This window comes from Urtica dioica, chromosome 4, assembly GCF_054948205.1.
Source record: "Urtica dioica subsp. dioica isolate 48M chromosome 4, U.dioica_male_clone48M_v1_H2, whole genome shotgun sequence".
Lineage (NCBI taxonomy): Eukaryota > Viridiplantae > Streptophyta > Magnoliopsida > Rosales > Urticaceae > Urtica > Urtica dioica.
This window is the reverse complement of record NC_142759.1, coordinates 1,711,256-1,849,455: the sequence shown is the minus strand read 5'-3', so window position 1 is coordinate 1,849,455 and position 138,200 is coordinate 1,711,256. Positions and strand designations below refer to the sequence as shown.

At 34.9% G+C, this 138,200-nt stretch overlaps 19 protein-coding genes, 4 long non-coding RNA genes and 1 other non-coding gene across 28 annotated transcripts; 12 read left to right on the top strand and 12 right to left on the bottom strand.

The window, feature by feature from the left end:
* Nucleotides 1-313: 313 nt before the first annotated feature.
* LOC149399141 (uncharacterized) lies at nucleotides 314-1,199 on the bottom strand. The gene is made up of 3 exons (XR_016296702.1): nucleotides 961-1,199; nucleotides 609-793; nucleotides 314-516 (listed from the first exon to the last, which is right to left on the bottom strand). It is a non-coding gene; the product is annotated as an uncharacterized LOC149399141 (long non-coding RNA).
* A 3,381-nt stretch (nucleotides 1,200-4,580) lies between these two features.
* On the bottom strand, nucleotides 4,581-5,891 carry LOC149399140 (uncharacterized). The gene is made up of 5 exons (XM_089613204.1): nucleotides 5,654-5,891; nucleotides 5,307-5,491; nucleotides 4,939-5,214; nucleotides 4,793-4,851; nucleotides 4,581-4,718 (listed from the first exon to the last, which is right to left on the bottom strand). Exons 1-5 carry the CDS (start codon nucleotides 5,861-5,863, stop codon nucleotides 4,699-4,701), a joined length of 750 nt encoding a protein of 249 aa, XP_089469330.1. The 5' UTR covers nucleotides 5,864-5,891; the 3' UTR covers nucleotides 4,581-4,698.
* Nucleotides 5,892-11,501: 5,610 nt separating this feature from the next.
* Nucleotides 11,502-14,082, top strand: ARLA1D (ADP-ribosylation factor-like A1D). Its single transcript, XM_089611416.1, has 6 exons — nucleotides 11,502-11,640; nucleotides 12,035-12,116; nucleotides 12,225-12,257; nucleotides 12,357-12,478; nucleotides 12,799-12,960; nucleotides 13,759-14,082. Exons 1-6 carry the CDS (start codon nucleotides 11,603-11,605, stop codon nucleotides 13,874-13,876), a joined length of 555 nt encoding a protein of 184 aa, XP_089467542.1. The 5' UTR covers nucleotides 11,502-11,602; the 3' UTR covers nucleotides 13,877-14,082.
* A 1,572-nt stretch (nucleotides 14,083-15,654) lies between these two features.
* On the top strand, nucleotides 15,655-19,898 carry DG1 (Tetratricopeptide repeat (TPR)-like superfamily protein). The gene is made up of 9 exons (XM_089611414.1): nucleotides 15,655-16,251; nucleotides 16,326-16,520; nucleotides 16,930-17,011; nucleotides 17,107-17,298; nucleotides 17,389-17,502; nucleotides 17,604-17,697; nucleotides 17,805-17,962; nucleotides 18,488-18,910; nucleotides 19,130-19,898. Exons 1-9 carry the CDS (start codon nucleotides 15,794-15,796, stop codon nucleotides 19,778-19,780), a joined length of 2,367 nt encoding a protein of 788 aa, XP_089467540.1. The 5' UTR covers nucleotides 15,655-15,793; the 3' UTR covers nucleotides 19,781-19,898.
* Nucleotides 19,899-21,904: 2,006 nt separating this feature from the next.
* Nucleotides 21,905-26,054, bottom strand: TRB2 (Homeodomain-like/winged-helix DNA-binding family protein). Of its 2 annotated transcripts, XM_089613428.1 has the most exons (8): nucleotides 25,871-26,054; nucleotides 24,922-25,089; nucleotides 24,266-24,504; nucleotides 23,904-23,988; nucleotides 23,664-23,699; nucleotides 23,458-23,541; nucleotides 23,050-23,381; nucleotides 21,905-22,246 (listed from the first exon to the last, which is right to left on the bottom strand). In XM_089613428.1, coding segments are annotated over exons 2-8 (927 nt in total). In that variant the 5' UTR covers nucleotides 25,072-25,089; nucleotides 25,871-26,054; the 3' UTR covers nucleotides 21,905-22,245. The 2 variants fall into 2 exon arrangements, with proteins under 2 accessions (XP_089469554.1, XP_089469553.1); XM_089613427.1 differs by lacking the exons at nucleotides 21,905-22,246; nucleotides 23,664-23,699 and having other exon boundaries at nucleotides 23,046-23,381.
* A 1,178-nt stretch (nucleotides 26,055-27,232) lies between these two features.
* FRO1 (NADH-ubiquinone oxidoreductase-like protein) lies at nucleotides 27,233-29,126 on the top strand. The gene is made up of 5 exons (XM_089611542.1): nucleotides 27,233-27,456; nucleotides 27,571-27,659; nucleotides 27,980-28,109; nucleotides 28,286-28,315; nucleotides 28,849-29,126. The coding sequence occupies exons 1-5, from the start codon at nucleotides 27,295-27,297 to the stop codon at nucleotides 28,906-28,908; spliced, it is 471 nt and encodes a 156-aa protein (XP_089467668.1). The 5' UTR covers nucleotides 27,233-27,294; the 3' UTR covers nucleotides 28,909-29,126.
* Nucleotides 29,127-29,299: 173 nt separating this feature from the next.
* LOC149399135 (putative amino-acid acetyltransferase NAGS2, chloroplastic) lies at nucleotides 29,300-36,030 on the bottom strand. 2 transcript variants are annotated; one of them, XM_089611541.1, is made up of 10 exons: nucleotides 35,586-36,030; nucleotides 33,663-33,750; nucleotides 33,321-33,529; nucleotides 32,482-32,633; nucleotides 31,588-31,990; nucleotides 30,834-30,931; nucleotides 30,468-30,579; nucleotides 30,218-30,377; nucleotides 29,688-29,760; nucleotides 29,300-29,600 (listed from the first exon to the last, which is right to left on the bottom strand). In XM_089611541.1, exons 1-10 carry the CDS (start codon nucleotides 35,919-35,921, stop codon nucleotides 29,453-29,455), a joined length of 1,779 nt encoding a protein of 592 aa, XP_089467667.1. In that variant the 5' UTR covers nucleotides 35,922-36,030; the 3' UTR covers nucleotides 29,300-29,452. The 2 variants fall into 2 exon arrangements, with proteins under 2 accessions (XP_089467667.1, XP_089467666.1); XM_089611540.1 differs by lacking the exon at nucleotides 35,586-36,030 and adding an exon at nucleotides 33,922-34,476.
* A 3,410-nt stretch (nucleotides 36,031-39,440) lies between these two features.
* On the bottom strand, nucleotides 39,441-41,222 carry WIH1 (cysteine-rich TM module stress tolerance protein). The gene is made up of 3 exons (XM_089613337.1): nucleotides 40,918-41,222; nucleotides 40,639-40,828; nucleotides 39,441-39,708 (listed from the first exon to the last, which is right to left on the bottom strand). The coding sequence occupies exons 1-3, from the start codon at nucleotides 40,970-40,972 to the stop codon at nucleotides 39,663-39,665; spliced, it is 291 nt and encodes a 96-aa protein (XP_089469463.1). The 5' UTR covers nucleotides 40,973-41,222; the 3' UTR covers nucleotides 39,441-39,662.
* Nucleotides 41,223-47,132: 5,910 nt separating this feature from the next.
* LOC149399133 (DUF4228 domain protein) lies at nucleotides 47,133-49,508 on the bottom strand. Its single transcript, XM_089612771.1, has 3 exons — nucleotides 49,030-49,508; nucleotides 48,590-48,726; nucleotides 47,133-47,578 (listed from the first exon to the last, which is right to left on the bottom strand). The coding sequence occupies exons 1-3, from the start codon at nucleotides 49,274-49,276 to the stop codon at nucleotides 47,450-47,452; spliced, it is 513 nt and encodes a 170-aa protein (XP_089468897.1). The 5' UTR covers nucleotides 49,277-49,508; the 3' UTR covers nucleotides 47,133-47,449.
* Nucleotides 49,509-53,337: 3,829 nt separating this feature from the next.
* On the top strand, nucleotides 53,338-57,323 carry LOC149399132 (heptahelical transmembrane protein 4-like). Of its 2 annotated transcripts, none has more exons than XM_089613535.1 (5): nucleotides 53,338-53,520; nucleotides 53,668-53,733; nucleotides 53,931-54,201; nucleotides 55,112-55,358; nucleotides 56,462-57,323. In XM_089613535.1, the coding sequence occupies exons 3-5, from the start codon at nucleotides 53,939-53,941 to the stop codon at nucleotides 57,122-57,124; spliced, it is 1,173 nt and encodes a 390-aa protein (XP_089469661.1). In that variant the 5' UTR covers nucleotides 53,338-53,520; nucleotides 53,668-53,733; nucleotides 53,931-53,938; the 3' UTR covers nucleotides 57,125-57,323. The 2 variants fall into 2 exon arrangements, with proteins under 2 accessions (XP_089469661.1, XP_089469660.1); XM_089613534.1 differs by having other exon boundaries at nucleotides 53,934-54,201; nucleotides 56,462-57,322.
* Nucleotides 57,324-57,727: 404 nt separating this feature from the next.
* On the bottom strand, nucleotides 57,728-57,801 carry TRNAT-AGU (transfer RNA threonine (anticodon AGU)). Its single transcript has one exon. It is a non-coding gene; the product is annotated as a tRNA-Thr (tRNA).
* Nucleotides 57,802-59,630: 1,829 nt separating this feature from the next.
* On the top strand, nucleotides 59,631-62,123 carry LOC149399130 (putative glycosyltransferase 7). Its single transcript, XM_089613510.1, has 2 exons — nucleotides 59,631-60,150; nucleotides 61,029-62,123. Exons 1-2 carry the CDS (start codon nucleotides 59,722-59,724, stop codon nucleotides 61,803-61,805), a joined length of 1,206 nt encoding a protein of 401 aa, XP_089469636.1. The 5' UTR covers nucleotides 59,631-59,721; the 3' UTR covers nucleotides 61,806-62,123.
* A 2,839-nt stretch (nucleotides 62,124-64,962) lies between these two features.
* On the bottom strand, nucleotides 64,963-67,800 carry LOC149399129 (P-loop containing nucleoside triphosphate hydrolases superfamily protein). The gene is made up of 2 exons (XM_089612890.1): nucleotides 66,992-67,800; nucleotides 64,963-65,978 (listed from the first exon to the last, which is right to left on the bottom strand). Exons 1-2 carry the CDS (start codon nucleotides 67,738-67,740, stop codon nucleotides 65,318-65,320), a joined length of 1,410 nt encoding a protein of 469 aa, XP_089469016.1. The 5' UTR covers nucleotides 67,741-67,800; the 3' UTR covers nucleotides 64,963-65,317.
* Nucleotides 67,801-72,853: 5,053 nt separating this feature from the next.
* Nucleotides 72,854-74,905, top strand: LOC149399128 (uncharacterized). Its single transcript, XR_016296406.1, has 4 exons — nucleotides 72,854-73,046; nucleotides 73,138-73,203; nucleotides 73,316-74,235; nucleotides 74,327-74,905. It is a non-coding gene; the product is annotated as an uncharacterized LOC149399128 (long non-coding RNA).
* Nucleotides 74,906-75,101: 196 nt separating this feature from the next.
* LOC149399127 (uncharacterized) lies at nucleotides 75,102-75,997 on the bottom strand. Its single transcript, XM_089613253.1, has 3 exons — nucleotides 75,891-75,997; nucleotides 75,586-75,820; nucleotides 75,102-75,494 (listed from the first exon to the last, which is right to left on the bottom strand). Exons 1-3 carry the CDS (start codon nucleotides 75,969-75,971, stop codon nucleotides 75,397-75,399), a joined length of 414 nt encoding a protein of 137 aa, XP_089469379.1. The 5' UTR covers nucleotides 75,972-75,997; the 3' UTR covers nucleotides 75,102-75,396.
* A 3,296-nt stretch (nucleotides 75,998-79,293) lies between these two features.
* On the bottom strand, nucleotides 79,294-80,048 carry LOC149399126 (uncharacterized). The gene has a single exon (XM_089611166.1). It carries the CDS (start codon nucleotides 79,893-79,895, stop codon nucleotides 79,464-79,466), a length of 432 nt encoding a protein of 143 aa, XP_089467292.1. The 5' UTR covers nucleotides 79,896-80,048; the 3' UTR covers nucleotides 79,294-79,463.
* A 3,894-nt stretch (nucleotides 80,049-83,942) lies between these two features.
* On the top strand, nucleotides 83,943-91,663 carry LOC149399124 (uncharacterized; the record flags this gene model as incomplete). The annotated part of the gene is made up of 4 exons (XM_089612994.1): nucleotides 83,943-84,176; nucleotides 84,223-86,485; nucleotides 86,584-86,776; nucleotides 89,425-91,663. Coding segments are annotated over exons 1-4 (4,929 nt in total), but the record flags the coding sequence as incomplete, so codon positions are not given.
* LOC149399125 (uncharacterized) lies at nucleotides 86,790-87,272 on the top strand. The gene is made up of 3 exons (XR_016296526.1): nucleotides 86,790-86,810; nucleotides 87,071-87,156; nucleotides 87,243-87,272. It is a non-coding gene; the product is annotated as an uncharacterized LOC149399125 (long non-coding RNA).
* A 1,493-nt stretch (nucleotides 91,664-93,156) lies between the features above and the next one.
* On the top strand, nucleotides 93,157-94,169 carry LOC149399123 (uncharacterized). The gene is made up of 5 exons (XR_016296411.1): nucleotides 93,157-93,235; nucleotides 93,302-93,361; nucleotides 93,457-93,546; nucleotides 93,630-93,836; nucleotides 93,949-94,169. It is a non-coding gene; the product is annotated as an uncharacterized LOC149399123 (long non-coding RNA).
* An 8,568-nt stretch (nucleotides 94,170-102,737) lies between these two features.
* LOC149399122 (uncharacterized) lies at nucleotides 102,738-103,522 on the top strand. The gene has a single exon (XM_089613141.1). The coding sequence runs from the start codon at nucleotides 102,861-102,863 to the stop codon at nucleotides 103,314-103,316; it is 456 nt and encodes a 151-aa protein (XP_089469267.1). The 5' UTR covers nucleotides 102,738-102,860; the 3' UTR covers nucleotides 103,317-103,522.
* A 3,445-nt stretch (nucleotides 103,523-106,967) lies between these two features.
* On the top strand, nucleotides 106,968-109,391 carry LOC149399121 (BSD domain-containing protein). The gene is made up of 3 exons (XM_089612040.1): nucleotides 106,968-107,566; nucleotides 107,966-108,153; nucleotides 108,511-109,391. Exons 1-3 carry the CDS (start codon nucleotides 107,032-107,034, stop codon nucleotides 109,078-109,080), a joined length of 1,293 nt encoding a protein of 430 aa, XP_089468166.1. The 5' UTR covers nucleotides 106,968-107,031; the 3' UTR covers nucleotides 109,081-109,391.
* ACR1 (ACT domain repeat 1) lies at nucleotides 109,119-113,803 on the bottom strand. Of its 2 annotated transcripts, none has more exons than XM_089612038.1 (8): nucleotides 113,715-113,803; nucleotides 112,977-113,109; nucleotides 112,815-112,860; nucleotides 111,369-111,483; nucleotides 111,095-111,162; nucleotides 110,355-111,008; nucleotides 110,092-110,196; nucleotides 109,119-110,021 (listed from the first exon to the last, which is right to left on the bottom strand). In XM_089612038.1, exons 2-8 carry the CDS (start codon nucleotides 113,045-113,047, stop codon nucleotides 109,641-109,643), a joined length of 1,440 nt encoding a protein of 479 aa, XP_089468164.1. In that variant the 5' UTR covers nucleotides 113,048-113,109; nucleotides 113,715-113,803; the 3' UTR covers nucleotides 109,119-109,640. The 2 variants fall into 2 exon arrangements, with proteins under 2 accessions (XP_089468164.1, XP_089468165.1); XM_089612039.1 differs by lacking the exon at nucleotides 113,715-113,803 and adding an exon at nucleotides 113,223-113,265.
* Nucleotides 113,804-121,285: 7,482 nt separating this feature from the next.
* Nucleotides 121,286-123,002, top strand: LOC149399119 (protein PHLOEM PROTEIN 2-LIKE A10-like). The gene is made up of 2 exons (XM_089612470.1): nucleotides 121,286-121,528; nucleotides 121,606-123,002. The coding sequence occupies exon 2, from the start codon at nucleotides 121,635-121,637 to the stop codon at nucleotides 122,757-122,759; it is 1,125 nt and encodes a 374-aa protein (XP_089468596.1). The 5' UTR covers nucleotides 121,286-121,528; nucleotides 121,606-121,634; the 3' UTR covers nucleotides 122,760-123,002.
* Nucleotides 123,003-128,873: 5,871 nt separating this feature from the next.
* LOC149399118 (phytosulfokines-like) lies at nucleotides 128,874-129,575 on the bottom strand. Its single transcript, XM_089613022.1, has 2 exons — nucleotides 129,339-129,575; nucleotides 128,874-129,252 (listed from the first exon to the last, which is right to left on the bottom strand). The coding sequence occupies exons 1-2, from the start codon at nucleotides 129,462-129,464 to the stop codon at nucleotides 129,124-129,126; spliced, it is 255 nt and encodes an 84-aa protein (XP_089469148.1). The 5' UTR covers nucleotides 129,465-129,575; the 3' UTR covers nucleotides 128,874-129,123.
* Nucleotides 129,576-138,200: the final 8,625 nt, after the last annotated feature.

Below are 138,200 nucleotides of genomic sequence, written 5' to 3'. Positions count from 1 at the left end.
CACAACGTGTGCAATGAACCTACAACGCAAACAAAAATTGTCGCATAATTTTCATAATAAGAAAATTGTTAGAATAAAAAGAACTATACTCACCAACCGCCGCCATAATCAACACTAAATTTGTAGCAACAATCACAGCGTGTGCAATGAACCTACAACGCAAACAAAAATTGTCGCATAATTTTCATAATAAGAAAATTGTTAGATTAAAAAAAAAAATCATACGAAAACAAACTCACGAGGCTTGAATTACACGATTGATGGAGCGATTATTTTTTTTTGACAAAGCGTTGGACACTCCGCGATTCGTTCTCTAGACGATGAGTGGTTCTGCCCAAGATTGAAGCCGTTGTGGAATCATAAGGCACCAATAGTTGTTGCATTTGTGTCGTTGCCTTTGCAACTCTTTCGATGCTTCTCTGGGTGTCTGCTCCGACGTTGAATATCGTTTCCTTCAAATCCTTCATTTCTGTCGCGCTACTTTGGTTTGCCAAGAGGGCAACACTTGATGCAATTCTTAAAATAAAAAAATAAAAAAAATAAAAAAAATGATCTCTATTGTTTGTCCCATACACCAAAAACAAATCGAAAAAAAAATGGAAACTTACACTGCAAGAAATGTAAAGAGAAGGATTATCATTAACACTAGGAAGCCATTTTGGTTGCAAAAGTCTTTACTTGGCAAATTGCTTATTCTCTGGTTATTCATGATCATGAAAACCCCCAAACCAATCCCACGAAACAGCCAAATTCCTGCAATGGCATATCCATGGACTCCTCTAAATGCTGTGGACTGAAAAATGTGAGAATAATTATCAATATTATTTTCCAATTAGCTTGTAAGCAATTTTCTCATAATATATTTCCATGCTTTTATCTTCAACCAAAAAAAAAGAAAGAATATATTTGAACTATGTTTTTCTACCCCAAAAAAAAAAAAATATCGAAAAACGGACGTACAGCCCAATAATGTTTATCTGTAACATTATAAACTCCATCGTAGTACTCAAAATGTCGTAAGGGATCCGGTCTTTTGAAGCTCTTCGTTTGATCCGACGAAGCGAATACTTTTCCGTTTTGCAAAATTAAAGACGCGGATAGCAAGAAGAAGAAGAAGAGAAGATGATGAAGTGTGATAGCTCTATTATTGGTGTTACTAGTCATAGGCATTGCAGTATATAATTATCTACCCTTTTTCATAAGTGTTGCAATACGAAAACCGTTATGGATGTAAAATCTGAGTAGCATGTGTTTTGATTTGATCTTACTCTTGGAAGAAGGGTGTTTGAAATTCTTGGTGTTTGAGACCAAGTAAAGTATAGAATAGCTCATTAGCTTGTAACTTTTGTTCTGGTATTGTGTTTGAGGAACACAACACACATGTCACATATTTATTGGATAGGCCACTTTTTTTCATTTTAGGCTCTTTTATTTAATTTTTTGGTTGTCTTTATAGCTAAGACTCTTTTTCGATCTCTATAAATCAAGTGTTCTTTTATTTTATGAAGGTTGAACTAAAGCTCATTTGATTTATCATGGAAAGTTTGTGAGACTCTTGGACCAATTTTTTTACTTTCTGTGGAAAACTGAAACTAAGCTGGTAATATTATATATATATACAGTAGTTTGTGCTCCGCACGATTGATTTTGAGATTGAATTTTGTGTTAATAATAGTATTTATTATATAATTATATAATATATATATAAGAACTGCATGAAAAATATAAGAAGATTTATTTACTGTTTTTAATTTAGACATAAAAATGCTTTATATATAAAAGATTAAGATTGTGGCGAATGATTTTTATTCTGTGAAAATTAAAGGCTAAAATAAAGTATATAGATTAAAGAGGAGGAAAGAGAACAATATGTGCTGTGAATTTGCAAATTAGTTTATTTTAACTAATATTTATATGTATTATATAATAGAAGAAATGACGACGAAAAATACTTATTGTTTTTTATTGGATACACTAAAATATCTAATTTTTTTTTCGATGGCTAAAATACTAATTGTTTATCTTCATGTGCACGTTATTAACTAAGTCGTTATCTTTTCACATAATGTCACTTGTAAGGCTCATATTTAAAAATGATTTAATAATTTTTTCTTAAAATTAATTAAAACAAAGAGTATATTATTTTTTATTAAAAGTAATTTAAAGCCCTTAAAAAATAAACAATAATAATTTAAAGCAACAACATCAACGACGATTCGAGAAGACTATTGGAAAAACAACACACCAAACGATAACATCAACATCAACAATGGTGTGAAGAGCAAGAGCTTGAAGAGATTCGCCGAGGAGCCCTTCTGGCTTGCGGAATAGTGTGCAAATTCATTTAGAATAAAAGTCTTGTATACTCATAACGCAAATCAACAATACGTACAAAGCTGTGTAGCGTTGAATGGAATGACAAAAATACTCATAGAGAAAAATAACTAAATAAGATTTCTATGGAATGGAAATCAAATTTATCTCTATGACAAAAGTCTTTTTCTGATTATGGAAATCGAACTTATTTCTTAATCAATTCACAACTCTCAGTATTGAGATCTAGCCTTTTATAGAGGGGCTGATACGTATTATGATTTCAATTCACAACTCTCAGTATTGAGATCTAGCCTTTTATAGAGGGGCTTATACGTATTATGATTTCAATTCACAACTCTCAGTATTGGGATCTAGCCTTTTATAGATGGGCTTATACGTATATATATATATATATATATATATATATATATATATATATACATATATATTATTACTAGTGGATTTTATAAACTATAAAATATATCTCATATAGTTACCAATTACCATAAGACAATAGGAGAACTATACTTGATGGCACTATACGTGAACTTTTATAATAATAATAATAATAATAATAATAATAATAATAAGAAATAAAAACAACAATTGAGCGTGTAAGAATGAAAGAAGGCAAAAAAAAAAAAAAAAAAGTCCCACATTGAAAGTGAAAGAGAATAATTGAAAGAGTCAGATCTTATATAATTAAAGTCATAGAAAATATCAACAAAGCTTTCATGGTTGCTCAAAGAGATAAATCGCGAGAAAGAGAGTGAGCAGAAGAGAGAGAGAGCTGATTATAACAGATTTCTATTTCAAATGGGAATGGCTTTGGCGCGCGTTTCATTTTTTTTTGCCCAAAATTTTTAACTAATATGATGAGCGTAGAAGTTAATTTTTGTAAATGTAACTTAAAAAAAAAAAAAAAAACTTCGCCCTAATATTGGGCCATGGATCTAAAATTAAAAATTGAACTACGCAGCTCCAGAAAAGCGCACATCGATGGAGGGAGGAGCGGGATAATGGAAAATGGCCCATTACGGTGGTGGTTAGAGAAAGAGAAAGGGAGAAGAGAAGAACGGCTGAACATAGATGGGACATTGGTTTTACGTCTTAGCTTCAGAAGAGATTCAGCGATGAAGATGAATTTGGGGAAAAGAAAGAATGATTAATTTAATCAGTATTTAACAGATACCGGTCTGTGACAAAAAGACCTAACTATCCTCACTAGTACAATAGATATGAGGACAAAAAGGTAAAATAATAAAACATAAAAACAAAATCGGCTAACAACTATATTAGCATTATTTAAGCAACAAGTAATGCTCAAGCCTAACTTATAACCAAGCTCTAACGCCGAAACCTGAAAATTATTACTTCTAGTCTCGTTACTCTCCCTCAAGGTGGACGAAAAATGTCCTTGAGGAACATCTTTGACATAATAGAATTCAAGTCGTCTGCTATTTGGTGATGAGTCATGACTGGGAACAATTTCAAATCACCGCACTCTCGGAAAAAATAGAGATCAATCTCTATATGTTTAGTCTGCTCATGAAATGAGGGATTTGAGGCAATATGAAAAGCTGTTTGGTTGTCATCAAATTTCCCCACTCAGCTAGAAAATTCTGTTTGGCCTTTTCCTTATTCACTTTATAGTTTTTTTTTTTTTTTTTTCTAGATAAAGTATAAACCGACGTTCGACGGTGATTCTATACATACTTAGTATTGCTAAGCCTGGGAAACACAGTCACATGGTGAATACGTTTTTATGCCAATAAATTTTTTAAGCCGTGACATTATTAAAATGAGCAATGAAATTCTCCAACGAATCTATAGCGTGGGATATTTGGGTGCTCATTTGTGTTAATGTTGATACACTAAAAATTACATTAATTTAGAAACAAACTTGAAATAGGGCATATAAGTCAATGAGATAATCCAGTCCATTCCCCATTTTGTAACCTATGTTTTGCTATTATATATTTATCATGTTTTTTTATAGGCCAATCAAGCAAATTAACCATTTTAAGATTTTTTAAACAAAAAATTGAGTAACTAACCAACTAAAACGTATGAGATTGCTATGCAACTAACGAAATCGTGAATCCTAGATAAATAATCATAAAGATGACGACGTGGAATTATCAAGGTATTTGATGTATTCCGTTCCAAACTTATTCAGTTCTTTTTGTCGCAGTTGTGACTTTAACTCACAACTTTTCATTAGTCAATTTATTTTCAGCTTAATTGATTAATTTGTTTGAAAGTTCGTTTGATTTTTTTTATGATCATTCTATAGAATAATAATCAGCGTAAAGAACAACAAGTAAGAAATAATATACTCACCAACCGCCGCCATAATCAACACTAAATTTGTAGCAACAATCACAACGTGTGCAATGAACCTACAACGCAAACAAAAATTGTCGCATAATTTTCATAATAAGAAAATTGTTAGAATAAAAAGAACTATACTCACCAACCGCCGCCATAATCAACACTAAATTTGTAGCAACAATCACAGCGTGTGCAATGAACCTACAACGCAAACAAAAATTGTCGCATAATTTTCATAATAAGAAAATTGTTAGATTAAAAAAAAATATCATACGAAAACAAACTCACGAGGCTTGAATTACACGATTGATGGAGCGATTATTTTTTTTGACAAAGCGTTGGACACTCCGCGATTCGTTCTCTAGACGATGAGTGGTTCTGCCCAAGATTGAAGCCGTTGTGGAATCATAAGGCACCAATAGTTGTTGCATTTGTGTCGTTGCCTTTGCAACTCTTTCGATGCTTCTCTGGGTGTCTGCTCCGACGTTGAATATCGTTTCCTTCAAATCCTTCATTTCTGTCGCGCTACTTTGGTTTGCCAAGAGGGCAACACTTGATGCAATTCTTAAAATAAAAAAATAAAAAAAATAAAAAAAATGATCTCTATTGTTTGTCCCATACACCAAAAACAAATCGAAAAAAAAATGGAAACTTACACTGCAAGAAATGTAAAGAGAAGGATTATCATTAACACTAGGAAGCCATTTTGGTTGCAAAAGTCTTTACTTGGCAAATTGCTTATTCTCTGGTTATTCATGATCATGAAAACCCCCAAACCAATCCCACGAAACAGCCAAATTCCTGCAATGGCATATCCATGGACTCCTCTAAATGCTGTGGACTGAAAAATGTGAGAATAATTATCAATATTATTTTCCAATTAGCTTGTAAGCAATTTTCTCATAATATATTTCCATGCTTTTATCTTCAACCAAAAAAAAAAAGAATATATTTGAACTATGCGTTTTTCTACCCAAAAAAAAAAATCGAAAAACGGACGTACAGCCCAATAATGTTTATCTGTAACATTATAAACTCCATCGTAGTACTCAAAATGTCGTAAGGGATCCGGTCTTTTGAAGCTCTTCGTTTGATCCGACGAAGCGAATACTTTTCCGTTTTGCAAAATTAAAGACGCGGATAGCAAGAGGAAGAAGAAGAGAAGATGACGAAGAGTGATAGCTCTATTATTGGTGTTACTAGTCATAGGCATTGCAATATATAATTATGTACCCTTTTTCATAAGTGTTGCAATACGAAAACCGTTATGGATGTAAAATCTGAGTAGCATGTGTTTTGATTTGATCTTACCCTTGGAAGAAGGGTGTTTGAAATTCTTGGTGTTTGAGACCAAGTAAAGTATAGAATAGCTCATTAGCTTGTAACTTTTGTTCTGGTATTGTGTTTGAGGAACACAACACACATGTCACATATTTATTGGATAGGCCACTAATTTTTTCATTTTAGGCTCTTTTATTTAATTTTTTGGTTGCCTTTATAGCTAAGACTCTTTTTCGATCTCCATAAATCGAGTGTTCTTTTATTTTATGAAGGTTGAACTAAAGCTCATTTGATTTATCATGGAAAGTTTGTGAGACTCTTGGACCAATTTTTTTACTTTCTGTGGAAAACTGAAACTAAGCTGGTAATATGATACATATATATATATATATACACACACAGTAGTTTGTGCTCCGCACGATTGATTTTGAGATTGAATTTTGTGTTAATAATAGTATTTATTATTAAAATTTAATAACTAACATAATTATATAATATATATATAAAACAAAAAATTAGAAAAATAGCCAACTTAAACGTTTGATATTGCTAAATAGCCAAGGTTTGGTAAATATTAAGTAAATAGCCATATATGATGACGTGGCTTAATATGGCAGTGGCTATTTACTTGATATTTACGTTTGTAAATATATAAAAATGACTATTTACCTACTATTTATCAAACCTTGGCTATTTAGCAATTCTCAACGTTTAAGTTGGTTATTTTGCTATATTACCCTATATAAAAACTGCATGAAAAATATAAGAAGATTTACTTACTGTTTTTAATTTAGACATAAAAATGCTTTATATATAAAAGATTAAGATTGTGGCGTATGATTTTTATTCTGTGAAAATTAAAGGCTAAAATAAAGTATATAGATTTAAAGAGGAGGAAAGAGAACAATATGTCCTGTGAATTTGCAAATTATATTATTTTAACTAATATTTATAAGTATTACATAATAGAGGAAATGACGACAAAAATACTTATTATTTTTTTATTGGATACACTAAAATATCTAATTTTTTTAGATGGCTAAAATACTTATTGTTTATCTTCATTTCCACGTTATTACCTAAGTCGTTATCCTTTCAGAGAATGTCACTTCTAAGGCTCATATTTAAAAATGATTTAATAATTTTTTCTTAAAATTAATTAAAACAAAGAGTATATTATTTTGTATTAAAAGTAATTTAAAGCCTTTAAAAAATAAACAGTAATAATTTAAAGCAACAACATCAACGACGATTCGAGAAGACTATTGGAAAAACAGCACACCAAACAAACGATAACATCAACATCAAGAGCTTGAAGAGATTCACCGAGGAGCCCTTCTGGCTTGCGGAATAGTGTGCAAATTCATTTAGAAGAAAAAGTCTTGTATACTCATAACACAAATCAACAATACGTACAAAGTTGTGTAGCGTTGAATGGGATGGCAAAAATTCTCATAGAGAAAAATAACTAAATGAGCTTTCTATGGAATGGAAATCAAATTGATCTCTATGACAAAAGTCCTTTTTTTATTATTATGGAAATCGAACTTATTTCTTAATCAATTCACAACTCTCAGTATTGAGATCTAGCCTTTTAAAAGAGGGGCTTATACGTATTATGATTTCAATTCACGACTCTCAGTATTGAGATCTAGCCTTTTATAGAGGGGCTTATACGTATATATATTATTACTAGTGGATTTTATAAACTATAAAATATATTTCATATAGTTACCAATTACCATAAGACAATAGGAGAATTATACTTGATGGCACTATACGTGAACTTTTATAATAATAATAATAATAATAATAATAGTAATAATAAATAAAAACAACAATTGAGCGTGTAAGAATGAAAGAAGGCAAAAAAAAAAAAAAAAAGTCCCACATTGAAAGTGAAAGAGAATAATTGAAAGAATCAGACCTTATATAAAGTCATAGAAAACATCAACTCCGAATCAGCAAACTCCAAATTAGCTGAGATGAGAGACTATTATTATTTTGTGGTTCGTGCCGCAGAATGAACAAGTAGAGATAGGGACATTTCCGCCTTCGGGCCCACCACCACCGCCCCGCGCGGCGCTGCTCCTCCGCCACGGCCAGCCCCGCCAGCGCCGTCTGGTCCACCGACACGGCCAGCAGCTCTGCCACCTACAGAGAAGAGAAACAACGATTAATGACTGACCTTGGTGAATGGAAACTACCAAAAAATCATTATGAATTTACCTTTATTGAAAACGTAGACAACTACACTTAAGAGTTAAGACTACTGATATAGCTCCAACAATGGCAGCTATTTCATATGGATCAATCGCCTCGTGTTGGTGCGTTTTCATGGCAACTGAATTGCTCGCATAAAACCATTTCCCTCAATCCTATTTGCAAACAAGAAGCCAGAACAAGGAAAAGGAAAACAATAAACAGAGCCATTGTCGCTCAGAGAGCGAAATCGAGAAAGAGAGTGAGTAGAGAGAGAATGAGTGAGCAGAGACGAATTATAACAAAAAGTTTCAAATGGGAATGGCTTTGGCGCGCGTTTTATTTTTTTCCCAATATGTTTTTAAATTGATAATTGGAAATTAATTTTTTTGTAAATGTAACTTTAAAAAAAAAAAAAAAAAAAAAACACTTCGCCTTCAGCGAAGAAGATGAATTTGGGGAAAAGAAAATGAAATAATTTATTTAATCGGTGTGACAAAAAGACCTAACTATCCTCACTAATACAATAGATATGAGGACAAAAAAGGTAAAACAATAAAACATAAAAACAAAATCGGCAATTAGCTATATAAGCATTATTTAAACAGCAAGTAATGCTCAAGCCTAACTTATAATCAAGCTCTAACCCTAAAACATGAAAATCTAACTTCTAGTCTCAATACTCCCCCTCAAGGTGGACAAAAAATGTCTTTGAGGAACATCTTTGACATAATAGAATTCAAGATGCAGGCTTTAGTAAAAACGTCTGCCAATTAGTGATGAGTCCTGACTGGGAACAACTTCAAATCACCGCGCTGCAAATGCTCTCGGAAAAAATAGAGATCAATCTCTATATGTTTACTCCGCTCATGGAATGAGGGATTTGAGGCAATATGAGAAGCTGCTCGGTTGTCACAAAACAACACAGTCGGACTTATCGACACAACCTTCAGATCTTATAAAAGTTGTTTGAGCCAGAGGAGTTCACTTGTGGTAGTAGCAAGAGCTCTATACTCTGACTCTGCCTCTGCTGAAGATCTGAAAACTGTAGTTTGCTTCTTTGACTTCCACGAGATAATTGCATCCCCTAAGAACACACAATATCATGTCACCAATCTCTTTATGTCGCTGCATGTAGCCCAATCTGTGTCTGAGAATCCTCGAACCTGTGTGGAAGAATATCCTAAATAGAACAAACCCAATTCTGGAGTCTTTTTAATATACCCGAGTAGATGGTGAACTGCTTGTAAATGTAGGTCACATCGAGTCTGTAAGAATTGGCTTAATACATTTACAAAACAAATAATATCCGGACTAGATATTGTCAAGTAAAGCAATCTTCCAATGAGACTTCTATAATGTGTAGGATCAGGCAAAAGAACACGATCGGTAGAATTGAGTTTATGTCTTGGATTCATAGGAGTAAAAGCAGGTTTTGAATCTAAGAAACTATAATCCTAAAAAAGTTGTAAAGCATACTGCATATGATTAAGGATAATACCTTTTGTGGAACGAGCAATCTCAATACCAAGAAAATATTTTAAAGGACTTAAGTCTTTCAGTTTGAATTGAGATTGCAAAAAAACTTTTGACATTAGAAATCAGAAGAGCTGTTAGGATTAGCCAGGATAATGTCATCAACATTAAAAATTGGCATCATAAATCACGAATATACGAGAAAAAACACGAAAAGACTCATCCAAACACATACTCATTCTCATATTTCAACAAAATAGGAGTTAAAACTTAAGTTTTAACCTAAATCATTCAATAAGATAATATCCCGAACTACATATCAAGCCAATTTATATGATTTCAAGCACAACAATCCAAAATCATTCTAAACCCATAAACTTTAAATTAAATCCATAAAATTTGAAATTTAAGCCAAATACACACACATACTTTATAGACGATGAGAGTGAAATTGAAGAGCGAGTGTTGTTCCAGGCATCGTCGCCGTCGTACATTCGAGTATCATCACCGTCGTTTTTCCGAGCGAGATTCCGTTAGGATGCGAGAGAGTGAGAACAAGATGAGACGGAAAGAAAGAGAGAGTAAATATCCTAAATTTTAAAAAGAGAAATTTCATTTTCTAGACCCAAAAGTTATGGAAATATCTCAATTAGACCCGCTAGTTAAAAAATATCTAAAATTGGACTTTTGTACCAATTTTGGACGAAAATACCCTTAATTCAAAATTCTTCTCTCATTTTCAAATCATCTTCATCACAATTCTTGTCACTTTCGAATTGGTTGCGCTAGGATTAGAACTCTCGGTGGTCGATTTTGAGGAATTTTGGTATATGTTTAGCTTCGATTTTGAGGGTTTCGCATCGTTTTTGAAAAAAATTCCATAGTTTTTGAGGGTTTCGGAAACTCGTCAGAACGTGTCGGAATCCATCGGAACTCGTCGGAACGTGTCGGAATCCATCTTTGGAGGTGAATTTTTTTTTTTTTTAAAAACTGGGAATTTCCGATGAAGATCATCGGAATCCGCCGAATCCGATGGATTCCGATGGTCTTCGTCGGAATCCATCGGAAATTTCCGATGAAGACCATCGGAATCCATCGGATTCGGTCGGAATCCGATGGATTCCGATGATCTTCATCGGAAATTCCCAGTTTTAAAAAAAAAAAAAAAAAATTCACCTCTAAATTTCATTCAAATCAACCTTAAAAAAAAAAAAAAAAACCTCCAATTCGGTCGAATTTGGTGTGGTGGGCGTTGGAACTCGTCGGATTTGGTGTGGTTGGGCGTCGGAATGGGGCTCACGTCGGATTTGGTGTTCTTTGGTGTGGAGAGAAAATGAGAGTGAGAATGAAAGAGATGGAAAGAGATGGAGAGATGGTTTATTTTTGAATTAAGGGTATTTTCGTCCAAAATTGGTACAAAAGTCCAATTTTGGATATTTTTTAACTAACGGATCTAATTGAAATATTTCCATAAATATGTGACGGGGCAATTTTGTAAAATTGCACGTACTTTCCAAATTTTCCGCAATTAGCCCAAACAAATATCCCAGACTGCAATACACACAGGTTCTCAAATTTCCTTTTGTAATCTTACTGTCAAAAATCACGCGCAAAACATAATTCAGGAACTTACGCGCCGCAAAAATTCAAAGTCGACAGGTAAGTGTAATACACTCGCTTTTCCCGAGAAACCAAGTTATTGAAACTAACTACAACTCCGAACTTCTCGGCCTCTCCAATTGGACTCTCTGTATTGCCACGCGACTGAATCCAAACCGTTGAAGCTACCCCCACCCGTGGATGATCTAGCTGTACGGTCAGGATCTAACGGAATCAGCCCAATGATGTCGTTTCTCTTTGCGAGTAGAAATGAAGTGAACTTTGTTAATTTTTTATTAGCTCCAGCGGATTGCTTTCCTTTTTGCTTTGGAAAAAAAATAATCTTATACTTTGATAAAACTCTCTCTTTCTCTTTCTCTCTCTCTGATCGTCAATGGGTTTATGGGAAGCTTTTCTCAATTGGCTACGAAGGTTAATTAATTACACACTACATTTTTAATTCATCAAGTGTAGTAGTGTTTATATTCGATTTTATATCGCGTTTTTTTTTTCCCTTCTTGTGAGCAATATCATCTTGATTGATCGTGTAAACTTAAAACTGCTCGTTCTTCTTCGTTTATATATAATCCATTACTTGCATTAAGCTTTTGTTTAACCTCGTTTCGATTCCCTAGAGCTCTTTGTCTAGTTTCTCTGTTTAATTTTACTGTATAAGCTCTTGCTTCCGTATGTCAGCTAGAGAATTACTACGCAGATTGAATTTTTCTCGCCTGTGAAACTAATATCCCCTTTGGTTTCTTCTCTGGTTTAATTTTGGTCTGAAACTCTTACAAAATTTGCTAATATATATGCAATATTCTCTCAGCCTTTTCTTCAAGCAGGAAATGGAGCTTTCTTTGATAGGTCTCCAAAACGCCGGCAAAACCTCTCTCGTCAATGTCGTCGCGGTTAGTACTGAATCAATCACACACCAGTGATTATATATATGTGTGTATGTATGTAATATTGATTTATGTATCCTAATTATCTGTGCTGATCTAAATTATGTTCATTAGACCGGCGGGTACAGCGAAGACATGATTCCCACGGTACATGACATTACCACGCTCGATTTTAGTTTCTGATTTGGCACATTTTTTTTTTGTAATTTTGGAGCTAATTTGTGAATTTTGTGCAATATTTCAAAGGTTGGGTTCAATATGAGGAAGGTAACAAAAGGGAATGTGACGATAAAGCTGTGGGATCTCGGAGGCCAGCCCAGATTCCGCAGCATGTGGGAGCGGTATTGCCGTTCCGTCTCTGCTATTGTGTAAGAATATCGTAGTTCTTGCACATAAGTATAACAAATACTATGATTTGCATTTTGAACTCTTATGAATATAGCAATAATTCGGATAGCTTACATTTTTGAAATTTTTTCTTCACTATTTGTGTTTGGGGTGATAATTCAATGATGTCCATCATATCTATATGAGCCAGAGTTTGATCAAAGTCAAATAATTTTGGGATAAATATGGGGGAAAAAGTGTAATTGAGCTAAAGAATAAGAAACTTTCAAAAGCTCGGGGGTAAAAAAGTGTACGGTAGATTTAGTCCTTTGGTGATTGTTTTCCCTTTGGCTTCATGCAGTTATGTTGTGGACGCTGCTGATCCAGAAAACTTGACGACGTCGAAGAGCGAACTTCATGATTTGCTGAGCAAGGCCTCGCTGAACGGAATTCCCTTGCTGGTTCTGGGGAACAAGATCGACAAGCCCGGTGCTCTCTCCAAACCGGCTTTGACTGACGAAATGTAAGATTGACTTTACAAATCTTTTTGAGTGATAGCTTAACTAGTCTTATTAGGGATAGTCCCACATCGACTGGGTATTACGATCCTGAGCTCTTTATAAGGTTTGTGGGTTACTTCTCTAATTGCCAAGTTTGGTTTTAGATGGAACCCCACACTTTTAAGATGGTATCAGAGCCTAGGATCGTAATACCCAGTCAATGTGGGACTATCCTTGATACACCCCCTCACGCGCACAGACACAAGCACACATTGGCACAGGCACTGGAAGCGTGAAGTATAAGCCCGATCAGGTAGCCCACAACCGAGAATGGGCCCCGCTCTGATACCATGGGTTCCATTCTAAAACCAAGCTTGGTAATTAGAGGAGTAACTCACAAACCTTATACAGAGCCCAGGATCGTAATACCCAGTCGATGTGGAACTACCCTTGATAAGTCTTGTTAAGATAGTGGGTCTTCTGCTTCACTTGTCTTTACCTTTATGAGCTTTGCGGGTTCAGATATCACGTTGAGTACCATGGAAATACGTCTAAGAACCAATTGGCCATAAAAATAAAAAAAAAAATAAAAAAAATAAAAAAAAAAACTCATAACTTTATAAGCATTGTTAAAGTATTTTTTTGAGCCCAACTTTGCATCAAATCCCGGAAACTCATGATATTGAGATTATAGGTTACGTCTCTTGTTTCCAATTATTCTTTAGATGGGCGATCCATCGAAGTTTATATTATTTGAGAACTTGTTGAAAGTTTGTTTTTGTGTCCTTGTCATGATTTTGTGTTGGGGTCGTTTGGTGCAGGGGACTGAAATCCATAACGGACAGAGAAGTCTGTTGCTACATGATCTCTTGCAAGAACTCGACCAACATTGATTCCGTTATCGATTGGCTAATAAAGCATTCGAAGTCGACGACCTGAGCTTTGCGAGATTGTGATCAACTCTTCTTCTATTCTTGTTCACCCATGTGTCGTATAGTTTTCTTGAGGAAGTTCGTTTGCTCTTTAACTCTAATTGCTTATTTGTTTGTTTGTCTCTCTTGGCTTTTTCTTTATTCATCCTCAGCTGTTGTAACATATGAGTTCATTGAGTTGTTAGTACTGGGTACATATTTGATTCTCTCTCACTCTTTCTTTATCTTTTCTATCATCCATATTTTATCTATTTTATGTTCAGACCAGTGTGAATATGAAAACCTCTACAATAGCTAGTTTTATGGTCAGGTATGCAGTTGGGATAAACGACACCAAGATCAAACGAAATTTAAAAATAGAGAAACACCAATTAGTGCTAGTGAGGAGCTAGGACAAATTGTCAAAGGGGTTTTTCAAGCCCAATGCAGGCCCGGACCCAGGGCACAACAGAGACTTTTTTACTGGGATCGAGCCTCGGAGTAAAACTTAGAGATTATTCCTAAATTATGACCTCCACACTAGTTTATGACCAAAATTTAATATGTCTAATTTATTCCAAAACTATGACTACCTTGCATTTTTTGGTACAAAAATACCCTCAATAAAACATCTTTTCTTGTTATTTTCGTTTTATTTACTCTCTCTCTCTCTCTCTCTCTCTCTCTAATTGTGCTTAGCTAAGAAGACATTTTTCAGTGACTTCATGCTCAAGAACGATTCTTAGAATTCTAAAAAAGTTTGTAAACAATTTATGAAAAACTGGAAAATCGTTGAAGATTTATTGACATCGATGTCAATAAAAGATAAAAATATCAATAAATCTTTAAATGAATTCGCAGATTTTTTTTTTCAGATTTAAAAAAAAAAAACTTCCTGGTGAGCTTTTTCTTCGTCGCTTAGGGTTAGGTAATCCTAAGGTTTATGATAACGTGGGTTAGTTTTTTTTTAAGAGAAATAAGAGAAAAAATGATAAATAGTAAAAATATAATTGCACAAAAAGTCTGGTCATATAGTTTTGGATTAAATTAGATATATTAGATTTTAGTCATAAGCTAGTATTGAGGTCATAGTTTAGGAATAATCCCTAAAACTAACTAAAGCCAAACTAAAACTTTCCTTTTTCCTTTCAAATATGCACTTTTAATTTAACGTAATTATATTTTTTAATTTAGACTTCATATAATTAATAATAGTTTTTAATTTAAATATAGAAAGATATTTTCACAAAAAAAACCTTGACATAAAGAGTGTATTTGTATTTAAAATAAATATATATTTGATCCTTAAATAAGAAGGTTTAAGATTTTTTGAGGGTCTGGTCCAAAGTCGAAGACCTATATCTTTTACAGAACCTTAACCTTTCAATAGACTCGGTTTGGTCCATGGACTAATCCTATTTCGAAGCAGGTCGGAATAAATAAATAGGGTCGTGTGGGTTGGATGATTGGTGGACGACGGCCTTAAAATAGGCAGATTTTTATAAAGAACTTTGGGTTTATTCTCAAAATAATGTTCAAATATAGTGCTTATATTTCTCCTAATTATTTTTTTTAAAATTTAATTCAAAATAGTAAATATTTTATCACCAAATTAGGTTGGTTGACATTAGTATTAGGTGAGAATGTGGATTCAAATTCTACTAGTATAATCATTCTTTCATATGGGAAACTTTGTGATATTTGTGTTCCAATATTTTTGATCGTGTATGCATGTAACATACTTAAAAAGGAAAATGAAAACATCAGAAAAGAATAAATAAACCCCTCATAAAACCTGTAAAAAAAAAAAAAAAAAAAAAAAAAAAGAAAAAGAAAAAGAGGGAAGATAATCATAATATACAGTTATACACTGATATGAACGAAGATATGAGTCCTCTAAAACCTTAGCCGTAAACCCGCTTCTTCCTTTTCTTCAACTTCCGCCATGGACGCTCTCACCGGACCACCGCGAATCCCTCCTCCGCCGCCCAAATTCGAACCGAACTCCGACAAAATCACTCGCCGCCTCCTCAAACACGGCGTCGATCCGACTCCGAAGATCATCCACACTCTCCGCAAGAAAGAGCTCCAGAAGCACAACCGCCTCGCCGCGAAATCTCCGTCGCCTCCGCTCTCCGCCGCCCAAACCCGAGCCCTAGCCGAAGAGTCCGCATTCCAGACCATGAAGCTCGAGTACCGAGCTCTCTCCGACGGGAGAGAGGAACTCGACGATCTCAGAAAGATGTTCGAGATTCGTCGGAGAGACGAACTCCGGTGGGTTCTCGACGACGACGTGGAGGTCGAGAAAGAGTGGCTTGACCACGGCGGCGGAGAGCTCCGGCGAGAACCGCCGCGGCGGAGGAAGCGGAATGAAACCGAGGTCCTTAGGTTTCTCGTCGAAAGGTTTGAATTCATTTCGCAACAAAAAAAAAAATTAATTGATGATTTTCGTAATTGGAATTGTTTGTGTGGATTAGGATTAGTGCTACGAGGATGGTCCGGGGAGATTGGAAGCTTCCGAGGATGATGAAGCAGTCTGGCTTGGAGTTCACTGAAGCTCATCTTCTTCGGATCGTCGGCGAGCTTGGCTCCAAGAAGGACTGTTGGGAACGAGCTTTGTCTGTTGTTGAGTGGGCTTATAGCGACAAAGACAAGAAGAGAAACAAGAGCAGGTTTTTAATAATTTCATCTTCTCGCTTTCCTTTTTCCATTGTTTTGATTTTCTATATACATATATACAGATATGCTAATTGGTATGCACGTTTGGGCAAATGAAAATGTGAGCAAAAAATAAAGTTGTGGGAGAAAAATTATTTACATAGAAAACTTGCATTTTGGTAAAAAAATTTGCAGTACTTTGCCTTTTGCCCCCATGAATAATTAGTTTCCTTCAATGCTCCTTCTCAACTAAACTTCTGGCTCCTCCAGTGAAATCTAAATTTCAGTTGTTACTTAACCTAAGATTCTCTTTCACCAGAAGTTTCCTCAAATCAAACAACACAAGATAAATTCAATGGATACTTAATTTTTTGTTCAGGTTCCAAACATACTATAAGGGTTTGTGATTATGTAATTATGTAGGTTTGTTTACACAAAGCTGTTGTCGGTTCTGGGGAAAGCAAGGAGGTTCAATGAAGCTCTCAGAGTCTTTGAAACCATGCTTGTAATCCCATATATCATTTTGTTTTTTTGAATTTTTGTTCTGAATTAAAGAATGATAATTGATTACTAGACTATAATAACACATAATTTATCCAGGGAGATTATCATATATATCCCGACATGGCTGCATATCACAGCATCGCTGTCACGCTTGGCCAAGCGGGTCGCCTGAGGGACTTGATCAAAGTCACGGAAAGAATGAGAGAGACGCCTTCTAAAAAGGTTAAACATATGCGCAACAAGAATTGGGACCCGACTCTGGAACCCGATATCGTTGTATACAATGCCGTAAGCGTGTCTCGATTTGTTTTGTTTATTTATTTATCTTTATTTGTTTTATTGTGATTTCGCTTATGTAGCTGATTGATTGCCGAACAGGTACTAAATGCTTGTGTGTCCTCTCGTCAATGGAAAGGGGTTTCGTGGGTTTTCAAGCAGATAAGAGCGAGTGGCTTAAAGCCCAATGGAGCAACTTATGGTCTTGCCATGGAGGTAAAACTATATTCAACTTGCTTCTGAATATTTTTTGTTACACTAAGAAGAAGAAAAAAAAAAAAAGCACAGTTTTAAACTATTGTTGGGCTTGGTGAAAGGTAATGCTAGAATCTGCAAAGTATGACCTCGTCTACGAGTACTTTCAAAAAATGAACAGAAGTGGTGAAACTCTTAAAGCTCTCACTTATAAAGGTAGGTTCTTTTTCTCTCTTTTTTACCGTATATTTGCTTCATGGTGTTTAGGGTATAAAACATCTGTTGGACTACATTGTATTTGCTCTTACATTGCTCTTTTCTAGTTCTCGTCAAAGCTTATTCGAGTGAAGGGAAAGTGAAGGAGGCTGTTGAAGCAGTCCGTGAAATGGAACAAAGGGGCGTCGTCGGAGCAAGCAGCGTATACTATGTCTTGGCTTGTTGCCTTTGTAGCAATGGAATGTGGAAGGATGCCATGTTAGAGGTAATTGTTTTTAAAAAATATTTTTTTTCTTTTTTGTGAAATAATCTTGATGTAGAATTGGAATAAGATCGCTTTGACTTCCATGTGTGATAACTGTGGATGTTATTTACCTGAATGTTTTTTCTTTGTTTTTTGTGGTGGAAAACCCATAATGAAGATTTCGAAGGTGATTGAAAGACTCGTTTTTTGAACTCATTGTTTCGATATATAAACCATGCAAAAGATTGGAGAATTATGATTAAGGCTGTGTTTTCTCTCTTCTATTTTTGGTTAGCTACGTGAAATCAGCTCTCCATCATATGTGTTTGGGCTGTTTTTTTTTTTTTTTTTTTTTTTTTTAAATTACTTGTTAGAAGATCAAGTCCAAGGCTTTGATGCCAATTTGAAGTAAAAATAAATTTGGTCCCCGGGTCAAAAGAATCAAGGTCCTTTGACTCTTATCGTGATTCACACCTCTCGTTGTTGTCATTTATTTTAGGGTATTTTAAGTGAGTTTCTTTCTTCCTATTATGAACATCACTTCAGGTCGAGAAGATGAGTAGGCTATCGGATTCTAGACCCTTAGAAGTCACCTTCACTGGCATGATAACGTCCTCCATGCACGCTGGACACATCGACGATTGCATGTCTATCTTTGAACACATGAAAAGTCACTGCTCTCCCAACGTCGGGACTGTAAATATCATGCTAAAAGTCTACGGGCGTAATGACATGTTCTCTAAAGCCAAGGCGTTGTTTGAAGAGACGAAGAGAACTAATATCGATCCCTCGGAAGACCTTAATGTCGTGCGAGACGAGTTCACGTACGGCTCGATGCTTGAGTCGTGTGCCATGGCTCTCCAATGGGAATATTTCGAGTACGTGTACAAGGAAATGGTTCTATCTGGGTATCAACTTGATCAGACTAGACATTCTTGGCTTCTTTTGCAAGCATCCAAAGCCGGGAAGGTAATGGTCTTTTTGTTTTTTTATGCACACAAATAGACCTTAAACTGATTTCTGCACTAATTTTTTGAGCAACAATTGGTTTTGTAGTATTTTTAGTCATTTTCATAAATAAACCAATAAATAAAAATATTTTTCATTAAGAGATATATATAAACTTAAATAAGTTATTTGTATTAAATCCTACTCTAACAATAAAAAAATTATGAAAATTTTGCGCAGTCGCATTTGTTGGAGCACGCCTTCGACGCGATCTTAAAAGCCGGAGAAATTCCCAATCCGCACTACTTCACGGAAATGTTGCTCCACGCCACGGCTCGGGACGATTACGACAGGTGTGTCACCCTCATCGACACGATGTCCCTCGCTCCGTTCCAATTCACCGAAGCGCAGTGGAAAGAGATCTTCGAGAGGAACACTGACCGGGTTACCCGGGCCCACTTGGAGAAACTCTCGGATTCCCTCGAGAACTGCGAAGTGAAATCGGAAGCCACGGTCGTGAACTTGTCCAAAGCTTTACGGAGAAGTCTATGCGAAGACAAGCTCTCTATTTCCGGACGGCCTAATTCGGAAGAAGAAATCATTGCCGCCCCTGAAAAAACAACGGGCGTCACAGAGTGTTCCGAGGAGGAAGAGATCATCGGCGATGATGAGAGTGACTCCGACGAAGAACTCGCTCACAGCCTCGGCGTTTCGTTGCGTGAAATATCTGTGGCTCATGGTCATACAGGATTCGAGGAGCTCTTTTTTAACGGGGTCGATGATGAGTCCGATAAATCCGGTTTGCCTTCGGCAATGGAAGTGCTTGAAGGTTGGAAAGAAAGCAGGAAAAAAGATGGGAAATTCTCTTCTGGTTTTGGTGTAGGTTTTTAAATGTCAGCCAGAAACTAGTGTCATTTATGTATGGGATTCTGTAAGTTTTGTACAAAAATTCCTGAAACTGGTTATGTTAAAAAAAAAAGAGGAGATAGAATCAAAAGTACTGTGAAAATGCATGTTTGTAACTTTGTATTAGTAATTAAAAAAACATTTTATATAGTCATTAAAATAGTGGATAATTAAATATTTTCTCAAAATTTTGCTGGCTTGGTCATAATTTCTTTATAACTTTTATGAATACCAAACATACTCTTGAAAATCGAAACTAAACTTTTATCGTATTATCCGTCGCGGCAAATTATTTTGTTTTATTTAATAATAATAAAAAAAAAAAAAAATTCCCTTCGGTGGTACTGATTTTGATCTTCAAGGTATAGAAGGGAATTTACAAGAACTTTTATGCTCAAGCCCAGGAATTAGATGACATGTCGTTTTGATCCATTTCCTAAATTACCCTTTCCGTCTCACGGCTCTGTCGTCTACCCCTAAAACCCTCTACTACGAAAACAACACAAATCAACTGTTTCCTCTGCGATTTCAAGTTTCTTCGCAGAAAACCACCATGTCCATAGCCACGAAGCTCTCCTTCAAGGCCCTATCTCGTCGTCTCTTCTCCGGCAATCTACTCTCCAACGCCGCCGTATTCTCCACCGCCGCAGCCTCCTCCGGCGGCAAGCTTGACCGCATCGCCGACGAGCTGTTGTCCCTCACCAAGCTCGAGAGGCAAGATTACTCGATCCTCTTCCGCTATAAGACCGGCCTTAACCGGTACGGACCTGCGATCTCCGCTGGAGCTCCGGTCGACGCCGGATCCGGAGCGGCGGCGGCGCCGGAGGCGGTGGAGAAGACGGCGTTCGACATAAAGCTGGAGAAGTTCGACGCGGCGGCGAAAATCAAGATCATCAAGGAGGTTAGGGCTTTCACGGAATTAGGGCTCAAGGAGGCCAAGGATTTGGTGGAGAAAGCTCCTACGGTCTTGAAAAGGGGCGTCACCAAGGAACAAGCTGCTCCGATTCTTGAGAAGCTCAAGGAATTAGGTGCGACTGTGCTTTTGGAATAATACCGATATTCATAATCATAATGACAACAATATCAAAATTATTTTGATACAATCAATTTTTTTTTTCTTTGGCGTAGAATAATAATTTGTTGAGGTTAGTTATGTATTGACGAGTTTTGTTTGGGCAGCATTTCTATTTTTTCGTGATATACAATTTTGGTGCTCGTGTTTATCGCTTCACTGCAAGCCTGCAATTAAGAAATATCAAAGATCTCTCGTTGTTTCTGCACTTTTCCTCTTTCTACGTTTTACCAAATCCCAATCGATTTGGTTTTATGTTTGTTCTTTTGCTATAACGAACACATCTAAGATTATTGTGGGTTTCACTTTCTGAGAGACCGAGTGTTGATCTGAGGATTCTTCTTATCCTGCAATAGAAGAGTTAGAAATGGTTGCGCATTTAGTTGCAGAACCTATAGTGTTACTTGAAAATCATTAACGAATATATGACTGTTTTACTGAAGAAATACGTCTCGTTAAAGACAAGATGAATTAGAATTTGAAGTTGCGAGCTATGAGGCTGTTGGAATATCGGAATTATCATCCATAACCGCTCAAGATTTGGAGCGCAAGTCACTTTGATAAATAGAAATGTTTGGTTGATTGAGGGACGTTCAGATAATACAAAGTCAAAACGTGGTGAAGGAGAAGTGAAGTTTTCTTCTTTTGTTGGTGGTGATATGAGTCAAAAATAACTTAACCGATCCAGAGAATGAGAAAAGAGCATGACTTTTCTCCTGAATCTAAAATCCGACAAGCGTGAAGTCTTCTTCGAGCAACCTCTGCCATGCAGATGAAAAAACGGTCCGATACTTCGAGTTTTTGTCGGTCGACAAAGTTGGGTTTGAAAATGGCAGTGGTTCCAAAGCTCTTTCCCACAAAACCAGAAAGGAAAAAAAAATTGAAATCAAAGAATTGGGTATCATTTGTTGCGTTTCGTTGTTATAGCTGTAGGAATGGTAATTCATATTATCAATTTTTTTTCTATATTACATGCATAAAGAAAATTATAACGTCTCTTATTTGGTTAGTGTGTAAAATTGTTTGCTGGAAAAATGCTATAAAGAAGGTTTTGCTGATTCAATCAATCGAAAAATTAAAAGCCAGACTCGCAGTTAGGAGGAAAATTAATTTTAACAATTCATATAAATAAGTGAAAAAACCGACACCATCCCACGGACCAAAAACCGCCTCTAGATTTCAAGGACGAGCTTCTTTTTCAAGAGAAAGCTCTGTGGTGTGGAGTACACAGAAAGTATACATTAACGGTCACAAAATTTACAAGCCTAAAATTATGTACAACAACAGCAAAAGACACATGAAGAGATACTACATCGGTATGAAAACCGCTACACTGTAGAGCTACCGCTTGCAAGCCCTGGATGCCAAGTCATCAAAATCTGAGAGAGAAAAATCTGAAATTAGGACTGATTTTGGGTCAGCGCATTGGATTCGTGTCCATTTAAGGCAACTAAATTTGAGAATAAAATCTTAAAATGACCTAAATATTTTATTTAAAAATTCTCAAGCGGATCCTAGCCCAGACGGTGCGAGATATGTTCTTTCATGGGTTAATCCTAACATAGCTCTAACACAACCGACTGACGCGCGAAATAGTTAAAGCCAATAATAACTTTTGTTATTTAGGACTTCATAAACTAAATAGTGAATAATCAAATATCCAGCAATTCTTGAAAAAACCATGATCTTAGAAAAATATAGTAAAAAATAATCGAATTTCTTTAAATATTTAATCAAATGCACCCAATCACGGGTAAAATATGATTATATATTTGACTTGGATTTAAAATTTTAATCACGTTTATTTTTTTTTATAACCGTGGTGTCCGGGTTAAACCCGACTAATATCCACGAGGCCCTGGCATTATCGACCGGGAGACTAACCCAGTGGCCCCAATTGTTGCGTCCAAGGGGGATCGAACCGGGGATGTGCAATTTTAATCATTTTATTATATTATAATCTGTCATACATTTCAATTTCGAGTTTACCGAAATTTGACCTAAACCTGATATTTCATAATGGTTCGAATTGGGGTCGGCAGGATTTTAACCATCACCTAATTTTTGTAACCAAAACCCACTATTTTTCGAGATGATTTTGTGTTGGACATAATCAGCCCCATCTGAAACCGTAAAATCTCATGAACAAGAGAGAAAAGTAAGTACTTGATAGAAAAATTACCAAATACGCAGTCCTGATTTAAAAGCCTTCATTGCCGCTCTGGCAAAGATTTGTGCGGCTTCAGCTTCGGCCTCGGCTGCTTCGGCCTCCCTTTCGGCCTCCTCCGCGGCTGCCATGGCGGCTTCCGCCTCGGCCACAGCCTGTGCAGCAGCCGCGGCCGCCTCGTGGGCGGTCATGCTCCCCATCTTCGTGAGATCTTTGTTGACCCGGGATTCGGTCAACACGTTGACCTCGCTCCCCTTTTGAGCCCCGTTGTTCAAGGGCAACATGGAAATGTTTCTTCTCTTTTCCGGGCCTTTTGAACCAGGCGGAATCTTGTATCTGTGCTTTAGCTGTTGAGATTTTTTCTTTTAATTAAAAAAATATCGTGTATCACAGAATCGGAATACCCAGAAAGAGAGTATTTACCTTAAGCAATTTTCCGTTTGCCGCCATGTACTTCAGTTTAGAAGACAACAGTCTTTTGAGGTCTGGTGGTGTCCAGTATTGCTCCTGTATAAAATTGAGCTTGTTACTATAATTAAATAAATGAGCACGAGTCAAGGCACACATAATCCCCCAATTTTTTTTAATATTAAAATAACTTTAGTAATCTGAGATATGTATCATCATACATGACCATTGCCATTCGCTAAGGGATTAAATTTGCCCTAAAAAAGAAAAAAAACTAAATCAGTTTGGGAATTATTAAAAAAAAATTAGAAGATAAAGTTGAGCGTTATTTCTCAGGAAAGATGATAAACTTCAGTTTTTTTTTAAAATAAGAATCTGATTCCTAAAATATTATGATTACAAGACTTTGTTTTTATAGAGAGTGACTTATAACATGCATAACCGATGTGATAGAGTCGCACCTCTATGTATGAAGAAATGGCTGCCTTGTCGGAACCCCTCGGATCCCTCAAATTTGCAATAGCCTGTAAGATAAGCTTGTCTAACCTACAAACAACAACAAAAAAAGAGGCCTTAAACAGAGCTGCCAAGCAAAAAGTGAACCATAACCGAGACAACATTCTTCAATACGATACAATATGTCAATAGGGACAGTTCTCAACTTATCAAAGGTATTCGCTCGGCTAAATCAATATTCCAAACGACATAACTGAAGGATTTTGATGCCGGTAAAGAAAGGATACTTTACACCACACATTGGCCTGTTTAATTGCAAATGAGTATTGCATATGAAGGCAGATGAAATAAGAACTAACTCGCCTACCTTACATTTGATTCTTTAGGATTGATATTTCTCTTTGTTTCATCAGTAGTATGATCAACAGGCTTAGGATCATTAACAGGCTTAGCACCATCGACAATCTCTTCGTCGTTCTGAACTAAGGTGCTCACTGGCAACTGATCACTTTCGGGATTAGGATTCGGTTTATAATTCCAAAGCGCGAGCTTAGCCTTTTGCCTAGACCCCCATATCGCAGTTACATTTATATTCCTCCATTTATCCTGTCCCAGACTCAAAAATCATTTTAGAGAAAATAAACGAAGAGAGAAAAAAAAACCTTGATAAACACATATTTTCATATATTATTTAAACCAAACACTAGTAATCTTTACATTGTTATTACCATTCTGCCACTCTTTGATCACTCTGTAAATTCGTAGTTAACATCTTGTCTATTCAAATTGAATGATATTTGTTAGATGATCTTAAAATGTTATTTTTTTAGTACTCACTTTATTTGTTTTTTCCTTACCCTTTTTAAGCTTATGTAGTGAGTTTTATGTTCCCCAAGCAACGTCCTTTCTAACATGATATTGATTTTCGGATGATTTATTTGCTAGCATCAGTCTTGTAGCACAAATCAAGATACAAAAGAAAAAACACTAGCGAGCCGATGTAAAATGCTTCTAGTCTTATACCTTGAGATCGACATTTGAACGCAAACACAAGACAGAACTGAACTCGGCGTCCGTGAGAATCGTACGCCATTTTCCGGCGCCGTGTTTTACGACTCCGGCTTTTAGGGCTGCTTCTTCTTCCGCCGTCCATTTTTGTTTCGGAGCACCCATCAACAGACTTCCAGAGTCCTATCACACACAAAAAACACATTCCAAAGAGTCAAACACTACTTTTCCTAAAATCAGATATAATTGACCACATTTCACACAAAGGCGTGATCTCAGTAGATTCAGTGATCAGCCTAACCCAAACACACGAAATATGAGAACAGACATAGCAGTGGACTCAACAGTCTCTTCTTTCTACGATTGAGGCCATGGAAATTTCGATTTAAATTCTCCGAAGATAGAAATTAGGATTTAACAGTGGACTGGCAATCTCATCCTTCTGCGATTTAGCCCATGGAGATTTCGATTTAAATCATCGTGAAGAAAGAAATTAGGATTTTAAAAAACCTTGAACATGAAAACCACGTCATGCACATGTATATTTGCGACTCAAATCAGCTCAGAGTTTGGAAATCCCATCGACGTAGCTGGATTCTGATTTCTCGACCGTTTCGGATCCAAACACAAAAGAGAGAAGAGCGAAAATACACACACAATATTCAGCGTTGATACGAAACCAAAGAAAAAGGGACAATCATTTCACATCGTTCGTTCGTATCAGAAACAACGCCAAATTCCGAGCCGAAAATAATCACCGCTAAGAAAGAAAGAAAAAAAAAAAGCGACAAAAAGAGGATTCGATTTTCGCGATCACTATCAGCAATGGCGCGAAAATTGTTCGCATTGTGTTAAAGTGGTCGAATTACCTCCGGAGTTTTTGCTGCTGAGCAAAATTTACGAGGGAAACAAAACAACAAAGAGAAGAGTTTTATGAAAACAACCATGAATGAGTATTATGTACCTGATTGAAGAAAATTACTGAGAAAACGAGAAGATTCGGAGTTCCAGTGATTTTCACATTCAGGTATTTAGAATCATCCAAGTTTTTCTTTTTCTTTATAATGCTTCTGAGCAAAAGGGAAAACGAAGGAGAGAGAGAGAGATTATTTTTTTCTATTTTTCTATTCCAAGAGAAAGAGAGTTTGGAAATTATTTCTGCCACTCTTTTTTCTTCTTTTACTGCTCCTATATTTTAAAAATTATAGAAAAACCCTCAAACTCTGTTGATTTTATGTCTTCACAGATTGGCCCCTCAACAGTCTATGAACTACAAAATCACCATCACCACCACCATTTTGTCTAGACACTAGATGACAAAATAAAGTGAATATATTTTACATCAAAAGTATTTTGTCTCTTCCAATTATTAAAGTTCGTCATGAGTAGAGACATATCTCGTACTAACGGTGATATATAATATTACAGTAAAAAAAAAAAAAAAGTTTATATGTAATTAGGGAGCTGAGCTAACTTATGTAAAGCATTATAATTTTAAAAAAATAAATAAATTTGTTTATAGTCGTAATATACGACAATTCAGAATTTCTTAAAATAAGTTGCGAAGAAAAGCAAATTCAACAAAGATCAGGCACTTTCTTTAAAAAAAAAAAGAGAAGGAAATAGACCATAAAATAAAGAGAAATTTTATGTTTGGGTCTCAAAAGTAGAGAAATACCAAAGCTAGACCTCATAGTTGCAAAATATCTAAAATTGAGTTTTTGACCCAAAAATCGGACAAAAATGTTATTTAAGGTAAGCCTATTTTTTCCAATTTCACTTTCTCCCTCATGTCCACTTAAAATGATTTTTTTTTCGGATTTAGGATTCCGATGCTCAACATGACAAAAAGGGTAAGATTTTCTTCTGTTATTACGTGTTTGAATTGTTATAGGATAGTTTTAATATTGATTAGAGTATTTATTAGATGATTTGGATCGGTTTTGAAAAAGTTAAGAAATTGAATTTGATATATTTTTTCTTATGATTTGAAATAAAATCTGATGAAATTCATAGCTTTTTTGCGATTAAATATGATGATTTACGATGAAGTTCAAAGATTTAAGATGATTTAAGATTATTTCGGATGAAATTCAAAATTTAAGATGATTTTCGATGATTTCAGATGATTTCCGATGAAATTTAAATATTTAAAAGAGAGAAATGAACCGAAAGGACATTTTTGTTTGATTTTGGGTCAAAAATCTATATTTAATTATTTTGTAACTATAGGGTTTTACTCTTGATATTTCTCCAATTTTGAAGCCCATAAAATAAAATCTCTCTAAAATAAACGACATGCCGTTTTTGGGATGTTCCGCGGAATAAAACAAAACAATTAACTCGAACTCAGATCGATTGATTTGGGTTACACACGTACGACAGACGATGGCTTCCTCTTCTCTCCGACGCGTCTGCAGCAACGGCGTTTCTCTCCGATCGGCGTCGTTTATTGGGTCCAGACTCTTCTCCGCCGACGCTTTGGAGGTCATCAAGCCCGGCGAGATCGGAATCGTCTCCGGAATCCCACAAGAACACCTCCGTCGCCAGGTGAAAAGAAAAAAAAATCAATTCCCCTAATTTTCGCGACGAAAAATATGACTTCGAATTTTAGATTTTTAAATATGCAGAGATATTTTGTTTTGATTTAATTGGTAATCTCAGGTTGTGATTTACTCACCTGCGAGGACTGCGAGTCAACAAGGATCGGGGAAGGTTGGGCGATGGAAAATCAATTTCATGTCTACTCAAAAGTATGTTTTTATTTGCATATTCTTAAAACTTTTTTTTTTTTTTTTTTATGTTTCCTTTTTTTGCATTGGCGCTGAATTTGAGTGTTAAAAATCATTTGATTTTCTAGATAACACATTATTCAATCAAGCTTTGATTTTACTTTATTTAGCAATACCATACCAAATTTCTGTATGATAATCTGCTCCATCCATAAGGAAGAAATTCGTTTTCACTTAGAAATTTACTAGTCTCGTCTTTTTTTTTGGATTTCTTAATTCTCAACCCTAGCTTTTGTGACCATGATCAATAGCAGCTGATTTCGGACTCTGGGGTTTTACAGGTGGGAGAATCCATTGATGGGTTGGACCTCAACTGGTGATCCGTACGCCAACGTTGGCGATGCTGCGCTTAGTTTCGATTGCGAAGAATCCGCTAAGGATTTCGCAAAAAGACATGGTTGGGACTATGTGGTATGTTTGTCTTGCTATAAAAAAATTATTCATTCATGCTTTCTAATCTGTGAGCTATTTTTTTTTTCAAATTAGAAGTGAAACTCATCGTGTTCTATCTCTGTGTTTATTTGTAAGCCTTGACTTTGTGAAGTGATTTTTGGGATATTACTGAAACATCCTGAACTCTTTTGCAGGTTAAGAAGCACCACACTCCACTATTGAAGGTTAGATATGTTATTCCATCTACGTTTTTATGTGGCTTTTGTTTTCCTGATTTATATCTCTTAAGTAATCGCCTTAATAAGGAACGGGACAAAGAGGTTGATCCAACAACTTTAGGGCATTCTAAGTCTAAACCTCCATCAAATTTTTAGTTTATGACTGTCTATGTTTCTAAAATACGCTTAGTCTTCTCATTAATCTTTGGCTATTCTTGGGTACCGGTGGTCATTTTTTCTTCGAATTTATGTCCTTGAAGAATTATTTTAGTACTTGAAGAGAGAAGAGAAAAATTGGTCTAAGAGTATGGATTTTCTTGTCCCTCGTAGCAGTGGGATTAAATACTTTTGAATTTGAACTTCTAGTATGATTATTTTGAAGGACCTTGAGAACTAGAGTGACAATATGAATTTATCAATGATCTGTATAAACTTTTCCAGTATTTAGTTTTAGGATTCTGTACTGTAGTGTGTGATATATATATATATATATATATATATATGTCTAAGCTGTTTATGACCTTTACTGTTTCTCTCAGGTGAAGGCATATGCAGACAACTTTAAGTGGAAGGGCCATCCACCGGCGGCTGAAGCTTAAGTTCTAATTATTTTTTTTTTATTTGCTGGTTTTGTTTTTGGGTTTGTGTTATTGCTCAACAACCTTGTTATCTTCTTTGTAGCACACATTTTATCTTGGTTCCGAAATCAACAATGTCAAATGAAACTGTTCTCTCTCTCAGTATAATAAATCAACCTGTTCTTGAAGGGCATACTTTTGGCATCGTTATCAATGAATCAAATCGGGTTGAGTCGCGACTTCTTTAGTATTTGTAAATGTGTACTCGGTGAATGAATAAACCAACACTCGCTTGATATCTGGTTTTCTATTTTGCTATTTTTACCAATAATCACTTTTGTGGCTGGATTTCACAAGATGCATGGGCAAAAGACAGTCCTTGGTAGAAGATCCGGATATGGAAGAAAAAATATTTAAATTAAACAATCCACTCTATGCAATAGGCTTGTTGTGTTGTGCCCAAAATAGATGTATATCTGCATGATAAGCAGTAGTAAACTAAATTAAGAGAAAAATAACATTAAGGCACCTCCAAAATTTTAAAACTATTCTACACAAGACCCCCTCAAAAATTCCTATTACTAGTGATTCCGCTGGTATCGGGTATTAGCTTCTTTATGTAGTACTTGGATCTCCGGGACAGATTGATTTTATGTCTCCGTTCCACCGGTATTGACTCGATCGAACATTCCGAGAACCCTCGTTTCACAAACCTGTTGTGACACAAAAAGGAACACTTTAAGTTTCAACAACAACAAAAATTAGAATAATCATAAGTAATGAGAATGTCAAGGGCATACCAATCTGCCGTTCGTGTGGTGAGCAAGAACAGGTTTTCCAAACCAAGAGATGAGGCCTTCTTTTCAATGAAATCTGCAGAAAAATGAATCTTTAGCGCCGAATTGTCCATGAACTATTTTGTGTGTAATGTTTGGTCCGTAAAATAATGGTCCTCAAACTATTGAATTAGTAGCATTTAGTCATTTTCATTCAAAAAGAAAGACAAACTCTACAATGTAGTGTTGAATAAACCTGAACCGAAGTGTTTAATTATTTTTTACCAAATAGTAACAAATAAAAATAGACATGGATAGTGGAAATAATCTAATGTAGTCAAGCATGGCTAAGCCCTTTTGTTATAAAAACCAAAAATAAATTGGGATACGCCATTTTGTAATCAACGTTTCAAATCATATAAATTGATATTGTACCAGCCTATTAGGAGCCTGCAAGATTGTAGAAACAGCCACAAAAAAATAACAATAATAATAAATAAATAAAAAGTGTGTTCTGCTATCTTTAAACTAGATGCTTGAAAGAAAGGACTAACCGAGTAATTTATCGCCCTGCCCTTTCGCTTGACATTCAGGGTCAACGGCAATGGCAGCGATCTCTCCACATTTATCCTCCACAAAAGGAAAGAGTGCGGCGCAAGCAATAATCTGACCTTCTCTTTCCACCACAACAAAGGAATCCAAAGATTCAAGTAGCTGATAAAACAGAACAAGATACAATTCCTAAAAATTATTCGCAGGTTCAGTTTTTCCATTTTTTGTTTTCTCAAGTGAAGAACAACAAACCTGTTCATCGGTTCTGCGAACCAACACTCCAGATGCTTCCAGAGGTTGTAAAATCTTTCTTAGTCCAGCGAGATCGGTCACCTCAGCCATCCGCGTTCCTTCATAAAGGTCACTGCACCGGACCAGACATTTTACGATACCGACGCTAAATTAATTAAATTGTCGTCCAAATTTTTATCTCCCCCCAGATTTTCTATTCAAAGCACAAGCTAAATTGCATACTGACAACAAATTTAACTATTGAAAACGTAGTTCAGAATTCGAGAGGTCAACGAATTCTCCGATTACACTACTATACAACTAAAGAAAATACACATAACTAAATTAAAATAATTACTAATTTACCCTTCTGGGTCTAACACGTACCTTGCCACCATTGTCCCCATTCCATCTCGTGTGAACAACTCCAACAACAATACGCCGTCTATTGTGCCATCTAACAAATGAACTCTCTGAACACCACCCTGGAATGAAAACAAAGTACCAATTCGCAAAATGATTGATGCTCAATGATAATAATCATAATATTAATAATAACAGCAGTTAAATCCTACTATCATCATGTCATTGTAAACTGGTTTCCCAACACCCGAGAATAGAATTCAATAAGAATGCCACGCTAGGCATATGATAATCATCATGGCATTCTACCTTCTAATATTGCAAACCTATACCAAGTGGCATCCAAATTCAGAGCTAAAGTCCACATATCTAGTTACAGTCACAGTATAGCGATATGAATGGAAGCTACGGAAGTTTCCATTTTCTGGACAGAAAAAAAACAGTTTTAAGCGCTATTGTGCTTTTATTCGAAAGTTCCGTTCAAATTTGTAAAGATTGCTACCTTAACATTACGACCCAACATTTCTATTTTTCAAGAAATTTGCTGGAGCATACCAACAAACAAACACTGTAATTTGTTGATATACAAGCACTTTTGTCCAACTTATAGTTATAACATGGCTACCAAAATAACCAACTCAGTTTCTTATACTAGGGATGAAAGAGATTTGTGGTTAATGACTAAAAAAACGTGTCAAGAATAAGTAAGAACATTTAAAAAAAAAAAAAAAAAAAAAAAAAGGATATGAAGAATACATCATAATAGTAAAAGGCTCACCCGGCAAACAAAAGCCGCAGCAGCCAGTTCTGAAAGATAACCATTCTGTCGGCTTAGCCGCTCTTGACCTCCAATAGCAAAACCTTGTTCCCCGGAGGAAATTCCATTCCCATTTCCGAAACCAACACCATTTTGAAACATCGCATTGTACTGCCTTCCATTTTGTCGAGAAGCAACAGGAGGATAGTGTCCAACGTGAGAATGATCTTCTTGGTCAACAACTTTCACATAGCTCGCAGCTATCTCACTTTGCTTAGCTCGATTGCGAATCAAGTTATCCGCTTCTTCAAGAGTTAAGAAGCGAATGAGCCGTTCATTTTCATCCAGAATTGGACCGTCCATGATGCAAATAAGCTTGTCTGCTTCAACAGCTAATGCACAAGCTGTGGCAACTTCGTATGTGCTGCGATTTATTTAAAAAAAAAAAAAAAAAAAAGAAGAAGAAGTGCATCATCAAATAGTTGACACGAAACATTTAAATAAACTTCAAACGTATTATGCCTGGCTTTATAGAACTGGAAAAAGGTTAAAACAACAAATAATCCCAACTTGTATTCATGTCATGGAGAACAAAAACCATTTACTTCAAGTATAACCTAAATATAGTCCGACACTATTAATTATTAAACAACTTCTCATCTAAAAGTGAAAATTAGGGAGATTTTGCAAGTCAAAAAGGAATATTTTGCAGCTGCAAACCACTTATATGTGTGTGTGTGTGTGTGTGTGTGTGTGCGCGCGTGTGTGTGTGTGTGTGTGTGTGTGTGTGTGCGTGCGGGGGCGTCTGAATTTAAATAGTCCACATAAGAAGCATAATTTCACGAAATACCAACCAATTCAGGAAAAAGGACCAAAAAACTGATAATTGTCAAAGTTATAAGGTTCTAAGCCTACTTGCAATTCAAGACTTCTCCAGAGCTAGAATAGCCAAGGTTCTTTAATAAAACTATAGAACCGCCATTAAGCCTCTCACGTATTCGAGTCACATCCACTTTCTTAACTTCACCGGTTGCCCCATAATCAACACCTTCAACAACACCTTTTCTCTGCCCAGATAAGATATCAAAAGAAAAAAAAACATCAGGTATAAAACTATAAGAATTATAAAAAGACATTTAGAAGACATATTTATAGGAAAAAATACAATATAAAATCCCTCCTGTGTTTTACAACTCTCATACAAAAACCTCGAGTTTTGACTTATTGACACAATCATATCATGTGTTTTACACTCTATTGTAAAACAATTCCTTAGTTTTTGCGTTTGTAATTTAAAAACCCTTACGTTTACAATTTATTCTAAAAAGCAACCCTTAACCCTGAATTTGGTTGACTTCTATGCATAAATATATTTTAAACAAATAATTAGCAAACTAGCTAACTAAAACTAGAGAAATTTCTACTTAGCCAACGTTTTGTAAGTTTTAAGTAAATAGCCAACGTTCTGTAAAGTTTAGGTAAATAGCCAACATTTTGATAGGATTTTTCAGTCAATTTACGCGTATAAATACTTGGTCATGGCTATTTACCAAAAATTTACTAAAGATTGGCTAAATGGCAAACCAAAACTCTAAATAAGGTGTTTGCTTATTCTTTTGTGATTATCATGACGATGAGTATGACACGTGTTTGTCTATGTCTAATGTATAAGGTCTAAGATCGCTCTCAAAACTTTCAATATTGGTATTTCTTTTTCCTAGAGTTCGAAAAAAAAAAAAAAAAAAAAACCTTGCCTTGGCTGCAAGAAAGTTCCCGGTTGCAGCGCTGACACCGACGTCGTGTAAGCGACTGCTGTCTCCGTGGCGGCGGACATTACAAATGGCGGGTCCCGGTGAGAGCTTTGCCTCCAACTTCACGCAAATCCCACCGGCTGCGTCAATCGCGGCCTCTAGAGAATCCGGGTCTGTAATTCTGTATCGACCCTCGTACATTGGTCTACAACCTATAACAAGCTAAAACATATGATTTCATTACCCAAAAAAAAAGAAATTTTTTACGATTAGTTACAGAACCAAATTCACTAATTCAAGTAAAGGAATTTTGAGAATCAATTCCATGAATTCAAATTCCCTTACCTCTCTCAGCAAGAAGCTTGTCGATTTGCACATGCGTTCCAGGAACAAGAATGAACTTGATTCCCAGGTCATAAAGGAAAGCAATATCCTGAATTGAAATAAAATTCATCAACTTTGAACTTATTAAACAAACCACGACATAAAAAATAAAAATAAAAAAACGCTGAAAAGCTGTTTTATTTTTTACTAGTTGCAATGAATTTTCCCAGCAATCCAAACCAAAATTAGTCGAGAGAAAAACAAAATCATAGATCGTTGCCTTGAGAATGAAATCCAAGTGCTGGCTCGCAATGACCTCCGCAGAGATAATCACGACGAACGTGCTTCCCATGTGGGTCTTGAAGTACGGCTGGGCCTCTCGGAGCGACCGCACGAACAGCTTGTTCTCCGCCGAGTTGTAGCTCTCCTCGCCGGAGTCCAGCTCGGCGCCGCCGAACGCCTCGCGCCTCGCTGGAACCACCACTCCCCTCCCGGATTCTGCTACTGTAGCCGCCGATTCCCGGCGGCGGGGAAATCGATCGGAAAATTGGAAACAGTATCGACGTCGGAGGTCCGTCGGAGTGTTGAAATTTCGGTGGCGGACTCGTACAGGAAAGCGAGAGGTCGGAATTGAAGACGCCATTGCAAAACCGAGACTGTAAACCCTAGAATGCTACGTCTAGAAGCTCGAAGAAGAAGAAGAAAATGATGTGTGATAAATCTCTAACTCAATTATTTTAGAGACCTCGGAGAGAGAAAGAGAGAGAGATTTTAGGGCTCTCTGTCCGCGGCGGCGGAAGAGGATTGTGGGACCCACGGGAGCGCTTTACTCCGTTGATTACTAAATTGTTTAATCACATTAACAGTATCGTGAGTAAGACATATAGTTATTTTAATAATATATTTATTGTCAAATTGACAGTCTCAAATAGGGGTTGCGCAACTTTAGGATTTTTTTAGAAGTTAAATTTCCATATTTGCATAAAAAAAATAAGGATTTAAAAAAAAAAAAAAAACTCAAATGACTAATTTTAATGAATAATTTATGTGAAGATAGTGTATTGAAAAATAAATAAAGTGTATTTTGGTATATCGAAATTATATTTTATTTTTCTTTCAACTTGGGAGAATAATTTGTTGTGTATTTGACTATTTATTTCGTAAGGAGAGAGACAACATTAAATTTGATTATTTATATGGGAGGTGACATCTGCGAAAACTGAATCTCTCTCTCGTTTTCCAGGCGCCACATATTACTTTAGGAGGCAGTTTGTCAAGGGATGGTTATTTTATTAAGAGTTTTATTAATAACATTTGGGATTGAATCACACATGACATCACTCTAGTCCGGTCTCTTGTTTGGTTGTACGAAGAAAGAATGCCCGATTCAATAATTGTCACATAAAGAAGAAGAAGAAGAAGAAAAAATCAAATTCACTTATTGTTTCTTGTTCTTCAGAAAAGAAACCGTCGGCATAAATAATAATAATAATTGCCTATAGTATAGTATAGAGAAAAAGGTAAATAAATTGTCCATAAATTGCAATATTGACTCGTATTTCTACGAAGCAGTTGCCCAATACCAATTTTTCGAGATTAATTACACAAATTTTAAACTCATAAACGAGTGATTGTCTACATTTATTGTTCACATTTTTTTTTCTGATGTTTACACTTTCATTTATTTTATTTTTATCGTTTATAACTTAATTTAGAACAAGAGTTGTTTACATTTTTAACTTAAAAAAATGGTATTTTTTTTTAAGTTTTTCAAACTTTAAAGTACTTATTCTGTGAATGAGCATAATCAATTATTGTACCCGGAATATCCCCTTTTTTCTCCTTCTTTCACTTTAATTTGGTTATTAGCATTTTGTTCAAAAGCACATTCTTAATTATGGCTCGATCTATTATTAATAAATAGGGTTTAATTCGTTGTAGTACCTTGAGAATGGAATCCAAGCAAAGGCTGGCAATAATCTCGGCAGACAAAACGACAACAAAAGTTTGGCCGGTGAAGGCAAATCTGTACGGCTGAGCTTCTCTTAGAGCCTTAACAAAGCTCCTCTGATCACGCTCATCTTCCTCCAAAACGACACTGCGTTCCGACTCTTTCTCATCAACCACACACCAGCTTTTCCTTCCCTTTGACCAGCGTTGACCAGCTTCATAACCGATCTTCTTGTTTTCAACTTCTGAGTATCGCTTGTTCTGTATGGTAAAATGCTTTGAAGAAACCCCAGTATTTCCCAAGAATAATCTTAATCTTGAGCTACCCATATGAAAACAAAAGAAAAAGATATCCAAAAATAAATAAAATACTTTTTTGTGAAAAAAAAAAAAAAAAAGGAGAAGGGGAAAATCAACAATGGGCTATAGTGGGCGCTTTTGAAACACAGAATGTTGGCTCTCACTATACATGTTGAGAATAATTGATGTACAGTGATCGACTGTATGTGCGAGTGAAAACGACGTCAATCTATGTGTCGTTTACACCACAGCCACGCTACGGAACCAAAGGGCATTATTAAGGAGACGAAGAGAAAGGTGATGATGAGATAATTTTTTGTTTTGTTGTTTGTTTTGTAAGAAATAAGATAAATGACGTACGACTCGTTGAATAATTGTTGAACTAGAAATGAAGTGAGAAGTGAGTAATTAATATATATATATATATATATATATATATATATATATATATATATATATATATGTGTGTGACCAGGGTCGGCCCTGCTAAGGCGGGCAAGGCTTGTGCCTTGGACTCCCAATTGGGCTGGGCCCAAAAAAAATTATTTTATACTTTTTACCTATTTTTAAGAAAATTTACATTTTTTGCCCATTTTCTAAAAATTTATATTTTTTATCGTGAAAATTTAAATTTTATTAGTATTATAGTGCACCAAAATATTGAATCGCCCCGATGAGTTTGGACCGGCCCTGGTGTGTGTGTGTATATAATATAGATTGTGATCACATATTCACATGTATTTCGAATCTCTGGGTCCACGGAATTATGCTTCGTTGATTTATATTGAGTTTTATCTACATGAGCTAAACGTTTCACGTTCAATCCAAAATTAATTTTGAAATTTAAAATATCAGACGCTTTTGTTTGTCCACATTCTTCTCATAAGTCACATTCCACGACTAAACGCGATAGTAACGGTGTAATCCTTCAAGTGTTTCTCCCCAACTGAATAAGAACTACGGACTGAAAAAATGGTAACATATTTTAATTGGTTTTTATTGTTTTAGCTAATATATCACATAGAAGTTTGATATTTCAACAGCCATACAACACCGGCAAGGTTTCTGCTCCTTCCGAAATTTTGGTAGTTTCGTGAAGAGGTTGGGGAAACGTCGGTAAAAAAAATCGATAACGAGAATAATTTTATAGAAATGGTAGATGTCTTTTCTAAAATTTCATTTAAATGAAAGTTTATGTAGTAATACTTATGTTGCATATAGATATTGTTTGATCGGAGTCAAAGACGAATCATTCAATTCACCTATGCGGTTAAAAATGTGAAGGTATCGGGTCGTCTTGGGCAGATTGTTTGACAGTTGGGAAGGAGTTTTTTTTTAAGCGTGAGCGATACCACGGGAATTTTTTAATAGGTCTCACTTGTGGCGGAGAAAAACAGTGGTTACAACCATTAGAACATGAAAATAATAAGAATAAATTAAAGAAAACACCAATCTAAAAATTAGAAAAGAAAAGAAGAAAGCAAGAAAGAAAGATTACACAAAAAATTTGTATCTAGTTCCTTTGCTATCTTTTACAGTAAGATTTTGAAGAATAGGAAAATTGCCAAAAGTAGGACTAAATTAAGGCAAAATTTCATTTTCCTATTTTTTTCAAAAATTTACCAAGCTAGGACCGGTCAAACAAAAGTCAAATGAGAGATACACAAAAATCTTCCTATTATACCATCATACTAATTACCAACCTACAATCTTTCCCAATGAAATCTCTTATTTTTTCTAACTCTTTCTATTTTCCCGCTCATCCCATCGAAAAAACGATTTTTTTTTTTTTATTAGTCCTAGTTTGGTAAATTTTTGAAAAAAATAGGAAAATGGAAATGTCCCTTAATTTAGTCCTAGTTAAGGAAATGTCCCTTTTGAATATTATAAGGCAAATTTGAAAAACTTACAAAAGAATAATGAATGAAAGAAAGACCTATTTTACAGAAACTCTGCGACTATATTTTGCTCAATATGCGCATGTTTAAACTCTATAGTATTCACCGCTTCCAAAATAAAATTACATCTGCAACCAATTCCATCTCCATATTCTTTCGGTGGTCAATTTTTGTCTTTGCTGAATTTTGAAAACTATGGTAGTTTATAATGGGGATTTTGATCACTTGAATAAATTATGCAGTAACAAGCATAACAGTTCATAATCTTGTAAATATAAATGTTTAGCTATGATATAATGACCAACATTAAAACCATATAAATTTAGAGCGGTGATTATTATTTTGATAATTGTTTACTTGAAGATACAATGTTTATTGTTGCGTTTGGTGTTTTGATATTGACTGGCCATCTAGAGAAAAAAAAAAACAAAAAAAACAAAACAAAAAAACAAAACAAAACAAAAAAAAACAAAACAAAAAAAACAAAACAAAAAATAAAGTAAAAATCATTTTTTAATGAGATCTTAAAGACAATTTTTTTAGTGTTGCGTTTCATCAACCTTTTTGTGTCCATAATTAGTTTTTAGGAACTTACATTTAAGAAAAACTATCATTTCAAGTTTTCAACATAGACTTTAAACTACAAGTTTAGTTGTCTCTCTAGAAAAACCTCCTTAAGGTTTCGTTTTTTGTGTGGTCGCCGCTTGTCTTAGCAATCTCTAGTCATCGACTAACATTGCAACAATAGTGGCCGGTTTCAAATAGCAACTACCATTTCTCTGTGCGTTAAGGGCAGCACAGGCCTCGCAGTGGTCATGTGGGCTAAATAGGGGTGAAATCTATCAATTTGTTGTCATTACCTCATCTCATGTGAAAGTGGTTTCTGACTCATCGCCGCCTGAAAAATTGATTAAAAGTGAAATAAGAGGGCACACATGGATTTCCTTCGACGCACGCTTTGACGTTCAATGTTAATTAATTTGTTACATGTGAGGTGGGGGGGTCTCATCTTGATCTCGTCTCTAAAGATAGAGAGCTAAAGATAGATTTAATGAGAGAAAGTGTAGTGAGAAAGGCAGAGTTTCCCCGAGCTGAGAGAACTCGTTTGAACCTTTTGAGTTTAGAAGGTATGTAAAGATGAGCCTGGAGATTAAGAGGACTTCATCAATCCAATCTTTTGTCATGATCCGTGAGACCTTTGTGATCGTTTTCTATCACAAGGGGGTTTTTTTTCTATGAAGGAAAAACGATGACAAAAGAATCTATGATCCACTTTTTAACTTCTTTTTAAGAAATTCATATATCTTCTGAAGACTTGGTTGATATTTTTTTTTTCCTTTATTTTTGGCCTAATCCGAAATGAACTCCTCGATTTTTTTAAAGAGCCAACCCAACAACCAAGTAAATGTTTGACTAACATTCTTGCGTCACCCATATTTGGGACAACTAACCCAACTGTTCTAACTTCGATTATACAGCATTATTCTGTCCGACTAGAACTTCCACAATTAAATGGCAGAAAATTTCAGGTTTTATTCTCCACATATATCCTTAGGTGATCTTTCACGTTATTTCACCTCAAAGCAATTATCTACTTGGATTCAAAATCAGAACAAAACAAAGCTCAACCAATCACACAAAAGACTTCAGATAGTCGAAATATGAGATCCTTCAATGTCAGCGAATCAACCAAGTAACGATCATATGCTTCTTCATATACAAAGGCAGAGGCTAGCATTTTAAATGTAGAGAATAAGAAGAAAACGACATAGTAGCAAAGTTAATGGCAAAACAGATGATAAGAATTGAATAACCAAAGATAAGTTCGTTCATGGAATCATGGCGTGAGATGATGAAATGTCGTTTTGTGTCCTCAAAAGCAAGCGTCCAAAAGGCAACAGCAACATAGAGCAGCCAAACTGCAAAACAGAGAAAATAAGCCAATGTGATAATGTTATAAGTAAAGCAAACCTATCTTGACAAATTGGTTTAGAATAATATTTATAAGAGTATAATGTTGCCTTTGACGTTAAGGCACTTCTATTCAGAATTCTAGAAGCAAGTTATTATGCCTCGGGAATATGTTTTCCAGGTTTCAATAAATTAATTCAATGAAAACAATAACTGAGTAATGGTAATTCCGCAGCAAAGTTGCCTTTAAAAAAAAAATAAAAATAAAAAAAAAACTGAGTAACCCAGGAAATGCCCCTTTTTTTTAAAGAAAAATTTATACCAAATAGTTATTCGAAAAAAATTGATTAGCAAAATATTTCAAATTTTTAGTACATTAGTCAAAATTATGTTATCAAATTTTTTGAAACCCTATTATTATATATTTTGATTATTTCACTAATTTTAAACAAATGTTGATTATTTTGCAAATCCATTACTTAAATAGGCTTTTAGCAAAATCATCATTTTTTAAAGGATCTACATAGTTCGGCTATTAAATAGAGCCTATTTTGCATCGATGTTCGGCTCTCAAAGACATACGAGTCCATATAAGATAAATTCCTAAATTCAAACCTAAAATTCGACTTGTCACAAAATTTGTCATCAGAATTTCGCAGCACATCGCAATCAACAAATCTTGATAATGCTAACAATATAAGCACCGCTAAAAAAAAAAAATGAGACGAATCATCAATTCGGCACTGCAAAAAATACTTCTAAAATGCATCTAAAAACATTAAGAAATAATCGACAAAAGAAAAACCCTAAATCGCAGTAAAAATGCGAAACAGAACAAGGTGTTTGCAAATCAAATCAAACCAAAACCTAACATTGGAATCAAATTCACACACGCATATACATATTCACAGACGGAGAAGGAAGAGATTTGGTTTTACCATCCTTGAAGACAACCAGAGTCGTTGTCTCTCCTGGGAGGCGGTGGTTGGGCGTACTGCGGAGCGTAACCCTGCGGCGGATAACCTCCCTGAGGCGGATAAGATCCCGGCGGCGGATATCCCTGCTGAGGATATCCATCAGCCGGAGCAGGATATCCCGGCGGAGGATAAGCGTCCTTTGGCGGATAACCTGCCAAACACCACCCAAAATTAACATTTAACGACAAACAAAAACTCTAAAAAAGAGAAAAAAAATATATAAATTCCATTTCGTTTCACCTTGCTGAGGAGGAACGCCAACGGGAGGTTGTTGATTTTGATTGTAGTAACTCATGATTAGATTCCTCTTTTTTTTTCTTTTTTAGTTCTGAAGAAAACAGAAATCGTAACGCACGATTGATATTATCGACAAGTTCTATACAAGAGCATGAGAAATGTATATTTATAGAGGCGGTTGTGAAAGAGAGAGAGAGATTGAAAGGAAGTTTCTAGGAATTCAGATAGATAGAGGAAAGAGATGACCAGAAAGTTAAGAAGAAGCCGAGTAATTAGGAGGATTCGACTCACTGAGTCGCACACGCTCACAACGCGTTTTGGGAAAGATAAAATAAATAAAGTATAGGAAAGCCCACCCATTAAGAAAAGAGAGAAGGGATGGAATATTCGGCAACGTGGCACTTTAACTTCTCCAAAATATCTTCTTCCCATTTATTGCTTTTTTTTATTACTTAATAATAAAAAATAAAAATAAAAAAGCCCGGCATAGATATTGGGATATATATAGATATTGATAGAAATTATATCCCTTTTATTAAGTTAAATAGTTTTAAGGCATGATTCACGAATCACGATTCTGCCTGTGTGTGTATACACAAACACAACCAAATAAAATCTATCGATTTAATAATTGGAACTTCGAAAGCAATAATTCTATAATTCTTGTATGGATCATGCCTTTTTTTTCCTCTTTGATTACTGTTAATCGCGTTTTTTGATTAGTACTAAGAATCGTCCGTGTCTTGATCTATGGTCGGACTCAATGATCGTACGTAGGTTAAGTTTTGTGAAATTCTTCTCTTCTTGTTGTTTATGTCTCGTCAATGAATTTCCTTCGTGTTACTCGCGTTCATCGGGCTCTTGAGTATTTGTTTCTTTGAGTCTTCAACCCTTTGAATCTCTCTCTAAAGCCTTGCTTTCAACCCGTAATCTCTCTTGACTTTGCCTTCAACCCTTTGATCTCTTTCCTCGAGTCTTCACGTCATTGTGTTCTTCACGTTGCTCATTGTTCTTGGATCTTCAAATCCTTAGAGTTCCTTGCTGGGTCTTTGAATCCTCGTACCTTCACCTAAGCACAAGAAAACATGAATCTAGAAGGACGCGGAGGGTTTTCCCTCGGCGCATGCTCCGACGCTCAACATTAGTCATGTTGTATTGTGCTCTTGGTGAATGATTTATACTCGTCTCTATGTTTTTAGAGAGAGAAAGTCGTGGTGTGATTTTTGTAGAGCTTTTCCAAGTTGAGAGAAACTTACCTTGGAATGAGAGTGTTTTTGAGGTACATAAGGAACTTGGTTTGAGCCTTGGAGACTTATGGGTCATGTGGAAGTTGGCGACAACCCGAGTTGGCGTCAAGGTGGAAGTTGGCGACAACCCGACTTGGAGGCACTTTAGGTTGACGTCAAGGGGGAGGTTGGCGACAACCCGACTTGGAGGCACTGTGGGTAGGCGTCAAGGTGAAGGTTGACGACAACCCAAGTTGGCGTCAAGGTGAGGGTTGGCGACAACCCGACTTGGAGGCACTTTAGGTTGGCGTCAGGGGAGAGTTGGTGTTAAAGACTTGGCAGCTAGAAGGGTTGGCGGCCACATGGGGGTTGGTGACAAGGAAATGGGTTTAATTGAGATTTTGTGGCTTATTCGGGGTTTTTTGGGCTCTTGTTTGTGAGCTCATTTTAAGTGACTTTGACATGAATATTTTATCAATAAGATGAGCTTGAACTTCTTTCGAGAGTTTGATTTGAGGTTTGACTTCAAGAGCTCTGTTCGTGGGCTTGGACCCCATGAATTGACTTGGCGTGTCGTTTTTTATTTTTGAGGTGTCGTTTTTACCTCGCAAAAATGACGACATAACAATTAACTCTTAAATTCCTCTCTGAAGTTATATATTGTTGTATTTTCCCAACATATTTCCTTTACAACATTTGTTTGTTCTAACCTACGATACAAATGACTTTCTATTGACCTTCTTCCCATTACCCATTCAACCAAAAAGTTGAAAATTCAAACAACAATACAAGAGAGAGACACTCAAAATTCTAAAAAACATCTAGAAAGAAAAAAAAAAAATCACAAAACTATCTTCTCCAAAATATCTTCTTAATAAAGAATAAATATTGGAAATATATTTATTCATAGAATTTTTTTAAGGTATTTATTCATATAATTATATCCCTAATATTAAGGTTTTTTTTTAAGAAATAGAATATATATATATATATATATATATATATATATATTAACTCTCTCTCTCTCTCTCTCTCTCTCTCTCTCTCTCTCTCTCTCTCTCTCTCTCTCTCTCTCTCTCTCTCTCTCGTGAGCACGTTTGATTTAACTAACCAACCCCCCTTCTCTTTTAGAAATTTATGGTCAGTCCGACTTTTTGATAAAAGTGAAAGCCCGAACCAGGCCTATTGAATAGGTTGTGGTATAGGTCGCAAGCCCGGCTCGAACCGAGCCTTCAAAAATGTCTAACATGAGTCCAGGCCAGGCCCTAAAGGTTCGATTAGGGCTCACCCCTTTTTAAATTAAAAAAAAATTACTTTTTTTTCAAAATTTATGTAACTATTTATAAAAAGTTTTTTTGACACAAGACATTAAATTTTAATATTTATGACATAATTTTTTAAATTAACATTTTTGTTATTTTTCAAGCCGAGCTCGACATTCTGTCCCGAAAGTCGAGGGCTTATTCTCGGATTGAGTCTAAAGTTTTACTCCTTATGTCTGGTCCGACCGACCTCCAATAAAAGAGTTTGGAGCTTACCCAAAACTCTAATAGGTTTTAAAAGGTTGACTGGATCCGACCTTTTTTTTACATCTTTTCCTTTAGTACAATATATATTAAAAACAAACTCGTATATTATCTTTGCGATTAATGAAATATATTCAAGGTCTTGAATTAATATTGGGACTTGAAATTAAGAGCAGAATATTTACGTATTAGATAATATAATGCGGCTATATATATCTTTGTCAGGCGACTCAGGCCTGAATATTTCATGTGACTTTTTTATTTATTCATTATATGAACTATTGCACTCGTAATAATCCACCGAAATGCACAAATATATACATGGTAGTTAGCATTTGTTCCACAAATTATATCATTTTGTCAAAAGAAAGACGTCCATCCAATTACTGATGACGTTTTGAACATGTGACCATTGATTTTGTGATATAACCTAAATACCTTTATTAAAGTCAGAGAATCTTTAACACTTGTAATTAATATAGTATAGTTTAATAGCATCATTTTAAGAAGATGCAACTATATTCATTTAAGTAAAAGGAATTGTTGAGATTAGTCAAGAGAATCAATTCCATGAATTCAAATTCTGTAACCTCTCTTAACAAGAAACTTGTCAATTTGTTACGAGCGTCCCAAGATCAAGAATGAACTGAATTTCCAAGTGATGAAGTAAAGCAATGTCCTGAATTGAAAAAAGATTCATCAACTTTGAACTTATTAAACCTATAAGACTATCAACAAAAACAAAACAAAAAAAGCTAAAGTTTTCCTTTTCACTAGTTCCATTGAATTTTCCTAGCAATCCAAACGGAAATTAGTTGCCTTGAGAATCAAATCCGAGTGCGGGCTCGCAACGACCTCCATAGAGATAATCATGAAGAACATGCTTCCCCTTGTGGGCCAGAGGTATAGCCAAGCCTCACGTGACCACCACGGGAACAACTCGTCCTCCGCCGAGTTGTAACTCTACTCGCCGGAACCACTACTCCCCTCTTGGATTATGCGGCGAAAGTGGGGACTATAGCCGTCGATTCTAGCGGTGGAGCAATCAATTATAAAATCAGAAGTTATGTCGAGGTCAAAAGTTGGTCGTAGTGTTGAAATTTTGGTGGCGGATTCGCGGATGAAAGTGATAGGTCGAGATTGTAGATACCATTGAAAAATGGGAAAATATCAAGACTATCCCTCATGTTTAATCGAAATGCGAGATTTATCCCATCTATTTATAGAAATATCATACATATCCCTTCAGTTTAATATAAATGACATATACCTCCCCTAACAAAATGTTATATTACAAATATCACCCTTTTCGTTTATTTTTTACAAAAAAATAATTTGAACTCCCCAAAATACCCTTAATAGAATAAATATTTATTTACTATTTTATTAAAAAAAAATCAAAATCTCTCTTTATAAAAAAAATCATTAACTTTTTATAAAGAAATTTTTTAATTTAATTTTTTTGTATGTAGAATAGAAAATAAAAAATTATTTCATTAAGGGTATTTTGGGGAGTTTAAATTATTTTTTTGTAAAAAATAAACGAAATGGGTGATATTTGTAATATAATATTTTTTTAGGGGATAAATATGTCATTTATATTAAACTGAAGGGATATGTCTGATATTTCTAGAAATAGAGGGGATAAATCTCGCATTTTGATTAAACACGAGGGATACTCTTGATATTTTCCCTTGAAAAATTGAAACTAAAAATTAAGTGTTCAAATGAGCAAACAAAAAAAAAAAAAAAAAAAAAAAAAAACCTAGATGGACATCAATAAATTTTGACAAAAGGACAATTTTTGCAACAAACGCTAAATATCATGGCACATTTGTACGTTTTAATGTTTTTGGGGTTGGATTGAATAGTTCAAGGAGAATTCATATAATTAATCTTGTTTTTAGTATCCAAACATGTGTTATTAACATTTGTGCTTTAAAAAAATGGAACTAGCAATATTGTTTCTTAATGTTTAGGGAAAACGTTGAACCTTATCCTCTCACATTGTACATCACAACACTCATTTGTTGTGATCAGTTCTCATATTTCATGTGCACCAATAAAATAAATAGTCTTGAAATTTCGTCCAAACTAAAATGCAACATTCCGTTCCGGTTAATTTCAACACTATCCGCCAAACAAAAAAACATAAAAATTGAACTTGTACTACATGTGGTGTGAACCGTATCCATACCCTTCTATATTATTGCATTTTAAATTTAATTATATATATGGAAATTAAAAGTTACCTTTTGGATACTATATCTTAATTTTAGTAATTCTCAAATATTTTATTTTGTAATAAATTTAAAATTAATTACTCTTATTTTTAGTTTTTATTTTTTTTATTTTTTATAGTAACAAAATTACAAATTTAACTTATCTTAAAATTAAACTACCACCATTTATAGATTTATCTTTGAGTTTTGCCCTAAAAATATTATTCTTATAATAAAATCACCCCTAATGAGTTTGGTTGACGACTCCGCCGTGTATATAATGTACAACATTTTCTGAAAATATATTTTAACATGGTTGTGATTCTTGCTATTTTTATTTATTTTTGCAGAAGTGATTATTTCTAAATAAAATCACCCGATTGAGTTTTGCATAAAAAATCAGAATTCACAATGCATGATGACTCATTAAACGTGTTGGAAGAGTAAATTGCTACATTGATTGATAAATAAGCATACGAAGAAGGCTAGCGTTTTTTTAAAAGGCCTTTCTTGTGTGTGAATGTGACACATCACCTTATTGATTATTATGGTTGTATAATGATGTGAGCTACGTCAGTTTCATTTAAATTGAACAGAGAATGACTAGTGCCAGAATAATTAACCTTGCATTAACAACGATGAAGGAAATCTCATTATTTCTTCATTGTTTTTTGGTGTATATATTTAAGGCTCTCAATTGTCAAGACAAGAAGTTCATGAAATAAGATGGCTGTTAAATTGTAATATATATATATATATATATATATATATATATATATATATATATATTGGTGCAAATATTATTCCTGAATTTTTATGGTTATGTTATTTTATTTCATATTCTTATTAGACCATTTTAGTTTCTAATCTATTGGTTTGGTAGTTCTATTGGTCATTTTCAAATTTTATTTATTTATAAAACTCAACACCTAAATTATATATTGAAACATTAAAAAATAAATAAAAGTTTAGGAATTTTATATTTTTAGAGCATTATTTTATCTAAATAATACCTTTTAAAATTATAAACAAGTTGTTCTAGCTTATACTTGTGTTAAATCGTTTAGATGTTAAATTTTTTTTAGTTTTTTATAACCAAAAAGACCAAAAGAGCTTCTATAAATCGAAAGGTTAGATATAAACACTATAAAAAAAATCACAGAATGTAAAAGTAAAAGTTCATGAGTTATTGGTGCGAAAAAACCCAAAATAATTAAAATAAGAATACAAAAAGTGGTTGTCACTTTTAATTTTCTCTCTTAATTTTACTTTCCATCTTAGTTTCCCTCCATCCAAACAATAGCAAAAAAAATAAGAGGGATTCCATATTCTTTTCCCTTCTTTTTCCGTGTTTCAAATGGACCCAAAGTAAAAGTTTGTAGTAATATGTGCTAATTATGATCAATCTACTAAATCCTTCGCTATATCAATATAATTACTAGTCTAGAAGTACGTTCACACCAGGAGTAGGAAATGAGACGAGTCCACGTTGAAAAGAAACGTAGAGCTCAGAAAAAGAAAAAAGAAAGAGGAAAACGACAAAGAAAAAGATGTCGTAATTTCATGCCACGATGTCGTTTCCAACCTCAGCAATGCTCTGCAAAGCTGGTTTCCATTGACCAGCTGAAGTCCCAAAGTGCCTATTTGGATTGATGTTGTTTCCAATTCCATGGCAAACCTCACTCTCTATCTGAATTTAAATATTAAAAATATATATATAGAGAAAATAAATGTCTTTTAATCACATCCTGATCAGATTATTTTACACGCTTTCGCTGATTACGACGACTCAAAAATTATTATCACCCACACGATGACCTATTAAAATTACTGTTTGGTTTAATAATTAGATAAACATAAAATTTAAACGTAAAAAATTGAAAATTGAAATCTCCTTTAAACTCGAGAAGTACAAACTTGTCTTTTAGCAATAATTGAACATAGATTGCAATGAGGGGTTTTGGATTTACAGTTTCTATTTGCTTTCCTTTCTTATCCTCTGGTTTTTCCTTTTTCGTCCTCTCATGTTCATTTTTCCCAGTCCTATATATATGAAAGTCTATGCCTCGAGATTCGTTGTTCAGACTTCAGAACAAAAGTTAAGATTCTTAAACCAATAATGAAACTAATTATAAAACTATTAAATAAATAAAATGATGTCTATTTTTACTTTTTTTTTTACCTTATGGCTAATTTAAATATTTTGAAATCTCTTTTTATAAACCAAAATTAGCTGAAAATAAATGTGTAACACTTGTAAATTTTTAGGTATATAAAAAACAAAAACTACTCCAATAACGTCCACCATATATTTTTATAACATGAGAGGTTAATTGGAGTTAATATCATTTTCCTACCTCTAAATTATGATCTGTTGTTCGCAATACTATCAACTAATACTTCTATAAAATAAAACCACGACTGTGGGTCGAATTTTGTATATATAATATAAAAACTTTCTAATAGATTGATTCTCATGCCTTGGCTGCATTTTAGTTTTGTTTGTTTGTGTTTTTTTTTTTTTTTTGGGGTGCAAAAGAACTACTGCTTTTACTTTAGCTAGATCCTATATATTTGGTGGGTTTACCGTTTACGTTTACATATGCTTTTATGTCAATTTTGCTGAAAAAAAAAACCCTTTTTTATCGGATAAAAAAAAACTACAATTTTCGATGATATATATGTACACATTCATTCATACCTTGTTGTCGGAGTTATTAGAACCATCGGATTTGACGTTCGTCGGACGGTCGGAAAACCTCCTCCCAGGCCCTGATCTCTCCTTCAACAACTTCCCCAGTTTCACGCACTTCTTCGCCGCAAACTCTTTCAACACATCTTCAAACACAACCCCAATAACAAAAATTTATCTCAAATATAACCCCAAAACAAAACTTCATCATAAATATAACCCCCAACCTTTTAAGCTAAATATATAATCAAATTTAGAGCGGCCCAAATGACAAAAACATATTTTATAAGAGTAAAAGTAAAAATATAATATTTTTAAGAGAGGCTAAAAATCAAACATAAGAGGAGTTTAGAATAACTTTTTTTTTTTTTTTTTTTTATTAAATCCTCCATAATTCATAGAAAGAATAAAATAAAAAGGAAAGAAGAGAATATATATGTGAATGTGACCTTCATATGAAACGAGGCGATAGACACGGCCGATGAGGAGAGTGTCGTCGGGACGGAGGAGCTTGAGATGCTTCGTCGGCGTTCCGACGGCGGAATCGGCGACGGCGACGACGAGTGCCACGTAATGGCCGGGATTTCTTCTCATAACCTCGCTGGCAGTGATGGACCAGTATACCCTCTCCACCGTCGCCGACGCCGGCTTCTCTATCACCACCGTCGCTGTCTCCGCCGCCTGACAGTTCCCCATAACTATATCTATATGTGTATGTATCTCTCTCTTTGTTAGTTTATAGTTTGTATGAGAGAACTGTAGTTAATGATAATTGATAAGTGCTTAGTGTACATTAGTTTCTGATCTACGTACGCTAGTTATAAATATAATCTGACTTTTTTATATGTTAATTACTTTCTCTATGGCTTTTTAGCGATCACCGACGCGAGAGAAAGAGAGAGAATGTCGATTTAACTATACTGATTATAAGTACAGAGGCAAGAAGGATATATATATATATATATATAACTTTAATTACAGCCGGTCCAAGTTATTAAGAGGCCTGAAGTAAAAGTAAAAAAATTATTTATTTTTAAATTAAGAAGAGAAATTGCTCCATTTGCGATCAATTTTATAATTTTTTCTCATTTTTCACCAAAAAACTAATTTTTTCCAAAATACCACCGAGATGTCAACAATGTTGACGTCTCATAGTGAAGCCGCAAAAATAGATGTCAACATTGTTGACATAGATAGTGGCATTTTGGGAAAAATTAATCTTTTGGTGGAAAGTGAGAAAAAAATTATAAACTTGATGGTAAATGAGGCAATTTCTCAATTAAGAATTTGTTGCAATTAACTAATTTTTAGTTTTTTTTAATTTTAGTTAAAATTTCATTTTATTAAAAAAATAGTCCACCAAACCAAAGTAAATTAAATTAACTAGAGCAGTTAATTAAATTTACTAAAACATAAATTGAATTTATTTTGATCTAATGAGTTATTTTCTTAATAAAATAAAATTTTAACTATTTTTTAAAAAGATTGTTAACTATTGAATTGATGACCTAATTGTCTAAAACATATATTAAAAAATTAGGTATAATATTTTATTTTTTCAAAATTTGAGCTACTTTCTTTAAAATTTGGGATTTTTTTTTAAAAAAAATTTGGTGCTTTAAGTCATTATCTAAGTGGTTTAAGCTAATCTACGTTAGGCGTATTAGACCATGCAATGCATTTAAAATGGCCTTTGTGGGACCCATTGTAGATTTCTGTGGTCAGTGGTTATTGCGATATTTATTCGGGTCCTTCAAATAGGTTGGTTAGTGGTTGACTAATTATATCACTAGTTTTAGTACTAATTAATTAACAGTATTTAATTAGTAGACGAAGTTGATTATTTTCTATTAATCATGACCGCAACTGGTACCCATATTCTTTAGAGAAATTGCCTAATTTATTACAAATTTCATAATATATTTTCCCACTTTTCACCAAAATATTAGTTTTTCTCAAAATGTCACCATCTATGTCAACACTATTAGGATACAAACTGAAATGTTATGAAATTGGTGATAAATTAGGCAATTTCTCTATTCTTTAATTCATCAACTTTTTGTTTAATTGGAAAAATAGGACACCAACTGAAATGCATGAATTTCCACGGTCCACACCTATACTTAGGCATGGATTTGGCTATTCTCTTCACCAAAATTCATATATGATTTCCTAATTTTCAGTTTCCTCTTTTGGGTTTTGGTGAAAATACTCTATTTTATTATATTTTCCGTAATCTGGGTAGATTGATACTTCATTTAAAGATTGTATCATTATTCTTGCTTACGTTGCAATTTGATCAAATGTTTGACAAACACGTATGTGAGTGTACCTATTTATTTATCTGAGTTGGTCCAGATTGATTGATTATCTATTAGATACACTACTCCTAAGAGTGGATTAATAACAAAACGCGCTATTTTACAATCCTAATGCAGTGCAATAATAAATAAAAAAAACCCTAGAAAAATCGTAGTGAAAGTTTTCACAAGCTTGCAGGAAGGTAAAAGACTTGAAGTGCAGGATAATCATTGATCTTGACTGTTGGCGAGCCCTGTTTTGTAATAATATATATCCTATTATAATAATATCATTTAATATCGGGTCAGTTGTATATATGTAAACCCATAAACTGAAACCCCACGACTACAAGAAATCATTTAGTTTACCTGTACCTTTGTAATACCAAAGTTCGAATTGCCGTTTTCGACGCCATTTCAAATCTCATTATTTACGAAAAAATAAACATCTCGATGAAAAATCGAACGAAAAAAAGTGAAAAATGGAAACTAATATACCGTTTTCCATAAAAAAATCGATATGCCAATAGAAAATTGAACGAAAATAATGTTACATAATATATTTTAAATATATGTATATGTATCTTTCAATTTTTAAACATATTGTATATGTTAAATATGTAGTATGTCTCTTACGTTTTATAATTTTCGATACCTAATTGTATTTGCACCAATATAATATTTAATACATATAATTCGTTAATTCCAATCCCACATATACTTAAATTAAATATCTTAGACAACAACTCTACTCTACGGTAAGAGCTTCCTAAATTATATATCAAATTACATATCTTATATTAAATATGTATAAATTATACAAAGTTTGCAACTTATCCAGTGGTCCGCACTTGAGCTCCCAAGACAGTACATCCCGTGTTCGCACAAAATTTTATTTAAATTATAATGACACTCGGCGAAAACGACAAAAAAAAAACGAAAAAACAACGACAAAAAAAAAATAACCTACTCGCCGGTCGCTAAGGCTACGGTAGCGGTGTCGCTGCAGAACTCTGGCAAAAATCGCCGGAATTTAGATACTTGTGTAATACTCAAGTTGTTCTTTTTTTAAGAGAAAATTGTCTTGCATTCTATTAGGTAATTAAATAGCCACATTTACAGTTTGAAATTGCTAAATAGCCAACATTTCGTAAATCTTAGGTAAATAACCATTTTTTATATATTTACAGACGTAAATGTTAGATAAATAGTCACTTCCATTTAAGGTGAACAAAAATTAAAGGAAAAAATATATGGAAAAAGACAACTGATTTGTTGATTTTCAAATATTGTTTTCCATGAACAACCGACATGGCGATGAGAAATCGAACGTAAATAACGCTGCATAATATGTTATACACACACACACACACACATATATATATATATATATATATATATATATATATATATATATCTTTTAATTCTTAAAACAACTAATTTGTTGTTTTTCAAATATTGTTTTCCATGAACAACCGACATGGCAATGAGAAATCGAACGTAAATAACGCTGCATAATATGTTATACACATATATATCTTTTCATTTTTAAAATGATAAAATATACAATATTTATGTTACAATAATATAAATACACAGTACGAATTCCTTATATGTTTATCCTTATTTTATTTATTACAAATTCTATATATGCAGTAATATAATTTAAAAAAAACATCCATTTGATATGTACTAAAATAGGTAGTAAATATTAAAATATAAAGTTTCAATTTTATTTATAATATCGATTTTCTATAAATATATGTTTTTTATTATTTGCTTTTTCATTTTATATAGTGATTTTTACAGCATAATTAAATAAATTATTGAAAAATGCAGAATTATTATTAGTTAATTTTTCTTTACATGCATTTATTATATCGGTTCAGCATTTGTCTAAAATCATGTAATAAGTATAAAATAAATAAACTAGTGGATAAAATGATTTATAATGTCTCGAACAAATATTAAATCATTACTTAGCTTAGTGTTTTGGTGAGTGTGTAATGTGTTTTGGTCCCCTGTTCGAGTCTTGTATAGTGCAGCATTTTGCTTCGAATATTAAGAAAAACGACATCACAGGAAAGACGGCAATAAAGAAAACGACATCACAACAAAACGACAAACATAAAAACGACATAAAAGAAAAGAACGACATCACAGAAAACGACAAATTAGTAAAACGACAAAACAATATAAACGACATCATTAAATAAACGACGAATTTAGTAAAACGACAAAAAAAGATATCACAAGAAAACAACAAACATAAAAACGACATAAAAGAAAAAAACGACAAAAAAGTAAACTGGGCTCCAGTTTCGAATGGGGTCCACAAAAATAGAGAATGAAATGGACAATAAAGTCGAGACTCGAGACTTAAAATTTGTAAAGTTGGGCAACAACTTTTTTATTTTTTATTTTTTATTTTATTTTTATAAATAGCACGTAACATGGAAAAAATATCTATCTTTGGTATCTCCGAATCATCCGAATATCTCGATTCTTTCTCTACATCGAGCTCGTGCACATAGCCTCAAATTATTGGACCAAAGAATTGACAAGAATTAAAAAAAAATCTTCCAGAAATCTCTTGTGAGGGTTTTCTTTCCCAAGATTGTCGGCGATATTTTTTAGTCGGTAGAGTTTTGTTGATACATAATTTATTTCGATTTCAAGTCCTTTCAACGTGTTCTTAATTCCTCCGTCAATTCTGTATTCAATTATCTCTTCGTTTTCTTTTCGTTTTTTCTATCTTTTTCCTTGCGATTTGTTCTTTTGTTGCAGACAGAGAAAGGAACTTCATTCATTGCGCGAACTCAATCGTCTCAGCTCAAATATCTTCGAATTCAGGTACTTTTCTTTTGCTACTCTGATTTCAATTTTCTGCTCTATTATATTATCTGGATGAATTAGGAACTAGATGAAAAAAGAAAGAATTTTTCTTTTTTTGGTTGAAAAATGTTTATACATACGGCAAATGAATCAAAATCATCAATGCATTGTGTTTACTACCTATCATCATTTTGGCATAGGTATTTTTGAACAAGAAGAAAAGATGGGAAAGAGGAACAATAACAATGTCGAACCCGAGCACGAACCAGACGAGAGGTCGAGAGCCTCGTCTCCTCGGGAGGGTTGTGCGGAGAAGAACGAGAGCAAAGGAAAGAGGCTGTGGAACCAGCTAGTGGACTACCACTCTTTGCCCGGCTATTTGAGGGACAACGAGTTCATCGTCGGCCATTACCGCTGCGAATGGCCTCTCAAGCAGGTCTTGCTCAGCATCTTTAGCATCCACAACGAAACGCTCAACGTTTGGACGTAAGTCTTTAACATTGCTTCATTTCGTAACTTGATGAATTGCATAACATAGTGATGATCTAAAATTCATGATATAATGCCGTATTTGTGTCTTTCTTGATTTGGTTCCGCGGCTTGATTTTCTCGGCTTATATCGGAATGTCTAGTAATCGTTTCAGAGTAAATTTGACTTTTTTACATTATAAAGAATCTGGATCCCCTAATTAAATTACTTCATGTCATAACCTTTAAACAGAATAATAAAATACACATATGAGTGATGGTGATTGAATTGGAGGGACATAAAGAAAGAAACAAAAAAAAAAAAAAAACAGATGATCCCAAAGTCATAACACAATGCCTGTTTAGTGTCTTGATTTTCTCGGCTTTTATCCGAATGTCTAGTATTTTTTTTTTCAATGTAAATTTGTCGTATTTTTAATCAGATGAACATAGGGAGACACAAAAATGGGAGAGAGGATTCCGATTTTTAATATACTGCTCTCTCAGTGCCCTGCTTAATTTATATCCGCAGCTTTTAGTTTTCTCGGCTTGTATATGAATGCAGAGAATAATTGTCATTTTATTACATAATTTGAAAGTGAGTGCGAAATTTTAATTGGAGGAACATAGAGAAAAAAAATGGGGTAGAGGATTCAGATTCTTGACGATGGTCGATCTCCCTGGGATCACTAGGGAGACACAAATTCTGATTTTCTCGCCTTGAAAATAAATGTCTAGTAATTTTTTCAGAGAAATTTGTCCCTTTTTTTACATGATATAAAGTGATGGAGTAATTTCAGTCGGAGGAGCATAGGGAGACACAAAAAAGGGGGTAGAAAATTCAGATTCTTTATATTTTGCCCTCTTAGTCCCTTGCTTAATTTGATTTTCTCGGCTCATATTTAATAAAAAAAAAAAATATGTGCAGGCATTTAATAGGATTCTTTCTTTTCCTTTCGCTGACGGTGTACACGGCTACGAAGGTTCCGAGCGTGGTCGATCTTCACAACCTACAACACCACGTGCCGGAGATGCTGAAGAAGGCCGATCTCCACAGGCTGCAAGAATGCCTGCCTTCGTGGCCCTCGATCGACAGCTGGCACGTCACGGAGCTTCTCTACAACTGTTTGCCCGAGCGCTTCTCCCACAAGAACTCCACCGACATTTGCGTCTTGGTTGGTACTCATTCCCTCCTTTCTTTATGACCCTCGAATAAGTTTCAAACTTTATAAGTTACGTTTACGTGCCTTTTCATTTATCTCCTCTAGACTAGGATTCACGAGTTAAGAAAAAAAAAATTGAAAATCGGTTGAGTTTTCTCTTCTCTTGTTTTGGATAAGAGAAAAATCGGAGAAAAAAAATAATATGGCCAAGAATGTATAACATGTTTGTATTTTTTTCTTTGAAATTTTCGAAGCACATTCAAACAAGAGATTTAGAATTCTCTCTCACAAATTCTCATATATTTCAAAACAAAAAAGAAAAGAGAAAGAATAATTGTTTTTCAAATGCCAATTTTCCGCTCACCATTCGAAAAGATGCATGTTTGTATTTTTTTTCCCCTCCCCAATGCCATTATTTCTTCATTTTTTTTAACGGTGAACCGTGTTTATTATGCCTTAGAGAGGAATTAGCATAAAAATGGGTATGGAAAATAGTCTCTGAACCATTATGTTTTTGGGTAATAGTCCGTTTATTAACGGTGAACCGTGTTTATTACGTCAGTATAAAAAAAAATATAACAGATACATAATAGTTTATGAATTATATCCGCACTAAAAAAAATCTATTTTCCGAAGAAGTGGAATTTATTCAGTTAAACGAAAATTTAGGCTCAAAAAACGACCTCTCTCGTTTTTTTTTCTTAAAACACTTTTGTCTCATGAGGAGCCTAACACTCTAGTTTTCAGTTTCACGCCTGATGTGCAGCATAGCCAGAGGCACACTATCAGCTCTAAAATGCATATTTGTAGAATCCAAAACTACACAGGAAATGAAAATTTATTTTCAGTTAATTTTGGTTCTAAAACGATGCTGTTAATTCTTTTTTTTTAAATAATGATTATTGAAACTTTTTTTTCTCTACAAATGAATGAAATGAAACTATAGTGTTCTATTTCACGACCGACTCCGAGTGACACTGTCTTTAGTAAAAAAAAAAGAAAAAAGAAAGAAAAAAAAAAAGCATCCATCTAAAATAGCGACGGATCGGTTTTACCGAAACTTTCGTCTCTCTACAAACGAGCTCTCTCTAACACTCGTGTTACCGATTTTGCAGCGTAGCCTTAGGGACGAGATCGTGAACCGGATACTCCCGATAGCGACGGCCGAGCCGATCACGCGGTGGCCGTTCTTCGCGTTCATGGGCGGCGCGATGTTCTGCTTGCTTGCGAGCAGCACGTGCCACCTCTTGTCGTGCCACTCGGAGCGCGTCTCTTACGTTATGCTTCGGCTCGACTACGCCGGAATCGCCGCCCTCATCGCCACCTCGTTCTACCCTCCGGTCTACTACTCCTTTTTATGCTTCCCTTTCCTCCGCGGCCTCTATCTCTCTTCCATAACCCTCCTCGGCCTCGCCACCGTCGTGTTCTCTCTCCTCCCCGTTTTCCAAAACCCCGAGTTTCGCACCGTTCGGGCCTCGCTCTTCTTCGGGATGGGATTCTCTGGTGCGGTCCCGATTCTGCACAAGTTGTACCTCTTCTGGGGTCGGCCCGAGGCGTTGCAGACCACGGGTTACGAGGTCTTGATGGGATTTTTTTATGGGCTCGGAGCGCTCGTGTATGCCACGAGGGTCCCCGAGCGGTGGAGGCCCGGGAAGTTTGATATCGCGGGACACAGTCACCAGCTTTTTCATGTGTTGGTCATCGCCGGGGCTTTTACGCATTATCTCGCGGGATTGGTGTATCTACGGTGGAGAGACTTTGAAGGTTGTGCAGCATGATGATATTTGTTTTGTAGGAGGTTTTACTGGAATGGAAAGACTGCCCACTTTTATTTTATTTTATTTTGATAATATTGTAAGTACTAGTAATTCATGCCCAGATGGGTTAATATTTGTGATGGGAATATATACATATTAGTATTACGAACATTATATTTCATGTTGTCTTCTTGGCAGTGTTGGCACATGCAATAAATACCCGGATAGTCTTCTGCATTAAAAAAGAAAGAAATATGTTCTTTTGTTTACCTTAGATTCGATCCCTGAATTATTATTATTAATTTTTTTTTTGGGCAAACTAGTTACCTTTTTGCCAACGAAATTGTCACGTGTTTGAGGGCTTAAAAAAATTCATTTCTTCTCCTCACTCTAAAAATTCTTGGTTTTGGAAATTCTATATGAGAATAAAGTTCGCCGGAGTGGTGTGTCTCCGCCGGAGAGACCCTGAAGGGTGTTAAGGAAATGGGACCACATCTAATTCTTGACTACATATGGTGTAACATATAGTAATATCCATGTGCTTTTTTATTTTCCATGTTGTCTTTGTGATGTGCATTTAATTTCCGTATATATCAGAACTATCTTGAAAAAAGAAGTACTAATTGCTTTCATTGAGAGTTGAACTCAAGACCTCCCGCTTACTAAACGGGTGCTCTAACCAACTGAGCTATGAAAGCTTGGTTGTTACATTTCTAGATATTTTGTTACAACTATACACACATATTAGCGATAAAAAGGTTCATAAAATCCCAAGGATATTTATCATATTTGAGATACTAAAAAAAGTGATCACTCATATTAAAGTTGACGCTTTTATCTAGCTTTCTCAAATAAAAATAAATACTTTCTTACTTGCTAATTACCCCTTTGTCCATTTTGGGGCATGAACTTGTGCATAATTGAAGGATAGAATCATTCATCAATTAATATATATATATCATTATTAATTACTTTGCGATTGCTTAGGCTACCTTGCTTTTATAATGGCTAATAAAAGATAATTTAAAACTTGCTCTTGTCCACACTTTACTACACTATAATCATACCAATTGATTTAGACAATCAAAAGTCTATGCTACGTCCGAAATATTTTTACAGCCGCGTTTGAACCGTCTGTATTTCAATTCAAATAATGATAATAAGAGAATGAACAAAGTATTTCAAACAAAATTTATAATAAATGTAATAACATGCATGTCATGACTATGAAAAAAAAGGATCACTAAAAAAATTAGGGCAACCATTATAATATAATTTTTGTCTCGCATTTAATAAGCAAATACAAGTAGCAATAAATAAATATTTATATATAGCAAAAAATAACTTTCCCCACACCAATCCATCCATTACTGTATCCATATCCACCCAAACATTTTCTAAAATAAAAACCACGTAAATGAAACAATGCAATAATTGCTCAACAAACACTATACAAGTGTGGATCAATAATAGCCGTTCAAGCATGCAAAGTTATTATTACTTAATGAGGTCGCTACTCTCAGATCATAAAATCGGTAAATATTTCCTAAATATTGATATTTGAAAAACCATATACAAATATAATATTGAATACATATATATAATCAATATTTTGATCGTACGTTTGGCTAGCCCTGAGTGAGACTTAACGTTGGACCACCAACCGGCACCGGCAAAACTTGCATGCAAATCTTCACATACATGACCTACTTTCAATACGTACGTAATAATAATAAATAAAATAAAAATAATAATACAGCGTTGCATTTACTATCTTCCATGAGCTTCCATCTGCTATTGTCTCTTCTAAAATACCATAATGCCCTTGTCATTTCTGATTTTTTTTTTTTTCGTGGCTTGCTATTTTCCCTTCAATTTTCCGGCTAAAACACACCACCGACATTGGGACGTAAAAAAAAGCAGCGATTGACTGTATTGAAGTACAAGAAACCCAAATGTGAAATGATTTTTGATTTTGCTGGAACCAAATGTAACATAATAATTATTTATTCTTTTAGTGTCCTCATTCTCCACACCAGTTTAGCGGAAAATAAGGGTAAGAGTCGCGAATTTGTCAGTAAAATTATTCTCTCTCAGTCTCATGCTATAATTAATGTTTAATTTTGATTTTATTCCATTAAATCCTGTAAGCGAAGATTCTATTCGTGTCAACGTCGTTTAATTGTTTATGATTTTTTGTATTGAAACTATATTCGAAAGAAGGAAAAAAAAAATACTATGGTGGCGTAATTGTCGTAATTTTACTATTAAACTAAATTAATGCACACAAGACACAACACAACTGTATATGGCATATATATATTTGCAATTACTATTGCATATATGAAAATAAAAATGTAAAAAATGACGTTGAGGAACCACATTTTCAGCGCTTGAAAAATCCTTAATCCCTGATTGCTATGTCGTTTTGCATCCACGTGTCGATCTCAGAAGAAAAAAATGTAAACTCTGGGTCCCACTAATAGCAGTACTTCTTTATGGCGCCACAAAGCATAAATGTGCCATTCAGAGAGAGAGAGAGAGAATCCGTACAGAAACTGCACCGAATCAAAATAGTCTCTCTACTCATAAAACGATTTAATCTTCTTCTCTCTAAAATGGTCTCGCCGGAAGATCTCACTCCGATGGCGAAGAAGCCAAGACCACTCTCTTCTTCCTCTTCCTCTCAACGATTCTCCGACGGATTTCTCTTCCTCGTCGGTTCTCTCATCGCAGTCATTCTCGTCTGGTCTCTCTGGTCAATCTCCGCCCCGAAACCCCGGCAGATTGCCGATCTCCGGGAAAAAACTCCGATCACCGACGACTCGGCGGAGAAGAGGAGCCTCCAAGATCCTCCGGCGGGGAGGAGCTTCTACGTCGGAGCGCCGGTAAAAGGATGGGACGAGAAACGGAGAGAGTGGCTGAAGAGAAACCCTAACTTCGCCGGAAATAAGAAAGAGAGGATTCTGATGTTGACTGGTTCTCAGCCTCACGCTTGTAAGAATCCTATCGGCGATCACCTCTTGCTCCGATTCTTCAAGAACAAGGTTTGGCCACCCAAACAATTTTTTTTTCTTTCTTTTTAGTCCTTTTTTTTTCTCTTACTTATTTTGACAGTATGTAGTAACTATACTCTAAATTTCTTATAATTAAAATTTAACCCTCCTAACTTATTTTATATGATTTCTTTTTAGCTTCGTTGTTGGACCAGTGCACAATCCACGGTCACAATAATAAGATTGATGGCTTTTACATTTCTCTATAATTATAAATTTTAGTATGACTTCTTCGAAAGAATTATGTTACAATTTTGCTAAATGAAATTTAACTTTCCATCATAGATTCAAGAAAAAATGGTATGAAGTAGCCAATTCAAACTATGATTTTTGCAAAATAGCCATAGTTTCATTAGGTATAGCAAAATAGCCAATTGAGAGTACTGCGATTTTTAATCCTGACTCGATTAATTTTAATCTAGCCTTCATAAAACTTACATTCTGTCTTTATAGTTCATTGAGATTAAATTTAATCCAGCCTAGATTAATTTTACTTTGGCTAGTTTACTTATAGTTGACAAACTATGGCTATTTTGCAAAAGTTTAAGTTCTATTTGGCTATATAGCCGCTTGACCCTAGATTCAAAATAATTATATTTAACAAATTTCTAAGTAATTAAACCACAAAAAAGTTTGTGAATTGTTAAATGGCCAGCATTTCGTTAATTTTTTATAAATAAATAGTTATATGATGTCATCAATCAATCAATCATGTATATAACATTTTGTATATTACGTAAATTTGATCATATTAATAAAAAATACATAACTATTTACTTATAATTAAGAAAAAAAAAATTGACTATATATCAATTTTATTATATTAATTTTTGACATTTGACTCCCTTTCGATTTCCGGCTTCACGAAGGTGGACTATTGCAGAATCCACGGGCACGAGATCTTCTACAACGACGCGCTTCTCAACCCTTTAATGGGGTCTTATTGGGCCAAGCTTCCCGTGGTGCGGGCCGCCATGCTGGCCCACCCGGAAGCCGACTGGATCTGGTGGGTAGACTCCGACGCCGCCTTCACCGACATGGCCTTCTCTCCGCCGTTGGATCGCTACAAAGCCCACGATCTCGTGGTCCACGGCTGGACCCACTTGGTCCACGAGAAGCGGAGCTGGACCGGGCTCAACGCCGGAGTGTTCCTCATCCGAAACTCCCAATGGGCCATGGACTTCATCGAGGATTGGGCCCAAATGGGCCCACAAACCCCAAACTACAAGAAATGGGGAGAGAGGCTGAAGAGGGCTTTTCCGGATAAGGCCTACCCGGAGTCCGACGACCAGACCGGGCTCGCGTATCTGATCGTCGATCCCAAGAGGAAGTGGACGGACAGGATTTACTTGGAGAGCGAGTACTACTTCGAGGGCTACTGGGATGAGATAGTCAACGAGAAGAGGCTGATTCGTTCCGGTCGTGGTGGTTATAATGCCACGTCAGCCAGGCCGTTTGTGACGCACTTCACGGGGTGCCAGCCGTGCAGTGGGGCCCACAACGAGATGTACTCGGGCGAGTCGTGTTGGGATGGGATGAGGAAAGCGTTGAATTACGCTGATAATCAGGTCTTGAGAGCTTATGGTTTCGTACACCCGACCTTACTGGATTCCTCCGTTGAGAAAATACGATACGATCAAAATTAATATATAATAATATATATATGGTCGGTCATGAGTCATGACTCATGAGTCATTGACATGTTTTTAGTGAGCCTATACCTATTTCGTATTTCTGGTGCGATGTATCGTTGCTATTAATACGTGTGAACTGTGAACCTTCAAAATGATAAAGCTTGAGGGGTTTTTTTTTTTTTTTTTTAATTTCTAAGAGAATATATTAGTTGTGTATATTATTTTTCTTCCAAATAGTTGTGTAGTAGTAATTGAGAGCCTCGCCTTTTCAGTGCCCACAATTAGTGCATGATTGAAGGATGAAAATAATATGGAGCTAATTTCACTTTTTTTTTTTCTTTTGACTATTTAGTAATACAGCCTAACTTTTATTTAATTTTGACCAAATTATCGCCTCTTTTTTAGGCACGTTTCCGAAGGGACAGAAAAATCAAGTTCCTCTAAAGTTGAATCAAAGGCATTGAGTTGACTGATTATTTGGGAGTGTAGTTTTCCTGATCAAGAAATATGATATTCCTATCAGAATTTTCACCTCATAATCAGTTAAACAATTTTTTTTAATCTTTTATTTTGCAATTTTTTAGTAAATTATATTGATATAGTTTATAATATTAGGAATAATGCTATATAAGCTTATTCTGTTTTATTCTAAAGCAAGTGTGGTTTTCCAAAAGTTATACTGAAAATGGCCAAATTATAAGGATACAGAATCTGACACAGTAAAAAAAAATAGGAGTTTAGATGTTGAGAGTGGATATGTATAGATAAATATTTAAACTGGCTCATTACTTGTGTGTAAATATTTAAACGGTCATCTCATAATAAATAAATAAATTCCGGGTAAGAGTATATCTGACATTTAAATTCCGGTCTTGTTTTATAAACTTGTGTTGGGACCCCGAAGATTATGCCAACAGAATCTTTGTTTTATTTCCTTTATTTTAATATGGTGCTTGTTTAGATTGAGACATAGATTTTATGCTTTAATTATTTTAATTAGCACTTGTACACATGATTTGAGAGTGTGAAGAGTCGACACCCTTGTCCGTCCAGTCTTCAAGTAGATATGACAAATTATGTCAAATTAATGTCTTTTTCATTAGAAGCACTTACAATTGCCTTTTATTATTATTATTGTTATTATTATTATTATTATTACTTCGGTGGTTAGCAGACTTTATATTGTACATAATATATACTCTATATTTTAAAAATTCCAAAAACTAATTCTACAAGCAGCTAAATTAAATGTGAATGCTCTAAAAGTTCATCTGAAAGCGGCCAGACTATAGGGACAATGATTTTAATACAGCAAACTAAAATTTTAATTTAAGCTTTACATATACTGATTTTGGTTTTTTGAATAGCCCAAAATCTGGGAAACTTCTATTCATGAACCAGGTCATTATTGCCCAAAGCTTCATCAGTGTTAAATCTGATTGAAAATAATGTTTTTTCAAACCGTAAATAGTTATCTGATATATTTTTTTCTATATAAATGAAACTGTAAATTACAAATAAAATTAAGACTATAAAATAAACGATTATTTACCACTTGAATAAAGACAATGTATACTGATTAAACTGGTCCTATTACGTGTGTGTAAATATTTAAAGACTATTTTCTTTAAATTGGTAATAGCATAATACAGATTAAAAAAAATACACATATCCCGTCTAGAAATTTATTGTCACATATACATATGGATAAATGTGACACAACCCACGCTTGTTATTTTGTTGTTGTAACAGCTAACAATATCACGGACTAGAAATTTATTGTCACATGATAAGTCTGTTCAGATCTGACACCACATTTGCTGTGAAGCAAATATAGATCGCGCTACAATACTCAAAAATCAAAACCTCTTGGCTAAAAAAAAAAAAAATGTACACCACATCAATATACTGTATTAGAATGATTAAACAATTTACTTGAGAGAGACCGACTAAATAGATCAGTTTATTTTTCGTACGCATATAACCATATTAGGAGATCTGCATCTATGTAAGAAAAGCTTGATATATGTTTTTATTTTCTTCCCTAAATAGAGCTCTCTGATGTTTGCGACAAGTGTTTAAAAAAATGTAGAAAAAGCCTTGCAAAAACTGGATAATAATATGTTTTCTGTTTGTGCGTATTTCTGTCTAGACTCTAGACTTCAACAAATAAGATAATAAAAGTCTGGTAATGATCTCGTAAGAAAATTACGTATGATTGTTGAGAGAATTAGATTAGATATTAGAAAGGGAAAATATCAATAGATTCCCTTGTGTTTAATCGAAATGCAAGATTTATCCCCTTTATTTCTAGAAATATCAGACATATCCCTCCAGTTTAATATAAATGACATATACATCCCCTAAAAAAATGTTATATTACAAATATCACCATTTTTCGTTTATTTTTTACAAAAAAATAATTTGAAATCCCCTAAATACCCTTAATGAAATAATTTTTTATCTTCTATTCTATATACAAAAAAATTAAATTAAAAAATTTCTTTATAAAAAGTTAAGGTTTTTTTTTATAAAGAGAGATTTTGATTTATTTTTTAATAAAATGGTAAATAAATATTTATTCTGTTAAGGGTATTTTGAGGAGTTCAAATTATTTTTTTGTAAAAAATAAACGAAAAGGGTGATATTTGTAATATAACATTTTTTTAGGGAAGGTATATGTCATTTATATTAAACTGAAGGGATATGTCTGATATTTCTAGAAATAGAGGGGATAAATCTCGCATTTCGATTAAACATGAGGGATACTCTAGATATTTTCCCTATTAGAAATCTTGTAAATGAAGGTTTTTAATGTTGTGCTTGTACCAGAGATTAGTATAAATAGACAAATCAGGCGAGAATTATGTCGTTTATTTGCATTATTGCCTCCTTACAATTGGGCTTTACTAATTATCGAATCTGATCCAAATGACAACGTTAACGCTGACGTGCGATTTTTCAATTATTCAGTCTCTAGAATTTCTGATTCGGAACGTTAGAAGACAATATAATTCTGGTTCAACAAACCATATTTACTGGTTTTTTTCCATTGCATTAATCAGCCCCAAGACTGATCCTATAGCCTATGTTTGAACACATGCTTAGCAAATAAATAAATGGAAAATAGAAGGTTATTACTCTGAACTCTGAAGAACTACAGTGCTAATTGTTAAGTCTCTGAAATGGCAGCTCAATAACGAGCTATATTCTGTATTCACGGTTGTTACAAAACATACTGAGTGAAATTGATTTGGGGAGTGAATTTCGGAGAACAGTCAAAACTCCAAGGTGATGAATTAACAAGTAAGACGGAACCGGAATCAGGAATCTTAGTTACAAGAACCCCCAAATTCAAAAGATTCCAAAATGCCACTCATCACCCAAAGCTTTCTAACAACAAATAAGCTTCACATGCATAAAATATCAAACTACAAAGCTATATAAGTGACCCTAACTCTCAAAACCCATAAAATAAAAAGAAAAGCACAAACACACACGCACCGATTTTCAAGAGAGCTTTTTCAAGACTGCATTGCCGCCGCGGCAGAAACCTCTTCTTCTTCTTCTTCACCGCCAGTTTCGCTGAACATGTACTGACTCTGATACTCCATCAAATACTGGGTCGACCGTTTGAGATCCAAAAATAGATGGTAAACCCGGTTAATATCCTCCATCTCCACGACCCTCCCTTTCCTCTTCAGGCACGCCAACGCCGCGGAGGTGATGAGATTAATGGCGTATCTGAGCGAAGTGTCGACCCCGATCTTGGTGAGCAAAATCCGGGCATCCTCGGCCATCTCGACCTCCTCTTCCTGGCACCGGATCTCGATGATCTGGCGGATCTCGGGCTCGGTGTAGGGCTGGGTCGTGATGATCAGGAGGCGGTCGAGGAGGTCGATGGGGATCCCGTGTGGCGACCGATAATTGGTCCCTCGGATGGTTGTGATCCCCCGGTTCGTGGCTACCACGAGGATCGGAGCCATCTCGTGCTCGAGGGCCCGGTTGAGGAACGAGAAGCACTCGATGTCGAGCATGTGGACCTCGTCGATGAAGAGGACTCCGGGGACGATCTCGGCTTTTCCTTCCTCCCTCCACTCCGCCACCTTCGTGTCGATCTGTTCCCTCACCTCCGCTCGTATCTCTCCCGTGTCCCCCGTGAATAGAGCCAGAAATCCCTGCGTTCTGATAATCGTTGATATAGTTTGATGGTCAGATACTTTTACCCATATTGAAAGACTGAAACTTTATAACATTTCATTTGTGCAGCCAAGCACACAAAATTTGTAGTTTTTTTTTTCAAATCAAAACACTTCAGTTGTCTTTTTAGTAAGTTCTCTCTTCCTTGAACACGTATGGAAATGCTGAGACTTTGTAAGAAAATATTATATTTCAAGCGTCCTGTGATACGCATATACGCAGGCACACCAAATTTATTGTTGTCTTTTTATTTTTGGTTAAGTAGTTATACACTCAACTTAACAAGCTCTCTTCTTAAACGCTATCAAAAGACTGAAAACATTCTCAGAAGAATTACAAGTACAACTGAGCACACCGAATTCATAGTTGTTTTTAAAAAAAATAAAAAAAATTACTCCAGTCACACTACAAAAGCTCTCCTCCCTGAACATATATTAATAGACTGAAAGTTTATGAGAAAATCATTACAATCCGTTTGCCCTTGGACCCTGTCTATAAGTTAGCTCACCAATTTATTAAGTCCTTGTCATAGAATTAGAACTCTTTCTTAATACATCAAAAGACTGGAATATTCTACGGAACCCAGATTTCATTTTTTCTGTGATCTGTTCTATAAACCACACCAAAAATAATATTTCTACATTATATTAAGACTTCAGTACACTTTCAGACAGTCACAATTCATACGTTCCCTTCCTTTAAACACGCATCAAAAGATTGTAACACTCTAAAAAAAAATTACATCTCGTTTTACAGTCACACTTCATGAATTCTCCTTAAAACACAACATCTCAAAAGACTCAGAAGAAATTACATTTCATCTTTCCCGTGACCTGTCTATAAGCACATAGCAAAGAATCTCTCTAGAATTTCAAATAGTTGAGACTTTCAAACTGAACACTTCAATCACACTTCACATAGTTGAGACATGTGATACTAATAATAAGCATATGAAACACCAAAACTTTATCAGAACTCATTAGGGTTAGCAAACGAACCTGCTATTGATGACATCAATCTCATGGAGCGTGACGCAATGAACAACCTCCTTCCTCTTCTGAAGCTCTCCGTCGGGGCACTGAACAAACTTTGTCGCCGGACCGACAGCGTCGTACTCGCGCGACCTTGAGAAGGACCGGCCAAGCTTGCTGATCTTCCCCGAAGCCTTGTCAATGGCGACCACGTCACCACTCTGAACCTTCTCCTTCGCCAGAGCCTCGATCATCTTCGCGCCTAGGTCGTAAACAGTCTCCATCTCCGTCGTCTTCAGAGTCAGCTTCCCGGACTTCGACGCCGCTCCGGCGACAGCCGGACGGTCGATCTGAAGCTCCACGACCTCACCTTCAATGGCCTCGGTCTCCTCCTTAATCCTGACTCCAATCGCTCGCCGGAAGGCCTGGGTTAGGGCTTCGGTTTTGGACATCTCGAGGGAGAAGAGCTCGCTTCCGGCGACCATGGCGAAGGGGGTTTCGAGGCCCAGGGATTTGGCCATTCCCATGGCGATGGCGGTTTTCCCGGTCCCTGGCTGGCCGGCGATGAGGACTCCTCGGCCGGCGATTTTACCGTCTTTGATCATGTGGAGGATTACTCCGGCGGCTTTTCGGGCGACGGTTTGGCCGACCATGCCCTCCGACGAAGCGCGGGGCTCGAGGGCGGAGTCGAGACCGAGGCCGCGGATGTGGGAGTGAGCTCCGATGCGCTCTATTCGGGTTAGGTCTCGGCTCTCTGATAGCTTTAGCTCTGCCATGGCTGAGAGAGGAGAAGAAGAAGAGTGTTTGGGGGCTTTGATTTAGGGTTCAGGGTTTCTATATACATTACTAATTTAAACTTTAAAAAGAAAAAAAATTTGTGACGTTTAGATTTATGAATAGTCATTTAAAAACGACAAGTTAATCCAAATGAATAGATAAACGGGAAGAACAAATACAAATGAAAAAATAAACAACATATGTTTATTAAAGAAACGACAAGAACAACAAATGAATAAATAAGCGACATATTTATTACAAAAATGACAAATAAATACTATTGAATAAATAAACGACATATTTATAAAATAAACGACAAGAACAAATACAGAAGAATTAATAAACTACATATTCGTAAAGAAAGAACAAGTACAAATATATAATTACAATTTGCAAATTTAAGAAAAATAAAACAATATAACAAAAACTTAAATAGTACAAACAAATAGACAGAATTATATATATAATAATAAAAAGTGCAAACTTGAAACAAGATATAGAACAATTTATTGATGCTCATTTGACAGTTTTTTCAAAGATTATATTTCTCTCATAAATTATGGAATTAGTGAACAAAAGTCTCTCATAATACGACGACAAATGAGAATAAATTGTACCACTCTGTTACACTCAGACGACTAAAACATGTACCACAACTAAAAAGTAAAAAGAAAAATAAAGAAGATTCGAGAATGCGTTTGAATGAAGATAATATATATCTTTTATAGACTCAATTCAAAACCGTTCAACCATTCAGGTAAACTTTTGAATAAGAATATAGCAAAAAGTTGTTGGGTTAAAATCTTGCTTTTATTACTCATTCGTCTTGCCTCTTTTTTTTTTTTTTTTTTTTTAATAAACATTCAAACAACTTGTAGCATTCAAGCATCAATTTTTTGTTCATCCTAACTTTGATTTTGACAACTTAAACTGAACTTTTTGCAATTCCATACCTCTCACAATTTGATGAATAGGAACATGATTAAATCCTTATGTTTCGATATGAGGGGCTCACTCAAATAATTGTTATAAAATGAACTATTAACATAAAATACTCTTTAATTTTTTTTTCAATACTCCATTGATCTAGACCATAAATCAATTAGAGTAAAGCTAATACAAACCTTTTTTTTTTTAGAGATAGTGGCCTGAGAGTTGCCGATGTGTGGGTTTCTCTCTTTCTTTTTGTACATTCGTTGATGAAGATATAATAATTATTTTAATAAAGCATAAACATAGACAAATTATGTGTGTGTGTGTGTCTGTGGATTCTAAGATATACATTATATTTTTAAGGCACCTCTTAACTTTTCAGTCTATAGTTTTGGAGATCGGGTAATTTGGTTAATGTGGGTTGATTTTTTTCTAATTAATGAGTTTGAGATATGAGGTTGGAATCCAATTGAATTGTGATTCCGATGAGTAAAATAACCAGATGATTATTATTTCACTTTGAATGAATATGTAAAAGAATATGAAGGTTGAGAGAGAATAGAGAAATCAAGAAAGTATTTGGGTTGTAAACGATCATGTATCTCGTTCTCTCATTCATATACACCATGTGTTTATTACAAATTATGTTACATAAGTTAGTTACAGAGTAGAGTCTAGTGTACTAATCCTTTACACACGTGTCTATTCTATTATCCCCCTCAAGCGAATCGGTGGGACAAACGGTGAGCTTGGACCGGAGAGAAATGAATCGCGGGACTGATATGGATTTGGTGAACACGTCAGTTAGTTAACTGTGGTTTAGCGTGGTTAAGTCAGTTAGTTAATGAGGAAACCACGCACAAATAGAATGATGACACGTGTATTCAACGCATTGCGTGATATAAATTTAATTTCTCGGTGACTGGAATAACCAGCTCTCTCATAAATCCAAAAATCCGAAAATGGATCTAGAACAATGTACTTTGACTGTCCGATCGAAGGCCGAGTCCCGATTTACGTTCTGACATGCCAATACTTGACCTGGAAGCATATCATCTCTCAGACGCCGTGTGAGGAACAGGTCGAACGAACTCACCGTGCAGCTGTGGGAAAGCAGGTTCGAGCTAATCCAGTAGAACGAAGTCGTCGAAAACCTCCAGGTGGACCTCATTTTTCAGGTTGAGAGCCGAGTGTGCTGGGATTTTACATCCACTTTGCCGCTGCAAAATCATTATTAAATCCACAGATTGGGCATTCTAGTACAAGTACGACACATTAGATGGCAATTGCGTAATTAAACTCCGTAAAGAAGATCTTTGTTTCTCGCAATCGTAGATGAAGTGAAGCAGCAGTGTTTTTATTTTACACAGAGAGAGAGAGGCTCGCAATCGTAGATGCGCTCTTTTCGGGTTAGGTCTCGGCTCTCTGATAGCTTTAGCTCTGCCACGGCTGAGAGAGGATAAGAAGAAGAGAGTGTTTGGGGGGTTTGATTTAGGGTTCAGGGTTTCTATATATTACTAAATTAAACTTTAAAAAGAAAAATAAAAAATATAGTAATTTAAAAACGACAAGTTAATACAATGAATAGATAAACGACATATTTATCAAAGAGATGACAAGTAAACACAAATTATCCATCCATATAACTAATTTGGGGTGCGTTAACTCTCTTCTCCAACTATCAAAAGCCACGTTTCTCTTCTCTATCACAAGTCACATTGCGCAGCGTTTCATCTCTCAATGTTTAAACTTTAAAGTTTAAACTTCAAATAATGGAGCTATGCGTGGCCGACTACTCTAAAATCAATGCAAAATATGGCGTTTGCGTGCTACAGACAAAATAAAAATAAGTAAAACAAATTCATCTAACAAAAAATAAACAAGGAGAGAAAGAAAAGCACCTTCTTGAGAAAAGAAAAAAAAAATATACAAAAAGGAAAAAAATGGTAATTTCAGAGGGACCCACGTCTACTATTGTACTCGTGCTAATTTTTGTTTTGCTGGTTTTTGTTTACCTAAGAGCTAATAAACTAAGCCCAAAAATACAAAATAAAAAGAGGCACCCATGTATATAATGCTTTAAAAAGGAACAAATAGTTTTATTTAATATTTTGGTTCTTTTATATTATTAAAAAAATTAAGACCGTAGTTAAACATTCATCTTGGCTCTTTAGCGTGGTTAAGTCACTTAGCTAGTGAGGAAACCACGCACAAATAGAATGGTGACACGACGCATTGCGTGATATATATTTGATTTCCCGGTGACTGAATAGGCAGCTCTCTCCATAAATCCAAAGAATTGGAAAATGGATCTACAAACCATGTATTTCTACTCTCCGATTGAAGGCACGGTTCCTATTTACGTCCTGATGGGCCAACACTTGAGTTGGAGGCACATTATCCGAGAGAGACGCCGTGTGAGGAACCGAACGAACGAGCTCGCCGTGCAGCTGTGGGAGAGCAGGTTCGAGCTAATCCAGTAGAACGAAGTCGTCGAAAACCTCCAGGTGGACCTCATTTTTCAGGTTGAGAGCCGAGTGTGCTGGGATTTTACTTTGTCGCTGCAAAATCATTATAAACCCAAATTGGGGAAGCATTTACAATATATATTTAGCTTAAAGTGTTTCTTGCTATAGACCCATATTTATACACTTTTGGAGTTCACAAAGTTGTTTTCATTTTCCCATGTGGGACTTTTTTCACTCCTAGTACTTTAGGCTCCACACCTCTAACAATCTCCCACTTTGAGGCTAATCTCATCACGTGTCTCCATTTTGCAGCGGCGACTTAACTCATCAGGCAAGGAGTCCAACTGAAATCGAACACAACTTCAGTTTGTTATATGACACTAACTTCGTCAACATGTCTGTTGGATTCTGAATGCCTTCGATCTTCTCGAGTGCTAACACCCCGTCTTCCAATGCCAATATGATGAAGTGGTACCGCAGCTGTATATGCTTCATCCGAGCATGGTACACCGGGTTCTTTGCCAACTAAATAGCACTCTGAATATCGTTGTATAGCACATTCCCGCCGTGGTCTTGATGCAGCTCGCGCAAAAACGTCTAGCTCACGGTTAGATGTGGTCAGGATTTTTTAGGGCGATCTAGCTCAAATGTGGATCTAATCAATGTTTGGTAAATTTTGTAAATTAGCAATTTACATTAAAAAAACGGATATAAAATATCGAAGATATCATTTTATAACGTAAATCATAAAAATCAATCGCTAATTACCGTTTCAACTGACCAAAATATAAAGTCTACTAAAAATCCTAAAGTCAACTCTTAAAATTTAAATTTGAAAAATTTAAAAGGCAATTAAACGGATAGAAAATATCGAAAAATATTATTTTGTATCGTAAATCATATAAATCAATCACTACCCAAAGTTTCAACTAGCCAAAATTTAAAGTCAACTAAATCACTTAAAAATTACAAAGTCCACACTTGAGATTTGAATTTGAAAAATTTAAATGGCAGTTCATTATGAAATATAATATAGGAAATAAATTAAATATTGATTATAATCAGTAAAAAAAAATTGTCCTTTTTATATTTTAAGTTTTTTGCTCTGTCACCAGTCGTGCGTGCAATATTTATTTATTTATTTTACTTGCATGTGTTGTGTGTGGATTGGGCGGTGAGACACAAAGAAAGAGAGGGAAAAACGAATACAAAGAGAGCATGAGAGTTAATAAAATTTGAAAACGGTTGCGTGGAGCGTATTTTTGGTAAATTACACATATTATCAAATCTTTAACATTTACTCTTTAATTTTAAAATTTATTACAAAAACTTTTAGAAATTACTCTTATGTAATTACTTCTAAGGGTCGCATTAAAAAAAAAAAATTTACTCCCAAAGAAGTTGTTTTTAAACTTTTTACAAACCGCGTTAGAGCTGAATGCTGATATTATACTAGTCTTATTTTTATTTTTATTTTTTTTATCATTAAAACGAGGGGTTATTGTGGTACCTAGGATAGCCTAGTGGTAATTCCACACCACTTCCTGTGTGGAAGTCGTAGGTTCAATCCACATTACAGCAAAACTGCCTTATAAAAAAAAAAAAAAAAAACGAGGGGTTATTTATGTCAATTCAAATCAAGGTCAGTAGGAAAACAAAAATCCAACAATAAAAAAGAAAATCGGAGCGGTACTTTGAGTGGTACTGGGTTTTGGGTTGGAGCTTGGAGGGTCTAAGCTTGATAGTCTCGTCGCTTTTAAGTACATGTTTCATTCACATAAACAGAACATCACAACTACTCTCTGCTCGCTCTCGGCTTGCATATGGTGTCTTCAAAGAGGAAATGTTTTGGGAGATTTCCAATAATAAGGTCTTCGGGAACGAGACTGACATCTTTATTGCAGGTTAGTATAACATATCATCACTACCTAATTTTTTTATTTTTTTGTTTACATTCGTCTCATCTACTTTGCTTCATTCTGTTATTATTATTAGATCGCCAACTTTGGCCCAAAGTTGCAGTTTCCGAAGAGAACTCGGAGAGCTCTTGTGGCTACAAAGGTGAACTATATTCTATCGCTCCCTATGTATCTTTCAGATAACTTATAATTAGTTCTAATCTTTAATCTGGCACACATTGTGACATGTTGTACTTTTTTTTTTGGGGGTTAAGAATGTCGCTGAAAACATTGAGGATTTCCTCACTAGATTGCCAGACGATCTTCTATGTCATATTATATCGCGGTTGAATTCAAAAGATGCGATAAGAACCGGCGTTTTGTCGAGAAGGTGGAAAAATTTGTGGAGGGAAGCGAGTTTGAAAAACCTCTATTTTGAGGCTCGGTGTATGCCAAAACGCAAGGTGCGAAAGTTGGTCGAACAATTCAATACTTTTTTAGCAAGTCGAAGTGGTACCGAGATTGAATCCATGACGATAAGCTGTTTCTTACCGGGGGCTTTCTGTCACATAACTCTTGATCCTTGGATTCTATTTGCGATCAAGAATAAAGTTCAGAGGCTGATGTGAACGTGTCTCGGGAAATTCCCGAGAGAGTACATACAATCGATGCGGGGCCGTGGTTAAGTGGATATGAACCTTTCATAAAACACTTGTCTTTAAGCTGTGGTATAATTTGCTTCCGTTCTAGTGCTCAGGCTCGTTTCAAGTCACTGTTGTCATTGACTTTGAAACATGCTTTTATTACCGAATATAAGTTGCGCACTCTCTTATTGAACTGTATATCACTTGAATGCCTAAGCATTGAAGAGTGCTATGGTTTCGAATGCTTTAATTATTCGAACGACGTCGTCTATGTTTATAACCATGTTCCGTTCGTCGAACCCCTTCGATTGAAGCACTTGAGCATCTCTAATTGCGTGGACGTGAAAAAGGTGGATATTAGTGAAGCGAAATGTCTCGTGTCGTTGAACTACGTGGGAGACGTTTTAGACGAGCTTCTTTGTGGAAGCGATGGAGTGACTGTGAAGAGAGTTTCGTTACATGTTTCAAAGTATGATCCAAAGCACCTTGACGGACTCGCAAACGCCTTCCCTCACCTCGAAACCTTGTCTCTGCAACTTCCGTTCACTCATGTAAGTTTCGTTATTTATCTCCCCTTTTTTTATTATCTATCTAATTATATGTTGTTTTGTTCATTGATTCTCTTTTGCTTGTGAAAACTAGGGGAGTGAAAGCTTACCAACATTCTCCAGCGTAAAGAGTTTCGAGCTCGTGTTAGTACATCACCAACACCCGGCGATCTTATGGCCACAAATCTCGAATATTTTAAAGGCATCTCCGATCCTGGACAAACTTGAGCTACACGTAAGCAAATATTTGTCGTCTCTTTTATGTTATTCTACGATGTTGCATCCGCTGATATGACTATTTGATCTCTCTCTGTCTCTCGTATTATGTGTTTCTAGTTTCCGACGCAGCATGAGAAGATTCACCGGATAAAGGAGATAAGCTCTTCAGAAAATCACCATCCACACGTGAATCTCAAGGAAGTGATGGTCTATAATTTTGACGAACATGCAAGGGAAGTACTTGAGCTTCTTCTAAAGCAAGTCGTCAATTGTGCTAATTCTATTGAGAAGATAGATATTCATCATCAGCAGCCACAGCAACATAAATATTCATTCAATAAGCTAGCACAAACACTCCCGCCCAGTATAAAACTACGGCTCTTTTGACTTTTTAAATTAGTAGAGTTTCTCTAAGATGCTGAATTAGCCATTAATTATTTATTTGGAGTGATTTTTTATTTTTAAAAAAAAATTTCTAATGAATTGCACTCTTTCTCACTAAGCTGCGTTTATAATCAAATATCATGGACAATAAATATACAACCATATACCATCATATATTGGTAATAAACACGAAAAAAAAAAAAAAAACAGATAGTTATAAATTCCGTGCCTCCTTGTATGCTTTTATGCTTGAAATTGCATTGGTCGAATTTATGCCAATGGTCCCGGTTGCGATGGCCCATGATAAACATATTGCATAATTCAATATACAAACATCTTCTTATTATTTACGAGTCAAGAAATACTCAAAAAACATGTCAACAAGAGGTTTGAAACTGAAAATATACATCTTTGATTTAAAATTATGCTATTTGACATGTTTTATGCGTAAGAAAAATTAAATAAAAATCATGGCACTAACTTAATTTGAACTTGTTGCTAGTTGATATGCTGTGACAGAAAAGATATATGCCTGTGGTAAGAAAACAACATCTCTTTCTTCTATCCGTGTCTCCCCAACTTCTTCGCTTTCCGTCTCCGCTTTACTCTGCTCTTGTCCGCACCGGAACACGGCTCGACCAAACCCCGCGCAGGATCGTCTAATGTGAATGCAACAACAAAACCGAAAATTGAACGAAAAGAGGATAACGGAAAAAGTAAAACTGTGTTTATCTCAATTTAATATCCAACCTTTCTCTTGGGCATTTTGTCGAACATTTGGAGGCAAAAGTGGACCGATGATTTGGCTTCGCCGAGAAGATTCAATCTTCACATTCTTTCTCCGAAGCCTCTTTCGCTGCGCCCTCGTAAGCTTTTCAGGCCCGCTTTCATCGGCTTCGCTCGAATCGGAAGAGCTACGATCTTCAAAATCTGGTTGTGTTTCTTCTTCGTTGTGAAGTTCATCGTCCAAGTCCTCGTTTATCGCCTGTACACAGTTGTGCTTGTATGATTATATCACATCACACCTATATCTATATGTATAATATATATGAAACCTGAGGTGTATAAGATGAAGGTGGATAAAGCATGTTAATGATGGCCTCATCGAATTTGCGTCGCTTCTCGTCTCGCGACATTGTAGTTTCAAGTTTCAAGTTTCAACTAGTTTTTTTTGCCACTGAAAAGCTTCTTTGCTTTTATACATTTATTCTTATTTATTAATTTAAGAGTTTACCATCTTTGCACTTGGATTTCCGAGGATAAATTTCGTAAAGTAGACTAAATCTGGAAAATAAATTCAATATTGTCACAGTTAGGATGTAGTCAGGATTTTTTTAGGGTGATCTAGCTCAAATGTGATTTTAAGGATCTAATGTATTTGGTAAATTTTGTAAATTAACCATCTACTTAAATAAATAGATATAAAATATCGAAAATATCATTTTGTATCGCAAATCATAGAAATCAATCACTAATCACCATTTTAACTAACCAAAATTTAAAGTCAACTACAAATCCCAAAATCAACGCTTGAGATTTAAATTTGAAAATTTTAAAAGGTAATTAAACGGATAGAAAATATCGAAAATACCATTTTGTAGCATAAATCATATAAACCAATTACCACCCAAAGTTTCAACCAGCCAAGATTTAAAGTCAATTAAGTCAATTAAAAATTACAAAATCCACGTTTGAGATTTGAATTTGAAAATTTTAAAAGGCAATTCATTATGAAATATAATATAAGAAATAAATTAAATATTGATTATAATCGGTAAAGAAATTTGACATACGTGTAAAAGTTTTTAACACCATTTTTTAAATAAACGAATTCATTTGTTCCCCTCTCACCGAATTAATAAAAATAAACCGATATGTGCTACAACTTATTTTAAATATACCAAAGTTAACTATAGCCGATTTTCCTAAGTTAAAAAAAAAAAAAACATAACTACACCCTAATTAAGAGGATTTGACCAGAGACACCATATCAACGTGTAAATTAAAATAGAAAGTAAATGAAAAGCAAATCCACGTAAATGAAAAGCAAATCCACGTTTTATAGCAATTAATTGGACTATAAATTAGGAAAGAAAATATTATAGAATAAATTAGTATAACGTGTATTAAAGTCTTGACTATTTTGTTGCGCCCAAACGTTGGCTACATGTCATCTTTTGTCGATTTTTAAAGAAAAGATAATAATATAATTTGCTACATGATTAATAGAATCACTCATCAATTGTGACTTCATTTGAAACTTAGTTGAAACGTTGGTTATATTATAATTCCCACATTTTAAGTGTCTTAATCCGTGTAAATATATATATATATATATATATTATATATATATATATATTATCTTTTATTTCACGGTTGACCATTTCAAACGCATTATCTTTGTACGAGGAAGATAAATTTTTGCAATGCTAGCATCCTGGTAATTTACCTAACCAGATCGATCGGATTAAATTTTATTTGCTCTGGAATATCATATTTATATGCAACGATATTAGTCCATCTAGGCTTATTATTGAGGATCTTAACGAGCTTGATAAGTCATTAATTATAGGTCCTATATCATCTGCAGACGATTAGAAGAATATCATATCTAAGAACATAAAACAATAGTGTGCGGATATAAATAATAAATTGTTGGAAATATTTCTATTAATACTGTATTAGTTGTAGTCATTGTTTGAACATATTCATACCATATATATATTTTTTTTTGTTTAAAATTTTATGGTTAGTAGAACAAATAATAATCAAACAAAAACTTTAACTATGATGTATTTATTATTAAATGTAATCAGATGTTTTTTTTATTAAAATTTTAAAATAACACATATTTCTTAATTTTTGGGAATGTAATTAATATTATCGCGAACCATACACACACCAAATATTTTATATACTTACTGTTGTTGATACAGAAAAGAAATATATAAAAAATATTTTAAAGTAGTGACATAAAATCTTGATTTGTTATTACGGTAGGTAGGTGGGGACGAATTATTTTTTCAAATATAATCTAAGGAAATGATTGTTGGACCGTGATCATCAGATCTCTATCTGTTTATTAAAAAAGTAGGATCTCTAATTGATCATAATTGACTTCAAATGGGTTTGTTATTTAATCTATTGGAACAATGTGGTTCCACACTTGCACGTTATTTTCTTAGATCTTTGCTTTATTAATGCCTCATAGTGATAAAATGACTATGAAATGAAAATGACGTCTGGCAATATTGCCCTACTATTTAGCACACATTAAAAAATTGAAAAATAAAATAAAAATTCAAGCAATTTATTTAATCAACTAACCAATCTACATAGTCGTAAATATTTTAATATAATACCCAATACTTTAACACAGGCTTACAACTAACTTACAACTTTCTGTGTTTAATTAGTTAATATATAATGTGAATAATTATATATACTTGATGGTGTAAAAAAAGGATTTTTTTCTTAATTTTTTTTTTAAAACAAAAAGAACCTCGAAGACTCAATTATAATGCATCTTCAAACAAGGCGTTATAGAGCCGTTAAACGATCGTAAATTGGACATATTTGTTTGATGAAGTCTCATCCGATATGGAATTCGTCTTAATCGGTTTGATAACATCATAGATCGGAAGTATGAGAATATGATTGATAATTATTTTTATTCTCTGTCTTCGTTCGATACTACTGTTTGAGTTCCTATTGACAAGTCTGCAGCTGCACTCATTAAATTGATAAATTTTTGCACTACCTTCAAAATAAACAATATAAGAGGATCTATATTTATAAATAAAAACCACTACTATCACGATGGATTCAAATTTAACTTTTTGTAAACCAACTACATTGCAATATTTAACAATCACTTCACTGAGTGTTGAAATAACAAGGATTAAAAGTTCACATTTTTTCTTCCTTTCAATGTTAAAAACATAATCATAAAATTGTTAGATTGATAGACAATCATGCTCTTAATCCATTTTCTTCAAATTTGCGGCACGGAATAAGATATCCCTTTCTAAACCACAATAATTAATTTTTTGAATTAATTATTATTATTATTATCATTATTATTGTTATTATAATTATTATTATTATTGTTGTTGTTGTCGTTGTTGTTGTTGTTGTTGCAGTTAGTATCACTATATTAAAAGTTTATCCTTTAAAATGGGAATTTTTCCTTAAATTTTTGGTAAAATATTATTAGATTAAGGCCTTTATTTCAAGGCCATTTCTTTTCCTTCTTTACCTGTAACAATTAAATTTTTTAATTCATCAAATCAATGCCACCCCCAAAACAAGTATTTATTTATACAATGTCATAGGTCATACAGATAATATATATATATATATATATATATATATATATATATATATATATATGTCTGTGTGTGCGCGCGCGTGTGTAATGAAATGATCAACGCATAAAATTAAACAAAAAAACAAATCTTAACAACAATATATACCACAATATATTTTCAAGCAACCAAACATTAATAAAAAATAAAGCCGAAACAAAATATGTATTTAATAGTAATACTAACTGCAACAATAATAATTTTACCCATATTGATATAGTTAACCAGATTATAAAATAAATAATCAGACCATCATTATTATTATTTCCTTGTAAGAGCGTAGCTTTTGCTCCTGGGACACACGTCAACCACACCAAAATCGCACGGCTCATCCTCATCGATCCTCGCAAACCCTACGCTTCGACTCTTCGGAAGCCTCTCCGTCGCCGGCGCCGGAGAGCACCGCCCAGGGCTCGCCGGCGACTTCTTGACGCGAGCCGAGGCAGCTCTGCGGAGCTTTCTGCGGTCATCGGAATCGCCGACGCTGAAGCTCCTGGGAACGACGGTCATGGCCGCCGGAGAGCATCCCATGGCCATTCCGGCGGCGGCGACCTCGAAGTGTCCGCCGGAGCAGTCTGCCATGGATTCCACGTAGAGCTCTTTGAGTTTCGCCAGAGCTCTCAGAGGCGTCTTCATGAACTTGCTTAGCTTGCCTTCTTTCAAGCCTTTGCTCTTGTTATTATTATGGGACATTGTTGTTAGAATGAATGAGAGAAGAGTGATGATGTGTGAAAATGATTAGTTGATTACTAATAGTACTTTTATGGTTTTTGTAGGATTTTTTTTTTAGTATAGGGTACGAGTTTGAAAGCAATGGGTTTGTGGGGTTTATTGTTTTTATTAATTAAGCATATTATGGAATAAAATACAAAGTATAATGTGTCAAACTTATTAATAATAGTGGATTTTAGTAGATGTATAATATTTTTGGGTACCTCTTAAATTTCTGACGAGTGTAATTTGGAAGTGCATAGTTTTGCAGATCGGTGTGATTGACTGGGTCAATATTGATGGATTTTGTTTTAAATAATCAGTTTGAGATATTAAGGTGGAATCTAATAATTAAAATCTGATTCTGAATTTCTGATGACTAAAATTAGATTATTATTATTCCACTTTGAATGGATTTGGCCTAATCCAGATAATTCATAAAAATAATAAACATAAACGGAAGAAAAGTAGAATTTGTCAAATTGAAATCAGGATTATAAAGCAACTTTGTGTCTAGAGATATAAACATATAAAAAAATATTTATCTGTGTGTGTGTGATTATTATAAGATGTGGATTCTAGGAGATATCTAATATTTATGGCACCTTTTAAATTTATGACGAGTGTAATCAGTCAGTCTATTGTTTGCAGATCAATGTAATTCGGTCAATATGGGTTGATTTTATCCTAATTAATTAGTTTTATATATGAAGGTGGAATCTAATTGAAAATTCTGATTTTGAAGAGTAAAATAGCGAGATTTTATTCCACTTTAAATGGATTTGGCAGAATCCATATAATACATAAAATGCCATTTAGAAAAGTAGTAGTGCGAATTATTACCTAATTATTTGTCTTGATTTTGCAGATTTACTGCCAAATATATTATAAAAAATTTAGCGATATAAGTCACATAAACATAAGTGTTTGTGTTTTAGCCAACGTTTTGTAAATAACCAAAAACTGTTGGAAATATATCGTAAATAACCATATTTACTAGAAATATACTCTGCATTTTTTGTTATTTTTATAGCGTAAATAGATTTATGCGGCTATTTACAAAAAATTAACGAAAAGTTGACTATTTCAAAATTCTAACATTTCATGTGGCTAAATAGCCAATGGACCCATATATTATATCGTTCCAGTTGGTTTATGGGTCCACGTCCATTCCTTGTTTACAATTTGTTCGTTATCGATAAGTTCTCCAAAGTCCACATCTTCTACCAATTTTGTTTGACATCCTGTCATTTTTAGGCAAAAAAAATTAATGCAACTGGGTTACGTGGTTAATATTTCGAGTTTTAACTTTCCAGCAATTAAATACTCTAAGACCGTTTTCTTATAGGTCATCTCCATCATCTTCTTTAATGCTCCAAGTAGTTATCAGCCTAAAAATCATAGCCTACAACAACAACAACAACAGAACCAGTGTCCATAAGAAACTCTCTCCAAATGGAAGAATGTTTGCTTCAGGGTAACTAATTTTAACCTTGTTCGTTTGCCCAACCGCATGAGGATTCCAATCACTTGACAAGAGCACGGAAAAAAACGAGTTCGAAAGCATAAATGAATTGATGACCTAAAAAAGAGGTTCAACGTTAGTCAAACAATTTTTGTCCAGTGATAATTCTATACCATCTCCAAAGTGAATGTCGTGGGTTCAATCCACACTGGCACATGTCGTTTTTAGTTAGTACAAACAATGCGTATTTTTCTCTTAATGAGAGAAATTACGTTTCGTTTCTTGTGGCTAAATAACATGCCGATTCAGTAATCTATGTAAAAGACATGTCGTTTGATTATACAGGATGTTGTTGAAGTAGTCATGTTGTTAAACATGTTGTTTATGTTTATGAATTGAATACAAAGGATGTCGCGTTTTTTTTTCCCGAAGAAATTACATTTCGTGTCCCTATTTTGAGAATGTGAGACTTTTATATCCCTTTCAATATTTTTCTCTTAATGCATCACATTTGTATAAAATTTTATATGAAAAAAACATAGATTTGGAAACAAATGTAGAGCAGGGTATATAGATGCAAGGGGCATTGCAGGCCATTTCCCCATTTATGCATACAAACGACACGTCGTTTTTTGTCGTTGACTTTAAACAACATGTCGTTTTAGGGTGGTCCCCGACTTTTTTCATTTTACAGCATTAGCTTCGTGTAGTTATTGGTTAAATTGCCCTTTCGGGATAAGCTTCACACGAAGAACGACCGCCATGGCGGAGCCTCCGTTTGGTTCCGACCACCGTCGCGTGCTGAGCTCAGCCCGAGTTTTCCGCTCTCTTTTTTACTTTCTTCAACGTCGCGACCCACGCTTGAGGTACGTCGCGTAGCTTTGTCTGGCTTGCCCCAATTTGTTTTATTGAAGACTCACCATGGTCGATAGTTTAGAATTGCTGACAAATTGTCGGATTAGAACAACAAGAAGAGAAAGACTATATTAGGTGTGTCTATGGCTTGGACTAATTAATCATGTTGTTGCTTGAAATACTGGCTTGCTGACACTTGAATTACCTTGCTTGCTTAGTACTGTTTGATTCTACAGTCTTGAGTACATATTCGTTTGAAATCTGAATAAGAGCAGTGAGCTATTGAGGTTTGATGTTGTTTTCCTGAATTTGTTGTGTGGTTGCGCAAATGGACACTCACTGTTCAGATTAGGTGATTGATCGTTGTATCCGAAATTATGTGTTTTCTTGTGCTCGATTTCTGATATGTGAGTAAACACAAGTTTGATTAGTTGTGCTCAGATTATGGGCATTTCAGTGTTTTGTGTTGCTATTTGTATTGAGAATGTGAAACTGAGCATGTCCAATAAATTATTCTTGGGCTGTTAAACATTGTGCTTCATAGATGAGTTTAAAATTTAAAAGCTTTGCATATGAATGTGATTTGTTTGACTTGGAAATCTGATGGTGTGGTTTCTTTAAATTTGGATTCTTGAAAAAAAGGGAATGAAGCAATTGCTTAGTGTAAATATGAAGGGAGGCAAATATTGACCGAAAATCAGCAGATAAGCATGTATCTTTCTCCAGTTTAGTACTTCATTAGAATCAGCAGATGCTATGTGCTAAAGAAAAGAAAAATGCTTTTCAAAATAAATAAAAATCAATCATAGTAATGGAAATCAGATTTATTTGTTCATTAGAATCAGCAGATGCCATGTGCTAAAGCAAATTTGTTCTTCAGATTAAAATATAATATTTGTTCATCACTTCTAAAAGGAAGAAAAAGAATTGTATTCGTACAAAGTAGAGATAAAGAGAGTTTACTGCATTTTTATGTTTTATTTTTTTGTTGCATTAATTATAATCTCAAGCTCAGCAGATACGTGATATAATAATAATAAATAAATAAATTATAAAATTCTGCTGTTCGAAAAAAAATATTGATAGTAATGAAAATCAGATTTATTTGTGACTAGTAATAATATTCCGTCCTTAAAAGCGAATATGTGTGAGGAATGAAACTGTTGACTAGAATTAATTTTTTACGCCGTTGTTCACGAATTTGTTTGTGACTAGTAATAATATCGACCATTTTGGTGACCAAGAAGCTGCTCTGCGTCAGCTACAACTTGACAACGTTTTCGTGAACTCTCTTCAACCCATTTATTTGTATCGGTCTCGATTTAAAAATAAAGAATTGATTAAGCCATTATTGTACCCCTAACTGTCTCTTAATTGTTCTCAAGTCCCTACTTAAAGTCAACTCTAATGTGAAAGATGGTTCCACAATATTTTTTATTTTTTATTTTTTAATTTTATTTTATAATAATGTTCCACCATTATTATGTATGGTCTGACCTCCTTATCACATGGATCTGAACAGATATGTTCACATTTTTATTAAAACAGGTCCAATCATGGGTGGGTGGGAGTCATTTTCCCAGCTTATTAAATTAGCATGTCCTGTCAGAGGCACTATATAGATATATGTATAGATGCTCTTGATCTGATACTATTACAAACATATCGTTGACAGAGCATTAGAGCGAGTGAGTTGACAAAGTTGGAAGATGGCTGAAGCTGTGGTTTCGCTGCTGATTGAGCATCTGGGCTCCATGGCAATCGATGGAATCGAAGGAGAGATCAGGCTCGTGAGCGGAGTCAAAGAAGATGTCCGAAATCTGAAGAGCAATCTTGAGGACATTCAAGCTGTTCTCGAGGATGCCGAGAAGCAGCAACTGGACAATGCCTCTGTGAAAAGATGGCTTAAGAAGCTCAAGAACACTTCGGAGGACATGGAAAACGTTCTGGACGAGTGGAGCACTGCCGTTCTCCAGTACGAGATCATGAAACAAGAAGAGAAGGTGTGTTTTCCGGTTTCTTTCTCTTGCTTCTCTTTCACCAAAGTCGGTCGCCTCATTATGTGATATTGCTCTAAAAATCAAGCAGCTTAATGAAGAGTTGACTAGGATTTCCGAAGATAAAAATAAATACAATCTCAACATAAACACTGTTGTTGAGTGGCATAGGCCGCCTCAGACAACCTTCCTTATCGATGAGACTGAAGTTCATGGTCGAGACGAGGAAATGAGTCTTTTAGTAAGCAAGTTATTGTGCGAGAGCAGTACCAATGATGATGGGAGATCGTCCCTTCATATCATCCCCGTTGTGGGATTAGGGGGTCTCGGGAAAACTACTCTTGCCCAACTTGCTTACAACAACGAGGCGGTTAATACCCACTTTGTTGAGAAAATTTGGGTGTGTGTCTCCGATCCTTTCGATGAGATTAAGGTCGCCAAAGCGATCCTCGAAGGCCTTGGAAGCTCTACTCAAAGCTCTGAATTGAATGCTGTTGTCAAACGCATTCATGAGTCCATAGAGGGGAAAAGAGTTCTCATTGTCTTAGACGATGTCTGGCTTGAAGATTACAGTAGATGGGAAACATTAGGACAAGCTCTTAAGAATGGGGGTAGAGGAACCCGGTTATTAGTGACCACGAGAAAGCAAGAAGTTGCGATAATGATGGGAGTGGCCACGAGCCAGATAATTCGTCTAAAAACGTTGAGTGAAGAGCATTGTTGGTTGATTTTTCGTCAGTTGGCATTCTTGGGGAGGAGAGCCGAGGAGCGTCCACAACTAGAACCTATCGGCCGGAAAATCGCATCTAAATCGAGAGGTTTGCCTCTAGTTGCTAAAACTCTTGGAAGTCTTGTGCGGTTTAAAGCGACGGCGAGTCAATGGGAGGACATTCTGGGTAGTCAACTGTGGGAGTCGAATGATGCTAAAGTTAGGGATGCTTTTGCTCCTTTTCTGCTAAGTTACTACGACCTTCCACCTTTGGAAAAACGATGCTTTTTGTATTGCTCGGTGTATCCTCAAGGTGACATTATAGACGTAGATGATCTACTCGAGATGTGGATGTCTCAAGGTTATTTAGGACGAAGAGTAGATTCGTGGAAAATAGGTCAAGATTGTTTATTGAATTTGGCTACGCGGTCATTTTTCCAGGGTTTTAATAATAATTTACTTACTGGTAGCCTTGAGTGCAAAATGCATGACATAGTTCATGATTTTGCCCATTTTTTGGCTGGTGATGAATATGTTTCTATTGAAGTTCACAAAGACAGAGAGGAGAACAAGCCAGTGGTAGAGGAAAACGCTCGTCTCTTGACCTTGACAGCTCGTTTTCCTAATTCATTAGGAAATGCAAAGAATTTGCGCACACTTTACTTCCCATCAAGCAAGTTTAGAGGACCGGACGAGGGTTTACTGTTTTCTCAACTAACATGTCTTCGAAATTTGTGTCTTCAGTCTTGCAACTTTAGACGATTATCAGAGGATATTGGTCTGTTGAAACACTTGAGATATCTAGACTTATCGGACAACAATCAGTTGATAGAATTGCCGAAGAAACTCTTCGACCTCTGTAATCTTGAAACCTTGAAACTCTGTTTTTGCGATAAATTGAAAACTCTACCGGAGTGCATCTCAAAATTAGTCAACCTAAAACATCTCTACATACGTAGGTGTCCGTTAAAGGGCCTTCCCAAAGGGTTAAGGAAATTAAGCGGTCTGCGAAGACTAGATATGATTGTGTTGCCTAAGGAGAGGGAATCGTATTTAGATTTTGAAGATCTAAGCGCACTGAAACACCTTCAGGTTCAAAGGTTTCTAAGAATCAGAGGGTGTGGAAACGCAGGGACGACAATGGATGATGCCAAGAATTTGAACCTCAATGACAAACAACATATTCTTGTGTTGGAGTTATCCTTCAGATCCTATCCCAAGTTCAAACTCGAAAAAATCAGCAACCACAATGACACCGAAATTCTGAATATCATTCATCCACATCCCAATTTGAAATCGCTGTTCATCTGGAATTACCTAGGTCTCACCTTTACCCCAACTTGGATAATGTCTCTTTCCAATCTCACTAGTCTCAAATTAGTTGGATTCGTGAATTGCGAGAGTTTACCTCTTCTTGGGAAACTTCCTTCACTTGAGTATCTGAGACTATCACGCTTTAACATGTGTACGGTGGGTGAAGAATTCCTAGGAATTATGGAAGCCGATGGAGGTCATTCTGTTTCCGAAATTGGAAGCGCTTCATTATGCTAGCCATTCTCGGTGGAGAGCGTGGGAAGGATGTTGCACAGAGACGACAAAAATTATGCCATGTCTACGCATTTTGACCATTGAAGATTGTGAAAGCCTCGAAACACTACCGGAGTTTGCAAACGACGCCACTGGAAAATCTGTCCATTATGGAATCCGAAACCTTGCAGATGCAATGCCAGAAAGTGGTTGGGAAAGAATGGCACAAGATTTCGCATGTCCCCAACATCAAGCTCAATCACAAACAAGTGCTGAAAGATGGTGTTTGGATTCAAACAGACGAGAGTGGGTGAGAGAACATGGATCACAACACACACTTACTGGTAATTTCATTTGTCCTTGCTTAAAAAAAAAATATTCATGTTTAGTATTATCATATTCTAATTCTCCACATCAAACACTTACATTAGCTTTTTTACTTTGAAGATTTCAAGATCCAATTTGATAAAAATGTCATTCTCTCGCTGTAATGCTCTCTTTTGAAAAAGTGTATTCGATTTGATTCATGGAACCTTGGTTGATTTTCTAATATGTTTATGTTACTCGGCAATTTAAATTGTTGTTGGAAAATTCTGGTTTTCAGGTGAGTTACTTATGGGCCGGCCTGACATACTTTTCGAAGTTTGAGAACACGATGGCTGCGATTGGAACGTGGTCGATGAAAATTGGGTATGGTAAGAGTGACTCAACTTGCAATCTGTTTCCCTTATTTTATATAGCTAAATCCAAAATTTGATTATTGAAATTACTTGCAGGAGAACAGTACTGAACATGCAGACAGCGATGACGCTCTTCTCAAGAAACAAGGCTAGAGAAGCAACAGTAATATGCTAGATGGCCCAAATAAGATGAATCGGCAACGAAGAACTCGAGAAAGTCAATACCAAATTCGAGATTCAGCAACAAGAAGATGTTGTTTTTTTGGCTATTCGAATCAATGTCTGAACTGGGAATGGTCAAGTGGCGATATCTCTGCTCAAGTTTGGAAGACTTTTCAAGTCTATTTTTTGCTGGCATATTAGAGGAATGGTATTGCAATTCAAAACTGAACTCGGGATTGGACTTCAAACATTGTAATAAGTGTTGTTTCTGTTAGATCGGACGGGGCTGGCGTGTTGGTTTGCGTGCGGTCCGTTGGTCTACGGATTCCAGACATTTCTCATTAGTCCCCTGCTTTTGTAATTCCTGATGTGTAACACTGGATCAATTGCCACACTTTTAACTTATAAATTAAGTTCCCTGTTTCATTTTTTTTAAATATAAGAATTCTGATCATCTCGATTCCTACTACAAACATGTTCGTTTCTGATCTCTGTCTTTTATTTTCTTTAAGCAAAAATACTTGTTGCTTCTTAACTTGTTATATTATTGATTTATTAATTATTAGCCAATACTATAACTATATTATATTTTTGTCAATAAATAACAGCGGTCACGTTGAAAATAAACAATTTAAACTTTAAGAGACTCTCTCGAGCAATACTATATTTATGAGGTCTTTTATAGTAAATATTCTAACGCTGCAGTCTGTCTCCGTAACGTCGGTTCCTCGAAGCAATACTAGACCTTGACCTTGTATTTGTCGAAAGCTGCTCTAGTAATGTCGGTTCCTCGAAGCACTCCTTCGTCTCCGGTCGTTACTATAACCCGAATTTTGTTGCCAATTCGATCGCTGACTAAATATTTCAACTGCTATTTTTAACTTATGTCATCCAGAACGAGCAGAACCTATCAGAGCATAATTAGAATTGGTTACATTTGTTAGTCGGGAACTCAAGCATATTTACTAGTCAATATTTACAGAATATTATATGTACAAATTCTTTTTTCGACCCCTAATTTATATATATATATATATATATATATATATATATATATATATATATATATATTTTTACATTTTTAGCCTAAAATCACATGATTTTTTTTCATATATGCCCCTCCACATACATCTGGTCCTCGAAGTGAAAGACATTCCTATTTTGTCTCCTTTTCTATCATTTTTATTCGCCGTTCGTGTAACATTATTGCTTGCAAATTCGCAAAATTAGCTATAAACTACGAGTCTGTTTTTTCTTGGACAAAGTCACCTCCTTCTGTTTTCTGGGACCAGATTTTCGCAAATATGCCGTTTAATCATGACGACCCTTTCTTATTCTTCTTAAAAAAAAAGTACAAAATCGTTACACTCACACTAGCTATTATATAGTTGTCATTATATGCAACAATAGAAATATAACAATAATACAAACATTTATATGTAGAGTTGTAGACCCTGAGATTACGAGTCAAACATAATAAACACGGTGGCGTAGCAAGTCAAAAACAAAAACTACAATAATAAAACATTACTACAATGCAATGCAAACGCAAGCCAGTCACCAAAGATTGTACAAAATAATGACATTTTCAAACTAATAACAATTCATATTGTAGCACAGCATGTACAAGTTGACTATTAAACAAAAAAGTGATATATAATCCGTCACAGTATCATCATTGAGATCATATTATATAAATAAATAATAAATCGTCTGATGCACTAAGAAATCACAACCAATATGGTAGTAGTCAATGGTCAAAAAGCTCAACTTCAATTATTGTAATAGAAATAGAATAGCGACTACTGTGCCTTAATTATTTATTTATTATAATTATTAATATAAAGACATTTTTATTATTTTGTAAAGGAAAATACCATAGACAAACAATAGCTGTAAAGGAAATAATTATTTAGTTCAATCATTCTCATTTCGGCATATTTTCCTTTACAGCTATTTTCCTTTATTCCCCTTTTTCCATTCATTGGTTGTATTGAATAGTTAAAAGCAGCCTGAAAATATAATAGGGAAACAAGAGTCTCTTTTGTCCAGTCCTGTCTCTCTTCTTCATCCAATACCATAAGAGTGAGCTTTAGAGTGAGTGAGTTGAGCTGTGAAGAAAGTTCCAAAGTGGGAAGATGGCTGAAGCTGTGGTTTCGGGGCTGATTGAGATTCTGGTTCCCATGGCAATCGATGGAATTGGAGGGGAGATCAAGCTGGTGAAAGGAGTCAAAGAAGATGTCAAAAAACTGAAGACCAATCTCGTGCTCATTCAAGCTGTGCTTCAGGACGCCGAGGAGAAGCAACACTTGGGCAATGAAGCTGTGAAATTATGGCTTAAGGAGCTCAATAAAGCTTCAGAGGAGATGGAGAACGTTCTGGACGAGTGGAGCACGGCTGTTCTTGAAGACAAGATCAAGAAAGAAAAAGAAGACAAAGCTCTGGAGAATTCTTCTTCTTCTTCTTCTTCTTTAGACAAGAAGGTGTGTTTTCCGGTTTCTTTCTCTTGCTTCTCTTGCACCAAAGTCGGTCGCCTTGTTATGCACCGTGATATTGCTCTCAAAATCAAGCAGCTTAATGAAGAGCTGACTAGGATTTCCAACAGTAAAAATAATTACAATCTCAATACAAACACTGTTGTTGAGAGGCATAGGCGGCCCCAGACAACCTTCCTCATCGATGAGACCAAAGTTCATGGTCGAGTTGAGGAAAGTAGTCGTTTAGTGAGCAAGTTATTGTGCGAGAGTGGTAACAATCATGATGGGAGATCACCCCTTGACATCATCCCCATTGTGGGATTCGGGGGTCTCGGAAAAACTACTCTCGCCCAACTTGCTTATAATGACGAGAAGGTTAAGGCCCACTTTGATAAGCGAATTTGGGTGTGCGTCTCCGATCCTTTTGACGAGATCAAGGTTGCCAAAGCGATCGCTGAAGGCCTTGGAAGTAATTCTGAAAGCTCTGAACTGAATGCCGTTGTCAAATGCATTCATGAGGCCATTGAGGGAAAAAGAGTTCTAATTGTTTTAGACGATGTTTGGCTTGAAGATCACAGTAGATGGGAAACATTAGGAGAATCTCTTAGGAATGGGGGTAGAGGAAGTCGGCTATTAGTGACCACGAGAAAGCAAGAAGTTGCGATAATGATGGGAGTGGCCACGGAGCAGATAATTAGCCTAACAAAATTGAGTGAAGAGCATTGTTGGCTGATTTTTTCCCAGTTGGCATTCATGGGGAGGGGAGTTGATGAGAATTTAGAACTAGAAACTATCGGCCGAAAAATTGCTGCTAAATCGAGAGGCTTGCCTCTAGTTGCTAAAACTCTAGGAAGTCTTGTGCGGTTTAAAAGGACGGCCAGTCAGTGGGGGGACATTTTGGGAAGTCAACTGTGGGAGTCGAATGATGCTAAAGTTAGGGATATTTTTGCTCCTTTTCTGCTAAGTTACTTCGACCTTCCACCGTTGGAAAAACGCTGCTTTTTGTTTTGTTCGGTGTTTCCTCAAGACCATGTTATAGGGAGAAATAATCTTATCGAGATGTGGATGTCTCACGGTTATTTAGGTCGAGGAGTAGATTCGTGGAAAATAGGTCGAGATTGTTTTGAGACTTTGGCATTGCGTTCATTTTTTCAAGATTTCACAGAGGATGTACATACTGGAGGCGTTGAGTGCAAAATGCATGACATAGTTCATGATTTTGCCCATTTTTTGACGGGCGATGAATACGTTTATATGGAACTTGACGGAAAGGAGAAGAAGGCGGTGGTGGTAGAAGAAAACACTCGTCACTTGACTCTCGATGGGTGTTTTCCTAATTCATTAGGAAATGCGAACAAATTGCGCATGCTTTTCTTCCTATCACTTATAAGGAACAAATGGGACGGATCGATGTTAGTGTTTTCTCAACTTACATGTCTTCGGACTTTGAGTATGCAGGATTGCGGGCTGGAACAATTATCAGAGGATATTGGTCTATTGAAACACTTGAGATATCTAGACTTATCATGGAATGTTAATTTGAAAGAATTGCCGAAGAAACTATTCGACCTCTGTAATCTGGAGACCTTGAAACTCAATGCTTGCTGGAGTCTAAAAGCACTGCCAGAGTGCATCTCAAAACTAGTCAGCCTAAAACATCTCTACATAGAGGGGTGTGTGGGGTTAGAGGGGCTTCCGAAAGGGTTAGGAAAATTAAGTGGTTTGCAAAGTCTAGACATGATAGTGGTGCCCAAGGAGAGGGGATCCTATCTACACATTGGAGATCTCAAACACCTTCAGCTTCGAGGGAATCTAAGGATCGAAGGGTGTGGAAGAAACACAGGGTCGACAACGGATGATGTCGCGAAGCTGAACCTCCTGCATGTGCTTATGTTGATGTTGATCTTCAGATCCGATTCTGAGTTGTTGGAGTTTGTAGATAGCAACAATCACAACGACACCGAAATCCTGAGTTCCATTCATCCACATCCCAATTTGAAATCTCTGCTCATTCATAATTACTTGGGTCTCACCGCGTGGCCCGCTTGGATGATGTCTCTTTCCAATCTCACCCGTCTTGAATTATATGGATTCAAGAATTGCGAGACTTTACCTCCGCTTGGGAAATTGCCTTCACTTAAGGAACTACAACTAAATGAATTTCCCAAGATGTGTAGGGTGGGTGAAGAATTCCTCGGAATCACTGAAGCCGATCGAGAGGTCATTTCATTTCCGAAATTGGAAGTGCTTCGTTTCAATAATAATACGCAGTGGAGAGTGTGGGAAGGATGTTGCACAAAGACAACAAAAGTTATGCCATGTCTACGCACCTTGTTCATTCTCGATTGTCCAAGCCTTGAAACACTACCAGAGTTTCTGAAAATGACGCCACTGCAAAAGCTGCTTATCAATGACGACACCTTGAAAAGGCAGTGCCAGAAAGAGGTCGGGAAGGAATGGCACACGATTTCGCATGTCCCCAACATCATCTTCAATGGCACACACGTGCAGAAAGATGGTGTTTGGATTCAAACAAACGAGACCGAGTGAGAGAACTTTCTGGTAATTTCATTTTCTCCTTTTTCCAAAAAAAATCATGTTTAGTATTATCATACATATCAAACACTTGCATTAGCTTATTGACTTTGAAGATTTCACGATCCCATTTGAAAAAACAAAACGTAACTTTCTTCTCTCGTGATTCTCGTAATTAATGTGTTTTCTTTTGGACAAGTGTATTCAATTTGATTTATGTAACCTTAATATTCATGAGCATAGACATCGGGTAGTCTCCCAGTCGATGATAATGTCAAGACCTCGTGGATATTAGTAGGGTCTAAACCGGACATCACGACTAACAAAAAATATATTATGCAAATTTTCACAAAACCGGTTAAACTTCCTTGAAGCTTCCCAATCTATACAATGTACACCAAAGTATTTTTATTTTTTATTTAAAAAAGAAAGAAAAAAAAAAGAGTTTGAATCTTGAGATTTTTGGTTGATATGGTTTTTTTTTAGTGTAGAGCTCCACTGGGAAAGAGGGTAAAGTAAAGTTGATAACTTTTTGGACCAAATATTTCAAAACGGGGACGCGGGTCAGAAATACATGCAACGGTCAAGAAACTTAAAGGTAGACATTTAAGTCCTTCTCGAATATTACGCTCAGGAGTGGAGTGTCTCCACCGGTTCTCGTCTCAGGGCTCTGGGGATTTAAAAAGCACATGCCCATGAAACAACACAAGAAAAATGGGGCGTTGGATTTTCCCAAGGAGTTCCACAAGTGAGTTCGACAACTTGTTTTTCGGTTTTGATCTTGGTTAAATTGTTCTCTTTTGTTCCCTTATTAACCATTGTGGCAATATGTGAATCAAACCGCAGATACAAATTGTTCTTGCCGGTGCATGAACAGCGAAAAAATATGACGGGACAACATCTGAAAAAGAATGGGTAAATTCACTGTTTCCTTTGGTTTTCCTGGATGCGATCGTAGTTCTGTTGAACTTACCTTGATAGGTTAAATCAGCTTGCTCAAACATGTTATGGACATAGACTTACGCGGTGCTCTTCTTTCAGGTAATCCTGTTACGTGTATTTGTCGAAGTAGCTTCTTATTGTTGATATTATTATTATCATTTTGTTAAACTAAAGCCTGGTCTGTGTGTTTTAAGTTGTTGAATGTATAACTGCTTCTCTCGCTGGGGTGAGTGGAATTATGATTCGTGAAACCGCATAGGAATTTGGAATCATAACTTGTGATGGTAAGTTCATTTTTTTTTTTTGCTTGTCCTAAATTATAAATTGTTTTTGTTTTATCACCTAAATTTGATCGACTATCTTCCAGATGTGCCCATTAATTCGTTTGCCAATTCGACACATGGAAGGTGACTTTGTTCCAAGGACGAACTCACCTCAAGAAATACCACTGGACTATGACTCGTCGAAGAATTTTTCGTACTTTCAATATCATCCTGACTTTACCGTGATACCGTGTCCTATTGAGGCATTCGTATACAAAATATTGTCAACTCTAGTTCACATGCTTGACAAGGTAACTCCCTTGGAATCAATAATAGTTAATTGTATCCATTACCTGTCTCGAGTTGAAAATAACTTATTATACAAGGCTAAATTCAACTTTTCTTTATTGAAATTACTTGCAGGAGAACAGTAGTGAACATGCAGCGATCGATTGCAAATAGTCTTAAGGTTTAGTTTGTAAAGAGAGAGTAAACATTTAAAGCTTGTTATCTGTCTTATTAGTTGATTCCATTGGATTGCAAATAGTATAAGGTTAGTTGGTAATAAGTGTTGTTTCTGTTAGATCGGTCAGGGCTGGCGTGTTGGTTTGCGTGCGGTCCGCTGGTCTACGGATTCCAGACTTTTCTCAGGCCATCTCCTATCCAACGGCATAACACTAAATTTAGTGCAAAAAGTCCTCCAACCACACTGCAAATCACACTGTATAATTTAGTGTTTGTACAGTATCACGCCAAATATTGAAATATTGCGTGATACTGTATACACGGCATTTTTTTTAAGGCTTTGTTTGACTACTATTAATATGTATATACACTACCTCTGCCTAGTAACCAGTTTAATAAAAGTATGCAACCTTTACTCAAAAAAAAAAAAATTAATATGTATATAAATATATTTAAACCAGATACATTTTCATATATATTCAAAATTTACAAATTGACTACAACAAAAAATGTAATATACTAATTTAGATTATTTAAATGTATTGTGATTTTTTTTAAGTAATGTAATATTAATTTTATTATTTTTAAATTTAGAAAAGCATCCTAATAGGGATCAACAACGACCCGGCCGATTGTGCGCGTTTGGCTGCCATTCTCGGTTGTCAAAAGGATTTGTGGCCGATATCTTACCTTGGTATGCCTTTAGGCAACAATCCGAGAAGCAAAACTTTTTGGGATCCCATCATCTCGAAGTTAAATAAAAGGCTACCCGGGTGGAAAAAAGGGGTTCCTCTCGAAAGGAGGCAAGATGACCTTGATTCAGTCGGTGCTATCCGCTCTTCCAGCATATTTTATGTTGATGTTCAAAATGCCTAAAGGGGTGGCAGATGACTTGGAGAAGATCATGAGAAGCTTTTTTCTGGGAAGGCTTTGAAGGCCGGAAAGGCAGCTCCGGAGTTGCTTGGGAGGTGTGTTGTAGGCCAAAGGAAAATGGTAATGGCGTTTTCCACTTGAGCCTAGGGCTCTCTGGCACAAGGTGATAATCGCCATTTACGGCTACCATGACAACGGGTAGGACCTTGGCTCCGCTACGGGACGTACACTTTGCAGCCCGTGGAAATCAATTATGTCGGTACAAGAGGATTTTCTCAAGCATTGCAAGTGGATAGTGGGTGACGGTTCAAGAGTCCGGTTTTGGGAGGATTCATGGTTAGAGGGATTGAGCATGAAAGCGGGGTTCCCCGGACTATATATATACCGACTCTGTCCGTCGAAAGGATTCCCTATCGCGAGTTTGGCTTCCCCTTCCTCGCTTTTGTTTGAAGCCGTAGTGGATTGGAATTTCAATTTCTCAAGGAACTTAACAGACCGCGAGGCGATGGAATTGGCTACACTTATGGACATGCTCGAAGAAGTGTCCTTGTGGGTAGGTTTGGAGGATCGAAGGGCGTGGATGGACAATTCGGAAGAGTTCTCAGTAAAAAGCATGGCTGCAGCCATCTCTCCAGCGGCTACTGCCCCCTCTGCGACTTTTTTCAGCGCTATTTGGAGGTCAGCGGCTCCGAAAAAAGTGAAGATTTTTGGATGGAGGATTGCTATCAAACGAGTCAACACGGCTGAACGTATCCAAAGGCAAAATTCACATCGGGTTCTGTCTCCCAGTTGCTGTATGGTGTGCAAACGTGCTGCAGAGGATGATCAGCATTTATTTGTTGGCTGTCCTGCAACGGCGAGTTGGTGGAGATGGTTCTTCGGTAAAGTTGGTATCCACGCTTCTTCTGTTATTTTGTTGGCTGATTTTTTCCAGGTTCACACAGCGACTAGGAAAAAGGCTCGATGGGTGGCAACAGTAAAAACAGGAGTGCTTGTGAGATTTTGGGCGATTTGGCTTCTAGGAAACAAATGCATATTCGAAGACGAAGGCTGGAACGCAGAAGCCCTTCAAGAGACATCTAACAAACTCATAGCTACGTGGCTTCACGGCTCAGAGAAGGATTTCAAAGGCTACTCACTGGCAGATTTACGAAGAGATTGGGGCAAGCGCCATATGAAAGCCGAAAAGAAAGAAGTTCACTCCTTTTGTTTTGTGTCTTCTCCCATTAACCAGGGGCGGGAGATTTAGACCCTTTAAGAGTTTTTTTTGTCCTTTGTACAAAGACCTACAAGGTCTCTTTTGGTCGATGTCTCTTTAAGACAGACACTAGATTAGTTTTTGTATCTAAGATTCACCTTTCCTCTGTGTAACAGCCTATAAGGCTAGCTTTTGGTAGCGGTTTCGTTTTTTTGGTTTGGCTCAGCCCGGGTTCGCGTGCTCGATTGGCGTTGGATCCGGGGAGCAGCCTATAAACGTCTCTTCTTTGTGTAAAGTGGCTTTCGCCTTTTCTTATATATATATATAATGAAGTTACCGTTTCAAAAAAAAAAATTAGTACATTTAATTTTTCATTGAATATTGGTATGTTTAATCAGCTAATTAATAAATATAAGAAATAATAATTATAAATGATAATTATTTAGTTTTAATAGTATTTTTTGTGTTGTGGTTGGAGTAGGAAAAAAAATTGGTGCTAAAAACACACAAAAGTTGTGTAATTGCAACACCAAATTTGGAGTTGTGATTGGAGATGCCCTCATTAGTTCCATGCTTTTGTAATTCCTGATGTGTAACACTGGATCAATTGCCACACTTTTAACTCATAATTAAGTTCCCTGTTTCACTTTTTTTTAATTTTTTTATGTAAGAATTCTGATCACCTCGATTCCTACTACAAAAACAAACATGTTCGTTTCTGATCTCTGTCTTTTATTTTCTTTAAGCAAAAATACTTGTTGCTTCTTAACTTGTTATGTGCAATTCAAACTTATATATTTAGCATGAAGTTGGAGTTCATGTACTCACATTTCCCTATAAACGCCGTATGTTATTTTCTTTTTAATACTTAGGATTTTAATGTATATTTAGTTATTGCTTTATGGTTTCCACGATATATTGGGGTTCTTTTGCTCTATCATATAATTATGGTCAAGAGTTGGGCATTTCGAAAATGAGATTTTGGGTTCTCCTTCTCGTCTTTTCAGTAATAAAGAAAAGGGGCATATGTGGCGAGAACAACCACTATCGAAATACCAGTCACTGCCGGTGGACGCACTCAGAGATGTGTAGACAATATTTGCATGGTAGGACGTATCTTTTACTCTCCATTCCAACCGAGTAGAGGGTTGTCGACGAGGAAAAGTACTTCTGTGAGCGGACTTTTGCTTATGGACATTTCTCTCATATAGTCGATAGCAAAAAGGTCGAATGTGGCCCCTTCTACCACAATAATGACAAACCCAACGAGGTCTGTTGATAAGAGACCTGGTTGGTCCAGAAGGATGATGCTGATGTGGTTGTTGAAGCTTGTTATTATCAGAAGGTTGAGACATGTTGCGCGACATCTGGCTAGCTTGTTTTTTTAGGAACAAAGGTGGTGTGTGAGGAGGAAGCACCATGAGTATATCCAAGCCCCTTCATGTTCTTTGCTGGTTTATCAATGGTGAGGATTTTGTCAAGACTGTCAGTCCCCGAGTTTAGCATCCTGACTGATTTAGTCATTTGATCTAGCTCTCCATTCAGCCGACTGACTTCCTTCTTTAGATCCACAATGGTTTCCAGAAGTCGTGCCTTGTCTTTCGTTAGAGTGAGAATGAGAGCACTCTGTTTGTCGAGAATCTGAGATTCCTCAACCCATTTGGTGTGCAAGGTATTGTATGCATCATTCATGGCATCGTTAGACAGTTCCTCATCTAGAACAAATTTCTGAGAGCACTCACCAAATTCATTAGTAGATTCATGAGTATGAATAGAGGTAGTAAAGGCCACAAAGTTACTTATCTGGTCGGAGTCGCTATCTTCATCTTCTTCATCCGATAGAGTAGCGTTGTACCCATTTTTCTGCTTCTTGAGGAAGTTAGGACACTCCTTCTGAATATGTCCGAAACCTTCACATTCATGACACTGAATACCTTTCCATTTTCCGGAGCGTTCACCACTTTTACCATTCCTGTGAGGGTTAATATTTTTCTGGAATCTTTGTTAGAAATTGTCTTTGACATCTTGCGAGACATTTTTCCCATTCATCTGATTGAGTCTCTTCATAACCCTGCTATAATTTTTAGCCAGCATAGTTATAGTGTCATCAATATCATTGTCAGAATCCGAGTATACATGTTCCTTTTGTTCATGAATAGAGCTTTTAAAGGCCATTCATTTGTGTTTCTTCTCCATCTTGGGCAGAGAGAGCTCAAATGTCATGAGGAATCCCATGAGTTCATCAAACTTCGGAGTTTTTAGGTCATGGACTTCTTCGATAGCCGTGATCTTCATTTTGAATCTCGGGCTTAACGCCCTCAGAGTTTTTCGAACAAGATCTTCATCGGTCATGGGTTTCCCGAGAGAATAGGATTCATTGGCAAGGTCTCGGATGCGAACATTGAATTCTGCGACAGATTCATCTTCAAGCATAGTGAGGGCTTCAAAGTTAGTCGCGAGATACTGCAGCTTCTGCTCACGGACTTTCGTGGTTCCCTCATAGACAACAGCAAGAATTTCCCAGGCTTCTTTAGCACTAGTGCAGGTGTTTATGAGCCTGAAAACATTTTTATCAACTCCGTTAAAAATGGCATTGAGTGCACGAGAATTACCCAGAGCCGCCTCATACTCAGCAGGTGTCCAGTCCTTTTCGGGCTTTGGACCAGTGGAGACTCCTTTGTCATCTACATTAACTGGAGCTTCTCACCCATGTATCACAGCTTTTCAGGTTCTGCTGTCCAGGGACTTCATGAAGGCGCTCATGCGGGCTTTCCAGTAACCATAGTTGGTTCCGTCGAGTACTGGAGGGCGATTGACCGAACCTCCCTCTCTGGAACTATCCATATCTGATAATCAGAAAAAAAAAAAAATTCCAGGAAACCACCAAAAGATCTAGGTGCCTGCTCTGATACCAATTGAAATTCTGATTAGTCACAAAGACAAGATGTCGCACACAATGTGTTGACAATGTGTCCGACAACTTGCTTGAACACAGATTATGGATAGACAACAAACAGTGCAGTAAATAAAATACACACGATATGGTTACCCAGTTCGGTGAAACACACCTACGTCTGGGGGCACTCTGCCACTGGAAATGATTTCACTATCTTGTAGTCAATAGTACACGCAAGGTTTATATCTGATTACAATCAACAAATCAATAAAACCTAGAGACTATTACCACCAGTGATCACCTAGTCAGGGAGTTCCCCTGAATTTGAGCTCCGTCTCAATTCCACCCTTCGAGCAACCGCTTGGCTCGGATGACCTTTAGTCTTCAGCTGTTCGTGAACCTTCAATCACGTGACCACATAAACCCAACTCTCACAGACACTCAATCTTTGTGGAATCGTGTTTGAGAGATTACACCGCTATTAACAAAACACAAAGCCTCTCAGTCCGCCGGTCTTGCACGTCTAAGAGCTCTAAGTGTTTTATAAAAAACGTCGAGGCTGCTAATGGGAAGCCCATGGCTTTTATAGCAGCGTTACAATCCTGGAAGAGAATCTCGGGTTTCCTTACCCGGCCTCAAGTGAATATCACATAGTTAAGTTACCAGCGAGGCAAATATCGTGCAATGAAGTCAGCAGCAAGAAGATATCTTGTAATGAAGACAGAAGCGAGAAGATATCTTGTAAAGAAGTCAGCAGCGATGCAATATTTCTTAATCAAGTCGCAAGCGAGGCAATCTGTCAGAACTGGAAACTTGCCTGAAATAAAGCTGCACACGAGAGGAAAGATGTCACATCAGAAGTATAAACATTACGATCAACATCTTTCCACACAACTTGCACTAAAAAAATAAAGCCAATAAACAACGTAACAACACAAACCTTGAAACACTACTGGCGTTTCTGATAATGACGACACTAGAAGTGCTGTCCGTTTCGAAATCTGAAACTTTGGAGAAGAACTGCAAGAAAAGATCGGGAAGGTATTGCACAAGATTTCACATGTCCCCAAGAGTCTATTCAATGACTTCAATTATTTTAATATTCAAATGAATAAGAAAGAATGCTTCTACGCACCCACGAAACTAGCTTCAACATTTTTCTGTCACTGTCAAGTTTCAACTCTCTGATTATAGTTTATATACAGTGTTATATTTTATTTCATATTTGTATATCCTTCCCAAGGTTTAAAATATCGATACCGATACCCATACCGAGGTTCTGATTTTACGGATATATCGAGTATCGATGGATATATCGACGGATATTCTATAACAATTTAAATACCGACTACCGATTATATCGATGATATATCGGATACCGACGGATATATCGGCAGAAATCCTATAAAAATATATAAAATGTATATATAATTTAATGATGCATATAACAATTATATTTTAAATAGATATATATATATATATATATATATAACATATCTATATAGATATATACGTATATTTATATCTATAAATATACGTAATGAATGAATATATAACATTTATTTAGCTAACAATAAAGTTCACCTTATTATGAAATTAATAAATTTTAAGAAATCACTACATATAAATATATGTAGTTCTATGAATTTTAATAAGCAATAATGAGTCTTCATCTTCCCAAGAACTCAAGTTTAAATTTTGGGCCTCTTTAGAGCTATGTAAATAGGTATTTCAGGAATAACTTTTCTGTTTTGGCTGTTGTAGGAATTTGTTTTACATTTACAAAAAATCACTTCATATGTAGTTCTATAAATTTTAATAAGCAATAATGAGTCTTCATATTCCTAAGAACTCAAGTTTAAATTTTGAACCTGTTTAGAGCTATGAAAATAGGTATTTCAGGAATAACTTTTATGTTTTTGGCTGTTGTAGGAATTGTTTTTAGAAAAACGGTATATCGGGAAGAAAACGATATTTAGGCTGTTATATCAGTTTTTTTACCGAGCCTTAAAAAAAACGGATATATCGGCGATATATCCCTATATATCGCCGATATTTAGAACCTCATTCCTTCCTCTATTTTATTTTTGATTTTCCATTTGTTTACATTTACACAATTTGTTAAGAAAACAAAAAGGTGTAATATATCCAAAGAAAAAAAGAAATAAATTAGCTTTAGATTAGAGTGGTAGTCTTTACACCGGCCACGGATGACCCTATGCATGACCCGGCTGCTTTCACATAAGCCGACCCACTATATATTAATTTTTTATTTCTTTTTTTGAAACACGACCCATTATTTAATTTATGGGTGACCTATTTTTTTTCTTCTTAATATGTAATTTTTCAAATATAAAATGGATTCAGTTGCTAGAAATTTATCATCATATGTTAAATCCAAAAACAGCCCACACTTTTCTTTAGAAAATTGAAGCTATGAGTTCATATTGTTGACCAACCAACAATTTATTTATTTTTTTTTTTTTTTTTATATATAATCCCTTATACCACTACCCACCCAATACCATTAGTCCATTACAGCAACGACGATCATAAACTATTTAAATATTTTCCTTTTTGTTTTATCTACAGTCCAGCGCAGAAAAGCACTAAAAATAGAGGGGAAGATTTGAAAACCTTCGTAGAAATGGTCAAACCTGAGTATTTTGACCAGAAGACCCCAAACACCCGAACAAATCTTATTTATATATTCACATTATATATATATATATATATATATAGAGAAATTTCATTTTCTAGACTCAAAAGTTATGGAAATATCTCAATTAGACCCGCTAGTTAAAAAATATCCAAAATTGGACTTTTGTACCAATTTTGGACGAAAATACCCTTAATTCAAAAATAAACCCTCTCTCCATCTCTTTCCATCTCTTTCATTCTCACTCTCATTTTCTCTCCACACCAAAGAACACCAAATCCGACGTGAGCCCCATTCCGACGCCCAACCACACCAAATCCGACGAGTTCCAACGCCCACCACACCAAATTCGACCGAATTGGAGGTTAATTTTTTTTAAGGTTGATTTGAATGAGATTTAGAGGTGAATTTTTTTTTTTTTTTTAAACTGGGAATTTCCGATGAAGATCATCGGAATCCATCGGATTCCGACCGAATCCGATGGATTCCGATGGTCTTCATCGGAAATTTCCGATGGATTCCGACGAAGACCATCGGAATCCATCGGATTCGGTCGGAATCCGATGGATTCCGATGATCTTCATCGGAAATTCCTAGTTTTAAAAAAAAAAAAAATTCACCTCCAAAGATGGATTCCGACACGTTCCGACGAGTTCCGATGGATTCCGACACGTTCTGACGAGTTTCCGAAACCCTCAAAAACTATGGAATTTTTTTCAAAAACGATGCGAAACCCTCAAAATCGAAGCTAAACATATACCCAAATTCCTAAAGTGACAAGAATTGTGATGAAGATGATTTGAAAATGAGTTATTTTGAATTAAGGGTATTTTCGTCCAAAATTGATACAAAAGTCCAATTTTAGATATTTTTAACTAGCGGGTCTAATTGAGATATTTCCATAACTTTTGGGTCTAGAAAATGAAATTTCTCTATATATATATATCATGGTCATCAATTCATCATGAAATCGCAGCCCACGGTTAACGACATACTATTAATTAATTCATTTGTTAGACTTCTTTCGTAGCTCTCTTCATTTCCACTCTCTCTTGTATTATTGATCAAATAAGTAACACCTTATATATATATATATATATATATATATATATATATATATATATATATATATATAAACACGGATACATAGAAAAGTAGCAATCTCGTTAATTATTCCCTCTCGTATATTCATATTCAAGTTCAACGAAATCGATTGAAGCTTTTCTAATTGAAACCGAGAAGCCATGGATTCTTATTCATCAAACAGCTCTTCATCGCTTCATTCCGTACGCCGAGCTGCGGCGAAGCCGTGGCGGAAGCCATCGGCGCCTCTCCCTCCGGCGCCGCCACGTGTCTACAAGGTTGAGCCCATAAACTTCCGCGACCTCGTCCAGAGGCTCACCGCCGCGCCGGAGTATCTCTCTGCGTCGTCGTCCTCCGTCAAACCTCCGGCGCCGGTTGAATCCTCCTCTTCCGGCGAGCTTCTCTTCCTCCGGCGGCCGGCGGCGGCGAAGCCGGCCTCGCTGTCGAACGTGTACAAGGAGTTCTCGGATGTGTTGGCGCCGGAGAAGAATTCGGCGGCGGCGGCGACGTCGGAGGGAGGGTTTCTAGGGCTGAATTTGTCGCCGGCGACGGCGGCTCGTAATTGGTGCTCTTTTCCGATGCTTAGCCCTGGGACTCTATCTACTTTGGAGTTATGATTATAATCATAATATGATCTAATCATGTCACGATCTTTTTTCTCTGTTTACATCCCTTTATTCAAGTTATGTAGAATATTAAAATAATAAAGTTAATATGGAGAGATTCCCCGTAAATATGCATATTATTTTATGCTAATATTACAGCTTATGTACCAATTATGAAACATAATGGTCAATATACAATAATAAAATAATAATATTTATGATAATAATAATGTAGTCTGAAATCCTGTGTCTAATATACGACAATCAATTTTTTTTTTTTTTTTTTTAATTGCACTGGGTTTAGTTTCCATTACAAAATCAATCGCTAAACTCTTAGTTGAGGTAAATTGCGTTCCTCTTGTCATATTTCTCGCGAGTGGATAAAATAGCTCGCACATTTATCGTTTTCATATATGTATCGGTTTTTTAGTGTCATTCATGTATTGATATTAAGCTTCCTAAGTTAACGATTTAGTAGCTATCTAGTAAAGAAAGTTCAATTCTAATAATAATAATAATAATAATTTTTATATCAATAGCGCCAATATCCTTCGACGACGGTCCTCTTTTCTAATACGTGACAATCGTAAACTATTTGTTGAGGTAAATTGTGGTTATTCTTATCATATTGAGGAGAATAAAGTAGCTCGTTCTTGAATCTTGTTATTTTTATACATGTATTAACTTTTTTAGTGTCGTATATTCAATATTGAGCTTGCTAATTCTATAGGTGTCAATCAAGTAGCTAATTATTAACGAATGGTTCACTTCTACCCAGAATTATAATAACAATATTAATCATACGTATTTGTAATTGGAAAAGAAAATACGTGATGTTAGGACTATTTTACTTTTACCAATACAAATGGACACGATAAAGTAATAAAATTTAGCATAAGATTGCCAAAAAGGAAAAATACGCAAACGTACGTGTATAAGTTTATATTATCGGCAAACAATTGACTTAGCACTTACGTGAAGCATTGAAATAATACTAAATATATTCTACTTTCACGAGCTAGAGTGTCAATACTCATTTGACTATGTCAATGTCTTGATTGCAAATTGCAAAATCCATTGACTTTTATAAAAGGTTGTGTTGAAACTTGAAATATAGACTTCAAAATCGCCGAGTACGTTCGTATAAAGCTTTTGACTTTTGCGTCCTCGCGTTGGAATTGTGTTGAACTTGAAGTTAAAACTCTGACATTTGGCTTTACGATTTTACCCTACAAAACGACAAGGATTTTTAGAGGGCATATCTAATAAATACGGATGTGTTTGAAAACACTTTTACTGTTATACCCTCAAAACGGCCGAAGATCGGGCATCAAAATTTTGACTTTGAATTGCGAAGCAACATCATGGAAATACGCTTTACTATTTTCACCCACTTTTCAGCTTTGCAAAGGGATAGATATTGAAAACTATTTTACAATTATACCCCCCCTAGAAAGACCATATTACATCAGCTTCAAATGCATTGATCACAACTTCGGCATCTACAATGCCGGCAGCCGACGACGGCTATTCCTACTACTACTCCACATGCATAATAGAGTAAACTTTTGACTAAAAAAAAGGCTTTTTAATATAATATCAAACTAATATTATTTATTAGAAAAATTCAATCTAATTAGACTTAGATTTTTTAACTTCTATTTAGTAACATTTTAAATAATATGAAAGTATAGTATAGTGTATTACTAGTTCATTTTATAAATTAAAACTAAAGATATTAATTCCTAAATATAATTAAATTAGAGAAATAAATTTTGGTTAACTTAAAAAAAGTTAAAAATAATATAACTTAAGACATAATCAAGTCTCAAACCTCGAAAATACATAATCAGTCCTTTCAATTATGACACTTTTTATAGAAATAAAGATGTCATAAAGGTCAGACAGTCCTCGGACAACTCACTCCCCGCAATAAAAGAGGTCATAAAGGTCAATTCATCCCACTTTGAAATACGGGTTCAATTAATTGAAGAGTTTGGATTGGCTTAGCGTATAGGCTTTTCGATCCCGGCCAAGCCCCAAAAAATGTTAGGTTTGGGCCAACTCATTTTAATACTTTAAATACTACTTTTTTTTTTAAGCTTTTTTTTTAATATAAATATTGTTATTTTAGATGTGAAACACATTTTTTTCACCCCAAATTATAATTCTTATAATAATATAAATTTTCAATTGAACGTATATAGTTGTTTTGTTTATTTAAAATTGTATTTTTATATTAAAGGTCTGATTTTCCATTTTCGCCCCATTTTAAGCCTGAACGCAGGCTCGAGCTCGGTCCCTTAGGCCAAGGGTTTAGTATAAGGTCCCTATCACTAAATATTAATTTATAACATTCTTATTTACTCCAATTCAAATGACAAATCATTCACTTCCCGATGTTATATTAGGACTCGATGCTATATGTGAAACTTGACAAATATTACACTAATCGCTGTTTTATCATGGCACACAATATTCGTTCGTATATGGAACAAGATTGATAAATATAAACAATACCATTTTATCATTGTGACAAACATCGTCTCATATATTACATTAACGTGAACTCTGATCTGATCAAGATAACTTGTAATGAATCTGATAAAATTAATAAATTGCATGGTGAACATATGAAGTCGATATTCTTAAATACAATTTAATGACTTCATTGGCAAAATAGTTTATTGCATAGATGTTTGAAAATTTGAATATACAACGCGTGTAGACCACAATAACCATATAACGAAAATCCTAAACTCGCTTTTCTCACCCTTCGATTAATCTTGTAGTCAATTAAGGAACAATATCTCTTAGGAAATATTAATCAACAGATATTTATAATCAAGAAAATGAAAATATGTTGCAATTTATGTGACGCGTATTTTTATTTGTAGAGAACTATGTTGATAATTATCCCATTTATACAGTGTCATTTTTTTCAATCAGCTTTTGGTAAAATTCATCTACCATGTTCGATGTTCACCTTCTCGACTTTCGTTATGGGCAATCCGTCATTATACTTTCCATACGTGTTTTCGCGTTGTTGTAGCATAATTAATATATTTAAATCTAAAAGAATAAGTATATAGAGATATGTCCAGAAATATTTTGGTTTGAAGACATTTTTATTTTTTTGATATAAAAAAAAATCGATACAAATAAACACTATTTGTGTATAGGGTCTAATTTCTTATTTTTTCTTTGAAAAAAAAGTTTTTGTTTAAAAAAAAAAATCAGAAAAAAAAAATTATTAATTGAACAGTGTTTTGTAAGTAGAGATGATTTCTCTACTTTTTATTGACACGATTTGTTATCTTTAGTTTTGTTTAGTAAGAAGAAAAAATTCGATAGATAAATTATTAAAGAGAGAAGTGAAAGGAAAAAAAAAAGTGGTGGATTATAAATATTTAAAAAGTTAATTGGTATAATACGAGCAAAGATTATAATTCATCTATTTGTTTGTTTGATATAAATTAAAATAGGGGGAAATTATTGATTTTAACTTTTTGTGTACTAAAATTATTAAACACTCTTTCATCGTCCTCCTGACTCGTGTCGTATATCAGATTCATGTCGTTTCCTAAATAAACAATTAATTGTTTTTTTTTTTTTGGCTCTGAAATTAATTGTTTTTTTCGACATTATTACTTTCTTAGATCGGTTCATAATCCTGACCCCGCAAAAGCGCAAGAAAAAAGGAAAGCTTCGAAAAGAATACACAACTATGTCCTGGCTTGCGAGATCGATTGCAAACTCGCTGAAACTCGACGACGATCCCAAATCCGAGGATACAAACCCTAAATCCGACGATCCGCCGCCACAATCACCGTCCAATCCCGCCGGCCCCGGCGGCGTCAAGGAAGACATCTCCGAGCTCACCAAATCCTTGACTCGCCAGCTATGGGGCGTCGCCTCGTTCCTCGCTCCACCGCCGGATCTGGCGTCTTCTCCGCCGCCTCCTGCGACTCAGATCTCCGATCCGAAGGACGGCGACGAGAACGTGATCGCCGGAATCCGCAGTGACTTCGCCGAGATCGGAGGGAGGTTCAGGAGCGAGATTTCGAAGCTTTCGAGCAACAAGGCGGTCTCCGAGCTGACGAAGATGGCGTCGAGCTTCCTTCTCCTCGGGGACGAGGAAGAGAGCGAAGCTAGAGGAACGGTCGGTGTGACTGAAGAGGTTCTCTCTTTCGCCAGGAATATCGCTTTGCATCCCGAAACTTGGCTTGACTTTCCTCTTCCCGATGATGACGAATCCGACGGTAATGCTAGTTCTCTGAAGCTTACTGGTTTAAGCATTCAAATAAATTGTGATGAATAACTTGTTATTTCTTATTAACTCGATCTATTTTTCTTCTGCTGTGTTGATTTATACTCTTAAAACTTTATTCGATGCTGTGATACGATTAGCTTCAATGGATTTATATGTCTCTCTGGAAATGGTAACGACTGACTAATTTATGCTAATAATTACTCGGATCATTACCCTGTCTCCGAATTGAGACACTTGCGAGAATGGTCGTTGTAACTAAAATCTTTCTTTAGCCAGGAATTTATTGAATTCGATTCATTAAGCTACGATTTTCCGCCAAGTTATACATTTGAGTATAGAAACTAGAACCAGACTGTTTACTTTTTTTTTCCTATCTCATTTCCTTCAGATTTTGAGCTTTCTGATACCCAACAAGCACATGCTTTGGCTGTTGAACATCTCGCTCCAGCATTAGCCGCTCTAAGAATCGAACTTTGCCCCGGTCACATGAGCGAGACTCATTTCTGGAAGATCTATTTTGTGCTCGTTCATCCCCGGCTCGATAAACAAGCCGCCGAGCATTTATCTACACCCGAGGTTAGTTTGGGTTCCCATAGTATTTATATGCTGTTCCTATTTATAGATTGGGCTAGAATTGCATATATTTTGAAGAAGTAACTGAAGATTTAGCTCAAATTGTGCTCACATGAAATCTCTGTTATGCTATGTTGTTTCTATCAACTCAAGAATCTGATGTAGCTAACCAGTTTGGGTTAGCCGTAGAACTTTTGCATAGCCCTTGTGTAGGACAGAAGCTTGAAATGTTCATAAAGCTTGTACTCTCTCTCTCTCTCTCTCTCTCTCTCTCTCTTCGATTGCGATAGTTTCATGACTCAAATCCACAACTCTTTCATGTGGGTTTCGGAGGTGCTTAGCTAATCTTAACTTGTGCAGATAGTGGAAGCTAGAGCAATGCTAGCCTACGAGTTACAAAGCCGAGGTAATGTAAACTCGGTAACAGATTCTTCTGGAGCGGACCTTGTTAATCCAAAAGAAATTAGCGATTCACCAAAACAACAACTTCTTGTGGTACCACCAAGTGTCGAACCCAGCATTCTGCCGATCGAAACATACAAAATTGTATCTGAATCTCCAGTTGAGGCAGTTGATTTTGAAACCGACAAGCACCCCGTTATGAGTACCGAGATCAAAGTTGTTGACAAGGCTGTGATTGAGGAAGGACCTACTAATCAGTCAAAATATCATGAAGATCAGAAATTCGAGGACGATGCCGATGACTGGTTGAAAGACGAGGACAGTACAGAGATTGCCGGGGTTAGTGGAACTTCGATTCCTATAGGGAGCGACGAGGATGTGTCTTTCAGTGATCTCGAAGAGGATGACGATGGAGATATTCCCATAACTTACAAGAAAGCGACTGGTTCTAGACAGGTACGCGTGTCTAATGCCGAAGCCAAAGAATCAAATGATTGGCTCGATGTTGATGACATCGATGCAATGTGATGTTACAAGTCTCAGTGAAGGTAAAAAATTATATGGGATTTGTTCTGTTTTTTTTTTCATGCCTTGCTGTGAATAGTTTAAAAAACTTAAAAACGGTTTCCATGGTCTGAACTTAAAAAAGAGTTTGGTGGAAGCTTATTATTGTACATAAAATCCACTTCTGGATGACGTTTTATTTATTTATTTCCCTGCTCAGTGATGTATTCGTGTAGTCAATACAGCAATGTGGAATGTGTTTCTTTACAAATAAGTCTTAAGTCTTGCTCGACGATTGTTCCTCGTATGTACATAAATCACTGTTTATTTTCTCAGCTGGGTACAACTATTTTATTCTCGGCCAGCCTAAATATAAACTTGGATTTTTTTTCGGTGTATAATTTGGTTGCTTGTGAAGTAAATTGAATAATAATTGTGTATGGACATGATGTCTATGTATCGATCTTCTGTACTCGTAGAAATTCTAAAAAATAAAATAAAATAATTACAGAGCTATGATTTTGTCAATTATTTACAGGCTCCATCATTTGTACACTGTACACCAATGTTATTTCATTTCCCTTTTAAGACCGGACGGGGTTAAAGCTACTCGAAAGCCTCTCTAGCTGAGACCAGAGCAAGCTTCCCAGAGACGATCTGGGCCTTTGTTCGACCAACATATTGGGCGTCGATGGGCTTGTGCCCGGAGACGAACCGCGAGAAGCCCAGTCCGGCGTTTTGTGCACCAAAATGCTCGACCGGCCGATCTCTTTGATCGCCAGCTCGACCATGTCGGGGTTCACTTCGCGGCCCGAAGTGTCTGTGACATAGATCGAGCCGAACGCCCGATCATCACGAGTCACAATCTCGATCCTCGACATGGACAAGCCATATTCCCGAAACACCCTTGTGATGTCCGAAAGCAATCCCATCTTGTTTCCGCAGCAGAGTTCCAGCCTCAACCCCTGTGAGAATCAACAGTTCTCATCATGGTAAAATAAATAAATGAACAAAAAATAAAAACTCACTCAGTACCTGCGACGCTCTTCTCTCGATCGCGGCAATCAAGCATAGCTTGAGCTTGTGTCGCTCTCGCTCTCCGTCCGTACGGCGTTCGTATTTATGCCGTATAAAGTACTCCTGCAACGACCAAAGTGATATAATAATCGAGTATTAGCGAGACCCATAACTCTCCTGAAAGTTCTCTCATACACTTTTTCATCCTCAAACCCCCCTAATTCTATCTGTTTATCACCTCAAAGATGTTATCACAGAGACACAAGAGCCTCGGTTTTTACCTGATCGGCTTTGGTGCCCTTAGACGAAACGGCGGCGTGGAAAACGACGTATCCCAAGTCGGTGAGAGCGCAAACGGTGTCGAACAAAAGCTTTGGGCGGTCGCGGCTCTGCACGTTGACGATCCAATACTCTTTCTCCTGGCACCGCTCGATACTCACGTGGGTCCGGTCGCACCCTCTCTTGTGGGCCGCCCCGTCGCCGCCGTCGCAGCCGTTGCACCGCTGGTAGTCCCCGTCAGCGTACATGAGCTGGTGGAGCCTGCGCTCGGTGTGGGCCCGCGCGGGGCCCGGCTCGGTGAGCCTGACTCCGCCGCCGCCCCTGTCGTCGCCGGAGAGGTGGGCCTCCACCACGTTCTGGAGCTGCTCCTGGATGTGGGCCCGCCTGAAGAGGTCCTTGATGGGCCCGCCTCCGGGCCCGTTCTCCATGTACACGATGCAGGCAGCCCTGGAATTGTGGGTCCAGGCCGCGGCCGCGGTGATGTTGCAGCCCAGCCCGACTAGTACGGCCGAGATCTCCGACACCAGGCCCGGCCGGTCCAGCCCGGTGATCTCTAGTGCCGTGTCTTTTTGGCCCGGTCTCAGCTCTCTTCCCAGGTACATGTTTATGTTCTCCGACAGGGAATTATTCACCTCCCTTTTAGTTGCGCAAAGTGCCTGTGTGTAATTATGTATTTTTTTACGTGTCATGAATTATATTGATTTTTTTTTTTTTTTTGATAGATAGGGTAGGGAATATGAACCTGTTTAATGTAACGAATGAGGCTTTCGTCAGTGAGTTTGTTCCCAAGCTGATCAGTCACATGGAAAACTGCATCACCAAAAAAATCCAATTCATAAAAACGGTCCCCACAACTTTTTTTTTTTTTTTTTTTACACACACCCTATATAGCTTATATATACGAGGTTCAAACACATGCATGGTAACTATATAAAATTAACAAAAGAAGAATCAAGCAGTGCTGATAAAAGATAGTTCATAAATCATAATCACAAGTTGACTAAAAGACTAATTACCGTCCATGAACCATCCTCCGTCTGAGGAAATATATGACTTTGAGATAATAAGGTCAAGATCGGTCAAAACCTGAACCATTTCCAGCAGAATCCCGTGCTTGTTCGCACTGTCAACCTATATGATAATAAAAAATAAAAAAATAATCGACAAAATTAATAAGTTTTTTTTGTTTCCCATGACAATTAATTCGCACACGTCACTTTCTAGTGATCAGTTAATGAACTCGCCAGGTGACTATACGTTGGCCATTGCAATCATAATAACATAACTTCAAACTTCAAAATGGATTTCTTTTGCCTTACGGTTTCGTGTGTCATGTTTCAACAAGCATGGTATATAATTATATTATTTGACATCATTAATGTTTTGTACAAGGTGTGACATATAGATATTAATTTTATCTCGAAGATGAACTACCCATCCCAGGCTCCCAGCTATGTTGTTTTTTTTATATATAATAATTAATGGGAGAAGGAAGCTTCTGGGTAAAGACTGTAGATGTAATACGAAACTGTCAAAAAGGCAAAAAGATAAATAAAATAAAATACAAAGCACATGATGAGTGATATGGACATACACCTCTTTTTGAACACGACGGGCTAATTTTAATGGCTCTCCTTTCGGTGGATCACACTGTGTGTTTTTGTGGAATATTATATATATTTTTTGAGTTAAAAATTAATACACGTATACGATACGTGGGTTGATAACTTGATATATTATAGCTTTCCTTTCAGAAATGACTCATTAAATTTTTCTTTGCAATCACGTGCATGTGTAAACTGTGGTTCATTTGTGTATATAAGCCAAGTTGACAAGTGGTGTTATGGGTTTGTGAGCTTTACATTAAATTAGAGCCTGAATATATATATATATATATATATATATATATATAATGTGTATTAAATACAATGGATGATGTCGTGATTAGACGTGGGCAATGTTCCGAGCTAAAATCCGGAACCAAAATTTTGTTCTACTTTGATTTTTCAAATCGAAGATTCCGGTTCTTGAAACAGTGACGGAGCAAAAATTTCGTTTTATTTTTTATTTTATTATTATTTGCGTTTCTGACGATGGACAGTTCCTCATAGATATAAATTTACGCATATTTTCAATTTTCTTTTTAATATATATAAAGTTATTTTGTCAAAGAGTCATTTGTTCTATATTGTGTTATCTTTTTATCTTTTGAACAGGGGTTCTCTAATCTTAAAGAGTAGTACGGGTTTTCTCGAGAAACCAAACCTCAATTGTTCTTAAGAAATTAATAAAAAAATAATTAATAAAAATTGATTTTCTATAGTCATCTTCCTTCCACAATTTTATTCCGCTATATATCTATATCTAGTTAACCCCTAGAGTTCCATAATCTGGTCCCAAATAACACGTCCAACAAACAACGAATTATATAAAAATAAGATAAAATAAAATAACTCACTGACCTTTATGAGCGTGCAATCCAAACACGTATCATTGTCTACACAAATCCTGCGACCCCCCAAAACACAGCCAAGTTTTTCAGCCATTTATTTTCTCCGGGAACAGCGAAAAAAAATATGTAGTAGTAATTATTATAATTATATAAAATAAAAATAAAAGCTTACCCAGGCGGATGAATTCTTTCAATCAGAGATTCCAATTCATTATCGTTCGAAGGAGGGTAAATAATCTCCATATTTATTATACGGCTTTGAGATATATCGACGATGGTTTATTTATAATGATTCCCAAACATCGCTGTGGACAGAGACATTACAGAAAGATTATTATTTTCCAGAAAAAAAACTATTATTATCCACATACACATGGGAATTTATTTCAATTAAGAAACGCGTCCAAATAAAACATACTGTAAATGGCTTGCAAAGAGGAAAAACAGCGGCGTCTTTAAAAGATATATTGGCGTCTTTAAAAGATATATTATTGAAGCCCTATATATTATTATATATATCTATAAAATCTTGATTCTGAAGTCAATTTTTTATGCATAACATTACATATTATGTACGTAATTTATGGTAAGTAAGGTGTTATATTATCCTGGGATACGAGGAAAAACTGAAATTACAGTAGAAAAGAAGATATGTATCGAAAACGATTGTTTGACCACGAAATCGACAGCAAAATTATAAATTAAAAAAAAAAAAGACTAATCTTAAGGAAACGTGAATTCGTGGTTGAGTATGAGAAAGAACCAAAGAACCAAGAACCGAAATACGGAAATAGAGTCGAAATTCATATAGTGATGATGATGATGATGATTACGATGATAGGGTCTAAAGAAAAACAAAGAAAAGAGAATAACATCAAATAATAATATTATAAATTAATTAAACACTTGCCTTCTCTGAGGAGCTAAATATGCTGTCGTTTTTGTGTCGTCAATAGAGAAGATTATGTGTTCGGAGAGAGAGAGAGAGAGAGAGAGAGAGAGAGAGAGAGAGAGAGGTGTAATGTGAACACTGCTCTTTCTTAACTATTTTTACGTTTAAAACGTTATGATTAAATGGCAATGAGAGAGAGAGAGAGAGAGAGATTTATAAAAATACATGTAATTCTTACAAAGTATATATAGACCGTAACAAAAGGAGAATCCCATACTGAAAAATAAAAGGGAAAATTAATAAATGTGAGAATGATAACCATAAATAATCGAAACGATCGAAGTTTCCTTTACACACAAACACAGCCCATAAGGCATAAACACCCAACCTCTCCAAGTTTTATCATTTTGATTTTGAAATTGACAAGTCAAATTCACATATGTACTTTACAACTTATATCTATAAATAGGCAGATTTTGTGAATTAATTGACCGCGAAGACCACATTGAATTGACGAGATTGTGTTACGAGAAAAAAAAAATGAACGGATGAGATATTATACTTAATCTATAAAAAAAAATGTTTCCGAAACTATCATTACAGTTCTAGTAATGCTTTCCTATCCATATTGGGTGCGAACTAATGACAAATTAAAGATCATGATTAGCAGTATCAATAACAGGTTGACGGAATGTTTAAACTATTCTAGATTTTTAGCAGTATTTAGTCTGACTTTATGGTATATACTCTATTTACTAACAAAATCCTAACTTAAAGGAAATTCAAGGAAAACATAAGATGTACTTAATTTTCTTCTACAGTTAATAGTGCTATAATTTCCTTAAGAAAATGGTGATACTAGTAATTTAGTAGTATATATTTTATGCCATAAAAATACTAGCTATCATATATAGTCTGTAGAAAATCTATTTTCCGCTAAATACCGACCAACAAAGTGAATATTTTTTTTGTTTACTCGTCGTTTACCACAAATTTTCATAAAAAAAAAAATAATAATAATAATTCATATCTTTTCCTTCCACGATTTTTCAGGTATTTTTGTTACTGCTTAGTGCAAAATTAGCATTTTCCCGTGGAAAATCACGATTTTTTTTTTTTTTTTATCAAGTTTTTCAATTTTAAAAACTTGATTTCATATGTTTTTATGAGATGTTTATAAAGAAAAATTTTAATTATTGAATATTGTTTGTCTTCGTTTGATCTATAACATACATTTTTCATAATTTTCCTAGACCACCGACGAGTCACCTGATTTTTGGCAAATCACCATTTTTTTGGGAAAGATCCTCAGTTTTCAGATAACTTAAAACATATTTTGATTTTGTTTTCATCTAAGTAAGTTCACAAATTCAGCATTTTGTTCATTAATTATTGACTGAAACAAAAAAAAAATTTGACTGAAATATAAAATTGAATTGTAATCGGAAATTGATTTGAAATGATTGAACATATGTTAATGATATTTCTATCAAAAAATATTTTTCGTTTCCATAAATTTTCTACTTGGTTTTCATAAGTACAGAGTACTGAAGTGGCATAGAAAAAAATGACATTTGAAATTTATGTATAATAAGTAATAATAATAGTAGCAAGTTCCTTATTTTTGCGAGTAAAATAATAGATTATGTTTTATAATTACGGGGAAAACAAAAAGATTTCATAGCTTCTTTAGTTAAGGATTTGCCACGTGTATACTAAAGTGTACGTGGCACGGGGACCTGAGTTTCATGGCATGGTAGTTACGGTGGGTCGGTCACAAGTGAACTGACACGCGAGCTTTATTATTATTATTATTATTATTATTAATATTTGTTTGTACGTAGAAGAAAAAAATTTGAACTACGTAGAGTAATTAAAAACAATAAAAACATCTTTCGTTGGAGATATTCGATCGCTATCCTGTGAACGACGGAAACGAACTAGTAGTTGAGATAACGAAAAATTTGACTAATAACAACAAAGACACGAAGAAAGAAAATAAGAGACTCCTACAGAACGAGAACCCTCTGATGATTAAAACCACCGAAGTTTCAAGCCCCAAAATTAATTTGTCATATTAACAAAGTTATAATAGCTATATATATATATATATATATATATATATATATATATTTTGAGTCCATATAAACAACAAATAAAAAATTGTCAATCTTAGTTATTGTAACTAAGGAAAAATGATGAGTATTGCGATTAGAGTTTCTCTTAACTCTCACTAAATTTTGCCAAATTAACCAACAAGGAAACGGTAAATACACTTAGGCTAAACTACCACACATAAGAAACGTAGAATAACGAGGACGATATTCAAAGCCATGACACCATCACAGAAGTTAAATTCTACCTCTGAGACGTATCTATAGCTAGCAGCAAATAAATTATCGCAAAATAAATCGTCAAACATATAGAACACCATTAAAACTAATTCAAATAAGCCTTTTTTATATTAGTATGAAGGGATGTTTTACTATCTGAGGTGAACTAATCGAAATCATTAATAGAGAAATGATATGCACGACTATCTACTTAAATTATTGAGCTCATTATCGGCATTTACGCTACGTTGATGGGAGTTTCCCTCAACTCATGGCCTCGACAATTAACCATGCGCCATACTCAAACCCCCTCAACTTTTGAAATTGAAATTTTTACTCTATATTTTTTTAAAAAAATTATAATAATTTTAGCCCAAATTTATATAATTTTTCTAAATTTGCCTCCATTTTGTTTTTAAAATTTATCCCTCTTCATTGGAATTCATAGCTCCGTCTTTGGCCACACTACAGCTAAATAGGAGAGTTTTTTTTTTTTTTTTGAAAAAAAATTAGAAAACAAAGGCTATATATTTCAAATTTGAGGATGTTGTCGTGGATTCGGACTTTTTATTTTCTAAATTAATATGAGATGTATCCTTTGAGCCAGAGAGATTACTTGGCTTGTGCCTATAGTGTGAATTCATATTAGATGACTTCCTTATAAATATATGGAAATAAGTAATTAATAATGAAATTTTGAAATCAATTTGGGACTTTGATCTAAAAACACAGAAAAATATTGATGAAATTAAAGAATAGATATAAAATTTATCCAATTATAAAGAAAGAGCATAAGTGTGTTCGGCGCTGTGAAGACATGTTGTGAAAGCAAGATTTGGTGAGCCACGACGATGCAGAAGAGAGAAAGAGAAATCTTCACGAAAATTCAATATTAACCTAACATTTAGTCGTGGCAAGTTGGACTAAATAATTTTTAATTAAGTTTTAAATGGTATCGAATATCACTTTCTTAAGCGGTAAAATTTAAATAATTTGTGACTCATCACCATGCACGAAGCTGTAGCGATAATATCATTATTTCACTATTGCACATTATATCAGAAAATACATTTAGATTTTTATTTGCGTCCCTTCTCGCCATCATGATTGTATGTAGTTATGTCGTGGTTAATCTTTTTTGTGAGTAAAGACTATGTGTTGTAATGTCATGTAACATCCGACAAATTTAGCTCATTTTTAACATATATTGTATTAACCGTCAAATTATCAACTTATTATTTAAAGAACCTTCTAATACTGAAAAATAAGAAGATGATATAGTCATACTTTTTTGGTGAACTTCAATAATGTGTGTTATGTTTAATTTGATTTGTCTTCCGCTTAACTCTTTATTCTTGGCAATTTTCTATCATCAGCAATGAATATGAACATTTATAAAACTGTTTAGGACCAAGTGTACACATGGATATTTATTTGTACAATATAATGTTTTACGTGATTTGTTTAGTGCGAACTGTACCATCTAAATTTCGAACTAAACAAGGACCATGCTTACTTACTAGATCTCAACAGGTTTTTATTTTAAAGGAAATATCTCAGCAGGTGTACGATCAATATTATAAACGTTACATGTATTTCTTTCTTCACAATTTGTATAAAATATTAGTGCACAGTATCGTTCTTGCGCTTTTGTTTTACTTTTACTGATAGTTTAATACATCGTAATATTTATTGGCTTTTAGTACGCATTATCATAACCCAAATCCAAACTTAAAAATACACACTCATTAAATATGATAGATGTGGTACTTAGCATAGGATAGTTGATAATTACACACCTCTAAAATTGAGATTGTGAGTTCAATCCTACTAACAGCATTAAAAAATATATATGGTAGATAGTTTATCAGATCATCTAACGAGAGTAGACATAGCAAGTACGTCTCGCATGTGATAACTGTAGAAATTAAATGTTCCACTAAAAAAATATGCATAGATTTTATTATTATTATTATTATTATTTGTGTCCAAATAGTGTTTGTTATTCTGCAAGAAAGATCATATTATATCAAACGATTTATTAGACTGAAGAGTTTTTTACTTTTTTTCTAGGGGAAAATGACACATATATACTATGTGTTTAAGTGATATGTCGAGTTTAATTTTTAATTTTTTAAAATGTCAAATTTGTATTATTTGTTTAATTAAAATGACGAAATTATACTTTAAATTATATGTGAACATCATTTTACCTTTATTTAGTATGTAATAACAAAAAAATCATTAAATGTACACTCTTTGAACCGAAACAACAAAGAAAGCTTAACGAACCTCTTCGTGTTTCAAAAAAGAGAGGGACTCTTTATATTCAATGAGGGAGACTCTCTTATTATGGATTTCATAAAGAGATTGCGTGCTTAAGGTAAGGTTTTTTGTCAATCAGTTCATGTTTTATTTGTGTTTTTTTTTTTTGTTATCGATATTCATTGTTAGCGTGAATGGAGCTATTTTTATGATTTGTTTTTTTTTTGTTAATGAAGAATGAGGGTAAAATGGAGTTTGCATATAAATATCAGAGTCAACATCAATGAAAAGTCAACACAAAAATATTTGTAGCATAATTATCTATTTTAGGGTTATAATTTCATCATTTTAATTAAACATGACGTATAAATTTGATATTTTTAGAAATTTAAAGTTAAATTTAATATTTTATTTAAACACATGATATATATGTGTCATCTTTTCTTTTGTGTAACCATGAACTTGGCATATCTCTTTTATTTAAGATTAGGGTACTTCACCTAAGTGAGCTAGTTTTTTCGAACCGATGAATAGTTTTTTTAACAGTATTAAACTTTCTATAAAATAAATTGTTAAACCAGCGGCTTGATTTCTCCACAACTACTGGCTGTCTTGAACCTATTCTATTTCACGATTTGGTATGTCTTAATATTTTTCAATATCTTATAGAGCAGCTCAATCTAGTCTCTCTCTCTCTCTCTCTCTCTCTCTCTCTCTCTCTCTCTCTCTCTCTCATTTTTCTCTAAAGCTCACTCCGATCTTAAAAATAATATATACCGGTCAAACAAGGTACTGTAATATCTTTATAAAATTAGACAAACGTAATAATACGACGATGACACACAAATTATTATTATTTTTCTTATTTTCATACCACGACGAAAAATGCATTAAAATATCAATATGTTAGTTTTGGTTTTATTACTTTATATCCATACTTTTAAATGTGTGTGCTAATTCAAAAAAGTATATATCAAAAATCTAAGTTTAAAGTTGTATAAGATTATAAAAAAAATTATATAATATAGATTAGTTATAATAACATGGTATAGGCCGGCGTGGAAGAAAATTCGACTAAAGTAAATAGAATTGGACCAAAGTTTATGTTGTTCAGAGAGTGAATAATCATAAAAAAAAAAAAAAAAAGTGAAGGGTCATCTTGAAGAGGATTAGGAAAGATAGTAATCAAAAGTCTCAAAAGTGGCAATATAGAATGTTGAATCATTATTGGAAACATCATCAAAGATTTATCACCCGAATTGTTGACGGGATTTTGATTCGGTCTGCCTACACAAACTCCAGAAGGAAAATTTCTTCATTAAAGTAAAAGTCTGGACGCGACTTAAACAGTGGAGAAAAAATGACTAGAGAAAATGTGGGAGCTAAGATTAGTATAATTGGTGCTCGAGTTTGCGATTTAGTTTTCATTACCTTTTATAGGAACTAGTGAAGACTTTGGTGCATTAGTCAACTAACCACAATCTCTGGATCTTGGAAATCATAAGAGAATTGATCGCGCTAAGTTAGACATTACCGTTAAATATTTTGAAGCTATTTAAGTCAAACTATCGAATCGTATGGTCCGATATATATGCCTAACAGCCTAAGGTTGAATACGAGGCTTCAATCATATCGGTTAGGATTCTAACTTCAACTTTTTCCAAGGTCGATATCGATCTAGCTAACCTTAACATATGCTTAATAAGAGTTAATTTTTCTCATAAGACTAGTACATAACACTGATTGCATCAAAAGAGACTCTAATTAAGATAAATCACTATCTTAACTAACGAGGACATCTCAAACATCTAATGTGAAGAAATGTCAATGCACTCATCAACAAATTTGGATTTTTTTTTTTTACTTATTTTGTAATCTCTATCTTTAATTTTTCATTATTTGGTGGTTTTATTTTTTTAGAGGTTATGATTATTTATTTTTGTGGTTATGTTTTTTTTTTTTTTTTTTCAGTCATTTGGTTTTATAACCATTGAATTAGAATATGTAAGGTTTGTGTCTAAAAGTTATTATCTAGATTATATATATGTGTGTGTAAGCTCTAGTATGAGCATCTTGGAAAATAAATATAAAAGCGTGTTTGTGTGTTTTAGAGAGGATTCTTAATTTTAGAACTTATCTTTGTGCTCGAGTTCTTATGGCGTTCGTCCGATTTATCGACGAGAATTCCGTCACGCATTGTGGCATTCGATCCATATTAATTCGAAAATTTCGAGCACGAAAGTTTCGTCTACCTCCGAACTTTCCGATAGACGGTCTGTTCAAATTTGAACTCCGACGAATTCCTCCGACGAGTTCACATCATCAACCTTGCTGATGTGGTATTTTTTTTCTTTTAAATATATAATGCATTGAAGAGCTACTCTGCTCTCTCTTAAACTCGTTGTAATGGTGTATGGTTTTGTTTCTTGGTTACTCTTTATTGCGTGGACCTGATAGATAATAAGAATCACTACTATTTCCAGGAAGCTATCTACCATTACTCTTTCTGTAAATAATAATAAAGCTAGTAATAATGATAACCAATTTCCAAATGAAAAAATAATTCGAAAAAAAAAATGAAATTTTTGCTTAAATAGGTAGACAAATATTTCCCTTTAGAAAACCCGAAGGGTAATACATTAATAATGCAAATAACGGAAGGAATTGATGGCATCGCTTGTTTTTGTCCAACTAAAACATTTATGGCGTATTAACCTCATATTGGACGATTTATATGACACACATCTTTTCTTTTCTTTTATTTTTTCTTTATAAATTATCCACTCTTAAAATATTTATAAAAAAAAAATACCAACAAAAACCCATAAACCAAGTTGAGTCTAGTCTCTTTCACACACATGGTCTCGCTGAATTATCCTATTATTGTGCTTAAACTTAAAATGTCTCCAAAAACTTTGTAAGAAACTAGAAGCCCAAATAAAGTAGATAATCATAACTAATGAGTAATGCCTAGTAACTAATAATAACAACCAATTACCTCTTATGAAAAAATAATAAAAAATAACAATTAAGTCGCATTGATTAACACAATATGGAGTTTAGTTGTAGAGGTTGTTGTAAGAAGTAAATTTTGCATTTGTTGCACAGCGAAAAATCTTCTTCGTCCTTTTCCTCTGCTCTCGAACTATAAAGCTACAAGAAAAATCCCCTCTTTACCTTCACGAGAACGAACGATTCTCCAAGTCCAAACCGAAAGCCCCTTTCTTTGAAAAGGTTAGATATTTGCTTGTTTATTGTTTGTTATTATTCTCTTTTGCCAATCCATTCACGCGCGTTTCAATTCCGTCCAGAATTTCGGTGTTCGTTCGTTCATCGATTAATGGACTTCCAATTGGCGAGGAAAGGTGTTGACTTTGGGCGCAGAAGGAAGAAGTGGATTGTTCTTTTGACCGCCCTAGGGTTCACCGGCTATGGCGTTTACATGGTCTACAATTTACCCTCGGTGGCCAAAAAGCGGCGAAAAATCTCCAAGCTCTTAGGCGCTCTAATATCGGTCGCAGAAGCCGTGTCGGACTCGGCCGACTCGCTCGGAATCGTCTCCAGAGACCTAAAAGAGTTTCTCCGATCCGACTCCGACGAAATCCCCAACAGCCTGAAACAGCTCTCGAAAATCGCCACGTCCGACGAATTCTCGACCTCGCTAACGAAGCTCACGCAAGTCCTTACCGTCGGAATTCTCAGAGGCTACCGGAAAAGCAACGAGAGCGACGAGGAATCCGGATTCGGATCCGAATCCGGTTCGAATCTCGTGGACCGGGCTATGGACAAGATTCTCTCTCCATCGGGCTCGGGATTCGCTTCCGTCGTCGTGGGAAGCTTCGCGAGGAACTTGATATTGGGCTTTTACTCGGCCCAAACCGAAAAGCCCAATAATTTCCCTCCGGAATGGGCCGAGCTTTTGTTCAGCGAGAAGTCTCGGAGCCTGATTGGCGAGTGCATCCAAGCTTTCGTGGGCACGGCCGTAGCGGTGTATTTGGAGAAGACGATGGACGTCAACACATACGACCAGCTCTTCTCGGGCCTAACGAACCCGGCCCACGAGGCCCAAATCAAAGACGTCGTCGTTTCGGTCTGCAACGGAGCTGTGGACACCCTCGTACGGACGTCCCACGGGGTCTTGACCGAACCCGGTCCGGGCTCCGGTTCGGGCGGTCTCGCGGGTCGGGTTTCGACGACTCTGGCGGTTCCGAGCAATAGGAAGCTGGTCCTGGATCTGACGGGTCGGGTCACTTTCGAGACGGTACGGTCGTTCCTGGAGTTTCTGGTGGAGAGGGTTTTGGAGGGAGTGAAGAGGTGTGTCCACGTGGCGCACGAGAGCGTGGTGGAGAGGGGTTTGTGGGTTTTGAGATACGTGGCTGCCAAGTCAGCTTTGATAGCCACGATCTGTGTCTCGCTGTGCTTGCACGCCACTGGTGGATCTTCTTGGTTGTTATTGCCTGCTTGATTTTTTTTTTTTTTTTTTTTTTTTTTTGTGTGTGTATATATGTGTTTCTGTTCATCTTCAACTGAGTGAAAGAAAGGTTTCAAAGCTTTGTTTGTGTTGTTTTCGGGTACACAAACAGAGTCTATTATTATTATTTGTTTCCCATACATTTTTCTGTTTGTGTGTAGTAATGAATTCAGTTGGTTGGCCATGAATGGGTATGTGACCAAATATCTTGGTGGTTGTAAAACATTCAAAAATATATTTCATTGATATTTTTGTCTCTCTGTATCTGCAGTTCTGCACTACCACCAATTTAATGGTAGCCCTCTTGAATTTCAATAAAATACACTTAAAAGTATCTTAAATTGCATTAAAACTTAGTTATTGTTATAATTGAAAAAAAATATTTATCTTACATTTTCCGGACAAGAAAAAAAAATTCAAACTCATAAAAATTGTTTTAGTTATCTGCAACAATTCATGAACATTTAAATCATAATTCATCAGGTTGGACTTGGTAGGTCTCAGTTAGTTGTAGGTCTATTGTCATTTGCGACTATTTCGATCATTGTTGAAAAACTCGATTTGATTTTTCAAATAAATTATCTATAAGAAAATCAAATTTATGTTAAAGAGCCTTTTATTATGGTCTTCAGCAATTTTTTTTTTTGGTGCATAAAAATAAAATAAAATAAAAAATTCCGGAAATGGATAACTTGGGTTTTACGTTATCAGTGAGCGAGAGAGCAAAGCGCAATTCATTGAGATCAGGAAGTTATATAACAGACAGTTCTTCCCTAGATAGCATAGTAGATTGTTATTGACACGTCATCTACTAACAATAGTTTTCACACCACATCGAAGCCTTTTTCTTTTCCGTTTTCCCATTGGCTTCTTTCTTCTTTCTTGTTTCTTCACACCACATCAATAGCTTTTGAACTAAATATTATATGATCTAAATGTCAAATTTGTGCAAAAAACATGGTCGCAATGATTTTTCATATTATATTATCTGGATGGCCACAGTCAATAATCCGTCCAATCACCTTCACCGAAATTACAAACGCTATCGGAGAATCCTAAAAGAGTAATGAAAAGCCGCGATTCGGCCCCTTAGACCTTTTTAGAGCAATGCAAGCATTTTAACTATTTTATTTAAACTCCACGACCGTTTTTATTTTACGCCATCGAATTCTGCAGCGTTCTAATTGATCTTCACATCGTCTAACATAGAAGCTCAACTCTCAAGTCTCCACTCTGCCGCTCTTACCTTGAATGGAATTATGAAATTGACCTGTAATAATTCCTCGGACTATGGACGCAATAACGAAAAATGGCTAACCCAATATCTGCTACATCGTGCATGGAAAAGAAGAAGAAGAAGAAAGGAAGTAATGATCTAAAAGATCAAGGGATTGTAGTGAAAGTGTAATTTCGAACGAGTTCTTTCGCTCACTGATATAGTGATATTGGATTGATCTCTAAAGTCTGGATATACAGGTTGGTATTTTAACTGAACCATGGAAAAACTCGCTTCTATATCTTCCTCTCTCTATTCTATTCTTGTTCTGCAAGTTTCGTTTGTATTGCTTGCATTCTAATAAATTGTCCATGCTCCGATTTATTTGAGCAATCCCTATTAACAGATGAGCACAAACTCCTTCCTCTTCGGAGACGAGAAGCTAATAACTTTACAATCCTAAATGCTAAAATTACCAAAAAGCCCTTATCATCGTTTTCTAATGGCTTGAGCAGTCTCATACCAAGCTAACTTGAGTGCTACAAAGCTAATCTGTAATATGTTTTTATTTTATTTTTAATCATACTATCAATAGACATGAAAGACCAATCAGCTCAAAGCATAGCATAACATAACGCAAGACTTTGATGATCCATTTGACAGAGAGATTTCGGCTATCCAACAGTATAGCTGCTCTTTCAGATCATCTGTTTTAAAAGCGGTTTCACTTATTGCAGAGAAGATAAAAAATTATCATTCTTTAAAAAGGAAAAAAAAAGAAAAGGCAATTCCACTTTCAACTAATTATTGTGACAAATTTACAAAACCCAAATGCAATTTAATCAAGGGCTCAAAGAATCCGAAACCAGAGAAATCGAAAACAATCTTTGCGCTTATACGAAATCAAGAACTTACTCGAGAGACGTTTCGCCATTGTTGTTATTATTGGTATTGTCCTCTTCAAGCTTCTTGTTTCTCCAATACTCCTCCAAAGGAGGCCCAAATATCGCCTTCCCCGACACAACTCCGAGCCTAAAATCGACGTTGAAATGAATGAGGGAATTCATATGAACATTTGCTTGATTAAATTATTAAACTATGAGGCCCACAAATTCAAACTCAGATTCAATTCAAACAAAGCTAACATTAACAGTAATCTATACACCAAAAAGTCCGAATTCTTTTCTTTCGTTTTCAACAAGCTTTCACTAACATAGTTATATATAATCTGAAAAGGGCTACAGTTGAAATTCACACTTTTTTAAACTCTGGTTAGGACTTAGGACTAAACGTCTCAATTATATCAACGCTCTACAAGAACCAATATAAGAAAAATGAAAAAAGATAGACATTTGAATGTCACTAAACGCTTACAAAGTCGCCACGATTACCGCCGGGAACGTGAGGAATCTATTCCGGCCGATCATCTTTCTATTTGACTGGAAATTGTTCTTTTGCCAAGATTCAGGGTTTTTCTTCGCTTGAGCTCTCTCTCTGCAAAATGATGTGATTTGGATCCAAGGCCCAAACTTAGTTGGGCTACGAAATCCCGTTTTGAAAAAAAATTAAAATAGCATCACTAGTATCAAACATTCAGAAAAGCCCTGAATTACATGAATTTCCTTTTAACTATTCCATCTATAATTCATATAATAATTTCTATGTGAGCTTGCCATTATTTTAAATAAACTGTAAGCAGTTAAAAAAGAGTGAGAAAAAACTTTAAAAAGGATTTATTTTCAAAATAAAATGAGAGTAAATTATCGTTGGAAAAAAAAAATTAAAACAGGATATAGCTCAGTAAAAAGTTTAATCTTTATGCAATTATTTAATTAGACCTTATTGCAATTAATCAAGTTGAAACTTTATAAAATGGGGAATTAATATTTTTAACGATTTTTTGTTAAAATCCCCTTTAGTTATAAAAAATAATAAAGATCTTGTCTTAAAATGAACTACCCGATTTGTTTCAATAAATAAAAATAATATTTACGTTTGCACCTTTACACTATTGTCAACTTGATCCCGCATTCATCAATGTGTATGAAATAAGAAACTGAGGTTAAAAAATAAACATTTCTTGATTTGAATAAATAAATAAAAAAATTATGCACGTTCAATCGACCTACTTGAGCGTATACAATTAAGACTTCAATTCTTTCAAAAAAAAAAAAAAAAAAACAATTAAGACTTCAATTGCGTTGACATATGCATGTGAAACCTGTAGCAAAAATGTTTGAACAGATTAGGTCGTTCCTGTAAATCAATTATGATTCTCTGAATCTCTGCTCGTTGAGAGCTAAAAATGTGATGACTTGACCGAAGTTATGTTTGTATTTATATTATGATTCGTATAAAATTATATTTAAAGTTTTACATTGATGTAGTCAACGTTTCGTAAATCTTAGGTAAATATCCACGTTCATATATTTACACGTAAATTGACGTAAATACCCCACTATTTTATTTCAATGAAAAGACAAACCAGAAATATCACATTATTTTTATAGTTATTTACTTAAAATTTACAAAATGTTAGCTTTATAACAATTTCAAACATTTTAGTTGAGTAGTTACCTAATTTTTTTTTTTATATATTATCAATTTATAATTCTGTCCATGTGCAAACAATAACTATGTTTTCTTCAAAATATAATATCAAATAACTTCTCCACAAGTTAGGTTTGTTAAAATTGCACATATAGTGGCCGAGTGATCTAAATATTGGCAAGAAAGACTTTCTAATGATCGTCTTTTATATTTCATACCAAGTTTTTAAATAGTACCAAATACCAATAACTGCCCAACTAAGATTGTTAACAAGACCTTATTATAGGTTTGGCTTATATAGGTCTAGGCTAGGTATACGTGTATTTATATTTATATATGAACCCTTTCTATATAGAACCCAATCTTATCTTTCCCCAAAAATGAGGAACACACTAGTTATAAAGTTGGCCGTTTTACTGTTTTCACGTTGTCTTGCTCTATAAATTATTGGGAGTGACGAAAACAAATAAAGGAAAGAAATACAATAAATGAAATATGGGCAGTAGAGTGTGAAAACAAATAAAGGAAAGAAATACAAGATATGAAATATGGGCAGTAGAGTGTGATGATAAAGTAAGGATTTGTTTCTGCAATATTATTTATATTTGTTGGTTCAAGTTCAACTTTCTATTCATATGTTAGTAAAACGTCGTATTCTTACGATTTTCCATATTTCTAGTGCCACCACACTATCTATAATTCTGGTCACATGTCTTCATGAAAAATCGCTATCTAATGACCCTATGTATATGACTTTCACCAATAATATGTACATGTTGCCCTACTATGTTGTGGTCGACCTACAATATATATGGAATACGATTTTCGTTTTCGTAAACATGAAGATGACCTGTTTGCGGAAGTAACATTTAAAGTGGGTCAAATGTCAAAACTAATTTTACAAGGGTAGAAATATAAGAAATTTTTTTAAAGAGGGGTTAAAATTAAAATGAGTTTAACATAACTTTTTGTAAGTTTTATGCTAAACTTTGTTATCATATAGGAATTTACCAGCCATCAATTGTTAATATCATTAGAAACATTAACAAATCAAAGCTATTAGCATAACAGTCAAAAAATTTATCGACAGGATAAATAATTATTGGCACAGGCAAGGATCATAACAGTAAATTTAGTTTGAGTTGGCTAATTTTAACTAGAAATCCCATGAAGAAAATAATTTTTTTAAAAATTTATAAGGATCAATTAAAAAGTTATAAGATAAATAAAAAAGAGGACTAAAATATTGACAAAATTTTGTGAGAAAGGGAGAGAGCAAAAAAAAAGTTTGAAGGAAGCACGAGAACCGCTAAAAAATTTCAGTGGATATGAGTTTTAGTCAAAAGCAAGATGGCTAATCATGGGCTATGAGGAGGCGGAAAATAACATTTTTTTTTTATTTGTTAAAAATCCCACGTCTCTAAGATTTTAACATATCACTGATTTGTATACTTTTTCTTTTATCGAAACCGAATGATATACTTAACAATGTGGTTTACTATTTAATAATTCCAATCCAATCCAATCCAATCATGCTCGTGTGCTTATAATTCCATCCAATCAAGCTCGTATGCTTATATACTAACTTTACACAAAACATCTACTACTTTGCTAATTTATTAGTTTCAATTAGTTATTTCGTTTTTTTCCCAAAAAAAAAAACCTTATATTTAGGTGAAATTATATATACATCCTCTAGAATTATCTAGGTATGCATAAACTTTATTACTATTCACATTTGCTCTTAAATTGCTCTCAGAGTATTTTACTTGTGGAATTTCGTGTAAATATGATCGGATAGCTCAGAGTCTTATGTAACGGTCATCAATGCCTATATATGAACTAATCCTGGGCAACAGAAACGGATTGCTATATTGTTTCGACAGAAAACAGGAAGAAAATTATATTCTGGTATACTTAATCACCAAGCGGACGATAAGAAACTGACCACACGAAACCACATATAGGATAATCAGATTAAATATAGAAATAAATTCAAAGCATTTTATATGTACGAGGAAAACTCAACAACTTATAACAGTCTTCAATCTAAAGGAGATCCAAGAAAGAATGCATTCCCATTTCATACCATATAATTTGCCATGTACGAACGTTGACAAAATTCTCAAACTGTTTTATTATTACTTTGTTGACTAATTATTATTAATATTATTATTTTGCATCGAATTGATGAGCGTTTTTTAATCGTAGAACTTATTGCGTATTTTCCCTATTAAAAAAAATATATATATCTTCGTTATAGTAATGTTTAATTAGAGGTTATATACTACGCATTTTCTCTCGTCTTTCCTTTTTCCAAAAAAAATATAAATAAATAAACAAGACAAATTAAACTCGTGAAACAAAAAGAACAGCTAATATGTAACTGTCGGCTTCACTTGGACTTATTAACGCACACACGTATTGTTCTAAAAATAGCATTGCGAATTGTGATTCCAATATATTCCATACAGAAGTAATATTTGAGTCAAACTTACAAGTTCATATAATGAAGATATCTTGTTATGTGATCACTACTAACAAGTAACAACAATATAATCGGTGTAAATATATATATATTATATATTTTTTTTATGGTTTTTGTTTCTGGGTGTAAATATAATCGGTGTGAGCAACCAAAGTTCTTCTCATCAAGCACTCTTCTTCTCCAAGTCCTTCGCAATTCTCATCTGCCACGTCAGCATGTTCAGCTTCAAAAACCTGAAGAAGCAAAAACATACCCACAATTTATAATTAGATACCCATAAAAAATAAAAAATAAAAATAAAAATAAAAATAAAACTAACCACATGCTGGGTTTCGGAGGGAATAGCTGATGAGGAAAATCCTGGCTCAAGCCTAATGGCATGGGACAAAGATGAGAAGAGAAGAATGGTCATCAAGAGAAGAGCTTTAGTGTTATTGTTCACCATTTTTTTCTGTTATGAATTTTTTTTTCCAAGAATATGAGGTTATTTTTAGAAGAGTTTTTTGAGAGAAGCAAAACACTTTGAGAGGAAAGAGATGACAGATAGAGGAATGGGAGGTTTGATATTTATAGTGAGATAATCTGAGCTATTGACTCTTTGTGTGAACTATAACGTTTGACTTTTTCATACTTTAGAATGTGGACATGGAATTAATTTTATAATGCTACGTTCTCAATTTCAACCTTTAGTAGTTGACGTCCACTCAAATGTTATATGTACTCTAATTTTGAAATAAGTTTTAAAAAAATTTACAAAATTAGCCAAACGAAATTGCAGAAAATAGAGGTAAATTTTATGAAAAACTAAGATAACAAAATCCTTAGAATTTAAGCTCCATGAAAGACAATAAAGGAATAGTTAATTCAAACGAGCTAATTAATCCAAACGAGTAAGATAAAGAAGTTGGGTTAGTTAGTGGTGAGTTGTTTTCTGATTCTAACTATTAAATAACGCGCTTATCTCTTTTGACCCAAAAAATAAATAAATAAAGCGAAATTCAATAAGACTACGGAAAGATTGAATTATGTAAGAAAATGATTTGAATTGTATATCGTCGTATTAATGTTATCACCACCTGGGTTGTTAATTAGTTTGTACGGCCGACTTCATCTACGACAAATGGAAATCGACAAAGTTTTTGCCTGCTGGTCAATTTTTTTATTGCAAGAAAAAAAAAGGAATAAATAAACAAAAAATTAGAAAAATAGCCGATTTAAATGTTTGATATTGTTAAATAGTCAAGGTTTGGTAAATATTAAGTAAATAGCCATAAATGATTACGTGGCTTAATATGGCAGTGGCTATTTACTTGATATTTACGTTTGTAAATATATAAAAATGGCTATTTACCTACTATTTACCAAACATTGGCTATTTAGCAATTCTCAACGTTTAAATTGGCTATTTTGCTAAATTACCTATAAATAAATGGCTTACAAGAAGCCAAGATTTACCAGCTAACATGTTGTCAGGGAAAGATTGAAAGACAATTAAAAAAAAGAAGAAGAAGAAGAAGAAGAACACACACCACGCCACCGTTCAGATTGAACTTAGTATATGCTTCAATATATATATATATATATATATATATATATATATATATATATATATATATATATAAATATAATTTTCACACAAGCTTATAGTACTAACAACACACACACACTGATATATATGAAATAAGTCGAGCATGATAATTAAGTAACATGCACATTCGAGCACTGTTGGACTTTAGTAATCTTTTTGTCATTTTGCCATCATTGTAATTTGGAAATCGATCATAACTGTTCCTATCATTTTTCCCTTTATTGTTAAATTAATTTTATATTTTATTAATTATCACAAACTAGTCTCGTAATAAATAACACATATTATCTAATTATAATATCTAGATCAAATAAGTTTTAATATTTAATTGGATACATATAATTAAGATTAAACTAAACCAAGAATAATAATATATATTTAATATTATGTTAATTTTGATATATAAAATCACAAAAGAAAATCAAAATATTTATTGATAGATAATTTTTGTCTAATTAGATTAACTTATTTCTTTTCTTAATAAGGCATTGATTAGTGATTGGAAATGATTTAGCCTTTCTCTAGAACGCCATAGAAGATACTAAAATCTTAACAACTCGTTTTCCATATTTCTTCATTCTATCTCCATGATAATTAAAGAATTCAGTCACGATCACACCATATGTGACCATATATAAATGTAAATGGTTTGACATTTTTTTTAAGACAAAGCATATGAAATGAGTAAATGTGGTGGATAAAGATGATTTAGACTCAAAAGACAAATTACCAAATGGGAATATCATGACTTTTATTCTATGTTTCTTTTTTATGATAACTTTATTCTTTCATTTACTCATTGCTTTACAGAATGCTTTGGGTTTATATTGGTCCACTGGATAATATATATTGCGTGATCACTAATATTTATGCATGAATATGTATAGGTCATTTCTGTACTATACAGACATACATATAGAAATATCTTGCATAATTAATTTCTCAACATAGTGGATCATATATATTTTACACTGGAAATCGTTGGTATATACTATTGCATACAAAAAAACGTGTAAATTTAGGATTTCGTGAATTTTACCAACCAAACTACATATATATGGTAAGAGATGATGATTAGCATGATTTATATTATAATTTATACCTACCAAGCTAAAGTTATCTTAAAATCATTAGTTAGTGTATATCTAAACACGCGCTTTTGATAACTTTCAACATTAGTTTCTCTTTAGTTGTCCCATCAACTTTCTCCCCATATAAATGCTTAAGTATGCATGGCTGATCTTAGTTCGGATGACTAACGTGCATGATCAAACACTTTGCGGAATGGAATTCTTTTATTTTGCAGCCATGTATATCATATCCATAAATATATTGGTTGTTAATAGCAAAACCGCAGGTCATGAACTTTTATATAAGTCCATATCTTTGCTGGGTGTGGCGTATAATAATATCTATCGAATATCCTCTTTCTAGAATATCCGGATTTGTCAAAAATAATTATTGACATCATATACGCAGAAGCATGACCTAGTGAAATTATTTGAGTTTTTTTTTTTTTTTTAAATCAGCATAAACACAAATGTCATTGTTACTTTTGTTTTTGTCAAAATTAGGAAGGTACGTGTATTGTGTATTTTTAACGTTTTGGACCAAAATACCCTTCCATTCAAAAATAAAAACCTTCTTTCAAAATACCACAATTTTATTTAAATCTACTTTGTTCTCTTATTTTACATATTTCAAAATTACGTGTTGTTGTCGAAAAGGCTGAAAATTTTCTTAGTTGTACTTTTGTTCCAAGACCGAAAGATACGCACAAATATTTTTATAACTGTGTGTATATATATGAATCTCCTCTACTCACATTGAACAGTGTTTTTCGTTTTTTTAGGAAAAAAAATATTTGAAGAAAAAAATAAGAGATTAGACCTTAAACACAAATAATGTCCATTCGTACTGATTTTTTTTACCAGAAAAATAAAAATGTCTCAAAAAAACTTTAAATACATTTTTTTTCAAACTAAATATTTCTGGAAATGTCTCTATATATTTTTTCTTCCAAACTAAAATATATTAATTAAATAGTCCGTAGTAACGCGCGGGGCATACTGCTTGTTTTTATAATATTGACAATAATAAAGTTAAATATCAAGGGGGCTTCATAATTTTTGTTAGGGTCCATTAGGTGAATAGCCACATTTACGGTTTGACATTGCTAAATAACTAATATTTCGTAAATCTTAGGTAAATAATCACTTTCATATATTAGGTCACGTCATCTTTATGACTATTTATTTAAGATTTACAAAATGTTGACTATATAGCAATTCCACACGTTTAAATTGGTTATTTACCTAATTTTTTGTTTTTTTAATATATAATTGTTGCTTATGAAAGTTATTTTTTGAAATAACTAACTTCATGTAGTTATATAATTGGTTATTGGAAAACAACAATTAGTGCACTAACGCTGAGAAACAAAAGCCATTAAGATTTACAAAATGTTGACTATATAGCAATTCCACACGTTTAAATTGGTTATTTACCTAATTTTTTGTTTTTTTAATATATAATTGTTGCTTATGAAAGTTATTTTTTGAAATAACTAACTTCATGTAGTTATATAATTGGTTATTGGAAAACAACAATTAGTGCACTAACGCTGAGAAACAAAAGCCATTAAGCAATAGTAATTGGTAACCCATTTCATTGATTGATACCTAAAGTTTGAGGTTCTGTGGTAAGATAGATATGGTTTTTTGTAAGAACGAGGTGCAGAACAAACCCTAAATTATGTCACAAGATGTGACAATTGTGAATAAGCTATAGCCTCGTGTAAATCTGATATCCAATTAATACATAAGTTTGTTTTTGTTCACATTTAATTCCATCGTATCTTATTTCTTGTTAAATGAGTGAAACAAGACACCTAAATCTGGCTGGGAAGATAAATTATATGAAGACTTGATAACGAGTTATTTACAATATGACAATTAATTTGTTTTGCATTACATCGTGTGAAAGTGAAACAAACATGCCGTAAGTTTTGTTGCGAATTGATATGCTGTTCCGCTCGATTTGATTTTGATCGAAATATTTTATTCGGCCTTAATCTATAGGAATAGAACCGATTCGGGTTGCTAACATTGTTATTTCATGAGTTGTGAATTCCTTCCATTTAATAATTTTGAATGAATTTACGGAACAATTGAATATATGTTTACTGTACATGTGCTTTATTTCAATATATATAGAGAAATGGGGTTATGAACTACAACTACCCATTATTTTTATAATTTACAAACTAAGATAAATAATTATATTAGAAATTTAAGCGGAAGAATTTCAAATAATATCTTGTAAATTTTAACATGAAATATAAGTGTACATTAGTGAGATTTGAATTCCAATGTCACACAAAAAAGGACCATAATAAAGTAGTGTCAGCTCATCTCAATAGATAGTTTTGTCGCTGAAAATTGGACAACGTAAGACTTCAAGCAGGTCGCCCCAAAGCCGAACTAAGTGATCGTGCCCGATCCGAATTTGTAGAAACTCGAAAGTCATGAGTTCCCTCTCCTAACTCAAGAGCGTTGTTCGCTCGTCGCGAAGATCTGAGAATAATAAGAAAATGTAGAAAATAAGCTAGAGCTATGGGAGCAGAGGCAGTGCCTCTGATGCGTGTTTCGACGCTCAACATTAGTCTGATTGCTATGAATGGGGTGGGGGTGCTGGTATTCTTTGAGAATATTTGAGATAATCAAGCTATGTCAGAGTGAAAACAAGTGCAGATGGTCCTCGACAGCGTTTCACAGTTCTGGAATCGAGTGATTGTGTTTAGAGAGAATTGTGTACCCTTTTACCTTTGGGGTGAGGGATCTATTTATAGGAGAATGAGGTGTTGGACGTTTCTTTTTACCGCAAGGGCCTTATCCTCATGGGCCAAAGTCAAGCTTTCTCGCGCGGCTTATTTGGATTTTTTTTTCATGGGCTTATCTTGCTTTTTACCGCAAGGGCCTTATCCTCATGGGCCAAAGTTAAGCATGAAATTTAATATTTTCGGTTTTTGAAAACGATCGACAACAGTTAGTGATACTATTAATTAAAATATTGATTTCGCTATTGATACTTTGATTTTGAGATACTAGCTTACCGTCGAGTATACCGACAAGTATTTAAAATACTGATATTAATTTTATTTATCAAAATTTGTTGAGACAACGATGATAAATATTTTATAAAATAATATAAATAAATATAATATTTATCAATTTTCAAATAATATATGTATCATTATTAATGATTCTTAACTTAAATAAAATTTAAATAGAAAAGTCACCTATATATATACTACTTAGATACTGTTATTGTTGATTATTTAAAATAACTCAAATTCTATGATATTATGGCATTCATATTATACCTGTGAGTTTGACCAATTATTTGTGTGACTATCTAAACTTTTGGCGTAATGACGTGAGCGAAATGCATGGTGGCTCTGCTTTTCACACTTTATTAAACGATGCACTATTCATCCTATTGTGAAATGTCTTTCTTTCTTTTCTTTTTTTTTTTTATAAAAGGGATTTCCATTAGATAAGGATCAAATGCCCACAAATACAAGAGAAGTACACCTTAATACGAGGAATATTATCGACCTAAATCGAAATGAATCTAACACTAAAATAAGATGAACGTCCAATTTTGTGCATGCTTCCAATAAGAGGAAGAATACCGAGCAAAAAAAAAATCGAGCCCACAAATGGCTCTTTCAAAATACCTATAACGGATAATGGAGAAATCCAATCAACCTTGATCCAGTAACCAAGTAGAAGATGATTATTCAACCTGCATAGAGAAAATTCTAACAGGAAATCCATACCGGAGAGGACAGTTATTCCGCATCTGTAATAAACCAAAACAACAAAAACATAAAATTTTCAGTCCGGGGAGGACAGCTAATCCGTCACCAAAAAAACTTAATACAACCAAAATGCAAAAAGACTTAATAGACAACTGAAAAAACGAAACTAAACAAAAAATTCAAGATTCACACAAACAAGAATCCGTGTACCATTCTTAAGCTCCAACAGAACCGACTGTCCAAAGTCGGGAACCGGAGGATAGGAGTGGCGCTCATCTAGGCTGACGAAGATCTCACCGGATAGAGAGATTGAATCGGGATCGGCGGGGGGACACCGATCTGAAATGAAATAACCCAGTGGGGACCGAGGCCAAGAGTGAGGTTAGATTTCGTCGGAGCGCTTCATCGAGGTGCATCGGAGGCTTGGAGCAATGTCGGTGAGGAGTGAGGGATCGGGGGAGGCCGGAGCTGAGGGAACACCCAAAATCGCCTGTGCGTGAGACGAGATCGAGATCGAGATCCACTGCGCCTCCAAAAATAGCCCACCAACAACACCAAGAAACGCCATCCAAAGAGAAGTGCCGGACTCCCAGAGGCACGGTTCGGCGTTGAGGAAGACTGCCGGAGAACCCCGCCTGCAGCAAAGGCAGATCTGGACGCAAAAACCAAAAAGAAAAAAAAAACAAAAGCTTCTAAGTAAATTAAAAAATGGGCCTCCCCCCAAGTGTCAGTCTTGCCACCGTTGGACGGACGACCGGCGCTTGGGGGGTGATGGCTGAGAAGGAAATTGGGTTTTGAAATCCTGATTTCAAAGAGAGGAAACAGAGAGAGGCTGCGGCGTTTATTGATGGTCATTTTTATCTTTTTAATATATAAAATTTAAAATAATTCACTCAATAAAGAAATTGGGTGAAATAAATATCATTACTCTTTTTCTAATACATAAAATTTACAACTAATTCACTCAATCTTTTCGTATCATCTCTTAAATATTCTATATATTTTTTTAATATTTCTAATATAAAATAATATAATTTATCATTAAAAAATATATTTATTATTTCTGCGTAACAAGGGGCGAGCGCGTGCCACTAGTGGATTATAAATCAAAGAAAAATGAATCACAAGAACAAGTGTTGGTCGTCGTTGAATGTTATCAAATTACGTCGACTATAATATAGTATTTAATTATAGCATATGTATCCACAGTATATTATAATAAAAAAATAGCAGATGTATCCACAGTATATTATATCTTATCATTGTTCCAATAATCATGTTGATGCATGCGCATAATAATTAAGCAATCTCGTAAAGATTCTTCTAGGTTTCATTTTCACGTGTTTGAATTATAAACAGTGTTTTAATAACTAGTATCACTAATGAACTGAAAAGTTGAACCAGTCGTATATAAAATTTATTATAATTCGTGTTTTAAGAGTAATAATGAAAAATAAAGTCTAATGCGATAGATCTGTTTTAATATGAGTTGTCAAATAGAATTTTGATCGAGCTTCAAGTCGTTCACAAAATGGCTGCGAATAGATCACACTTTTATTATTAAAGTGAATAACCCATAGTGTACTACGGTTGACCAGAAGCTACTGCAATTTAATAAAGCATCGTTCTTCTCAATAGTAAATGGAAAATTCTGAAGCTGGCGAAAAAGATTTGGAAAATAAAAAATCCTATTAATTAATTCAGATAAAAAAAAAAACGATTTTGTACAGCCGAAAGCCATTACTACATGAATTAGTCAAAAGAACATATATCACTTTGATCCTCTTTTTGGTAGGTAAATATGAGGATATAGCTTAGACAATCTTTTGGTTTTCATATCATAACTCACGTTAATTTATGTAATATATACTTTTTTTTTTTAAGATTGGCTAGTTGTAAGGATAGCCTTTTTGTTTATTGTTATTTGTTATTGAATCAAATTCTAAAAGTCAGCGTTTCATTAATTTATTTTGAGCATTGTCAAAATTCTTTATAAAAATTAAATTGTGAGTACGGTTACAAGTTTGAACCTTGTAAGTTGTAACTACTTTATTTTTGGACCGACATAATTTGAAAATTAAAAATAAATTTTGACTCGTCAAATTAGTAATAAATTTGGACCGAGTAATTATTATTGTATCTTATATGAAGCAAAGTGAAGAACGGGTGAAGATTGTAAAGGGATAGGTTGAATTAACCTCGAAGTAGGTATTTAATCAGACAAATACAAATTTAGTTTGTTTGCTAAAAGGGTTACCGAAGATACCGAGTTCATTAATATATTTTCTATAACATGATCCATTTTTATCTCTAATATTTGATGATCAATGATGATAGAAAAAATCTCTCTCGTCTTCTCTCTGTAGAAAAATTATATTTTGAACTATTTTCGGATTTTGTTTATATTTTAGCCCCTGCCTCTTGTAGGACGTCAGAGTCACCGATCAACGGTCTTCTTCGACTTGAGGACGTTCAATGAAGATTCACTCTTCAACATAACAGAGCATTTTTATATTATGTTTCTCTTATTTATGTCATATGTTTCAATGATCCATATTTTGATGATCTTTGTTTTGTGTGTTTTAATTTTTATTTTTCACGTCTTAGTTGGAACCCTGAGAATGAAGTCCTCCGACAATGGAATAATAATCAACAATAGATGAAAGTAGAAGATTATCCTGGTTGTTCGTGTTACTTAAAAGTAACCCGTGATTATCGTTGTAATTGCCTTTGTGTGACTCAAATTTCATATCATTTTAAAAAGTTTT

Excerpts from the sequence above, each read along its gene's own strand:
- LOC149399121 (XM_089612040.1), top strand. The coding sequence starts at position 107,032 with ATGTCCTGGCTTGCGAGATCGATTGCAAACTCGCTGAAACTCGACGAC. Across the intron at positions 107,567-107,965 it reads CGATGATGACGAATCCGACG|ATTTTGAGCTTTCTGATACC; the intron begins GTAATGCTAGTT and ends CATTTCCTTCAG. Across the intron at positions 108,154-108,510 it reads AGCATTTATCTACACCCGAG|ATAGTGGAAGCTAGAGCAAT; the intron begins GTTAGTTTGGGT and ends TAACTTGTGCAG.
- ARLA1D (XM_089611416.1), top strand. The coding sequence starts at position 11,603 with ATGGGTTTATGGGAAGCTTTTCTCAATTGGCTACGAAG. Across the intron at positions 12,117-12,224 it reads CTCTCGTCAATGTCGTCGCG|ACCGGCGGGTACAGCGAAGA; the intron begins GTTAGTACTGAA and ends TATGTTCATTAG. Across the intron at positions 12,258-12,356 it reads GCGAAGACATGATTCCCACG|GTTGGGTTCAATATGAGGAA; the intron begins GTACATGACATT and ends AATATTTCAAAG.
- LOC149399127 (XM_089613253.1), bottom strand. The coding sequence starts at position 75,971 with ATGTCGCGAGACGAGAAGCGACGCAAATTCGATGAGGCCATCATTAAC. Across the intron at positions 75,821-75,890 it reads CTTCATCTTATACACCTCAG|GCGATAAACGAGGACTTGGA; the intron begins GTTTCATATATA and ends AACTGTGTACAG. Across the intron at positions 75,495-75,585 it reads ACAAAATGCCCAAGAGAAAG|ACGATCCTGCGCGGGGTTTG; the intron begins GTTGGATATTAA and ends CATTCACATTAG.
- LOC149399118 (XM_089613022.1), bottom strand. The coding sequence starts at position 129,464 with ATGGTGAACAATAACACTAAAGCTCTTCTCTTGATGACCATTCTTCTC. Across the intron at positions 129,253-129,338 it reads CCTCCGAAACCCAGCATGTG|GTTTTTGAAGCTGAACATGC; the intron begins GTTAGTTTTATT and ends TTGCTTCTTCAG.
- LOC149399122 (XM_089613141.1), top strand. The coding sequence starts at position 102,861 with ATGGATTCTTATTCATCAAACAGCTCTTCATCGCTTCATTCCGTACGC.
- DG1 (XM_089611414.1), top strand. The coding sequence starts at position 15,794 with ATGGACGCTCTCACCGGACCACCGCGAATCCCTCCTCCGCCGCCCAAA. Across the intron at positions 17,299-17,388 it reads ATATCGTTGTATACAATGCC|GTACTAAATGCTTGTGTGTC; the intron begins GTAAGCGTGTCT and ends ATTGCCGAACAG. Across the intron at positions 17,698-17,804 it reads TAAAGCTCTCACTTATAAAG|TTCTCGTCAAAGCTTATTCG; the intron begins GTAGGTTCTTTT and ends GCTCTTTTCTAG.
- LOC149399119 (XM_089612470.1), top strand. The coding sequence starts at position 121,635 with ATGGACTTCCAATTGGCGAGGAAAGGTGTTGACTTTGGGCGCAGAAGG.
- FRO1 (XM_089611542.1), top strand. The coding sequence starts at position 27,295 with ATGGCTTCCTCTTCTCTCCGACGCGTCTGCAGCAACGGCGTTTCTCTC. Across the intron at positions 27,457-27,570 it reads AAGAACACCTCCGTCGCCAG|GTTGTGATTTACTCACCTGC; the intron begins GTGAAAAGAAAA and ends TGGTAATCTCAG. Across the intron at positions 28,110-28,285 it reads GACATGGTTGGGACTATGTG|GTTAAGAAGCACCACACTCC; the intron begins GTATGTTTGTCT and ends ACTCTTTTGCAG.
- TRB2 (XM_089613428.1), bottom strand. The coding sequence starts at position 25,071 with ATGGGTGCTCCGAAACAAAAATGGACGGCGGAAGAAGAAGCAGCCCTA. Across the intron at positions 24,505-24,921 it reads GTTCAAATGTCGATCTCAAG|GATAAATGGAGGAATATAAA; the intron begins GTATAAGACTAG and ends AGTCTGGGACAG. Across the intron at positions 23,542-23,663 it reads TAGCGAATGGCAATGGTCAT|GAGCAATACTGGACACCACC; the intron begins GTATGATGATAC and ends AATTTTATACAG.
- LOC149399140 (XM_089613204.1), bottom strand. The coding sequence starts at position 5,863 with ATGCCTATGACTAGTAACACCAATAATAGAGCTATCACTCTTCGTCAT. Across the intron at positions 5,215-5,306 it reads CTCTTTACATTTCTTGCAGT|AATTGCATCAAGTGTTGCCC; the intron begins GTAAGTTTCCAT and ends TTTTATTTTAAG. Across the intron at positions 4,719-4,792 it reads GTTGATTATGGCGGCGGTTG|GTTCATTGCACACGTTGTGA; the intron begins GTGAGTATAGTT and ends TTTGCGTTGTAG.
- LOC149399129 (XM_089612890.1), bottom strand. The coding sequence starts at position 67,740 with ATGGCAGAGCTAAAGCTATCAGAGAGCCGAGACCTAACCCGAATAGAG. Across the intron at positions 65,979-66,991 it reads ATTGATGTCATCAATAGCAG|AACGCAGGGATTTCTGGCTC; the intron begins GTTCGTTTGCTA and ends AACGATTATCAG.
- ACR1 (XM_089612038.1), bottom strand. The coding sequence starts at position 113,047 with ATGGAGATTATTTACCCTCCTTCGAACGATAATGAATTGGAATCTCTG. Across the intron at positions 111,163-111,368 it reads CGGAGGATGGTTCATGGACG|TTTTCCATGTGACTGATCAG; the intron begins GTAATTAGTCTT and ends TTGGTGATGCAG. Across the intron at positions 110,022-110,091 it reads TCGAGAGAAGAGCGTCGCAG|GGGTTGAGGCTGGAACTCTG; the intron begins GTACTGAGTGAG and ends TGATTCTCACAG.
- LOC149399135 (XM_089611540.1), bottom strand. The coding sequence starts at position 34,284 with ATGGCGTCTTCAATTCCGACCTCTCGCTTTCCTGTACGAGTCCGCCAC. Across the intron at positions 33,751-33,921 it reads ACTTGGATTTCATTCTCAAG|GATATTGCTTTCCTTTATGA; the intron begins GCAACGATCTAT and ends ATTTCAATTCAG. Across the intron at positions 29,601-29,687 it reads ACCACACGAACGGCAGATTG|GTTTGTGAAACGAGGGTTCT; the intron begins GTATGCCCTTGA and ends GTGTCACAACAG.
- LOC149399126 (XM_089611166.1), bottom strand. The coding sequence starts at position 79,895 with ATGTCCCATAATAATAACAAGAGCAAAGGCTTGAAAGAAGGCAAGCTA.
- LOC149399132 (XM_089613535.1), top strand. The coding sequence starts at position 53,939 with ATGGGAAAGAGGAACAATAACAATGTCGAACCCGAGCACGAACCAGAC. Across the intron at positions 54,202-55,111 it reads GAAACGCTCAACGTTTGGAC|GCATTTAATAGGATTCTTTC; the intron begins GTAAGTCTTTAA and ends AAATATGTGCAG. Across the intron at positions 55,359-56,461 it reads CCACCGACATTTGCGTCTTG|CGTAGCCTTAGGGACGAGAT; the intron begins GTTGGTACTCAT and ends CCGATTTTGCAG.
- LOC149399133 (XM_089612771.1), bottom strand. The coding sequence starts at position 49,276 with ATGGGGAACTGTCAGGCGGCGGAGACAGCGACGGTGGTGATAGAGAAG. Across the intron at positions 48,727-49,029 it reads TCGCCTCGTTTCATATGAAG|ATGTGTTGAAAGAGTTTGCG; the intron begins GTCACATTCACA and ends TTGTGTTTGAAG. Across the intron at positions 47,579-48,589 it reads CTAATAACTCCGACAACAAG|ATAGAGAGTGAGGTTTGCCA; the intron begins GTATGAATGAAT and ends ATTTAAATTCAG.
- LOC149399130 (XM_089613510.1), top strand. The coding sequence starts at position 59,722 with ATGGTCTCGCCGGAAGATCTCACTCCGATGGCGAAGAAGCCAAGACCA. Across the intron at positions 60,151-61,028 it reads TCCGATTCTTCAAGAACAAG|GTGGACTATTGCAGAATCCA; the intron begins GTTTGGCCACCC and ends GGCTTCACGAAG.
- WIH1 (XM_089613337.1), bottom strand. The coding sequence starts at position 40,972 with ATGAGTTACTACAATCAAAATCAACAACCTCCCGTTGGCGTTCCTCCT. Across the intron at positions 40,829-40,917 it reads TGGCGTTCCTCCTCAGCAAG|GTTATCCGCCAAAGGACGCT; the intron begins GTGAAACGAAAT and ends GGTGTTTGGCAG. Across the intron at positions 39,709-40,638 it reads TCTGGTTGTCTTCAAGGATG|TTTGGCTGCTCTATGTTGCT; the intron begins GTAAAACCAAAT and ends TCTGTTTTGCAG.